Genomic DNA, 136,324 nt, shown 5'->3' with positions numbered 1-136,324 from the left:
TCTATGTGAACTGGCCTAACCAATCGTTCTCTGTAACTTTTACTCAGATACTAACTTTGTAACTGTAAGGATGACTCATTGGCTTAAAACATGTTCATTTCCTGTTAGAGGTATTTCCACTTAAATATCTTAAATCTTGGGGCATTTCCTGTGGATATGTGTTCATATGTTAATGTAGCTGTCCTGACTAACACTGCTAACCAATCTCAAGTATGACAGATCCGCAATGCAGAAATCTGATGATCTTAGTGGTGGAGAAACTTGCAGAAATTACAGTACTGGTACCTTTGACCTGGTAATTAAAGTGGAGCTGTGTTTGGCTAATCTTGTGGGGGTGGCATGTAAGTGAACAACACTTTCACAGTCATACTCTGGAGACATGTTTACCCCACTGTCAACGCTAATAAAGGCACTGATAATTTATTACATTTTGTGAAGAAATAGAAAATAAAATGTTGCTCACACAGGTCATTTCAAGATGTTTTATTCATAAAGTGGTTATTTAAACCTTGGCAGTCATGCAAGCACTGACATAACAACAAAATGACAGCTCGAACAGGTAAAAACAAGCAAGAAGGTTAGAGTATAAATCATTTTCTGGAATGGGCTACATCAGAACAGTTTCTTTAGCCCTCTCTCTGCATTGCAGATCCTCCAGTATGGTACCTCATCGTTGAATCCACACAGTATATAATCCTACTGGCCTTGAATATGGGCTACCTCCGTCTCCGAAGGAATCAGACCTTGTCTCAAAGATCAAATGCACAATGTTGGAATCACACGCTACTGACTTAAAATAAGCCTCTCCCCTCTCTCTTTCTCTCTCTGTCTATATCTCTCTCTCTCACTTGTTCTTTTCTTTCTATCTCAAACATTCCCTGAGGTTTGTGTATATGTGTAGGGCATTTAAAGGACTGCACAGTCCCTTGCCCACTGCACAGAGCTCTTGGTAAAATGTTTCAGATTAAATTATTATATGATACAATAATGCGGTTGTATCTGACAACTATTGACTGAACAACTTTAGAAATACCACACGCCCATGCCAATAAAGCTTTTAGCTTTAAAGGAAGGCATAAAAGGATACCCATGAAGGTAGCTGAAGAAATAATAAACACTGGCAGGGAAATACTACTGTACCTGATATCAATACACAGTAGGTGCACTGGTATTGTGACCTATATCATTTTCCACTCAGATCTACAAGATTAAAACAGGCTTTTTGGCACATAAATGAATTTCCCCTTCATCAAAAGATACAGGCAGCATGTACAGACAGTCCATGATAAGATTTCCCCATTTGTATTGTACCTATTATGTTCTACCTCCATGAGTGTCAACACAAATTACTCTGTGGTATTGTCCTGCATTGAATACACTGATCAGTGTCTCCTCAAGGAAATGAAAGTGATTTGTCTTGGCCCAGAGAGCTCCGAATGTTATAAATTCAGCCATTAATAACATGGCAAGTAGCCCATCTTTCATGTTCCTCATTATGGATTAGACTACCCAAAGCATATCATTTTTTGTATATTATACAGTATAGTTGGTCAAATAGAGTGTGTTTGACATTCAAACTGTTAATTCATGCCAAGGATCTTACGCCTAAATTATATTTGATACAATTGTGTAAGGCTTGGATCAAAATTACTGCAGAGGAAAACCCTTGGAAAACACAAGTATTTCAGGAATGGCTGTTGGGAATGTAACATTTTTACTGGTGTAAAAATGTACTAGTGTCAAGAGTAAAACTGCAGACCACAAAACAGCAATAACAAACTTTTACAATGTATTGAAGCTAACAATCTGCTTATTCATGTTGCTTGATTTCCATTGTTATTGTTCCTATTGTTATCACTGTGTTTCTTGTAAAAAATTACATCATTAAAGTTCTGATTCCACTCTGGGGTAATGGAGTAGAGTTCTGGGTTAAGCCTCTGGCTATTTTGTTTCCACAGCCATGCAGGCATGGGATCCCAAACAAGCACAAGGCCATCATAAGACAACACCAGTAACAAAGAGAGTGCTGTGTGAAAATTAAACAGAAAATACATCTCAGATTATTATTTAGGTTGCGTAATGAGTAGATAAATTATAAAACAATGCTGTGATGCATGTTACTTGTTTTTTTTTTATCAGCAAAAGTATAACAATGCCCTCTTCTGGCGCCTAAATAATCCATTAAGTCGAAGAAAAGCAAAGATTTGTCAAATACATCTCTTGCAATATATTGCAGCAAATGTGTGCTCTTCCACCACGTCAGTGTATGGTGTAACACTTCAACTCTGAAAGGCAAGCTCTTTTCAAGCTTCTGCTGTCTACTGGTGAGGCTGGGAAGCAAAATCATCTTGATGTTGTTCTGACAGGTTAATCACAGTAATTAAGGCTGCAGCTCTCAATGCAGTGTGTCATCAATAAAAATCTTTCCATTGTATTATATCCACAAAAATGGTGCCTTTCACTTGGGTTACTTTTTTGACGATTAAGCAAAAGGCAAAAGCTAAAGTTCATTACCTAAAGTAGATTTTATGTTGTGTCTGGTTTGCAATGGCTGAAACGGTAATTATGACAGCCGTCCCCAACCCTTGAGGCCCTAAAATCTACCTGTAATAAAAATGACCATCTTACAGCTACAAGTTACAAACCCCTTGTTACCCAGCTAGATGTCACCACCCTGCTTTCTACTGTGTGTTACTGTGGGTAAGGTAAGGTACAGTAGAAATGAGTTACACACTTTAGTGTCCGGTTCTTCCATTAAATATGTGTCTTATTTCACTTATTTTCCCTGTTGGAGACCCCTTCCAATGCAAACTCTATTTCTCTGAAACCCGTTTTAGAGATGGATCCACATGGAGCTGCATCAGCTTTCTGCTGTACATGTCGATCAGCCCATCTAGGAAGACATTAAGCCCACCCACTATTAACTCACTGTCCCAGATCTGCCTAGACTTGATTTGGTCTTACTACTCTTCCACTGCCATATCTCTCTGACCTTAACGTCTGAAAAAAAGGACATCTTGGGGAAATATTAACATATCCAACCCTTGTCGATTGTTCCACTGCACAAAATCTAAGTTTGGATAGAATTGAACACAATTCTGATTGGTTTCTCTTGTATCAAACCCCAAGAAATTTTGGGGCAGAGGATGTGTTGGCTCTAATCTGAGGTGAAGAATCACTTTGAACAGTAGTCAGCAACACGAGCTGAGGTGCCCAAAGGAGACCGCTATGATTGAATCTAAACATCATTAACAAAACAATGTTGCATGCATTTGTTTTCAAATAGGTTTACATAATTATTGAGCAAAATAAATAAATGAGGGTTGAGGTGAGATTAGATTAGATTTTTTGGGCATTTCCCCCAAATCTTGCCGAGATAAGTGTAGCACGGACCAACATGATGCACATACAGCTGAGGCAAATCTGAAGCCAGTTGGACAACTCATTATTACTGCCATATCCACATCAGCTTTTTTCACTGATGAAAGAAATACTTTGTCTCTGCAGTAACAATTTAAGGAAGGGGAGATTGGGGAGCAAAGTAGAATCCACATCAACAGACTACTAAATGTAAAATATAACATCACTATGACACTCCTCTCGATTCATGTGGGATGTCTTATTCAGATATTGAGGTTAGACATGTGAAGATGATTTCTACTTCAAATGCCATACCATTCACCTTGATGTCCCCACTACAATTATCTAAATACTACATGGGCATCCCTACTTTTTTCTATTTCTACTGAGCGTGATATACAGTAACCCAGGTGGGACATCTTTATTTTGACTCTCCTTTCTAGCAAGATAGTTTGCAATCTAAATAGTGTAGCTGCAGCTGCTCCCAAAGTTTTTCAGCAAATCTGAAAGTCAACGATTGAATTTTTACAAAAATTCCTTTTACAATATAATGTCGATATTTGCCTTCTACACCTTAGTCATAGCCTTGTTGTAGTGAGACTTACAATGTGAATGTGCATTGCAGGTCAACCAAATGGAACACATCAGTGCTTATCTCTCCATGGCTTCTGTCACTCAATTAAAGGGATAGCCCCACCATAAACCCAAAACAAATGCATGTAACAATACTTTTCATTGTTGAGCTACTTTCCATTCACATGGAGAAAACTGCAAACTCTCAAACAAATTAGGCAAATAATATTAAGAGGCCACATTTTTTTGTCAGTCTTCACCAGTTATGACCTAAATCTTTCCTATTTTTTCTGTTTTCTTCTTTCTGCTCTACTTTGTTCAGATACGGCAGGCAACTATTTGCAGTTACAGCACCAGGCCTCTATGTGAGAATGAGCATTAGTATGCACCTTCACTGTCAGCAGAGATGGTTTGATTCTATAGGAACTGGCAGGATTGATTTGCAGTGCTTACAGAGTGACAATGTGGATAGCAGGATGTTGCGATGCCATTGGGAGTCACAGTTCAGACCTGAGGAAGACCTTTATCAAAATGTCAATAGAAGTACAGTGCAATCCCAAGGTGAACAGCCACATGTTTATTGCGACACATTGTATTGCCGAAGATACCACAATTAGGGTCAATTTTTTACTGCTGTTTCACAACCTTGTTCAGAATTGTGCAACTAATGTTTGTTTCTGACAAACACAACACATTTAATTCCCTGCCAAACTGGGCTTACACACATATTTAGTGGCCTGTAGTGCATGTAACCCATGTCATTGTTCTACAGAGACACAACCCACCGTTGTGAGTCAGCATCCCAAAAGGGTTCTTGCCACCTGGGCAATCCAGGTGTGGATACGCATAAGAACCGAGGTTCACTGGTGTAAGTGGAGCATTGTGTCTCTCCCTGCCAGAGTTTTGGAACATCAGAATAAACTGAGGATTATTCATGGAGCCCCTCGTAGCACGCCTGAGTGGGAGAAGGTGACCCCTGAGACCAAAGCTGTGTTGGGAAGATATGGAGATCAGTGCATTCATCCATGACCAGCCACACCGCCACACCATACCACTGCTGACTGTTTCTTCCCACAGAAATGGCACTGTCCTCTTCAATGCCCCACATGGTGTATTAAACAGTTCTTTTTTTTTACTGAGTTTTTTCTCGTCTCTCGCTGTAAGTGCAGTGTTCATAAATTGATGCTAATCAAACCAATGGCCACTAAGAAACCTTGCTGAATATGATTGTGATTTAATCTTACAGCTGGTGAAGGAATTTTTATACTTGAATGTATGTAAGATTAAACATTGCATTTTGGATGCATAAAACAGTGGCGATCATGGTGGTCAATTGGCTTTAAAGTATAATTTGGACAACGGTCCTCTGTTAAAGTAATAGCCATACATGACAATGTAATTGTATCAGACAAAAAGGCATAGTGGGACTATGGTCTATGACTGCTGAGGAGCTTTTGTATGCATTTGAACAGCAATCCAAATGTTATATATTTAATGTCTCTCTATGACATACTGATGCCTTCATACAGTCTGATCTTGACAGAGATTTTTCTTCCTGGTTTGGTTTGGAGTATGCATACTGTATGTCCCAACATACTGTATGTCACCACAGACAAGGTATACCACTATGTTGACTAAAATACTCATGCTATAGCTTCACAGAGAAAAAAATAACTTCAACCAGACTTTTTTTGTCTTTGTTCAGACACCTTTGAGATGATCTCTTACATTCCCCCTCCCTTAAGACTCTTTGTGAAACCGTGTCAGTGTTCAAAGCAACTCAGGCTGATGCTGGCCTAGTTCAGTGACAAGACAGGCAGGGGAACACCGCTGCCTTCTCCTATGAAACAATGATGCACCACAGAGATGTTCAGATTGTTCTAACCAGGCAGATTCCATCCTCACAGCAGTCAAAAGCTGAGCTACTGAGAGACATTAGTCATCAAAGAACCAGCTCCAGCGAAGATCATGATATGTTTTCACCTCCATCTTTCCACACCATAGTGTCTTGATCAGCGGTTGAATTGATCAATCCGGCAAGCAGAAAAGCAACAACAAGTATCTGACTTCTTTTCACATTTGAATATTAAAATATGAAACAAACCTTTACACAGAATATTATTTTACTTGACAATGTCAGTCCATACAGAAGTCGAGCATCTGCTTTTCAGATTTTGAGTCATCTTTGGAGTCAGAGAGGAGCAGTGGTGAGATTCATAAACGTTTGTCTTTCTTTAGAAGATACCTCAGCTCATTAGGGCAAAGAGCCCCAGGCAAAGTCATTTCCTGGCTTCACCCAAAATGGTCCACACCCATCTGACTCACTACCTGTGGGACAATACGCTCAATTACCACAACCTCATTAGCTGGATCATTGCATGTTAGCAGTGTAATAAAATAATGTTAGCTCACACTGTATTATTTAAATTATCTATAGTTTATAATTAACTCTCTCCTATGTGGAGAAGGATGAGCGTTACAAAGCTTTTCTCCTGGGATCTTTTGTGAATGGTAACCAAGTGATCTCAGTAGAGTTCATTTAGTGTGTGTACAACAAATGGTAGCATCAAAGGTCATGCACTATGTATTTAAAAATAATTTCTCTTGAGGCTTGACATGTACAAAGAGGTTATGGCAATTGGTAAATTGAGCTCACAGCACATGTGGATACAAACGTGTTTGTTGACATTGTTTACACAACGCATAACTGACAATACCAGTAATGGTAATGATAACTCACATAAACATTTGTCTATGTAGTTTGTAGATGAACTGTAGATGTAGATGATAGTGATATACATGTTTCATTTGTTTTTACAAAAGAAGATTCAGACCATTGCTATCACAAAATTGGAAATATATGCTTTGTGTTTGTTATTTACTTATTTACTTAGGTATTTGCTTCATTGAACAGCTGTAGCCAAAGCTCAAAAGTTTAAGCAAAAAATTATAATATTAATAATTAAATAAACTAATGCAGGTCACTGCATATCACTGAGCAGCAACCTTGTGCTGGTTATTTATATATTTTGTACAATGATAGGCTCCAGAAATAGGTAGGGGGAAAGAAGGGGTGGGGGTGGGGGGACTCAGCCTATTTAAGTGTATTACTGTAACATACATTACTACTCACCCTAAAGGATAAACTCATTCTACCATGACAAAAGAGGGGTGAGTTGAATCATTAGATTGCCTTTCTATAGCATTAATATGTTTCTTTTGTACACAAAGTTGATACTATCCATTGGTACTGAGAACACAAATCGAAGCAAGGTAGTATCAGCATGACTGTTATGATTACACTAATGATTTGACGTATTACACAGTCTGAAAGTTATTTCATGTCAGCTTTTTATGCTATGTTATTACAGTTGTACTGAAGATTTTGCAATGTTTTGTCGAGCTTAAAGTTATTCATCTTGTTTATGTTAATTGTAATTGTATTTCCATGGTGTTGAAATCCCTCAACATATGCAAGTAATGTCTTGTTTCTCACAGGATTTCAAGAATACAGTGTAGACAATGCTTTGACAACAAATCAAATCAAGCTGCCAATTCTCAACCTCTGGTGAAGTATGTAGAAGAGCCATGTAAAATTATTGTTTGAATATTTGAAGACTTGATTTTCTTATTGAATTGTGGTATTGGTGTGACAACACTTTTTTTAAATCCTCCTACATCTTACCACAATTGCAGTGACATTACACTATTATTTCCTTGGTAAACAAAGTTAACAGTAAACAAGTTTCTTTGAAACACATTTTTGCCCCTATGTTTTTTTCCTGTCGGATTGCCCTGTTAGGGTTAGCCCTAGGTTTAGCACCATAGGGAAACCAATTTGTCGTTCTGAAAAATCGAAATGAGCATTCAAAAACTCTAAAACATTGTTTTGCAAACAGAACAAAATTAAAACTTTTCAAACTCAGGACAATAATTATTCAGCCAGGGGTTTGAGCTGGATGCCAGCATTGACCATAAGCAGCTTTCATGAAAGTCAATTCAACCAGCATGTCCAACTGAATCCGATATATTTGCATGAATGCAGGAGTGAAAGCTTATCGCAAGCAAGTGAATAGACTGCTTGAGTGGGGAAGCTGACGCCACAGTTACAGGAATCAATTTAAAAGCATTAAGAAGAAAACATGTTTAAATGAACAGCACAATGTCCCAAATTCCAACTTGATCACCTCAGCGGCCGTCTCTATGGTAACCAAGCCACTCTTCGGGTGAAATGTCACATTGTAATATTATTTTTTTATTTGTTATTGCCTGTTTTTACCTGTAATTGCAAAAAGTTATTTAAGTTAAGTTAACATTTGCTTGTTAAGTTTGGCACCTGTATTAGCACTACATAACAATAAAATATGTTTTCAGCCTCATGTCAGCCCAATGTGCCAGTAAGGTGTACACTTGGACATGTGACACATCTGAACAATTACAATAAAGGGCAGTGCATGGCTTCTGTCTTGTCATGTTATATTTCCCAGTCTTCAAGGCAGTGACAGCTTGATCTAGCCATACTTAGCTTGAGAGGAGCAAGTGGAGAGCTGTCCTTACTCTCACATCAAGAGCCACCTTTGTTTCGTGTCTAGTGATGTTTGCTTGTTCAGGAAGTCACATTTTCTTGTCACGTTTTGGATCACAACACATCATTCACACCTAGTCAGTCAGAGGCAACTGCAGGCCAAAGCCTACATTCGTGATCGACACAGGTGAATATGGACGGTGCTGTGACCGGATGCCATGACTTGCAGAAAAGTTGTTCATTAGAAGATTGGGTGTTACTATTAATAAGCAACTTGCAGGCTATTAAAGTTGTGTTGAAGTTGCTTTGTGTGGCAACAGCCTCAGTGCATTGGACTATTCACTGAAAGAAAGCTATCTATTTTGCCCCCTATATTGCATGGTGCTGTACACGTAACATGCAAACATCCTTTTATTTCTCTAATTTGCAAGCATTATGGAGAACCTGTAACAGCTGTGACTCCATCCCGGATCTAGGGCAGGAGAGGATGGGATAGGTAAGGTGTAATGACATTGGCCATTGCATCAAGCAAATAAAGAACACATCTCATGCAGACTCATTAAATATGAGGAGCACTGCATCTGACACACGTCACACCAACTTACTGAGCTAGACCCTGGAGAGGAAGTGTGTGTGACTCAGAGCAGGTTTGTCTTGATCCTGAATTCCCCCTGCTGTATTAGCTAGAGATGGAGCACGGGCGGGGTGTCATTTTCCCTCATTGTATTAGGAAAGCTCTAGCTTTAGATACACAAACACACGACAATGTAGATTTTCACACAATCTGTTAACAGTCAGAAAGCTTTGGGGGGGGGAACATGCATTTGTATTAGATATGTTACGCATGGTCTGAATAACTCAATATTCTCCTTGCTAATCAAGTGAAATCCATTAATTTGAATAGATTTTGATAAATACACCACATTTTACTGATGCACATTATACCATTACATTAAAATCTATAGGATGATGCAGTGATTTCTTAATTGATCTAAATATTGTGGTAGAAATGAAAATACATACCATCCACTGAAACTAAAGGGAATGTGTGTGAGTAAAGAGGTGGGTCTAAAGGGAGCCAAAAAGGCAGCAGCAGTAAAGTTTGAATGTACATTAGCATACTGGGCAGCTAGCCATTTGAAAAGCAAACAATATTGGTTTCTATGTCTCAAGTTGCAACAAACATCTTTATGCATGAACTGGCGAGAAGGGTACTTTGCACCCAGCTAATGAGGCCTCCATACAGTGTACTGAGGCATAGCATTAGCTGAGGCCTTTGTGCTCAGTGACAACTCTGTGCATACAATATGCAACAACATTACAGACACACACCCTAATATCTGTACATAAATAGCAAACATATACATACACGTGTGTATTCTGGTGATGATGCTGCTGAAAGACAAGGATGGGGTTGAGAAAAAACTGTTTTCTAACCGAATTCAATACATTTCTAATTACCAGCAGAGTGCAATCCTTTTGTTCTTACATTTACATTTAGTCATTTAGCAGACACTCTTATCCAGAGTGAATACAGGAAGTACAGGGACATTCCCCCCGAGGCAAGTAGGGTGAAGTGCCTTGCCCAAAGACACAACGTAATTTGCCACGGCCAGGAATCGATCTGGCAACCTTCAGATTACTAGTCCGATTCCCTAACCGCTTAGCCATCTGACTCCCACTTCTTACAGTGCTTTTGAACCCAAAAATTTCACACACAAGTAGAATGCCTGATAGTGATGTGTAAGTGCCCAAGATTGGGATATAAATCCACATGCACATGCTTTATATTCTTAATTACTGGACATATAGCAAATATTACGTGATAATAATGGTTATATAAGGAAGAAAATGAACAAATATGAAATATGTTTAGCCTGGAAATGGAGGATGTCTGTATTTGAAGATGGTAACCTCCTCAAGCAGAATGATCTCAATACAGAATCATTGTCTCAAACTAAGTTTATTGTTTTGCAAATTCACGCATTTCATAAAGAAATACAAAAACCCTTTTTTGAGCAAAAACAATGTTCTAAGCCAATAGAGACGTCAGTCCACCGGCTCATCAATTAGACTAAGTAATTCTTGATTTCAAAGGCCAAGCCCTTGAGAACTTTAATAATGAAGAGCTTCTCCCCTATTCAGAGCAAAACTTTCATTATCAATTTTCTTGAGATATGCCTGTCAGAGACTGCACTGTGTGAAAGAGTTACATTTTTCATGAACTTTCATTAACTTGATTGAATTATTCAGTAACTCTTTGAAGAACAGAGCATCGTATTCACACTCAGTCAGTAATCAGTTTTTCCAGTTTGTCTAAACAAACTCCCCCAAATGTATTACTTAAAAACCATACATGTAGTAGGTACTTGTCTACTTCTATGAACTGGCTTTATTACCTTGTAGACTGTTAAATGAAACACTGTTACAAGATGTTTTTCATTATAATGATGCGCCTTTTGCTCAGCCAAGGATACGTTACGAACTCATGGTTGCATGCCTAACCCTTATCTCACTATGTGTCAATTGCCTTTATCAATATTTGAATGCAGAAAATGTGGATGGTTTTATTTATAATTTAATTGTGTTAGCATTGGAGACTCTTCGAAAATACCAGATTGTGTAATTTTCAACTAATGAAAATGTAATCATGTTTCAGTGTAGTGAAAATAACCGGACACTGGATTCATTACATGATTTCTGATCTAACCACACAAAACAAAACCCCCTTTCTCAGAACCTGGTGGTAACGAAGACAAACTTTTAGGTTTTAACAGATCAACACAATTATTATATTACATTTTATGATGAGAGTATATGATTTTCTGAAAATATCAGGTATACAAAGGATCAATGTAATGAGAGAAATGTAAAGCATTTGCTACATTGTGTACAATGAGATGTATTGGTCCACCATGACAATGCTGACACGCTCTTAATTACACGATGAGAGCAGAGGCCTGTTGATTGCCTTAGAGCAATGGAGTTAAATGTCACATTGTAATTAGTTTGGCTCCTCAGATCCTCTGATCCTCATCTTTGCATAGTGATGAAAGACTATGCCTGTCGTACAGAAATAATGCTTCGCCCTCAAAAACAAGGCCTGATTAACCATGACCATGACTCAGAATAATCCTCCTCTCTTTCCTCACAGTGTCGAAAACTGAGAGACGGTCACACTTAATATGTTGAAACTATCACAAGCCCTTTGTGTCTAGAATGCCAATTCTCAAAGCCAAACATTTTCCACCTCAACTATGGATTGGATGTCATCAAGTACATTTTTTTTCAATACCTACATATTTATAAACACATATTGACTTGTTTCTGTATTCTATATATTTTTTCCCCAGTAATAGAAAATATGGCGGCTTGGCCAGATGTTGTATCACTTTCAATGGAAACATTTAGAAAAATATCCTATAAATAATATATATTAAAAAACACAATCACTGTAAATAAGCTGTACAGCTATGAGGTTAAGGTCAAGGTTGTGGTCAGACAGAATGGTAATTGTTAGTAATAAAAGGTCAGCTTGTGTCCACTCTAGGAAACACTCAATCAGTGCGTGTTCTCAAAATGCATGATTTGCTGCCCCAATTGATTTTGTATTTTGTTATACTTATTATTACTATTATCAATAATATTGTACTGATATTAATAAGTAATTGAAAAAACTGACGTGACACATGAAAACACATACTACGACTGAATAACATAATTCCTGTTTATACTAACCCTAACCCTATTACCACTCAATGTATTAAGTGTCAGATACTGATAAATATATAATGGGGGATTAAGAAAGGATATGCAATTTGAATCATTTAACAATCTGATAAAAGAGGATAAACCACTGCTCTCATCATCAAACATCTGTGCCTTAGCACATAGATCTCAGATCTACCACATTCAGTTATCAGCAGTCGTCTTGGTCTCCACTGTCTCCTAGCCTCACGGTCCCCCAGCTGTCTGCTTAATGAACTGCTTACACAGTAGTCCTGGGGAAGGCGCTGGGAAAATGATTCCTGTTTTAATAGATCCCTAACTCACAGCCTCAGTCCCTGACATCAGCAGTCCCCGGGCTGCTCTGAATCTGAAAGTGTCTGAACTTCACAACTTGGTTAGAGCTTCTGAACGTCTTTGAAATACATGCGGTGCCTTGTTAAGAACTCACCCATCATGACTGGTTTTTAGCAGGCTGATCTAAGACAGAGCCACAACATTCAGGTCAGATTCTAGTCATGTTCTTGGTGACTGAAGTCTGTCATATTTGGTGAATGAGTTAAGTTTGGTGTTACATGATTTATCATTATTATTATTATTTATATAATTTAGCTGTCAATATTCCAGTGCTATGATTCATAAATATAATTGGTGTTGGTCTCATGTTTGTCTTTATTTTTTTTATTGAAAATACAACATTTATAATTTTGCCAGATAACTACACTCATTGACATTCAAGCAGTATGCATGTATGAATATTTGGGTTCAAGTAATAAATTATAAATAAAAGCCAGAACAAAAAACTATTTTGCCAAGTGAATTCATCATGTTATTAAAGTTATCAGTCTTGCATCTTAATTAAAAGTGATAACTTTTGGAAAATATAAGATCTTAATTTAACCCTCCTGTTATCTTTGTGGTCAATTTGACCCCATTCAACGTTTGACACCACAGAATACATGTTTAACATAATTATTTTTGCTTCTTATTTAATGACTTTTCCTAATTTAAAGTGGACAACAAGGTAAACACAAACTTAACATGATTATATGTTTTCAAGTGTCCTCTACCCATTTTGTAACATCGATGTTCTTTGGGGTCATTTTGACCCCAGGCAGTTCTAGCTGTATGAAACATACAAGAAATATCTAAATGTACATACATTTGTTTTGAATGTTATAGGGGTCACAATAACAATACATTGTATAATGTTTACAAAGTGTCCCTCTGCTTTAGGGTCCTAAACTAACACTATAGTGCTCTATAGTATTGTGAGAACCACTGATTATTTCCATAACATCGGAGGGTGGGAAAACATAATTCACCCAACAAAGGGGAGGAACAAACAAATAAAAGCTTCCAGAGCAGCCTTATAAACTTTATCTTTATGCTGTTTCAGCCCATAAACAATGCCACAATGTACAGAATATACATACAGTACCAGTCAAAAGTTTGGACATATTTTCCCATTCAATTGAATGGGAAAATTGAATGGGAAAATGTGTCTTAACTTTTGACTGGTACTGTATACTACAACAAACAACCCAGATTTAACACCCCTTTCCCACACAAGGAAATACTTTATTTTATAGTGAGCTTGTTAGTGTAATTGCCAGTAGTACAATTAAATAGTGATTTCAAATAGCTTTTTTACTCACAGATGCCCCCTAGCAGTTGTAGCAATAACCAAGTTGTTGAGAAAAGGCAAAAGTTATTATTGAAATCACTAGTGTACCTTGCCGCAAATGCCCCCACAATTTAATGTGAAACATCTTCACTGCCATGCTTTGACAAGAAACCAGTATCATTTACCTTAGATACTTTGAGGCAAATTGTTACCCAGTGTTTTTGCTATTGTAGAATTAGCTTTCACACAAGTTAATTACAAACAAAAACACAAATCACATCAAATACGGATCACATTATGGCTGTGATTAGAAGAAGAAGATTAACACCAAACTAAAAGGTGATGGCTCCAGACAAATTGGCAGAAGAACCAGAAAAGGACAGATGCCTATGTCAGTGTAGTATAACAGTCTATTTTTCAGCAAATTAAGGGAATTTGACGTTATAAAAATTAGATAATCTCTTTTTTTCTCTCTCTCTCTTTAAACTTAGATTATGATGTCGCTGCCTTTGGCTACTCCATTCCACCTTTAGCGAGTTTGAATGATTCAGATCAGTAAGGTTACAGTATCTTTAGCCCCACAGCAAACTACATTGAGACTATATATTCAATGAAAATAATGAACATTGTTGAGTCGTTATGGAAGCGCAGTCATCGTTCATTAAAATTGCCTATATGATAAAGGCAAGAAGAGAATGAGTGGAGACTGTAGCCTTAGGCTGAACCTTTCCTGGGTGACATCATCTATATATTGTATGCCTTTTCAGAGAGCTTAAGCCACACACTGTACAAGAAGTAGACCTTTGAGCATGCATCACAATTATCATCTAAAGGTAGAATTGACTGTGAGGAACAAGTTGTCCGACTCCACGCTCCATAAAATGTTTCAGGCCTTCAAGGTACAGTTTGCAACCTCCTATGGTTATTTCAAAGCAGGTGCAATGAGCAACCTCACACGTGTAAAGGATTATAGAATGTTTCTTTTCATTCTTTAAACAATAAATTATTTAATGTCTCTCTCTATTTAATCCTGTAGACTAACCTAATGTGTTCTCATGAGTATTACTAAAGAAGTTAACAAGAGGCTTAAAAAAATATCTCAAGGAAGTTAATGAAATAAATCAAATAGAAAATTAACATACAGCCTACATTTCGCAATTGTAATATCACAATTCTTAGTGCCATTCTTTTTCATGAGTAAAATTCTAGCTACTGCATAAACGCTGAGCTATTCTTGCCTAAGAAGAGGTGGAGCTGTCATCTCCTGTTTAACGTTTCACCTTAGAATGTAACCAATCCCAGAGAGGACATGTGCAGCTGGCTCACTTGGGCTGACTGCTGAGTGCAGAGTTGTCCTTGAATGCTGAGACAAGAGAGCAGAGGTCATGTGCAACTCCCTGGAGAACCCCATTGGCGGCAGGGCAAATTGTGCAATAGAGTGATGAGGACAAAGGTACAGTGACGTTGGTAGGAACTGGAGAGAACCCTGAGTGAGGGAGACCTCTTCCAACCGTGAAAAAGGGGTGTTTTACTGTTATAATGCCCAGATGAACAGACAGGGTACAGGTCCAACACCCTCACATGAGAATACAGGTATATAGATACAAATGTGAAAAGATATGAAGGATGCCTGGTAGGTTAAATGCCTGATATCTGATAAATGCACTGTTGACGGAAATGCATGGTACTGAAGCTCAGGTAAGATGCAGCAAGGGTTCATTTTAGCAACGGAACATGAGCATCAAATGTATCTTTCTTCTACTTTATCCAGGGCTAATTTCTGTTCTACTTTACATTCCTTACAAGTATTGGAGTTACATGTTAATAAAATTACACAACAGACCATGAAGTGAAGGCAGCAAATAGGATGGTACAACATACTTGCTTTGCAATTATAACGAGGCCAACTTTGTAATTGTGTTTCGATCTTTTCAGTGTGTGTTTGTTATTATTCTTGTTTAGTAGCACCTCCATGCTAAAGCACCGTCTAATGAAAATCTCCTCAGGCTTGCTTGCAGCAAAAAAACCTCACGCCAAGTAAAACCACTCTAGAATACAAGTGTGCAGTGCAATAAACTCAGCATGAGTTTGCTTATGTGAATGTACTGTATGTGCCATATTATCTTGTCACCTTGTGCACTGATCATTTTGTAAAGTCAAGACTGTTTGACCAGACGGGCCTTAAACACAGTTTAGGTCATATTGGCATAGTTCAGTCCTCTTTGTTGAGGTGGGGGGGTTGTTGAAGTCAGCCTCATGCTACATCTAACCAAACATGAAGGATGCCTGACACACTCTAAACACACACTTGGGATTTCCTAACTTTACAGAGCAAGTGGAAGCTGAAGTCTATTTGGAAGTGTATATACTTGGTAATGCAATTAGGTCCTTTTTCACAGTTAGGTTTTGACAAAAACTGGGGACTGAAGGGTGAGATCCTTATTTCCAAACAGAGTGAATGGCTTTCAAAAGTGGTGAATAGTGCAGTTTGGGAATAATTCACTTGTAAAACCGATTATGGCTACCTATCCCAAGGAATGTCATCTATGTGTAATTTCTCTGAAGCTTGTAGGCAGTCATCAATTCAATGACCTGTTCCCGTTGACCCGCACAGGAGTGTGGTAAACACGTTTTCTCACAACTGCAGCGGAGTCAGTAGAGTTCAACCACAGTCAAGGTGCTGCAGAGAGATATCAGAATACTGTGCCTGCTGACATGCTCTAGTAGGATCCAATAAGAGAAATCTCACTGCTGTGATCTGATCTGACTCATGCAGCATAACCCCCAAAAATCAGCTTAAGAAAGACAGGATGTCAGAGCTGGCAACTTGACATCAAAGCAGATTCTCCCCTTCAGCTGTGATAGAACCTCTTGCTTCTCCTTTTGGCCTAAGGCAAAAAGTGTCTTACCTATGGAATGAAAAGGCTGCATCACAAAGAATACTTGGCATTGAAGAAAAAGAAAGAAAACACAATTTGTGAAATGAAGCTTGATAGCTCTCCAGATGATTAGTTATTGATTTTGTTAAAACTACTATAAGGAGATGTCCTAACAATTCATAATATGCAAACTCTTACAGTCTGTTATTTCCTTTTAGTTGTGGTCATCAAATTGATTTTTGAATTACAGATAATGCCTTCTTCAACTGCTACTGTTCATGTGGAGATTTGGACTGATTACAATCGAGTATGAACATGGAGTCTTCATCATGCTTAAAGACCTTCATTCACAACGTACACTGAGACAGAATTTCATTCAATACTCATCCAGGTACCCTGTCTTTCTTTTCTTCTTGGCTGCAGTGGTTATTACTTTTCATTTTGACAGAGCCTGATGGAGGGTTTTAGCACGACACTGTGACCCTGCAGCCCTCTGCTGTTTAAATCACATTTCTCCACCATGTTGGGGAAGGGCTTACTGTGGGGGAAACTAGTAATAACCAAGCGTGTGGTGAGTCATGCGGCGTGAGCCCCACTTTGACAGTCCCTCGTATGGAGACACAAGGGCACATGCGCACTGTCCCCAGGACCACACGCTCAAGACAGGATGACAAATGCCATCACCAGAGCATGATAATGAATCGCTCGCTAGAGACAATCAGCAATGTCCGTCAGGAGTGCATTATCATAGGCCGGTCCAAAAACTTGAGGAAGAAAAACATGTGTTTGTTTGATTTGATTTGTTCTTGCATGTAGGCATGCATGTTTCTGCATTTGCATTAATTAGATGTCCTTTATGCAAACAATGTTAACACTGAGAACATAAATGACTGTGGCATTATTCTGGGATGCAATCGCAGATCAGTCCAGTCCTGGGTCGCTGGCATATTACCAGCCATGAAACATTTTGGCAGGTAATTTGGAGAGACCTACAGTCCATACATTTTTCATATGATTCATGTTTCCCTCCAGCAGCACGGTGTCTAAACAAAACAAATTGCCCTCCATCAAAGTAACTTTTGTATGCCTCTGTTCCCAGAGTCATCAGGGCAAGCACTGCAGTTGGTTTCATCAACCCACATTGACCAAGTTCAATCTACACATAGAACTACATATGCAAACAGTGAACACATTGGAATCCCAATAATTGAACTTGGGGAAACACATACTAATGCACCCAAAAAAGGTGACCATGTTAACCACCTGCGTTTCAATAGATGGTTAAGACAATGGCAAGGAAGGTGACCATGAAGAAGATGATGGAGGTGGTAAAGTATTCTATAGTGTATTATCATTCAAAGACTTTATGTTCAGAAGCACCTAACCCCATGTCCCTCAGACATGGATTACATAAAGGTCCATATGGCACAGCGTGCTGCAAACAGGTGTCTTCTCCTGATCCTTGTGTTTTTGCCTCAGACTATTCACCCCGAGACCATAGACCTCTCATGACTTCTCACAACATACTGTTTCCAGAGCTGGGAATCCAGTCTACACTCATTAAGTAGTTTTCTGAGGGCCAAAGATCCCCCTTCGGGTGGTCTAAAGTAAATTGTTATCCCCTGTTCAAGCTACAGTCCATCTGTTGCCTTATCTCACAACACTGAGTTCTGATGGTACCGTAGAGAACACTGCTGACATGGTGTAATCATACAGTACCTATTGTTGATAATCACACCCACAGGGAAATGAACGAGATGTTAAGAGATGCATCTGTTTGCCATAAAGTCTAGTATCTTATTTTCCTTACAGTCCAGATGTTGATAAATCCTCTTTTATCAGCGTTTTTTTGTGTACTTCCCTACTTATTCTCTCCTTTCCCTAGCTACTGTATGAGAGGAAGGTTTGTGTGAAATCATTTTGGACAAAGCCTCCCTCAGAGATGAGGGTCCACTTGGAAAATATCTTGGTTTAGGTTCCATCAAGTCACTATTGCATCAAGTTGCTCCGGAGATTTGAAAATACTCAATAAGAAGTGACTGCTTACATGGCCTGTGTGCAATTAAAATAAACTATTAATGAAGAAAGCAAATGGCACTTCTTTCATTAGCTGCAGGTGGTTTAGGGGAGAAAGCAACAAATGCCAGTTGGCATCCTGGGGTGGGTGTCCTCCAACAGTTGGACAACATCATTTCCTCTACTTCGCAGTATCTGCCCACGCTGCACATGCCCACCTTGATTATATATCCTGGAGCTATATCCATAATTGTATTTAGTTATTTACTCCCAGGCAGATGTGCAGATACGTGGCCTTGAATGATAACAGAAAGAGAGAGAGAGAGAGAGAGAGAGAGACAGAGAGAGAGAGAGAGAGAGAGAGAGAGAGAGAGAGAGAGAGAGAGAGAGAGAGAGAGAGAGAGAGAGAGAGAGAGAGAGAGAGAGAGAGAGAGAGAGAGAGAGGACGGGGGGGATTTTTAAACAGAGTCTAAATAGTTACACACTACAGACAAAGTAGACTTTGTGGTGAACTAGAAAATGTGATGTCCAAATTTAGTGCAGTGTTGATTATCATCGGTGTTGGGTTTAAACATCTGGGATAATAAACTTCAAGTCAAATAAAACAAATTCAACCGCATGGACTAATCTATTATTTGTCATCCCCTGAAATACTTACATAACTGTGATTCTCTTTCTTTGAAACAACTCAAATTCACATCGCTCCAATGAGCCAGTTAAATTCCACATCAAAGAATAGTTCAAACTCAGCCATTACACAATGTCAAATTTTGAATCAGTTACCTTGCCTTTGATGTATACATGAACCATGAGACATTGAAAAACTAAAAAAAGCAAAAATCATTTTATTTTTATTTATCCACCACATTCTTAGCTGTATGGTGATGTCTATCAGAATTCTCTTTCAGTACCAAGCAGCTACAGTACTCAACAGCATTCTACGGCACAATAGTATACCAATAGGTTGACAAAATCTCTTTCATTAGCAACTATAAGTATTCTTCTTCAAAATCCTGTTTAGATTCCGGTGTTCCATGACAGTTTGACATCCATGATATGTGGGGTTGTCATGTGGGCGAACTTCAACATAACTCATGTCACGTCTATTAGTTGACATTATTTTCAGCAGGATGATACAATACACTCTGAATTCTCTTGGATCAGGTGTTAAACAAGAGGACAGTTAGTGCTCTACGCCAGTCATGACCTCTGAACTCAGCTGCCCTTGTTTCACTACTGACAGTGGATCTTTGACCTGCATGTAAGGTCATACTTTTTACCTTGATTAATGCAATTTGAAGGCTGTCAAAAAGCTTTTGATTTAATCAGCTGAAAGAGCAATGGACCACATTTCTTTTTTGCCAAAGCAAGCATACATTCCTCGGACTGCACAGTGGGTTCACTACCGTCCCTTAAGGAAGAACTGCCAGGGAACCTGGTTAAAGGGAAGCACAGATACACATGGGAGATGCAGTGGTGGGTTTCCAACCATGCCAGATGGTCCTGTTGAATATATATGACCTGACTGTAGGCATTTCATTGTATCACCAGAAGTTGTTGCACTGTGTACAGCGGACTGGCAGAGTTCAACCCAAGGCAATGGGAGGACAAAAACAGCAGGCTTATATCTAACGAGCTGGATTCTTAAACTGGATCCCAAACATAAACCTTTAATACCCCCACTCGTGTACAGTTATTTCTAGGGTGTAGCTAGGGATACCTGTTTGGGGATCCAGTAGTGGTGGGTAGCTGACTGTGACCTTTCTCTGTCTTTGATCTGACAGACAAGTGTCTTGCCAACTTCTCCTAGACATGCTGTCGCTAGAGGTTAGCGCAGGTGATTCATGGTGCATTATTGTGTTGCCATCTCCATGTGAAACCCCAGAATGGTTTGGTTCATCCAGTGCTCTTCTATATCACAATATTCACAGATAGAAAACAGTGAAGAATCAACCTGTAAAGCTAAATTGTGATGACAATTGGGCTCATAGTTTCCCCCACAGTAAGCCCTTCCCCAAAATGGTGGAGAAGTGTGATTTAATCATCAAACCTTCAACTAGACCCACAGAATACCCCCCTTTTTGTTGTTGTTGTTACTGAAAACCGAAAGGAAAAAAAAAACTTCCCGTTCCTTTCTTTTATACCCACACATAAAATGAATAGTGTAGGCAGCATAGCCCTTGGGCAGTTGAATAATGGGTTCACCTTAAACTCCCCTTCTAGAGGTGTTTGGGAATGCAAACATCATACTCACCTCAGGGTGCAGACTACCTTGGATTATGATTAGCTCGTTACTACAAGCCATAGACTAGAGAAGAGATTGTGTGTGTGTGTGTTTGTGTGTGTGGGAGGGGGGGCTCGTACATCTCTGCATCAACTGTCTACATGGTTTGCCATGTCCTTCACCAACAAGATAAGAACATACATATTTATAGTCTATCAATGTGTGTGTTTGTGCACAAACGTCACAAAATGTAACCACAAACATCAATGTATCTTTAAATGTTCTGATAATGTTTGCATATTGGAACAACTGGGTTGTGTAAAATTATCTGTGCCACACTTACGAAAATCTTTTTAATGAATGGTCATGCATAACCTCTATTTCAATCTCAGGCACTAGAATTCAGGAAGAGCCTGAAGTCTTCTTAAAAAGTTCCCTGGATAATATTGTCTGGTCTTCAGTCCTCTGTGTGAAGTAACCAAGAGTCTGACTCCTAAATAGGGCAGTGACCAATGAGGGTTGACAATAACCCAGTTTATTTAACGGTGCAATACATTTTATCTGTCCCACTATAAGTGAAAGGTGGTGTGTAATTACTCTGTGCGCTGGTTTCTTTAGTTACCACGTTCAAAAGGACAGCTTAATCATCTTTTGCATGCATGTCAAGGGGGCAAAATTAAGACAAATGGACATAGTTTTGTGAACAATCGAAATCTGAAAACAACTGTCAGGGAAAAGGCATGCAGGTATGAGAGAACTGAACAGTTGAAGCATGCGTTAAATTAGGAAAATGCTGCATAAATTAATCTTTGTCATTATTTGATATGACTTAATGCTAAGTAATTTTGTATTTAAGTAGCATGCTATATGCCACCGCATCCCTAAGAATAAATTACGTATTTCTCATGCCGTGATGAGAACCGTGTTTGGCTTTCTACAAAAGATTTGGACCCCTGCAACTACAAAAAACTATAATTAGTCGCATACTTTTAAACACCAGCACCGTTCCCCCTGCTGGGTGTGGGTCACTGCTGTTCTTTGCAGTCTGTTCTGGCACTTTCCCCCTTCAGTCTATCAACATGGTAGCAGTCCATGCCATTTATCTGTCACATGTGATGTTCCACAGCAACACAGGGACGTGGTGACAGATCTACCATCAAAAACTGGCATTAGAAACTCATTTTTGCTTGTGGCCTGCACTGTGAAGATAAAGGAGATGAAGATGTGGACGGGTTATAGACTGGGTCCTCTTACTGGCTTAGGCTACCAGATAATCATGCAACTATGCAATTTTTGTCAAATCCTGTCCCCCATTGATCTACTGTTGGGGTCACCTCCATTTTGTTGGGGGTAATGAGGATGGAATGTAATCATTCTTTCAGCCTTATGACTATGAGATTACCAATCAATCATTAGGAAGATTCAGTGGGATTAAAATGTAAATTAATTGTTGCTGTTGGTGATGTTGAAGCATTATTGTGAGCTTGAAATAAACCTATTTTGTGGTTTTGCTGTACCAGTTTCAATGTCTAACTAGTACTGTCATAGTTGTGTGTTGTAAAAAAAAAAATCAAAGTGAAGAAAACTCTGCATAAATGTCTTCCCTCTGTGAATGTCAGGGGACTTGTCTACATGTGAAGTATTCTCCATGAACTATTTTGTTGTTCTCTCTTTGAAAGCACTCAATGACATAAAAAGGTGTGAGGAGCTTTGAAAAGAGGCATTCTTCAAAGTTAGTCAGAGCAGCATTCTACCTTTCATTCTACCTGGAGAACCTTTTAGCTGGAGTTTTTTTATTTCTTTGCTTCTTCATTTAATCATCCACTCCAACACATGCTCTTAGTAAGATCTGCTTGAAAGTGACAGCAAGCACCATGAAATTCTAGTGTTTCTGAAATCAACAGGAAACATTCTCCCAAAATAAGACTTAGAGGATAAACCCTGAACATGTTTGTAACAAAAAATTCAAATTGCCTTGGGCCAAACACTAGTTTTTTAGGGACAGAAAAAACATAAAATGAAACATAAAATGTGTAGCCTGTGTTTTGGGACAACAAAAATGTCACATGCCAGATGATCACTGCTTTTGAAAAGCCTGGCCATCTCTGGCTGCAGCAGATTGTTTTTTAATCTGGTCCTTCAGTTAGGAAAACATGGCACTAAATTGCAGGCGACCTGCATTGACCTCCGTCACTCCCGCTTAGTCATTAGCAGATGCTGCGCTCGTTTATCATCATTTACACGTTTACAGAGCAGACCATCATCCCGTAATGAACCCTTGTTGGAGTCAATCCTTTGTCATTGTGACATCTACATTTTGCAGCCTCCATGGGCTGTTCAATAGTGATACTCATTCTTTGTGTTTCAACTACTGTTCGGCAAGTTTCAACATTAAAGTATTGTATGTGTATGGGTGGTACTCAGATAAAAAATGTACTTTGCTCAGGTCAGGAAATTAATGGCTATAGCCAAACTGTTGCATTGTACTGTATTCTGGTGTTAGGCATTTTGGAGAAGGAAGTGGTCAGGGCTTGCTTCTGTATTTCTCAACCATACCTGGTGAAAAGCATTGTGGGTAAAAGTAATGCAGTTCAGTATTCCAGCGCAGTTCTGAAAGTGTGGTAGGGTGGCTTCTTCCTCCAGACAGGAATGATTGATTTACATGACAAAAGCTGTATTCAGAGCGTGTCTCTTTCTGCAGCTATAGATTTATGGTCGCAAAAATATCTTCGGAGGTCAAAAAACACCAGCACAGAATTTAGAGAAGCTAGGATCCAACCACTTACTTAAACCAACCATAGTGTGTAAGGCCCTGACATGTTATTGATGAGAGTAGGGAAATGCATCATAAAATCTGTAATGTTACGGAATATGATTCATAAAAGCGTAAGAGCTAATTAAAATCGCACAACACAACCAGTCAACACAACCATTTTACAGTCAATGCGCTACTCATTGGACATCCCAATTTAAAATTTGAAACTAAATACATGTTTGCCTATTGGTCCCCAGTCACACTCTATTTGCTGTCATTGGAAATTGCATAGAAACTTGCTTTAGTCCCAGATTGCATTCTCTACAGTTTGATCGATACACAGAATTAAGTCACACATGAAGGGCATTTTTTTGTTACATGAAATTATATTGTGGATGTTCTATTGTACTAGTGGGAAATAAACTCTCAGATGATATAGGCAAGTGCAGCAGTATATGAACAGTGCAGCTTAGCCCAGAAAAGTGCTGATCCAAGAGATTGCAAATGAGGACAATATGATAAATCTGTTGCCAAAAACAACTCTAGATGATTTAACCTAATTATTGGCTGTATTGTAAACATTTGCATTGCAATGTGTTAGAGGATCACTGTTTCCCAGAAGCTCATCATCTCTGGCACATTTGTCATTTAAGTCACAATTTCATGGGATACAGATTGTGTACATTGTATCTGACTATAACTTTCTTTGATAGAATGGCTGTACTAACCTAAAGAATATCCATCTTTATCATAATGACAATACATTGTCAGGTTGTATTGTATCGAATAGTTAAGAAACCAGAAATTAAATACCACAAAAACCTATATAAGATATATATATATTTTTTTAAATCTTGACACCGGACCGAAAGTAGATGTTAGTGCCACATACATCTCGTAACATTAGCATGTAGATTGTCAGCAGTGCTTGCACACTCAGCAGTGCAACAGACACAGTCCTGAAATAAGGACTATTGTGATGCGTAATGTGATATTTTATCGTGCCATCCTCAATTGAATCAAAACTCAACATCAATTACTTTGTGTCCCAATTCTGCTCTGATTTATATTATGTCTGTTCAGTCAGTGTTGGTACATCACCAGCTCTCTAGATGTAAATGTATTATTCCCAACACTTCTGTGACCTAAATGCTTGCAATTCTCAAATAATATTATAATGTGATCCAAGGAATCTATATGCAAAAGGGCATCCCATGGCACATCCAATTTTGAGAGAGCCACAGAAATGAACTGGATTACCATTACAGAGCGAAACTTTGCACATTCGAGGGATTAATTTTTCTCTGCAGTTCACAACACAGCCAACCTCTCCCCTCCCTTCCTCCCTGCCCTGACTGACTTCAGCCATTGTGTTGCAAAAATTCAAATAAGTCTGTGAAGCCTTTCTTGTCACCAAAATGCCGTTTGTGCTGCTTCTGAGGCACTATCATTGCTGGGTGCTTAAGCCCAGGCAAGGATTGTCCTGATCAGTCCTTTTTTGAGGAACCAAAAGTATAAATATGATTTAATGCAGAACAATTACAACATAAAGTATTTTTACTTGATGTGTTTCAGAAAAATAATATCAAACCAATTACAAATAGAGCAAAACAGCAATTTATGTTGGGTATTAACAAAGAGTTTGAATGCACTTGCAATTTGTGCACAATTCCAGAAAGTTGAAACAGACAACTCTAAATTGATGTTTGTGCAGTTCACCATGGTTTGGTAGTAATCATATTTAAGAATCTCCTCTGACAGAAACCTCTTTAATCAAGTTATGTTCTAAAGAGGAATTCCCAAAATGAAATCAGAAGTGATTGGATCAGCCTCCAGTCAGTTAGAAAAATGAATTGCTTAAGCTATTGTATATTGCTGCTAGCGACAGTAGCTTCATCAACCCAACAGTACATATCAAACCCCCTGATTACACATGTCCAAAACCCAAACTAATTAATGGAGTGAAACAGGACTTGAACTCTGAAGATCAGGATAGTTGAACAGAATACTTTACCAAAACAGTTTTTTTTATGCCAGTAATTGTAACATAATCATAGCTGTTAGCTATTGAATGTATCTGAATGTGCTTGAAACAAAACAAGCTCACAATACTTAACAGAAAACTCCTATGAACCCCATTTTCAAACAAGGCTGTATTTTATAATACAAATGTGTGCAGGTTGTGGCGACCCAAACACATGGTGGTCCACAGTCATATTTCCCTCTGCATTTTCCCACACTGTTGTCAGGAAATGAATGGCTATACCCAAACTGTTTCATTTTTCTGTATTCTGGTTAGGCGTTTCGGAGAAGGAAGTGGACAGGGCTTGCTTCTGTATTTCTCAACCGTACCTGGTGAAAAGCATTGTGGGTAAAAGTATCACAGTGTCACTAAATTAAATACAGGCTTGGATTACAGCTTCAGTCACTCCTGTATGTTAAGTTAGTCTGTTTCTCTCTATACCGAAGCTTTTCTGCTTCCAGTGTGTCCCAGTGTAACAACAGGCTTACAGTACTGCTGTATTTTACCCTCATGTGTTTTAGTAGTTATAGTCCTCCTCGTAAATCTGGAGCACTGAAAATCTCACTAAGCAGGGTGCTGCCTGGAAGCGAGCTGGAAATACAACCCTGCTTAGATGTAGGAAGACTTTTGTTTCAAAGCTGTTTACTTCAGTCTTACTTAACCAGTGGGTTTGAAAATGTACTGTAAATATGTGAACGTGTTTGTGTGCAAATGTGTATGAGAGAAAGACAAACAGAGGAGAAAAGAAAGCTATAATAAACGGAAAGTGAATACCTGTTAAAAGACCAAATGTTTCATCTATTACTGCAGACCTTCTTCTGCTCAATCAACACCTGATCATGATAAACAAATGATCCTAACTACTTGAATTGTATTTTAATCATAATAGACAATTATCCGGTTAATACATCTAATTATCAGGATTTTGTATTATTGCATTTTGTTGAATTACATACTTTCCTACATACATACATACATTTGTAGTAGATTGGGCCGCTGCTCAAAGTCCCAATTTCTCCACTATCCCTCAACTCCAATTGAACTTCTTTGTATGACACTGATCTTTCATTTCCTTTAAACATTTGCTGTACAAAGCTCAATGTATTTTAGTTTAAATCTATACAGCACATTATTCCAACATGCATCTTGTACAATTCAGAATTGTTTTCAACTGACAATATTTCAGTTGAAACATAGTAAACATAGTTTCAGTAACATAATTTGTTACATAAATGTAACAAAACACTTCTAGGCCAGTCAGGGCATGGCTCTGCAAGCGGAGAGCATGTAGGGGGTACCTGCCATTATTTCACAGTGAAGAAGAAAGCACAAAGGGACTGCACAAGCACAAAGAGATTATATCAGTATACTCTGAAGCACAAAAGAACAGTAATACCCACCAAGAGGCGAAACACAATGGTGACAGTTTAAGAGGACAGCATGTTCCAAAAACACGGGCATATAATGACCACTGTAGACGCCGGGCCAGACCCTAATCTCCCGAGTTGAGAGTGGAAGTGCCTCTGCATATTCAGAGCCACGGGAAGCTGTTCTACTGTTCTAGAGATCTATTTTCCCTCCAGTGTTGTTGCACAATGTAGAGGAAAGCAATAGAGACCTGCCTACTTGAGTCAATGCCCACCTGTCTGCACACCAGGAAGCATCTCAAAGCTTTTTATACAACCTTATTCTAGTCTAGTCTCCTGCATTAAGCCTAGACCTGGACTAAAAATAACTTAGACTTGACTCAATCTCTGTCCAGGAAACCAGATGATCAACTCTATTAGTGAAACTTAGTGAGTGTGCATGTGCGAGGATCCAAAGACAACTCGCCAACACCAAGGTTGCAGGTGAGGTAGGAGACGTCTACACATTCACGCCTGGCTATCATTAGTGCCAGTTGTGTCCCAGCAGGCCGATAGGAGGCAGACAGCCATGACAGTCCTGGCTCCACCGCCTGACCCTGCAGTGTGTTGACTAATGGCCGCATCGTCGCTCACTAAATCTCCCAGGCAGAAATGTGTCGCCCAAACCAAAGGGCCCAGGGACGAGGGCAGCAGAAGCCAATGTCAGTCCCCACCCACGTGAATGCGTCCCTGATGTGTTCTTAGCATGGCTGCCTGAGACCCATTTACTTGTCACGGTGAAATACCCCAAACATGAATTCAGGGATTATCACCATCAACGGAACACACTAAATGCTAACAATTATGAATTTACTGAAATTACTGCTATTCACATTATTTTCTTCCAATAAAACAAGTTCACACAAATGAAAAAGCCAATAAATGGTATTCTAAGCGAGCACACACTCAAATTCAAACATACACACATTCACTACCATGTTTATGGATAATGCACTCTTACCATGATTGAGCCAGGGGGGATTTGGAGAACCTCAATTAGCTGCGGGTAAAGTAAAGTGCAGGGAGATTTTATTTTTTGTGCGTGGTGAGTAGCAGCTGGATAATACAGTGGGAATGGGTCACTGATGTGGGAGTAGGGAAGGCAGAGAGGTAGTTCCCGATGCTACTGATTGGCCTCAATCATAGAGGGTGATTGGAAGACAAGATGATGGAGGGGCTCATCGGAGAGAGTCTGCCTGTTCTCCGCTCTGCCTTTTTTCCGCTCTGCCTTTTTAGTACGCCTCACAGATTGATTTATTTTTGCTGGTGCCTTGGCTTGGTTGAGAGACAGGTTGAGAGAGAGTGTGTAAATAAAACTCGGACACATACACACAAAAAAACAACACAATTTAAACAGGAAACAAGCCCACATTTTCCCCTCACAAACTGACACATGTTAACAGTAAGGAAAGCAATTAGGAGCAAATAACAACACAATCAGAACATCCTGCAGGAAAGTATATAAAATAACCAGCTCTAAGTACACCACATTTTACACTTATTGGAATTCATTATCCAGATAATTAACATGTATTTCAAAGATTATGCTTTGAAAATAGCTTTGTATTTCAGACAGGACCTACACCGTACAGTACAAAGTTATCGATATCGCAACAGGTAAAAGCTAAGCTACATCTACAGTACATACAATATGACAATGACCTTCGGTTTTGTTAAGAGTACACAGAAGTGAAAACACAAAGTGCAAATCTTCTCATCACATCACCATACCCCTGCCAATGAACAGACACACTGGTCAGCATAATCATCCTAATTAATTAAAGACTTGTGAGTTGTCGGTTCTTTCAGGAGATATGCAAGTCAGCTCTGCAGGGAAACAAACATAAGGTGTTCAGGTGGAAATGTCGCACCATGATTACATTTTACTCCACAGAGGAAAACCATCTGCATTCCCTTTTGGCGACTAATTCCTGTGTCATTAGTAATGCATGAGGTCACTCTGTTGAAGGAAGACCTTGCTATTTAAATAACAGTTAAAAAAAAAGGCTGCAGCTGATTTCGAATAAGTTTTGTTATGAATGTATTCCATTAAATATCAGTGTCACTTGGATTGTACTGTACATACAGTTGCAATTACAGTTTTCTATCAATATCCATCTATTCAAGCAACCATAAGCAACAATCTGACAATCTGCAAATTGAAAATGGATATCTGCAAATGAAGGCCATTTCAATAAAAAGGCAGGAATACTTACAGTAATATCCCATGCTAAGAAGAGGTATTTACATTTCAAGTTCCAAATAGAAAATAAACATGTTTGCACAATGCAACCTCAAATGCAAATCTTGACAATTGAATTCTAAGGCCCTGTCAAGTCCACAGCACATCTCAAAAGGTATACATCATCATGTCAAAAGCATTGTTCCAATAGACTTATTCTACAATTTTTACAGACAACTGACATTTGTGATGAAAATATAAACAAAGATGTGATTATGGTTGATAGTCTAAATCGTTTGAGAATTAAAGATGATAGGAATGGATGCTCTATGAAGAAAGAACACAATGAAGAGGTGAAGGAGGGGGAGAATTGGAGCGAGCTACAGGGACAAGCAGAGACAGAGTGAGGCCTTTTGAGAGTTGTAAAAGCATTATGACAGCTTTCAACAGATAGTGTCCCTGCTGCCCTAACACAATGAGGCCAGACCATACTGAGTCCCTAGTTACCTGAATACAAAGCTATTGGTCCTCAATACGACTCCATACAGTTATACACAAACAACACAAGGGCCATGGTTTCAAACTGGAGACTTTATAGTAAAAGGGAAAGTGCTCTTTTTGGATATTCTTTAGCAATGGTTTAAAACATAGACATATACATTTAGATAGTATGTATTTTTAATGGTTAATACATTTTCTATTTTTCTTTTTTTTACTGTTTAGTGATGTTTATGCATTTACCTAAATATTGTCATACAGTGTTATTGCCCAATAGGTAGATAACACTATTTTGAAAAATGTATGAAAAATAACTCCAACTAGCTAAGATGCAAATGAGCACAAGCAGTGATACAAGCGGTGTGAAACAGGAGGAAAAAATCTGACATCCTGGTTGTTAAACAAGTGTCTTAAAGCGGCAACGAGTCGTTGCATGGAAGCAGACGTGCCCCCTCCAGAGTGTCTGTGTGTTACCCCTTCCACGGTTGGATTAATGGGCCAATTGATCAACAAGCCGACTGGCGTATCCCGGAGAGCGCCTGATCACTCACCTACAGCACGGCCCCCACACAGCAGCACCAATCAGCGCCTGGCTGGGGGGAATGATTACAGACGCTCGGCTGGGCCAGCAGAGAGGACCCACCGCCGCCTTTCCTTGCCTTCCTGCCTCCTCGTCTGTCCCTGACAGACTTGATGTGGGAGGTGGGGCAGGGGGTGGAGAGAAAAGCCTTCACAGCACGAGAGGTATAGATGGGTTCAACAAGGCAGAAACGTACCATAGGGGATGAGAACGCAGGTGTTAAGCTCAATCACAGAGCCAAGGGCATGCTTGGAGGGAGACAAACGCTTCTCAACTGCCGTCAATGTAATGATGCACACCTGAAGAGACGTGGCGGTAGATGGTATAGATTGAAACAAAGATTGGGAGGTCTGTGTGTGTGGGTCTGTGGACAGCTCGACAGGAATGGAGCATGAACACCAAAGGCTAGTATTACCAGTTATTGGATTTCAATATGGATGCGTTGAGCAGTCTCGTGTACGTGTGGCTCAACAACAAAGGCTCAATCATCAAACTGCTTATGGTAAACGACAATGAGGAACACACCCTCAGGAGTAAATTACCCTAAAGATTACACTCCAATCAAAAGCCAATTTCTACGATTGTAGACCTCAATCTTTTTGGGGGATACATATTCAGGATATTGAGGCTTGAAATAAACTACTCTTGTGAGTGACAGTGTAGACATGTCTGACACACTTTTCACCCCACATTTATGATGAGATTACCTTTTAAGGAGAAAATCCTTTTTTTCATGGTATGTAAAACCTTGCAGTGTAGTCAAACACCCAGCTTAAAGCTATTCCCAAACACAGAGAGCGCCATTAAATATGTTTGACCAAAACACATAGCATACCTTGTTTCTAGGTCTGCTAAAAGCCTACAGAGGGTAAAAACTGCTATCGTTTTCCTAAGTTGTGTCCACCCTGGGATACAGGCTGCAAGGAATACTTCATATTGATTCTCTGTTTAAATGGAAGACTGTTATAGCTTCCGTCAGGCTAGATTGATTATACAGTGGGGGAATGAGTGTGTGTGCAACGCACCAGGAGGGAGTGAGCGAGAGAGGTGGGAGGAGAGACACAGAAGGAGAAGGAGAGAGCATTAAGAGAGAGTGAGAGAGAGCCAGGCGAGGAGATGAGTGTTCAGCCGAGGAATGTGTTCACGTACTATCCACAGCTTCTCATCTTTCCTTTCCTTTGTGCTCTGCTTCTCCTATTCTACCCCCCCACCCCACACAGACACACACACACTTCCCATCCCACCCCTGGTTGAGCAGCCCGCCTGCGCTGCTTCGCTGCGACCCAGCCCTTCAGTGGACAGAGCCGCTTGATTCATGTGAGAGATGATTCACGCCCCGCAATCCAGGGAGTGAGGGCGGAACAGGAATCCCTCTCTTCACATCCATAATTCAGCGCTGCTGTCTTTTTTGTCCTCCTCTTTTTGCTTCTCCTTCCTTCTTCCTACTACAACTGCTGTCGTCGCTGTGGTTACAGCTGCCACTGCATACAGTAGCTACCTGAGGTATCTGTCAGCCAAACCTGGGGCTCAACTTTCAACAGTCAGGTAAGAAGGAAAAATAAGGTGTTCCAAGTCTCAGGGCAGCTTAGCCGAGGAGACTTTGACATGCCATGCTCATGGTTTCAGTCTTTTGAGTGTTGATTGATTGTTGTTGGTTGTCTTGCCAGTTTGGAGAAATTAGAGGTTTATCGTCATGAAACGTCCTGTGATTCTTCTGAGTGAGAGAAGAAAAAACATGGTCTTGTGTCGATTCGGTCTCCACCCTGACGCATTGAGTGAAATTAGATTGTGTGGGTGCCTTTGTCTGTTATAAAGTTATACCCCCTTCTTCCCCCCCTCCTTCCCTCCCTCTTTCCCTCCCTCCCTTCCGTAGGTATTGCAAGGCTATGTATACCCATACAGCACGGAGGGCAGCAGCTTCCTGTCTGTGTATTCACGCTCTTAACTCTTGGTGGAGCTCAAAGGAAACCGGACAGCGGCACCTCTGTATGATCAGAACTGTGGCAGGAGTTTATCGCCTCCTCTTCCTCCCTCTTAGTCTTCTTGTCTTTGGGACATGGTAGCTGAAGTCCCGATGCTTTACAGCATGTTTGCAGAGTGTTTTTCTAGGTTTAGGGTGAATGGGCATTGAGTAGGTCTTCGTCATGCATAGGAAAATGTGGCTGCCCACTGGGGGAAACACTTACATCACACCTTAGTGAAGATGGAGGGGTAGAGGAAAAAAACACCCGCTGGTCCTTTGGTGGTTTCAAACTGTGCTCCATGTCGATTGATAACTGCTTGCTACGGTCACGCATGCTCTTATTTTTGATGATGACACACGATATGCAGGCAGTGAGGAGACTGCTGAGGGTGGGCAGCGGGGTGGAGAAAGGGGCAAGTTGTGATATTTTTGTGAGACGGTTTTATGTAAGATACCCGGGAAGGTGTTGGGTGCACTAAAGCCAAAGTCTAAGGTAGAACTGCCAACACTGTGGGACTTGAAAGTGACTGTGATTGGTATACCGGCTGGATACAACAGTTCAGAAAAGCAGACGAAACTGACTGGAATAAGGTTGTTGACAGAGCAAAAAGAGTACATGGATATGTCTGACCAAATGTCAGTGCTCTCTTTACGTTCTCTGGACCTCAGCCAGATTTGCCTTTGATTAAGCAACTCCCACAGTGTCAAAATGCAATGTGAAGCATATACTAGCAGACGATATGAAATATTGACATCACTTCATTTGTGAGTGGGATGTCATGGCTAAGGCTTGCTATTATCAGATGCAGTGTTTCGCTGGTCCAGGGTTGTGAATCACATATAGTCGTTGATTAAAATGCCCTCAGCAGATGAGTACTATTACACAGCTGCTACTTGCCATCGGAAAGCAATAAACGAACACGAAGGCAAACACAATCCAGTTACTGACTGCATGCTTTTGTACTATCAGGTGTTTAAGCATGTGTTTTGACGTTATATTCTTTTTTGAACTGTACAGGGTCTGCGTATTGTAATATGCAGTTGAACGTAATTTATCTGCTCATTGGTTGCTTAATGACTCTTCTTATTGATCTTGGTGTGGTGAGAATAAGCTAAACAAGGCTTTTATACTAGGTGGTTCAGCCTTCATTAATCCTTGATGATCCATTCCAGTGGAGGTACATAGCTGGGGGGCGTGTGATCAATGAGTGCAAGTTGCAAATACGAATGCTGTGAATCAGACGACCTCACTTCCTCTAGCCAGACCCCATGCTCATGTCCAAATATGGCTTAATGGTAACGGAATATTACCAGACACTAATCACACTCATTTACAAAGTGATTTAGCCTCCACATGATAATGAGCAGTCTTTCTTTATCTTCTCTGTCTCTCTCTGTCTCTCTCTCTTCTCTCTCTGTCTCTCTCTCTCTTTCTCTCTCTCTTGCTTTGCTTTGTCTCTCTCTTTCTCTCTCTCTTGCTTTGCTTTGTCTCTCTCCCCAATCTCTGTCTCTCTCTCCCTTTCTTTCCTTCTCTCAATGCATTTTCTCTTCATCGAGACTGCAGACCATTAGGGAGATGAGTCTCCTACAGATTTCACAGCAAGGTACGACACTGAGACAGCAGCGCTCTGGCTCTGAGTGTTCCACATGAACAGTCTCTTTGGGTGGGAAAATCACATTTTACCACCAGCTGGCTGCAAGCCTTATGAGGTATTTTATGGAGGGGTGGGAGGGGGGGGGGGATATATGGGTGTAGTTTTGAAACTGTCCTAGGGTGGCACTGTTTTTTCAAGTAAAGTTCCTCCCACATTACACTAAAATTCCCATCCGTTTCCATTGGTGTCTATAGTGTCTGCTAAATGCATGAATGTAAATGTATAGATGAAAGAGAAGAATAGAACGTTCTGCCAGTGATTCAAAATGTAACAGTTTCCAGCTTTGCAGTTCTCTTATTTCATTAGCAATGCACTCAATGACTTTACTTAGTTGACAGATGCTCTATTGTATGCACATCATCAATGATTTGTGAGAGGGACAGCATCACTAGACATGCATGAAGAAGAGCTAATGCTGGTAGCATTGCATGACACCTTTTGCAATGATCCACCTCTAATTTGCCTCTAACTTGCAATGCCAACTTTGGATGGTGCTACTAGTTGTTAGACAACAAAGACCTGTTACGTAGTCAATCTATTTTAATCCTCAGGAGACACATATTTGCTGCTAATGGCACATGAGAAATAGGTTTTGCCTTTGTTTGCCAGTTCTTAATTCCCGTTAAATACGCTTCTACAACCTATTAGACAGTTTATAATCGGTCATTCTCAGTAAGATATTAACATGCCGGCTGCACCAAAAGCAGTGTCAGTACGATTTGTGTTCAGGGGTGGTTTTACAGTGTCTCAAACTGTTTGTCAGCTATCAGTCCATGACGATAAAGATCACAGGATCTGCAGGGAAATTCATCGCCATATTTTGATACCCAAAAGTATAGTGCAGCTCTGCAGGCAGCAGCAGTAGCTATCTGTGTGACCTCATTTTGTCATATTCAGCTCTGTATTGAGTCAGTCCCCAAAAGACGCCCTGGGATTAGAAACATTTGTGAACACAGAAATCCAGAGAGCACCAGAGGACCCAAGAGCCACTTTACGTGCTTTAGTTGGGATAAGAAGTGAGACAGGGTAATAGTGCATATCCATGGAAGTGTTATAACAAGTGCCCAATGGTTTGAGTGGCTTTTTAACTGAGACCAGACAACATTGAGGATGGCCTTCATCTTTGCCTGAATAATGATGCCTGAATGAGGATTCATCATTATCCTCCATTTGCAACAGCACACAACCTTAGGTAATTTCACACAGTGGTTCCTATAAATAAAACAAAATGGCCTTGAGTAGGGGGAGGGGACTCATATTCATGGACAATGTGGAGCTACAGTCTATAGCCATGACCTATTCTGTTTGGCCAATGGGAAAGAGAAGTATGCCTGTATGATTAATGGGGATGATTACCTACTCAGAAAATGTGGTTTTCTGGCCCAGCAGCTCCACTTTTTATGACTTAAACCTGGGGCAAGATGCTTCATCATGCCTCGTATTCTGCAGACAAACCTCAAAGACTCACTATGCTGGAATGACCAAATACGACCTGCGTTCTACAGCCAGGCCACTGGGAACCGCAAAGAAAAAGCTTGACGTGGGTTAATAGAGTTGGTTATTATCAGCAATGTCTATATGGGTACTGACACTAAGTCAGTTAAAAAACACACTTACTGTAAGATCAGTATGTTACATCAAACATCCATTTGAGAGTTGTATGGGGTGTACATATTCTGTCTGTGTGTTTCACCCAAGAAACTATTCAATATGAAGGAGCCGCTGACCAAATAACTCAGTATCCTTTTGTGTGTTTCCAGGTTGAAATCAACACATCTATTGCAGTGTTCAGTAGACAGCCCACTTGCTGTGTGTGTTTGTGTGTGTGTGTGTGTGTGTTTGTGTGTTTGTGTGTGTGTGTGACAGTGTCCATGTGTGTGAAAGAGAGAGTACTGTAGGCCAATCATCAACCCACAGTTAATTTCTGTCACACAGTGCAGCTCTCATTAGAACCCAGGAGTACTCCCCCCCTGCACTAAACAACTCCATCTTCCACTGTGCCTGAAAGGTTAGCCCCTTAAAAGGTTACGTCTCCCCCTGACATTTAGGTTGATGACTTATTTGGTCTTGTGTTTCGAAGACTTGCTTGTTGTTGCCACTTGGTATTAGTAATGCTTAACACGTTAACAGGATAGAGGCGCCATGTGAAGAGACCATTTGGGACAGTTTAATAATGGCTGCCTTGTAAGTGACCTGTCAACATTGTGGGTGGTGCTTCAGCTCACTGTGAAGATAATATACATGAATGTATTGCAATTGTTGCAGCTAGTAAAATGTTCAAACAATCTATACACAACTGCACAGTGATTCTTGTTTTTCACACCACAACGCATCAAGCTCAACAAAACGTTTCTTGTACTATTTATTCCACAGACGTTAAGCTAATAATGTTTTCAGAAATGTGTTCTTTCCAGGGTGTCATCTAGGAATCAGGCTTAGGAACAAAAATATCGGATGTGCTTGGCAGCTTGTTTTCCGTACCCTAAACAGCTCAACAAGCCTATTTTTGCTCGGCGAGTCACTCAAGCTTGTGGTGCATGACAGGAAGTCTTGTTGTGGGAAAGCGTGGACAACGAGGGTTTGTTAGTGTTTACCTACGGCAAAATGCCTTCCCTTAAGAAATGTGTGCTGTGATGAATGGTTCTGTGAAATGTTGAACTATTATGGAGAATTAACATGCAGCCTTTTAGCTTTCACAGCAGCCATTAGAGGAAGTTAGGTTTACGTATGGTGGGTAGATCTCTTGTTTGCCCTTAGAGGAGGTCTCTGAATCAAAGTTACTATATCCTTCATGGTTGCTGTAAGTCATTGTTTTGCCCTTTTGGGGGTATTGAATGACTCTTCAGTGTGTAGTATACATTGTTTCCATGTAAGCAAGGGCAGATTCAGTATCAGTGGAATTTTTGTAACTCAATATTTAGTTTCTTTATAGAAATAAAAGATGCAGACATATTTTATTATCTACTGGTAATATAGGATTAATTATAAGACATTATCTTTATTGTAGAAACTTGTATTAGCCTATTAATAAACAAAGCTAATAGAACCATTGATTCTACAAGTAAATCTTATTAAACCCTTTAAGAATGACTGTAGATGTTTCCAAAATGCTATCATTGTGGGGCTCTTTTGGACACTGTACTTTAATGTGAAAATGTTATATGCATAACTCAAAATCCTAAGAATATCAAAAAAGATAAGTACAATTAGCATTGAGTCCCATATAGAAAATTGAAAGCTCAGAGCCAGTTTTATGGCTCCTATTCATATAGAGTGATGCTAAAACATAAAAAAACGTAAGTTATTCTTAAAGTGCTTAAAATGTACTTTCCACTTTGAATTAAGTCTCTAGGCACTAGGACCTTAGCCTGGTCCTAACCAGACCCTCGTACATTTCATTTGTACAGAGGGTCTGGGATGTCTCGATTGACAAACGTTAACTTCCTTGAAGGCGGGTCCTCTGTTGAAGTTTAAAACTATTGGATCCGCCCAGAGCCACTCTGATTTGCCACAACCAATCGCAAGCGTTCGCCTTAGCCAACTCCTTCACCACTACTGTAACGGAGCTAGCTGCCGTAGCTGGAAAATCAAACTTTTCCCGAACCCCGTGGGGAGGAGGGCCACAACATCATGGCCACCAACAAAACTCAGCAAGGAATGTTCTTGCTCCGGCTTTGACCTATATTCGGCAGCGTTGCCACAACGGCAGAATAGTTTCGCTCGCATCTTTCTCCGCCGCCATTACTGAACTACTCAAACAAGTGCAGGACAATAACGTCATCGTTCTCAGCCACTCCCTCTGTTCGCTGATTGGACCTACAAAAAATGTGTTTCTAGAAACCGACTTCAGAACCGAAATCCCAGACATAGTACAGAAGCAAAATCCAAATTGAGCGGAAGTACGTAGGAGGGCAGAGCCAGGCTACTAGGACCTTGCTTGAAAAATGAAACTGGTAACTTACAATTGAACAATTCCGACAGAAAATCAACCCATTACAAAGTGATGTGTAGTAGATAAATGACTTAGCCACTAAGAGAAAAGTGAAAAAATAAAGTTCTGAATTTCATTGATTATCAGCCAGTCAAACAAATACAGATTAGGTCTCATATCGTTTAAACAAAGTCATTGTCAAGACCATATCAAAAGTCATTCTACTGTAGAAGTAAAGTGCGATGATGTTAGGAGATTGATGCACACAGTTAGTCCAGGAAATGAGGAAAAAGGCATTCTGACATTCTGCAAAAGGCCTGGAACTCCTGTAGGGATTTTATGTATGAAGATGCGTAAGCTATGCTGACTGACTAATGTTGTGTTTTGTGTATCATCATACAGAAACAAAATAGTACATAAAACATGGATATTTTACCTCTTAGGCCTCCATAAATGAGCATGGTGATACAGAGGCATAGCAGGGATGTCTTTTTTAATGTATTCCTCAGCCTAATGGTTGGACATCAAGTCTTGGAATGGCCAAAATATGTCCCTCTTTATTACTCATAAAGCAATACCAATTTCTCACCCTTGAGAAGATTGTATTAGGTTAAAACTCTTTGGACTACAGCACCACTGATTTCCCTGTAGGCACCAGTTGAACTTTAATGAATCTTTCATCTTTGCCCAAACCACTGCTTTGAGGTGCCTTAATGTGACACGCCATAGGATATTAAAGAGACAAGCATCTGAGTTGACTAAGGCAGTTGAACCTGGGTTAGTACATTTCTGATGAAGTTTCATTAGGACGAAAAATTGCGTTTGAAAAGTTAATATTTCCGGGGAGGTATTGATGTTCTCAAACTTGATCTCTGTGTCACATTATTGTGGTATGTAAATAATTAACAGTTGTAACATTGATGATGACACACAAAATACACATAATGCAGTTTTACAGTAAATTCAATGACATCTAAAAAAATTACATGTACTCTGTGTATGTAATGAATGCTCTTTTTGATAGAGTTGTAGATCTATGGTCACCAGTTTTCCAGAAACACCTGACCTTGATTTAGGCATTTAATTATGGTTAGCTCTTGTCAATAATAATAAAAAAACAAAACTGATAAAATGAACTCCAATTGCAATATTTCATTAGACACATTTCATTACCACTCATTTGTGTTGCACATTTCTCTCATTTACCTTAACCAGTAAACTGCCCATAGGAGGCAAACACGTGTATACTTCTGTTTTTGCAAGATCCATGAAACCATCGCTTAGTGCAGCTCAATGCATTTATATTTATTTATTGTGAGATCCATGGCTCCATCACTTGGTAAAGCTGAACATGAACCCATACATCTCAACATATGAACTTCACACAGACAATTAACTTTCAATGATCTGTAATACACTTTGTTAACACCATTACATTAGTGGCAATAATTCATTTCACTGATAGGAATAACATTTTGATTACTGTACCTGCAAACATGTGAGGTGCAACTCAGAAGGGTATGACATGTTTAAGCTCATTCTAGTGTGCCTGCCCACTGAACCTCCGAAGCTTGAACAGAAAGAGCAATGACAAAATGAACCATGTTTGGATAGTCACAGCTAAAAAGAGTCAAACGGACAGTTAGCAGTGGTGTGACACGTCTCACCATTATATTGCGGTCTGATGCAACTGCTCTGCAACTCAACTGAAAATGTGACTGATAACAGTGTGAGTGTAGCACTGGGGTGGACCATCATTGGCTTTATCCTGTGATCTCTGTAGCAATGTCTATAGTCATCTTAAGCTAATAAGCTAATAGGATTGGTTGTGTAAGCCTCAAACGTTGCTGCAGTAATACTTAGATGCAGACTACCCAGTTCAAACAACTTGATCTGTTTAACCCATGAATGGCCTTGTCTTCAGAATAATCACCTTTCAATCCCCTAACCTCACCAAAAATAAGCATGTTGCAAACTTTGAAGAGCGGGAATATGCTATGGATTTTTTTAAAGCACGCGTTTGTTTATCTCAATGGAGTAAAGGCCAGTCATGGTGACAGCATGTCAATTTTTAGATCAATTGTTGCCTTTCTGCCTCCAGTCATTGCATGGCATTAGCATAGTAATGACTTTAGGGTCCTCCTTAGAATGTGGAGGACTACCACTCTGACCAGTAAGTGTAAAAGCAATTTGAACTAAACAGAAAGATAAAATAGATTACATTCATGCTGAATTACAGTACATCATAGTATACATGATTCTATAGTTTAAGTTATTTAAGTGAGTTAATGATTACATACTTTTCACTGGAAATGTAGGCCCTGTATTTGGTAAAAATCTCAAACTGGTTGTGTTACTATTGCATACCCAAAATATACAAACACTATTACAATGGTATTCCTGTAAGACAAGAATAGGTTTAATAACATTAAAAGAGCAGTTGTTTCACCCAATGTTTATTATTATGACAGTCATTAACCTGGCACAGATACTATGTAGAAATCCTGAGGAACCAACATAAGGCTGTGTCAGTTCAGAGTACAGACAGTGTTGTGGGGAGGGAGGAGGGTGGGGAGAGATGGAAGGGGGCACTGATTGAAAAACAATTCATTAGAAAAGGAAATGCGTACGCCCATTCACAGATGGTGGTGAGTCTGCCATTCAAGATGGGAATTGAATCCAAGGAATGTCCCTCCGGATGGAAGCCTGTCTTTGCTGCCAGTCCGAAATCTGGCATTTTCACACTGTAAGCTAAGCTCATTGGCTCCATCTCCATCTTGTGCACATAGAGACTATCCACGGTCAAATAACTTCTAGGTAGCCATGGCATTGTTATATTTAGAGTTGAAAGTCCAGAGAAATTCACCGTGCAGCAGAAAGCTGCAACATTGTCCTGAACTCATCGTTTTAGTTGAATGAAGCTTTATCATCTTTTCAAAAGTGTGTATATGTGTGTTTGTTTATTTGGCGCAACAATTATTATTGATATGTCATACAGACAGGACATTTGCATTCCAATTATAATGATTTATTTTTTTGGCTCATGGACAGATGCAATCAGTAAGAGAAGAGACATGTAAATTATATCTTTTTTGTTTGCTTGTGTTATTGGGAAAGGTACAGTCTGTCATTTCATCCTTCCTTTCATTGTTCCAGGCTCTGTTTGACAGCTGTTGGACTATGTGAGATCCACAAGACATCACCTTGAGTCACCTTAAACCAGGATGACTAGCTGATTGATTTCTCTCTGTCTTATCAATATGTCCTTCTTCATTCCAGCCTGGCACCGCACTCTGAATAAGTATTGCCCTTTTTCCCTTTATTTGTTTTGTTAGTGCAAAAAAACAAAACAACGACAGTGGGAGACAATGACAGGACATTATCAAGTGTTCAAAGAATGCCAGGCCATCCAAAAGAAACCCTTAAACCTGATGAATAAGAACTATTTTGAAGTCTGACTTGCTATAACACTCAAGTTTCCCACATTACAATAAGTCCCTAGACTATACAAATCATGTCATGAAACAAGTCAGTTTGTGCCACTGCCAACCAACAGGCGGCAGTACAAACATACGATCATGTGTTGGAGCAAAGTTGTGAACTGTTTTCTTGGTGGAGGTAAAGGATATCGAAATCGAAAAATACACTGATATTTTTAATTATTTCTCAAAAAGCCTAATCAAGCCTAATCATTATCACCTGTTGGCTGCATTAGGGATCCTGTTTATTTAAACTCAAAATAGGCCTCTATGCCCCCTCTGGGGGCCTCTGGGAGCATCTGGGGGCGTGGTCATGTGTTGTTTTTTATGTGGATGGCAAATAGTTTTATGTGAGAATGAGAAGTTGAATGCAGAATAATGTGAGATGATGGAAGTAGCAAAGACAAATGTCCAACAACTTCCTTGTGGGAGGTGATTGCCTATCAACCCTTACACCAAACAATTCTATCTGGTCAGAGTTCCTTGTTCGTCATATTACATGCACCTCATGTAGGGTTTCTTGAACAGTTCCTTCATGATGATCATTGATCCCTTTAGTAAAGATTAGAGAAAAAGAAAATAGAAAAAGAGAAAAAGAAATAGAAAAAAGAGAGAGATAGACTCTCTCTAGACTAGAAGGTTCTATAAACTGCACATTGGAATCTCACACACCTTATTAACAGCAATTGCATAGCTGGATAGATTACACTGGAGCATATCAGCCTGAGATAAAGTGTGATTAAATCTTACCATATGTTTACATCAGTATGCATTATAGACTTTATGATCCCTCATGGAATTCCGTGATGACTGTTCAGCATTGCCATTGACACTACCTCCACAGCCTCAAGCACCCTTGCAATGTTGCAATGTCAGAGATCAGCCTGTGAGTCTTTCCTGTCATGAATTTTGTGGTTGTGGGTAGTTAATGTTTATTTATGTCCGTTGTTTCACTATCCATGTCTGTTTCACATTTGATCTTAGTAAACAATATGGTAAATAGGTTCCAGTGCATTGAAATGTCGACAGTGCAAAATGTTCACGTATCTATTGATGTGCATTACCATGTGGTCTCAGAGGAGTCCAGTGGTGGAAGCTGCAGGCACCGTCATAAAGCTGAAATGAAAAGTAATGAAAAGACATTATTCCTTTATGCTGATCCTTTCGGCTACGGCTCGGGGGCACATCTGAGGCAGCAGGTATTGTTTGAGCCACGGTGTGCACCACACACAGAACACCTGCATCTTCTCGCTGGTGTGCGCACCATGCATTTTTCATCAATGTGAATCATTTGTTATTTTTCCCCTCACTAAATTAATGTTAAAACCCCTAGTGCCTTGTGTACAACAAAACATGCATATCTTATGATGTTTAAAATAATTGACTGGAGCAATCGATGTCTGCTGAAATACTTTACAGCTAGATGCCTGTTCCCTTAGAGTACTTGCCATGGGCAGCATGCTTATGGCAAGGACACAACCATATAGTTCCCTTGTGTGGTATGTGAAGACGTCAAAAATGATAACATCTGTAGGTGCACACACTTTGAAATCAATCAAACTTATGAACCAGATATTGATGACAGTCATCCTATTGGTTTAGCTTCATAGAACAGATTTAGACAAGCAAACACTTTAATAGTTGTAAATTATAAAATTATCCCCAAAAAATTATAACATTGGATTTTTGGCCATATGAGACAGAATAAGCTATGTCAATAAGATTGAAGATGTGCAAAGCATTATTGAGACTGATGAAGAAAGTGTTTTGTCCTCCTCTTCATTAACAGAGTGACTGAGTTCAGTGGAGTTCTGAATATAAATAAGTTTGTGCAAAGCTTTATTGAGACCTAACCCTTTGTGTTTGAGGACTGTAAGGATGAGATCTCTAAGCAGGCAGGCCGGAAAGAGTCACACAAAAAAGGGTTGACTCGGTTTCATTAGCTCAACGTCGGATCATGCCACCAATCCACAGAGTGGCTAGCATGAGTGAGAAACATCTCTCTTCAGAGAGCTTTAATATAGTAGTGGACATGTTCAAACATAGAATGTACAGAATCGCTTCCTTAACGGGTCTTAAGTGGTCAGTACACTGATACACTAGAACGTTCAGCAGGTGAAGAGGTCGTTAATCACATAAGTCCCAGTTTGTACATGATTTGCCTAACTGTCTCCTGTCTGGGCTGTGTGCTATATTCTGCTCAGAGGGGGGCCTCGCTGCATGACCTCTTGACATCACAGAGACACAAGCTTCTATTTACACAGAAAATCTGCATATCAAGGACGTGGGATGAGCTTATCGCAATCGAAAAGGTTGTTTTAAATACAAACTTTCGCTGTAGTCATTTTCCTTGATGGTATATGCTGTGTTTTTTCAGACTCAAATGTGATCTCATGTGATCTATGATAGATTCATCTGTGCTGCATGTTGATAGGTTTTCCTTATTTCCTTCAGAGAAATATTGAATTCTATATTTCCTCACTTCATCAATGTGGAATGTGGGAAGGGAAATGTAAACATCTTGCAAATTCAACTCTATGAGCATCTTGTAAATAATTAACTGTTGCCATCTGCCGCTTATACCTGTTGTGATTGGTGAGTGGAGATTGTGGTTCTCTACATGCAGGCAGGGGCATCAGTGAACACCCACCGAGAGACACAATGACACACTTGTATAAAGCCATTCTCTGTAATAGCTAATCTCTATTGCCATGGGGAGAGAGAGGCTGCTGTGTGTAACCCTTTAGGGCTCAATCCAGAGGTCTGGAAGTTAGGAGGGGAAATGGGACCGATTCCATATTCCATATCCCCTTCCTGTAACAGACAGAAAGGCAATACAATTCAGAAATGCTGTGAATTATGTTGTCATTTAAATATATATATATATATATATATATTTATCATATATGTTTCACAGAAATTAGATTATTTAAATTTAGATATATTTTCTCATTTCGATGTGTTCAACATATGAAAATAATTACAATTTATCTTGAAATAAAAATCCTGAGGAAAAATATAATGTATGTCTCTGTTAAAGTAATTATATTGAACAGCAGATGTTGAATATGTCATAGAAATTATTAATAATGAATCTCACTAAACAAATACACACACAGTGTACCAGCACTGGGCCTCTACTGAGTCCTTATATGAATGAAGAATTGCACTGATGTTAATGCAACCATCTACAGTAATATAAACAGTAAAAAATAAATAATCTATAGCATGCCTTAAGCACATTTTGGATACCATAAAACCATATGGACTCAAAATAGAGATATCCATTATTGCCACACGAAAGGAAAGGAGAAGCATGCCAACTGTATCAAGCATGCCTGTGTTTGTTCACTTATCCCATGTGGGACTCTGGGAAGTAAAAGCTTAGCATACGATGCGTTGGAGTCAGTCTGTCAGGCTCTCTATCTCCCCGGGTAAGAAAAAAAGCAAACTTACTGTAGACACTGACCCTTGTGTTTATCTCTGATCTTGTCTCCTATCTCTCCAATCTCTGTGAGCGACAGACTCAGTGTTGTAGAGGATGGAGGACCTCAGGGAGGATGGTCCTAAACGCTCCATGTTTCTGTTGCTTGCTGTGTTTTCATATTCCATCTCTTCCCATCCCTCGGCAAGGAAATATACGTTGCTGTTCCATGTCTGACTTGTGATGGCAGGGACGTTTTCAGACAGCGTGGCAGTGCCACAAACAACTATAGAGAAAAGGGGGTGTCATGTTGTGTAAATAGTCCTACACATTCAAGGATGAGACGTTATGTATTGTTGCATATTCTTTTCTTCTTTTGTCCCAAAAATGTCCTACTGTATCGATGTAAAAGTGAATAGCAAAATTGTGCACAAAAACAGACAAACAGGTAATTGATGTGTCCTAGCAAGATAAAACTCAAGCTGGTCAGGTCTCGACAACCAAAATGCATGACCATTCCTGGAGATCCTTTTTTTCCTCTGCCACACCTTTTGAAGTCAGTGATGGATCACAACACATGACTTATGATTCTTCCAGCAGAAAAATTTTGACATTCCCTGTCCTGCTTCGAGCCATGCCCAAGAGTCAACATCCCCCTGAAATACTGGTACCGAGCCATTCCACAGCATCGCTGAGCAGGAGATGAGGACGGATGGGTGGGCTGAACAGGGAGACAACTAACGTAATTATTTTCTGTCCTCCTTCGTCTCCCTGCCTTAAACTGATTGCAGGAAAGTCACAGTACCAACAAACACACACGCACCCGCCCCTTTCCCTCATACACACATAAACGCAAACCCCTCACAGACACACTGCTGGAGGTCAAAACAAAGCAGGGAAGACGATATGAGAGATTCGGATGACAGAGGTGTACGGCACTGAGCTGAAAGAGCTATGAGGCGGAGAACAGGGGAGATGGATATAGTAAATAATAGCCCTCTCATTGATAAAAGATAGCAGCTGACAAATCAGAGACTTTCAGAGGAGGAAGCCATAAACTCCGAGAGGAGGCTAAGGACGAAGCACAGTGTTTCAGACTGGAAGGAAAACTGGAGTGAAACAGTTTACAAAGACAAATGGCACAATGGTTTCAAGAGGGACGTAATGGCTTAAAACATAACTAATGCACACACCAAAGAAAGACACATTGAATCAACATTTACTTAATAAACAATCCCACAACATGTCCCTTTGACATTTTCACCAGCAAAATAGCAAATGTTCTGCTTTGACTCTGTGACACTGAAGCAAATAATATTGAGTGCCGGCTTGCAAGAGAATGCAATCACACTACATTGTTACCATGCTGAGAAAAGCCCCATCTGTTTCTTTGTTTACTTCATATCCAGTTAACATGTTGAGTCACACAATAAGCAATCCTTAAGACTGGTTTCTGTTTGTATTTGCTCCCTGCTTTAAACATTTTATTAAGATATTTAAACATTATTTCCCACCAAATACATGTAGTTGTTTATGAATAACCAAATACTTCATAACATTTGCAATAAAGTATACTTAAGTGATGTTCAAAAGCATACATGCTATATAGTTGAGTAACAAAAAAAGGTCCCTCATTAATGTGCATGTAAAGCATGAGTAGAATGAATCCTATGTTACGATCCATCGACAATAATGAGAATGGCAATAATACCATGAAATCCCAAGTCATAGAATCATCTTTTCCTAGAAACAAACCATAATCTTAGGCAATTCTCTTTTTGCTGGTAAGACAATTCCTTGGAGAACTAATGTCTCTTTTAGCTCTGAGCAGATGATGATGATCTGCTACTCTGCGTTCTAGAACGGCCTATTGACACATGCTATTACGACGCGTTTAACGAATGACCTAGCACGTAACCCTGCTGTAATTGTCTGTATTAGCCTCACCAGAGCAGACCTCTTCCATCAGTATGTGGCTCTCATGGATGGCTCCCATCTAGCCCAGGGGACCAGAGACATCAACCCTCACAAAGGGGACAGAGGAGGAGTTAGCAGCATTGTATTTAAGCATCATACATTGTAGTTAGGCATGCAGAGCTGACAAGTATTTCCACTTCCCATGTCTTGGCCAACCAAGGGTGGTGGAGGTGAGGGGGGGGGGGGGGGGGGTGATTGCGGGGCAAAAGGGCGATGTCTGTTAGAATCAGCAACAAGGTCATCCGCCGTTTAACGCCAGTCCAGCTCCCTTGCCTCTAAAGTAGATCCCTCTCCCAGGCTCATGACCTTGTCTAGTTTCATGAAATGAAGTAGCCATGTGTAATTTCTCAGGCTGCCAGAGCCGTAACTTCCTTAGGTGTGAAGGATGCAGAGAGCCATTCACTGTTCAATGAAACTGAACTAAGTCTCTTCTTGAATTCTGTGCCTTGAAAATAAACCTTAATGAAGGGCAAATAGTCCACAAGGAGTCCACAACCGCAATTTCAGCATTGACGAGTATGAATAACACACCAACAATTTCAGACGTATATGATTGTATTATAGGGAATGCTGGAATGGTAGCACGTCGTGCACTACGGACGAAGGGGCTGCTAGCAAGCGTGGTAGCAAGGCCGAGCCTGTCGCAGGATACGGCGGTTAGCCAGCCGACCCTGGCATCCGATGAACACAAGCGAGCATCATTCTCTGGAGTAAGGTGAAGATTGACTGAATAGGATAGTGGCCAGTTGGAAACTCAGGGTGTGGCAGATGCCAACTGTTAGGGTTACGGCTGATAGGAAGCAGGAGCAGATCCCTCAGGGGTGCCTGAATAGAAGGGGAAAAGGTAAGAAGGGGAGGGCGGGAGGTTACATGAAAACCTTACAACAGGATGGGTATATATATACATAGGGAGATAATGGGAAAGGGGGGCGTAGAGGTGTGGTTTTCTCAAGAAACTTTAGTTATGTCTAACTACATTTTATGAAGAAATTACTTATTATTTATTTTTTTAATTAAAAATAGTCTAATTTAGTATGACCACTTTGTATTTGAATGCTGACCTCAATGTTACCAAAGATGGCAAAGTAAACTGCCCTCACACAGAACCATAGAAGTATCACCTCACAAGAGCACCAGCCTTGAAATGGAGAAAAACATAGTTTGAATATAATGTAATTTAGACCCGCACGTCAGTTGGCCTGACAGCTTCATCCATCATTGTCAACAAAGGGTACATCAATACAGGCCTCAAGGTTTTGCCAAATGATACTTGGAACGTGAATGTCTCACTCAAGTGTCTGAAAAGATTGTGCGAAGAAAAGAGACAACGCTAAGTTAGAGTGACAGAAAACACCATGCTCCCCTTATTTTGATTTTTATTTTAATCAAGGTGGCTGAGGACCATCTAAGAGACAAGCGACGAGGCTACCAAAAGGCCGGAGACAATGTACCTAAACAAAGTTACTTTGCTTGTCTGGTTTCTTACAGTTGCTTGGCTTGACTGAAAGAAACCAAACAGATGGCTGTAAGCCAAAGCTGGCTAACATTTGAATGTTGCAGTTGTCTTTGTTAGAACCGAAGTATAATTAGGTAATACAGCTGGTGCTGGGACTATTGGATTATCAAGACTGTATGCATGCTGACTGGAGGTGACAAGGCAGCCGGTTTGTTTTCTCCCAATCATCCAAAATGTTGAGACATCTAGAAGTTGCTCTATTCACATTTTCTTTTGAACAGGATGAAACCCCAAAAAGATATTCATGAGAATCCCTGATTAATACTTTTTTTCAGAGACTTTCCTTTGCTTTTAGCTAAACCAATCGGTTCATGGTAGCAACTTCAAAGGCCTCACCTGCCTTTCATCATTTAAAAGCTGATGATTACAGAAACCAGTCAATTAAAGGAAATTAAGACTCATTACAGGCTAAACACTTATGCCGATGTGTATCCGGACATATACTGAACAGTTAATTAATCAAGCTTGATCTTTATTTAGAGTGAAATGTAACCCAAGATTGTCTTCTTGGCATCTCAGTTTGCTCTGTTTGATGTTCGATTGAATCTTTAGCTATTCCAGCTTCTGTAGTTTACTAGTGTGCAGGTGAAATTATTAATGTGGTGTCCTCTCTCCCAACCTCTAAGCTTGTTAACAGTGTCCCTTTGAAAACACTTATCTGCCCCCTTGCCAGTCTGTCAGTCTCTGTGACTTTTGTCTTGTTTTTGTTCCACCTTGAACTTGTGCCTTGGCCCACAGAGAGACAGGAAGCAGATTAATGCCATTCCTTTGAAATCTCAGTCACATAGCAGCTCCACCTTAACCATGAAAACAAATCTCCAGTTTCCCATCTGTCAACACTGACTAATGTCCACTGCCGATACCCATCCAGATTTCTTTCCAAAATTGAAAAAAATTGAGAGAGCAATTCTATAAGAGCACAGTCCACTGATTTTACAACTAGTCTGGAAGTGAGTTTACAAAAGGTGATGTTTGGGAAGGTGTGAGATATGTTTGCATCGAGTAACAGATTTTTATCATAATTATTAGTAATGTATTTTTTGTGAATTATTTCGGTTGATTAAATCAACAATGCACGGTAGACTGGGTCCGTTCCATGGAAATTGTTGTTGAATAAAGAAGCCGTCTTTTTAGATTTTTCTCATTCCTACATTTAGTAAGTTGCAAAAGTATAGAGCCATTCATGTTTAGGAGTAATGCAGTATCATTGTCTGGTGGAAGACTGCCAAACTATAACTTATTTCAGAACATACAGTTTATTTATTTGCTATACTCACAGAATACTTACGGGGAATTAAGAAAAGAGGAACAGCTTCATGAAAAAAAGAAAGGTTTTCAGTTGAGTGACTTATAATTCAGCCAGATGTCTATTCCATAAACATAATGAGATGCAAATTGAAGTTGTCGCAAATAATCAACTATGGCAGTGTACTGCAAATTATTATTTGTGAGAAAAGGTGATTTTACCTCCATGTGTTTGGAAATCTTGGACTCATTTACCTGATTCAGTGTAGACCTTTGTAGTGTAGTTGCCTGGCATTATATTTTACTCTAGGGGGAATCAAGAGCTTTGGCTGGTCCCTTGGTAAACAACCATACTTGGGGAGAGACTTGAAATGACACAGCCACAAGCTTGTTTGGTTTCCTAATTCAAGCTTTCTTGTGTTGGATTTGACCCAAAATAGCAAGCTATGCTTAATACATCTTTACAGCATGAGACAGAGGATGAAACTGGAACAGTGACACATTGCAAAGAGTCTTTCTCTGCATTTTTAAGCAGCCTGTTACTTCAACATGTCATGAGGATTCAAGACAGAAATGCTGCATACTGTAGAGTGACAATACTCTTATGTTACATTTCAGAGGTAAGGGACACTTTACTGACCCCTGGGAGATCAACTGTCAACTGTAAGATTGATGTGTCAGTTTTTATATAGGTAGTAAATGGTTTTGATAATAAAGGCCAAGAAAGCTTGAGCCTACCTCTTGGATTTCACTCACCAGTAGCATTGAAAAGCTGCATGCCTTCATATGTTATGTTATCAACATAAAGGGTGACTGCTGTTTGTATGAGTCTGTGTGTGCGTGTGTGTGAGTATGCATGCATGTGTGTTTCTACAGTAGATGGTTGTGTCTCACAGTGTGAGCATTAACATGTCCTGACAACCTAAACTGAATAATGTCTTTTCATGCAAACAAACCCTTCCTTATAAAGCTTTGTGTTAGTCTTTGATCTGAATTATTGATACAAAAGCATTGATTCCATGAATTAACAAACATTTGGTTAGACTTTGGAAGTAGCAGTATTGGTCTGTTTGTTGGAGTGAAAAACAATTACATATTTCAAGACATAAAACCCAATTAATTCAGGTTCACTGTGTACAATGTGTCACAAATTCCATGAAAAATAACAACAAAAGTTATGTGACTTAAGAACACCCTTTTGTGTTCTAAATGTGCATTCATTAGACTGAGACTTGAACAGTAGAGCTGTGAAACCTTTGTGAAAGGTTTTACTCTGTGAAAGTAGATATGTTTAGTGAGAGGCACATTTACACGTAACCATAACCTACACCGCATGATATGGCTACACCCTCTGTAACCATAAGATATGTCATTTCTATGTATCATGGCAAAACTGCATATCATTGGAAGAACTTGTAAACTCTTGTGCTACATGCTTGTTTTGTATGCCTTGGAAATATGGCAGGTTGTTTTCTGTAGATGTTAAGGACATTGGCATCCATGCTGAAACTTGCCTTTGAAATGCAATGGGTGATTAAGAGGAGTTTACTAATCCAAATTACACACACAAGCTTTGCAGAAGTAATGCCTTAAAATCCACCTCGCCCCAGGCACCTGATGGTAAATACCATTTTTAATGTGGGTAAAAAAACATGTTCAGCAGGCCTAGTTTACCTAATTAAATTTAGCTTGTCACATATATCAATTTGCTTCAAATGTTATAGGGTATTACAAGGTTTTAGACTAACATTTCTACAGTGTGAGAAACTGAAGGCTATTTGGACGTGATTGATTACATGTAGTACATTAAAAATAATAATGGCTGGTTTTAAGACAGTACTATACATGCACATTATATTGGTGTAATGACACAAAGAAGACCCTGAATGAACCCACTTTTAATTGGGCTTCATTAGAGGCATACAGGAAAGTAAAAAGACAAAGGACACAACACTTAAACAGACAAGAACCCAAATGTGCATCACATGAAATATGGGGGCATTTAAAAAAAGCTATTATGTGGGAAGAATGTGTACATTCCAGTGTTTAACGCCTACATCAAACTATGAAACCAACTTTACGGTGGTTGATAGTGACGTTAACAGATGGTGGCATCACTTCTTTGCAATTTATTTAATTTATTACGTTTTTGGCAAAGTCAAAAGAAAGTCAGACTTGTTCTCAAATGCCTTTGATTATATGAATGTGTAGACAGCTTGCATTTTAAAGAGATGCAATGGACATAGAAATGTAGTGGATATAGATTTCCCACAGGATTGGCAAATCTTGTTGAACTAGGGTGGAAAAACGGTTTATTTATGTCAGAATGAAAAATGCCATATGGTGTAAAGTGAAAATGTGCTATTGTAATGATCCAAGCACGAAAAACTTGTTGGTTTTTATTTTTTCAGTGCACCTTCCCTCTGAGAAAGTTATGTTTGAATGTGTTTGCAGCATATCCTTAACAATGCTGACCCATCCACTTCTCCACAAGACAAAGTAACAAAATTAATCATCTGTTTGGTGGTTTGTGTTTGGGTTTCATCTCCCACCTGCTGCCGGTGACTTGCTGTGTCATAGCCTTTTCTTGCCAGCCCATTCATCTCCAAAGGGTTTGAAGGTTAAGCTCTACCCACAGAATCACCATGTATCATTGATTACAGAGTAACACTGCACAGCTATGAGAATGCAAGTCACGCTGTACTTGTTCTCCTCCACTGTTCTTTCTAGAGAACCCCGACACATAATGGAACATGCTGGAGCTATAGATCTGTGATCCACCATTGCTGTAATGTATGTTCATGTCTGTGTCAATTTAGACTTGCTTGACAGTATTTTTGTGTTGTGGGATTGTGTGTGTTTCAAAAGTGTATCCCATGCCAATACTTGCCTCAAGGACGGTCTGGTCTCTACCCTGAGGTTGGTTGCATATTGAATCAAATCAAATCAAATAGAAGTTGCAAGATGTAATGGGAAACGAAGTCCCTGACATACAGAGACGCAAGCTCATTATTTTCAGTCAAAGCCAATCCCAGACATCCCTACTTGATACTTCCCCAATTCACACCTAGCTTACCTTATAGGGATACCTGGTGTGCTGACTTCTAAAACCATACCAGTCAAAGTAATTTGCTAACCCCTCACCAATTTTATGAGAAATTATGGGACTGTGGGGTACAGGAAGCATGGTTGCTCACTTCCTGTGGAAGTCCAAGATGCTGCATACACCTCCCTTACCATCTCTCCTGTCTTCTCCAGACTCTCACTTTCTGAACATGCCTACTGTCTTTTTTTCCTTACCATCTCTCAAACTATCTCACAGCTGCCCACCCCCCCACACACACACATCCCCACCACCCCCATTCGCCCTGCTGCGTCTTTAAACGTTGTCATCTGTGTTGCGGCGGTGGTGGCAGTAGACCAGCAGGGCCACTGCGGCGGCACAGTGTGCTCCATGTCAATAAGCTCCCGGCTCAGTGGAAGTCTCCGGACTCCCAGCACGCCCTGCCTGATCACACTGTCCGAGAACCGAAGCTACGGATGTAAAAAGATCTGACCGTTGCTCGGCCACAATGTGTACTGAAGAAGCACACGCACCGATCCGTCTGAAGTTTAATGGAAAGCCTGGGCCCGCCAACTGAGCCACCGGCTTCTCTATAGAATTCAGTCATTAGGAGTTGACAAGGATAACGATAAGTGGGCCAGGTCATCATCTTCAGATCAAACGTACAAAATTGGATGTTTGTGATCGGTGGACGGAGGGGGCCTTTTGTCCATGCCGAACTGTGTACAGTGCAGGCACCACTGCAAGGGAGGGCAGCAGATCAATATGGACTAAAGGCTGGCTCCTATTACCCTAACAGGAGAATGATGAGTGGGATCATCCACTTTGTCACTCCACCCCAGTGCAGGTCATGACTGGCCACACCACACACTCTGTTGTCTATTTTTGTGTTTGGAGTGTTTCACACAGGCCTGGCATACAAAAAAAAAACCTACACAGAAATCCAGGCATCCCAGAGAGACATTGTCTGTGGTCAACGTTTATTTGTCATAAAACATCTTGCTTGCTTGTCTATTGTACTGTACTTGTGGTGCAACATTTGAATGTTGAGTGTCTGCCAGTTCAACTACCTTGATCATGTTGGAACAGCACACCATAATAGCAAATTCTGAAATTCATGTTGTTTTTCAGAAAAAAGCTTCAAGTTTCATTTGGTTTTCAATCAACATAGAAAACAAATGTAGTCGGTAGTTCAAGTAACCTCTTGTGCAGAGTGTTGCTGTGTTGAAAGAGCCTGTCTGCATTAGAGTTCAGATTTGGCTCAACCGTCTTTAAAGCAAATGTAATTGATAGAAGTGTTTAGACTAGCTGGGGACAGAATTAGCGACACCATTAGCAGGACTGGTTGAGTGGAAATCTGTTTAAAAACCAAAGGATGAGTGGAGACTTTTTTTTATTACAGTAAATCCACTGTAAACACTGTGACACTGGGGTTAGTCAGCTTTTGAAGCAAGACCATGAAATCCATCAGTGGGGTTCAAAATCCTATAACCAGTTAATCACGTGCAGTTTACTCACATACAGATAGTTCACAGTGGAAACATACAGCATACTGTTTTGAGCAGTGCATAAATCAGCATGTTTCATTCCTCTTGCTGTGAACACACAGAGGGAATTTCCAAGAACACAAACATATCTGTAGGTCCTGGGGCTAAGAGGCTTTCTGATTTACTCTGGTAATCCCAAGTGGTAAATCCACGCACTCTGTACAACGACTGAGCTATAACTGGAAGTGTACAGTGCAAACACTAAACAGTAGAAGTAGAGTGCAGTAAATTGTGTAATTATTGTGTATCTTAATTTCACTCTCTGGTAATTAGCCCTGTAACATCCTCATCTTGGCAAGAGATGTTGCTGTGCCACTAATGCAGAAGGTCTTATATAGCATGCAACGCTAACCTTTATCAGAAGTGACGTTGCTGAGCTCTTGGCTGAAAAAGGAATTTACAATGCCACCTTCCATACAAAAACAACTTGATTGCATTTTGTGCTGAAGCAGTGTAGGTAAAGAATCGACCTGCTGATGTTTTTCATGTTAGTTTTTTGTTTCTTTTTTTGTTTTAAGGAGATAATGTAACAGCATTTAACACTAACAATAAATACTTTCTATTGTGATAAATATGAAAGGTAAAAGTTAGTGACTGACTGTGGACAATAACTAGTGCATAAAAGCGTCTTAAAAAAATGTCTGTTTCTCTTGACAGACCCAATCATTGTGGTGCGTAGGAAATTGTGATTCCCTGAGATTGGGCTTCAACATCATACACCACAGTAAGAGGAAATGACTTTCATTAAATTACTCTCAAATGTGTTCATCGCGGTTCTATAGGCCAGACAAATCCCCAGAATCAAGATTGAAGTCTACCATATCCCACACTACGATACCAAGAAATGAAGTTTCTTTTCATTTTCTGCCCATGTACTGTATGTGTCAAGGTAAATGAGATCTGAAGATAAGAGGGTGACAATGTGGCAGTGAGAATATGGATATTTCCTATGTGTCTCTCGAAAGTATGTGATGGAATACAAATGTGAAGCAGGCAAGTGTGTGAACAGTAGGCCCATTGTTATGCTTAGCTTAGTGAGGAAAGTTATTACAACAAGCAGATGCTTTAATCTAACGCTCCTAATCCTTCATGTGATTTGATTAGCAAATTGTCAATATCGAGTGAGGTAGGCTTTTAAGCGAGTCTCTTTAGCTGGCTTGAACAAGCTTTACAAGAACCCTCGGTTGCACAATGTTTACATTTACCTTAAAGTGATTCAAAGGCTGGGTCAGCCAACTGCGTTAACCTTTTCAATGAAAATGTCTATGCTCTCATCTTCTAACCTCTGGACTGTTGGCAAGGGTAGCAGGTGTGTTGTGAAGCACATACGTGTTAAATTCGGTATCTGTGGATCTGAGCTTCAGATTCCACCACTGAGTAGCTGGACGGTGTCCCGGGGTTATCTTATGCAGGTGGTGGTGACTTTCCCAAGATCTATTAAAGAGCGAGGTGAAAAGTCAGGGAGTGAGAGTGAGAAGAGGAAGTGCCACAATTAAAGCAGCCAGCCATCGCACATCCACGGTTGATTTATTACCAATTAAAGCAAATTGACTTAGCCTGGTGAGATTGTCAGTAACACTGCCTCCATTGGATCTTCATCAGTGCTTGTGCTTTGAGGTGGGTTTGGAAGAGAAATGTCAGCCATTGTATATCAGGATGCCTGCAGATGTCGATCCAGAATTAATACAGAAAATATAGTATTGAGTATTAATTAGTTTTACTAGTTACCAATTACTGTGGCCAATGGTGTCTGAACACTGCTCAGTATATTGACACCTGGCGACTCCCTATTAATACCCATGGTTTTGAAATACATGGTTTTTGGAATAATATATTCTGAATGCCCATTAAGCTCATAAGTGTGATGGTCAGGTGTCTACACACTTTGACCTTACATTTTTTTGAGTACGAAAGTAACAATTTCTTAATTTATAGTGTCATGCTTACTTATGTACAGAGTGAGAAAAATACCCTGCAGCCATTTAGAAAGAGAGTGCATTTTATGACTATTAAAAAAAATTGAAAATGAAGATACAGTTAGCAACAAAGTTTAGTATCATTATGGAGACAAGAGATGGAGAGATGTGCCTAAATACTTAGTGATTCACTGCTGCTTTCCTCTTTGAAGCAAGTGATGAGGGGAATCTTCAGTTCTCCTTTTTGCCAGATTTTGTTGTTCCCATAGCAGACCCACATAAACCATGTGACTGGAGAAGGTTGAGGGAAATTGATGGAGGCAGAAAGTTTTTATAGGTCAAGATTCACAACCTGCCATCCCCACATCACTTTTCAGGGTGAAAGTGTTGTCATGTAGACTGGACTGGGGCCCTATTAATTTACACTGCTTCACAGCGATGTGTTGCAGAAGAGAAATGTTGCCAATAATCTAGATGTGTTGTAAATTCCAAGCATTCCATGCGCATATGTTTCTCTTCTCCTCTGATATGGATAAATTTAACATATCATGTAGATGCCTTGGTCATGTAAATGTTGTGTGGAAGCAGTAAATACAAATATTCATAGATTAAATGTCCAAAGTGACAAATTACTACATTACCTGAATAATAGGCAATCGCTCATTTGTGAATAATGTTGCAGAAGAACATTGAATGGGGAACAAGCCTAAATACGGAGCAACATTTTTCTGAATTTTACATAAAGACAGCACTACAAAGCAAATGTAAGCAAAGCTTGAAAACATAGTTACTTAAAAAAAAAACGAAAGAAGCTACAGTTATGCCAGAGAGCACAACCTTTATCTTTTCTTTGGAAAACCATTTCCAACCCTCTTATCAAAGTCCTTTTTATTCATTTATCATCCCTGGGTCTCCTTTGCCCACTGTCTGGAGGACCCACTATCACAGTGGATGTTTGCATTTGGCCAGTCTTTTCTCATGTTTGTTAATGGACAACAGTTCATCTGGAGGTGACTGATTTCACAGGATGAACTACAGTAAATGAACAATTCCAGATATCAGCCCTTTTCTTCAGCTGCTATGCATATAATTTACAAAAAATATATATATATTCACCAGCTTCCAACAGCCCCACCGGATGCGGTATCACATCTGAAAATGAGGCTTCTCTCACAGGAGAGAACTATACCAATCTGAAAGCAATCAAAACACAAGGTCTTGTCAGCTAAAGATTGGCCAATTGTTGTTGTTATTGGTCCTGTGTTTTAAGTTAGCAAGGACCTTCATCTGAGGAAGCAGCCGATCAAGTCTCCGTTTCAGAGTCAATGTGACATAATTTGTGTTGGCTGCGTGTCATTCTCCATGTGAGGATTAAGGCGTATGGTTGTCAGATCAAATTGCAACTGTGAACTGAAGCAGAGAACAAGGCAATACAGAGCCATGGGTGTGACATAACGTGAGAACACATGTGCATGCACTTATGTGGAGCTGCAAGGAACTGGTGACTAAGGACTTAACATTTGTGTGACAGTAGAAAGTATAAGATAGGACAAATAAACACATCACAGAAAGCTCATGAACTCTAACTTTCAAGAACAAACTAATAGTAAGATTGTCACAACATATTTAAAAAAGAACCTATAAAGATGTTCAACATAAAAGGGAATGCTATTCAATCAGTTAAGTGAAAGAAAGACACAATGAAGTGTGAAAACATCTACCAAGAGTGCATCAGGGTCCAGAAGGCTATTGTAGTCATGACTGTAGTGGTGGCCTCACTTAACCACATCTCTCCGCAGACTCTCCTCTGCTTAAAGGCTCTTGCCATTTACTTCCCTCTATCTAAGACTGATGGACAGCTGCAGTGAGTGAGTGAGTAGCAGTGTTTACCCGCTAACCCTGCAGGCTGGAAAGCTACCCTCTAGCAGTGAGAGCACTCAAGACTACAGGCCTCTCAATCACATCTGGTGATAAATGACAAAGGCTCCAGGAATTCTAGATTCTTCATTTACAAACTTTGTATTTCCAAAAAGAGGTAACTGGAAAGTAACTATAACATCTAGGATTGACATTGTCTGTGCCTTTTTTTTCCTCAAACAACCATCAAAAGTTTGATCAGAATTAACAATAGATATGAACAAAAATTGTTGTTTTGTCATAGGAAAGCCCTGGAACACGGGTAAACTCAGTGCAAAGTTCTTAATTTAGTTTTATACCTCCCATTGTCATGCCAACAGATGTTATTGGACCCAACATATGCGTAGAGTCAGAAATCCAGATTACCTACTTGTTGTGTCACTGCTCGGGCCATATGGTCAGATTTAGGATGGGTGCTTTACCCTTAATCTGAGGACCAAAACCCCCAGGACCGGACAATGAAAAGTCTGCTCAGTGTACTACCTGTGCACTCTACTTTGTCAATTATAAAGAGTACCGGTACCATCTTCGTGTTTTAATTCCTGCTAATACAAATGGCTTTTGTGGTATCCCTGCGTGCCCTGGCGTCTGTGTCTGCACATGTATTCCTTGTGTGAGTGTACGTGCTTCTTCTGTGTGTGCGTGTGCATGTGCATGCTTACAATATCCTGAAGAGCTCAAACATAAATCATGCTTGTGCCACCCTCTCTGAGAACATTCATACATAAGCATAGTCACACAAGTAATCTCACAGGTCTTCAATACCAAAAACCAAGGTCTCAAAGAATTCCAGCAATGATCTAGCATATTTTACTGTTTTGTATTCATCATCTTTGACTCAGAGGTGACATTTGATGTGTTTACAATGAGAAAGTCATCCTCTGAGCATGATAATGCAAAAGGCAGATAGCTTGACTTCCTTCAGGATTTCCTTCACAGAGGGAAAATGACCCAAGATGTGGTTAACATACTACATGCCCATCCAAAGATCTTTTCCGAAGGCTGAGACTGGAATTTTCTGGAATTTGATTATATCTGTATCCATCTGGGTAATTTTGTATATGTAGTTACAACACATTTTATATGAATGGAGCAATGGCTGTACATCAATCACCATTTGTTCTGCACTGTTCAATGGCACCGCACCAGTCCTGATATCTTCCATCAGTAAATCTGTAGCTACGTGACATGTTCCTATGACAGTTCTTAGATCATAACTTTTAATTTTCTGGGCAGTAGATTCCACCATCTGCCTTCAACGGCGGCAGAAGGGCCCAATAAGAAAGGTCTTATTTTGGATCTTAAGGGATATTGTTCAGAATTTAAATCACCCCTAAATCCCTCTCTGACGGAATGCGTAGAGATTCTCTCAGGTCTCAAATGGACGAAGCCCCAGGACAGGGCAGCGTTCCAGGCAATGCTACCCACCTGACAGGGACCCGTAGCCAGTCCAGCCAAGCTCTTGAGGTGCCAATGCTGCGACAGCTGCAGAAATCTCAGCCACCCGGGTCTCTGTGACGGAGGATCTCCCCCTGCCAGGAGGACAAGCTCATTGTCTGGCTGCCTTCCCTCCACAGGACCATGGAAGATCACTGAGACTGACAGAGCCCCGGCAGAGTTCTCAGGAACAGGGGGGTGCCTGGGGAGGCTTAAGGCAGTAGCAGAGCAGGGAGGATCTCTACAAGAGCAGTAGGTGAAAAGCCTTCTAGTGAGCCTCAGAGCAGTTGGCTGATTGTTATCGCTGGGATGTATTAATTAGGGAAGCGCTGTGGTCGAATCCACATCTGGTCATACAGTGTGTCACCAGTATGGATAGCCAAATTGGTATACCCACAGGGTTAACACTAAGTAGGCATCTCATTGTCCACAACAGTGCCCTGTGCTTGTCCAGTCAATTCCCTTATACAATGGTATGGTCAACAGAGGAGTAATTTGAAATTACATACAGCCATTCTGTATTGGAAATGATTGCACCAATAAAATGTGTATTATGTAAACGCTATGCGTTGTACTATGCATCGTGTGGCAGAGGTTAAGGATGCTGTATGATGGTAGAGAAGCTCTGCCTAGGGCTTGTGAACCAGAATGAGCTGCATGGATGTCTGCAATGGTCCTCTTGATAGCAGACGTGGACCCTGTAGGAGCTCTATGGCATCAACATATAGTTTGAATTCCACCTAGTACACCAAACCTAACATAGAACATGTTCAAGTCCATCTGGCATCCTGTACCCTAAGTATTATATGGCCAGATTGGAAGTATCATTGAAACATGGATTTGAAACATTTTATTCAATGTCCCTACTACTCGGCAATCTCTTGATTTGACCTTGATTTGATTGTTTACCTAAAATGATGATGTGGGATTAGCCACATAATTAACTGCCACTCTGTTTTGGAGCTACAGCTCTTTACTTTTGTTTCCATTGTGTCCAACACATTATTTGCCGGGGTCTCCAAATTCCAATACTGTCTGAGTTTGGGCTGGAAATGCAATTATTCAGCATTTTACAGTTTAATGAAGATATAAAAAACAACTGAGATTAAAATTGCCCTTAAATAGCAAAGGTTCTTCATTACCGAGGATTCTAAATGACTTCTCCAACCCTTCACCCTTCATTGTATTGGTTGGACGGGTAGAGTTTAATTGAGTGCCAGCTGATTATACCGAATAGCTCTGATTCAGACATTATTCAGACAAATGATCTGCTACAGAATGCTGGTGTGTAGTTACACCCACAACTTGTTAGTGTACAGAGGGGTTAACAAGTCAAATTGGTCTACTGTCTAATGATTAATCCATGTGCAAATAGTAATGCTGCTGGTAAACTGAATGTTAATACAAAGGCGCAGGTCCACCGTTTAAGAATTGTTTCGTATTGTAAGAAGTGGAGAATTGTGGAGAATTTAGGAGTACAGGCAAAATTACATGGGTGCTCAAGTAGCTGGCATGTTTTATGTTGGTTCTGGTGTGATCTCAGGGCAATTGAGAAGTTCTTTTTGACAATATTTGCAAAAAGGGCCAAATTAAATTGTATTTGATGATTTTATGTGGTTTTGGGATTGGATAACAGAGGATTGGATTGATGTTGGCTTCACTTTTAACCTGTGGAATTGAAGGTTCTCTTTTCTCAGTGTCATGGAGCAGCGTAATGTCTAACATGACATCACAACACTAAAGGATCCCGATGGATAGGATCAGTTACACAGAGTATAAAGGCCACTCCCAAAGGCCAATAGAGTACACGGCTAACATTTTTTCTTCCTTGAACCAACCAATCCGCATAGATCTGTGCTATGTAAAGCCTTGCTACTGGAATGTCGCATTTTGAAGGATTCAAATGCCCTTGAGGTAATACACCAGTCTAAGATTAAGGCAAGGCTCACTCTGACCCCATGTTGAGAAGTGTTAATCTTGGGGTGAAATGCGTCCCTTTCCAATCCCCCACCCTCCCATACCCGGTTGTCTGCAGAGCTGAATGCAACAGATGGCCTCCTGAAGTATACAATTGATTAGATATAATTGAGATGTCGAAATGAAGTTCTGATTTGTTTCAAGGAAAGGCATTAGAAAAACTAATGAGTATACAGAATGTTGATTCCGTGAACTAACGCCTACTGGTTGACCTTTGCTTAACTCAACCTACTAACTGAGCCCAGTAACAAAGTTAAGCTTATGTCCCAGTATTCCCTTAGTACTACAGCACCTTGTCGACTGTGGCTGTATTTAGCAACAGACACTGACATGCCTGACCTCTGTCAGTGAGACCCACAAGCAGGATTAGCTTGTGATATGCTCCTGATTCCTTAATCCCAGCTCTGTCTCGCAAAGATTACCACAGAAGAATCACTACAAGCAAGACTGAGGAAAAATGTTCAACCTGCCCCCAAAACATCTGCATCCTGTTATCATTCAGAAAACAGCATTACAAAGGTTATTCATTCTGATCAGCAACACCATTGTTACGATTCTTTAATAGCATTGCAAACACCATTTGTTTAAATAGCTGCTGGAGACAGTGGCTTTAAAATATTAATGGAGTTACTTCTATCTTTTGCAAGCATTTTTCTCATTAGGTATGGAAAACACCCAATGGTGTAGTGTAATGCAGGAAGTGTTTCCTAGTTAGTTTGTTCAGTAAAGAAAGTAAACACATCCAAGACGTGTCAATGTCACGCCTAAATTTGAGCTGCGGTACGACCCAAAGCCATTTTCTTTTACAAGCCTGGCTTTCGTGGGAGGGGAACATAATGAACACCACCTCCAGAGTAGGAACACATTGTGTGGGAGAGAGGAACTAAAGCCGAGCCCACATGCGGATTGAGAAGCTTGCAACATTGGAGATCGGTCTCGCATCCCAGTGGGAGGGTATTCATACTTGTCCAATATTTTGAGAAAACTTTCCAATCGAATAAATGCAAAGGGTGGTGGAAGATGATCAAGTTCTCACTCATGATGCTGAAGAGGTCAGTGCCACTGAATGACCTTCGCAGCATTGCCCACTTGTTGTTAGTTGATGAAATTTGGCTTTCACATGAAAGACCCAAGTAGGACAATGGTGGCATTCAGTTTAGCAGGGACAGACTATTAGGACGATTTCAAGGTGTTTTGTGTATTTGAGGCATCTTTCCCAAAGTTAACCATTTCCTTAGTCAAATACATTTAATATGTTGCACTTTTCCCTCAACATTCCCTTGTGTAGTAAACCAATGAACTAGCATAAGCGTTGATGTTTAAGTCACACAGAAATTAAACTTATTTTATATTATTTGTTCAGCCAACATCCTGAGAAATACAATTCCAATCTGGGTTAAAATACAGTTAGTTAGTGTAAACAACTTTCCCAAATATATTTCATCACATGCAGTAGACATGCATGCCAAGTTTACTGCCTTTAGTGAATTCATAATTATTCAGTAGCCCACTGTATTTTGTGTCCTTGTGGCATTGTCAACGATGTTAATGTCTATTATCAGATCCAACATGTTCCTGCCAACCCCAATGCCCCCATCTGACAGTTGAGGTGCGCAGGTGCTCCTTCAGGTGACCTTGTCTTCAGTTGAATGGAATCTGACAAAACAAACTCTTTGAATGCTCTTCAGGCCCCCGGCTCAGTCATAGGGGTTGATTGGCACAACAGCTTGAGAGAGAAAGTAGACTTAAGAGCGTTAAACGAATACTTCTTACTGTTTCAATTATGATGTATTTCAATTTCTCTTTAAGTGAATAGAGTCTGTATAATATGATAATAGAACACAAAGTTTTTTTTTTAACTACTTGTGACTAATATCTCTAAGAAGTCTAAACTTGTCACCAGGCCGTATTGTTGGATTTGATAGAAAGAACCAAAGACAAAGGCTGACTTCAGTCTTATGGCAGATTATTCTAATCGGTTTATGGCATTGTATTTAATTCATTCAATGTTTAAACATTTTCATTTTAAAATAAATTATGTGGATTTAACTTCAAAAATATGTTTTTGTCACTTTTAGTCAGACAGCTAAAAAGCTGAAATCATCATCTAAAAATGTTCCTTTGCAAAATTCAGAATATATGTTTTTTTTCTTTATACTTTACAAAGCCTAAAGAAACCTATAGTATTTCTGAGACTAAATCTAATGTGAAAGTCACATTGTGTCTTTTGAGATGATATTACAAGATGGATATGTGTAGTAGTTACTTGATATCTGGCGCCTTTTCCTAAGTAATCAATGTCCATCTATAGTGGATTTGTTTAGTGTCTAATCTTAGCACCAATGAAACTGTAGATATGCTATTTGGAGTAAAAGCAGCATTAGCGACACAAACATCATCTGAATCCCAAAAGTTCATTGAGACATGTTGCTGTGAACTACTTCAGCAAAGCCATTTACTCTGGGAATTTTGGACAAAAAGCTGACCAAAAACAGTTGTATCAAACATGAAGGATGTGAAACGTCATCAGACATGCAGTCTCATGTACAGCTTTTATTACTGGGAAGATTCAATGGCTTTGTGGTTACCTCGCCTGGCCTGATCCCTGAAGTCCTGACTTGGATTTCATCTGCAGGCGCACCACTCGGACTTGGTATTGATTGTCTCCTTGATACAAAAGGCATAGTGAATCACCAGACAGCCCTCAAAGATAACTGTACACAAGCCTAACTTTTGAGTTTAGCTCCAGTTTGATGGATTGTGAAAAAAAGAAAAGGATAGCGCTCCAATAAATTGTCCAGTATATATGTTAGGCAAGGCAAGTTTATTTGTATAGCACATTTCAACAACAAGGCAATTCAAAGTGCTTCACATAAAACCATTAAAAGCATCAAAACAATGCAAAAGAAAACAAGATTCATAATATTAGTCATATTAATCATAATAAGTATGAGTCAATAGTCATAATATTAGACTTTGATGATCTTACATTCAAATGATGTTTGATACCCTGAAACTTGACTGGGCAGCACATCACCAGTGGTTGGTGTATCGTGAAAGGTTACTGAACTCAGCTGCCCCTTCAGAATCTGTGATCCCATGACAACCTTCCCATTCAGAGAGTTACTGGTGTGTTATTTGTGAGTCACACACAGTATGCAGTGGGATCCACTTGGTAGCTTTCAAACAAGGACATGGTAATACTGTTACTTTCCAGTGTCTAGTCTGATGACTTTAGATTCTGAGTTCAGGATGGCAACGGTGAATACCAGGACTGTAGACCTTTCTGGTGGGCTCTGTGTGTGTTTTGCATGTTACTGTACCTGCTGATGAGAGAGAGACCTTTTGCAGAAAAGGCCAGGCAGTGCCTGAGGTAGTGCCAGGGGCAATGTATGACAATCCATTGTTAACTTTCCTTGTCTGCAGAGTTTGCTATAAGATCTTACTTCACCACCAGGCAATTGTGAAAACATCCCTAACAACCAGTGATACATTTCCTTTCCTATACAAATTATACAACACCATAACATAATTTTCATGACAGCCCCATGTCTCCCAGTTGCTTCAAGACTCTTCCTTTAATTCTCCGATGGCTGCCAATCATCAAGAGGCATCTCTAAGAGTGGCAATTACTGCCTGCACTTAAGATGTATAAGAACAACATGAATTCCAAAAGCATGTTTCCTGTTAAAGTAAGAGGGGGGGGGGGGGGGGGGGGGGGGGTCAGGGACAAAAAACATCCCAGTAGCAATAATTATTATTCCTCCACTGTCCACTGATCAAGGTTACTCGAACGTTTTGACAGGGGGAGTAACAGTGTCCTGCTGAGTGACCCTTGACCTGCAGTAAGGCCTTAAGGTAGTGGTGGTGAGAATGAATGCATCAGAGCACGACTCATTATTGCATATTACAGAAATATTCAAGGTCATCTCAGAGCATGAAGTGGTCTTTTTATGAAGACAGAAATGTCTTGTGTTGGGCATAATGACTGTGCCTTTGTGTGAGGCAAAGTCTGTGCAGAAGCGAGACTTCACCAATCACACAAGAGCTGCAGTAATACATTGGGGAGGCATTTTGTTCGATGGGCTACTGACGAGTATAGTCTTTGAGGGATACGGATTATGGTAATATCTCTGCATTCGATTGGAATAATCCTTCCAGAGTAATCAACAATATATCATAAATATTGTTTTTGTTTTTGTTCCCCCTTATTCCACTCAAAACACATTAATTTTGTTTTTACTGGGTAAATCAATCAGCGCTTGTTTGAAAGAGATTGGATTTGTCCATATACTTCAAGAAAGATTCATATTCTTTGACCCACTTCTGTAATTGTACTTCCTGTTTTCATTAGCCGTTGTTCCATCATTCATTGGATGTTCGGCAGGTCTATTAGCAGTTATCACTCTTCACTCGTCTGTCTCTGCACTCACAATTTCCTGTATTTACCAATTTCTCAGACCAGCACCAAAGGAACATTACATGATGCCAGTCCTGTAGCTGGTCTGTCGTTTTCTGAGAAAAAAGTGAAGGGGGTGCATTTTAACCTAAGTGAAGTGACACGCTGTTCACATGGTTTCACAGGGAAATTCCATACATACGACCCGGACGTACTTGGAAAAAGTTTTCATGACATAGGTCACAGACTGTGTGAATTGGTCATCTTTACTCTCAATGTTAAAGTGTCATCACATAATGTACTGTACATGCATGCATTGCATATTATTTTACCCTGAGAGTTAAATCTAGTCTATCTTCAAATTATTTTTGGTGTTGTTTCAAAACTGACTGAATACATGTAAATAATGTGAGCGTATTGTAAGCACTATCAGCCCACATCTCAAAATATAATCATGCATTCTTTCCTTTTATTTTTTCTACATCTATAAACAATCAGTTTTTGTGGAAAATGGCTGGTCTTTGAGCACAGACAATACAATTACTTAACATACAATGATCTCAGCTGGAACACAATATGTTTACAGACTGAAAAAAAACTACCTATTTGTTTGAAGTCAGCCTCCATTTGTTTATGCCTGGGGAGAGAACAAAGGCTTCTGAAATCACATTATGATGTGCATGTGATAAAATGGTGTTACAATGTATCAATGGTTGTTTATGGATGATTGTAGGTTAACCTTGATGGGCGGTCTGGCAGACATAAATTAGACAAGTTACAAGAGGCTAACATTATTTTACACTGGCCTGGTGATGTGTCTCTCCTGGCACCTCTGGAGCTCACTGGGTTAGCCATTTGTCTGTGTCCCACACACCCACTCACCCAAACCAGTAGCTTGAAATGAGATTCACTTGGCTGCATAATCTCTCAGTTCTGCTTAGCTGTGATTAATTGGCCAAATGTTTTTTTATGGAGAGGACCTACCATCTCACACATTCCTTCTGTACCTCACACAGCCTTCACACAAACACTGTTACTGTAAAACAGCGGCAACAAGGTCCAAACCGTGACAGCCATGTCTTGAGTCAAGCCTGTCTAACACGGCGTATCATTTAAGACTCTTTTGCAATTAGCTCCCTTGGTGAAATTATTTAGAGAGCTGTCATTAAATGGCTATCAAGGAAACGGACACCATGCAGAGAAATGGCCTTTAGATCAATACGCACAGAACCTTGAAAGACCCCGGGAGCAGGCTATTAGGGAGACGTGTTCTATGCAGAAGTCTTCCCTGTCAGAGGGGACTGAAGCCTTTCGACCCCCATCAATAAAACATCAATGAGCTCCATTCACTTTCCTCTGTGAAAGCACATGCATGAACTGTAATTATAATACATTAGTGAAAGTATAATTATATCCATAAACGTATGTCCATATATAGGCTATATATGAACTTTCACTATTTATATCTTTATTATAACCATCAACTAGTTAAGTGACAAAAAAGGTCATTTTTGTGGACTGTACAGTAAGTCCAAAGATTCCATGTAAAAAAAATGAAAGGGCACACAGAGAACATTTTCTTTTGTGAAAGCAAAATTATTCAGTTCATTGTTCATCTGACAGATCTGTTTTACAGTAAAAGGCGAGAAGAGATGTGTTTGAATTATTTAGCAGACAAATAAGCAATCTGTGTAGAGAGATGTGGTTCTAGATGGTAAATGGAACAGAGGCACTGCGTTGAGGAGCCTGTGACGTCTTTCATTCCCCTCTGTCTTTCAATGTCCGTTTTCCCTCTCATCTTAGTCCTGGCCTACTTGTCTCTCGAGCCTAATCTGTCTCTCTGCTGAGCGCCCTCTTTGCTTAATAGACCTCCAACACCCTCAACTTCCCCCACTTTGTACATCCTCCATTCTCTCCCTCTCTTCTTGTCTCCCTAATTGATGGGTGAACACTTTGGAGTAGCCCTCCTTCCATCTCTCCCGATGTTTCCATGATCCTGAAGGGGCTCTTTCTCTCAGCTGCCCATCTCCTCCACCTCCTCTTTCACTCCTCTGTTCATTATTCATTAAGTTTCCCTTTGGATCCAGAGAGAACGAGAGCAGCAGAAAACAAATTCAGAGGCGGACTCCACGGCTAGCCCTAGGGTACCTGTGTGTGCGCGTGCGTGTGGTGTGCGTGTTGGCACCGGCACTCATACGAGGGCTTGAAATTGTCCGTGCACGAGTGTTAAAGGATACAGACAGACGTTGAGAAACAGAAAGTGTGGCAGGAAGAATAAAGATGTGTGAAGTGATAGAGGAATAGAGAGCTAGAGAGAGAGAGAGAGAGAGCGAGAGCGAGAGAGAGACAGAAAGAGAGAGAGAGGCAGAGAGAGAAAGAGAGAGAGAGAGAGAGAGAGAGAGAGAGAGAGAGAGAGAGAGAGAGAGAGAGAGAGAGAGAGAGAGAGAGAGAGAGAGAGAGAGAGAGGCAGGGGAAGGTAGTGTGGAGACTAAGAGGCTGGTCGAAGCCTGATAGACATGAATTGAACACCAAACTGACCAATCACGGCTCAGCTTCTCCTTGAGCTGCTGCAGTCGGAGAGCCGTAGCCGGGCAGGATTGGAGGATGGCTCGTCAAGCGCTCACACTCACTTGTTCCACGGCGCACACACGCCAGAATGAGAGAGAGCGAGAGAGCGAGAGAGAGAGAGACAGAGAGAGAGTAGGCTCTCCTCCAGCTAAGCTCTAAGCCCTAGAGAGACTGAGGAGGTAGAAAGAGAGTGAAGAAATGAGGAATGCATTGAAGGTCCTACAGCCTCTTCATAGAGCAAGAGCTGTCATGAGCGGTAATGAAGAGATTCCCAGCAGGTATGGAAGACAAATTTAACTTTCACCAAGGCTGCCGGTTTTGTACTGTTCAAAGTGTGTGAGTGAGAGCTTGTAGGTGTGCGTGTGCACTGTGTAAATCCTGGTGAGCGTTTGTGAGCGCGTCGTTAGGGAGTCTTGTCAATGCGAGGCTGCGAGCACGTGAGTTTTTCAATCTCGCTAGTGCAAATGTGTATATTAAGTGACGATAAAGGAGAGTGAGAGACGGAAGCACGGGAGAGGTGTGAAGAAGGGTGGGGGTAAAGGTTTGGCGGGGGGAGCTTCATCTCCGGAGTCCTTTTTGGTGATAACGAGTTCTCCTGCAGCTTTTCCTGGCTTCTTCTGTCTCTCTGATGGCGAGCGGTCCATAAGCCTGGCTAGAGTTATGGATCGCTGGCGAAAAGGGGGGGTTATCTGATCTGCTCTGATGCATGAGCTCCGCTCCTATGAGCCTACACAGAGATATACATGTGCTGCAAGGAAACTGGAGTCCACTCATTGATTTCAGCCTTTTATTAGCAGAGGTCTTTCTCCATGTCCGATTCCATAACTTAACTGAGGTACGAAGGGTCAGATCAGAAAGACGTGACCCTGGAGACATTTGCCATTGAAGATAAATGTTTTCAGCCTGCTTAGCAATATTAGAACCATAGAATGTTTGGCATGCTGCTCTGAAAATACATCTGAGGCCACTCTGACACCATTTTGATTTCAAAGCATGTAGCATAGCAATATGTTTGAGTTAATATTAACAAATGTTTTATTGCTGTAAGGGTTACAATTGACTGTTCCCTTAAGCTGCTTTATTTTATGGGTATGGTGAAGTTTGTCATTTTTGACCCTTTGGACAAGGGGAGTATACAGATGGGTTAAAGAGCTTATTTCTCAACATCGTGCCAAACTGGGGCTGAAGTTTCAATATCAGCTGTTGGGATTTTTGTAAAAAAAAAATCTATAAAGGTTTTTTTCACTTACTGAAAAAAGAGCAACTGTCTGCCAGAATTGAGGCACTCTATTTATCACAACTCATGAACGACAATCTTTCAATTCTAGACAGTTTTTTTTAAGCATTTCTTTGGGAATATAATGTCCCAATTGTCTCAACAGGCAAAGTCAATTCCTTCTCACTGCAACCACGGACATTCAAGGAACAATAGTATGTGACCTATCATGTCCCCACTTTAGTTTAGAAGATTTGAGACCTTTTTTTTTACAGAAAATAAAACCATGGGAAATGGAGGAGGCTCTTGCAGGGGGATAAAATTGCTTTTATTTCTTCTGCTGGCTCTGCCAAGACTGTGTGTTGCTTGTGTGTGTGTGTTCATACTATGTGTGTGCGTGTGTGTGTGTGTGTGTGTGTGTGTGTGTGTGTGTGTGTGTGTGTGTGTGTGTGTGTGTGTGTGTGTGTGTGTGTGTAACTAATGAGGAACTAGGCTTCCTATTAGTTGTGCTGGATATGCAGAGGTGTTTGTTCTCACCAAAGGATGTACTGTAAATATATAAATCCACAGAACATAATATGTATTACAGAATCAGATGGTCATGCAGTTGATCTGTCACCAAGCAGTAGTCTGTGAGCGAGGATATTGACCATACTGACTGATGTCCAGACTCATAACAGCCACATAAAATCTCACTAAGTTGACATGTCAGGATTTATATCTACTGTGAAAGTACCATTTAACAATGTCATTAGGACACTGTGGGCGTAGCCAGCTGTCTCTCATTCCCTACCCTAGAACATAACTCACAGAGCACACAAGTATGTGCTAGGATCCACTAAATTCTATAATATGGACCCTGGAGAAATGGTTCATGCCTAATAGGATACAGCGGTGACATATATTGAAGGCTGGAACACCTATGGGACTGTTAATTGCCATCGCCTCTGAGTGGAGTGGGTGGATGATCAGTGGTTGACTATTCAAAACAAAACAATATTACAACTGAACAATGTTGTCTGGATGTTGTGTTAGAGTTGGTGTGAAGCTCTGGTTTGTATTGTATGTGGCTAAATGCACTGCAACGTCCGACAGGGATTAAGTTCACCTACAGTACTTGGAGAGCCAGCTTTGAGTAGGTAAACAGCAGGACTGCACAGTGGTAGCAACTTCTCCATCTCCTTTCTTTTTTTTACTTGAATTGATCAAATTCTAAAAGTTGTGGAAGTTCTGAGCGAGAAGGGCAGAAAAATACTTAGAACTGCAACCAGCAATGATAAAGCTGTACATAGCATTCATCCATTTCCATTGAGACTGGGAATGAACTCTTCAGATGAGTTTACACAAGCCTGTCAAGTCAGGAAGCAGGAGGGCACCAGCCTTCCTGTTTTTACACTAAACTGTCTTTTTCAACCTAAATGTTTTCAGAATTGGATGTGTTTGAAGTCAAATCCAGATATGAGTTGATTCTAAAATTGAAAAGAAACGGTAAAAAATGATTTAAAGAAGATTTCTATAACTTGCCATCTTTGAACATTGAGATTTTTCTCGTTGTTCTTTAGTAGTAGTAATTTACAAAATGCCCACGTTTGGCGGACCTTTTTAAATATCTGTATTGATATATTACAGGCATAATGGGGTCAGATTGCTGAGTGGTTTGGGAATCGGGCTACCAATCAAAAGGTTGCCGGTTCGATTCCAGGCAGTGAAAATGACGTTGTGTCCTTGGGCAAGGCACTTCTCCCTACTTGCCTCGGGGGAAAGTCCCTGCACTGACTGTGTCGCTCTGGATAAGAGTGTCTATTAATTGTAAATGTAAATCAACCTTGTAAAACATAATTTTAAAAATAAGAATTATTAAAAGCCATAAATATTGAGAGACCACCTCCCTCTTTTGTCTCTATATTTCTTTTGCTCTCTCTTTCTCACCCATTCACACACAGAAGATGAAGTCTTGGCAGACACGTTTCTGCCAATCAGAACTCGGTACAACACATGTTTAAACTGTGGCAGTTGACATGAATAGATTTAATCAACCACCTTCCTACCACATCCCCAGTAAATGTGTCATTAGAAACATTTGAATACCTTTTTGTGGACATATCTAGACTTTGTATGCATCTCCTGAGACACACAACCTATGATGGATCCTCTGAAGTTTCAGTATGGTCGTGTCTGTTGGTTCTGCACACCCTAACCCTATACCATGAGCAGTCGCTTAATTAACCACACAGTAACACATAGCTTTCTGTGAATTGCATGCAAAACAAAGTGGGCTAGAATAGTGTGGAGACTGAGATAACAGTACATGTGATTGTTTTGGATTGGGACGCCACAGGATATGAGCATAACTTTTTGGTAGTATATTTATGGCTGTTTCCCCCATTTCAATACAAACACGTTAGAGCAAAGAGTGAGACATTGTGCTCTACACCCTCCTGTATGGCATACATGCTAAATGATGTGATTCCTGGGAAAGCAAAACTTACAGTCCTTATTTCTAGTTTGCCTTATGTTTAGACACAAGGCACGACACTAAGGCATCCACTGGGGTATTATTTCAGGTCCTTGCCTCAGACAACCGTGAGCCCAATATGAAATGGCAGACTAATTCTCCCAATTAGCCAGCTAAAGGTCACTGAAGGCGCTGTGTAATCATGGCGGTTGCTGTCTAAGATGCAGAAGTACAGAACAGTGGAAGGAAAATGGCAGCATAGTTATATTATAGAACAAACCTTAGTCTCCAACACGCATCATAGTTGTGCATGTCAAATAACCTGCAGATATTTATAAAAACATTTGAAGAAGAAGAAACTTGTATTGGTTATGCAGTGGGATATGCACACATGCAGGGTGCAGCGAGACACACACACTCGGGTTTGTTTTACTATCCTAGTGAGGAACACCCATTCACTCCCATTCAGAATTATGTCATCCCTAACCCCTAACCTTAAACCGTAATGCAATCAGCCTAGTCTGACCCTAAACCCCCTAGAAACAGAAATTTAGTTGCAGGGCCCAGGGAAATGTCCAAAACAAGATATTCTTTTTCTTAGTTTACTATCCTTGTGGGGCCTTCTGGTCTACGATTAAAAATGTTCCTCTGCATTTTCCCATTCTGTAGTCCTTCCTCAAAGGGCAGCCAGGAGCAGTGAACAGCCACATCAAGGCAACCAGGAAACCAGTCCAAGTGCTCATCTCATGCCTGGCTGGGGGGTTGGGGGAGAGCAATCTGTTCTGCTCCCTTTTCAAGGGGTTATTTTTGTGGTGGAAACCCTTTTGAGGACAGGTTTAACATGGAAATTCCTTATAGGAAGGCCCAGGAAATAGCCTGAGCACCAAAGAGTGCTCCAGAAGGAATCGAACCCAGGACTTTCTTCCTCTGAGGCAACAGCCTCAGTGCCCTGTGCTACCGTGCAACCTAAGGAAGTCAGTGGAGTTACTCTGGTACTCTGGTAAAATAAATGTGATGTCTACTTTGCGTTTCAAGCAATATTAGAAGACGGAACAAATATCAGTTGTTGTTTTGATGTGATTTAAATGTGTGTACTTTATGTAAAAAAAACGAATGCGTTGGCAGACAAAAGTACAAAATAAAGAAATAGGGGGAATTATTGGCAATATGCCGCATGAATATTTCATGAGGCATTAGGGGAATGGATTTCCCTCTCTTCTTCATCTCTGGTTTGAGAGTGTTTGCTCAGACCTCTTTTCCTTTTTAAAGAGCTGTTAAGAGGCACCGATCATTATGTAATCTTTGTGTGTTTCTGCTGGGCACCCGCGGGCTGCCTGCCAGTATTTTCTTTTCTTTCATTTCTTATTTCTGATGATAAACAGTATGTCTCATGGATACATTCAGAAGGAGACACCTGTGTTGAGTTCACCCAATGTAGGTTCCTCCTTACCCCACCTTCCCTTCAGCTCTCCTCTATGTGAGGGTGAAGGAGAAACAGTCAACAGCTGTCTTTACCCAGGAAGATGTCTGCTGCTTTTGCAGACACTATGTTTTTCAAGCAGATAGCTGAGTAGAATGAGTAGTCTGCTCAGCTATGATGCAAAGATGCATCATGTGGCATGAGTCATGAATTCAACTACCAGGCTAGCCAGTCACTCAATCAATCACTCAATCACTCTCATTCACTCACTCACTCACTCACTCACTCACTCACTCAATGACTCACTCTGTCACTCACTGACTCACTTTTGGAGTGCAGCAGAGGAACCTTGATGTGTTCCACCAATAAAACATCAGTGTGCCGAGTGCCTAGCTGTCAGCCCGTCCGCGCCCCTTCACGTGCAATGCAGAGGCGAGGGAATGTGAGACAGATGCTAATGAGGCAGTGCCAACGCCCGTCAGAGATGGGCAGGGGGGGATCGAGGGGGGGGGGGCGGTGTGTGTTGAAATCGTAGACAATTTGCAGATCTAAACTGAATATGGGAGCCACCACACATACACACACACGCACAGTCTTGCTTACCTCACCCGCTTTCCTCCACACAACAAATGTATCTCTACTGACCACTCAATGCTGGTACTGCTTTTGTCGGGCAGCCAATGAGTGGAGGCAAACTTGTCTGTGGAGAGCCCCCCACCCCCACCCCATGCACACATATATCTTTTCTGGACACTTCAAAAGAGGAGCAGGGGTTGGGGGGGGTGGAGGGACTGTGAAACCTTACACCTCTTGTACTCTTGCCTCCGCACTCATTCTCTCTCACTAGGGAATCCACCTGGCGGCGGGCAGACTTATCAGTGTATGAAATGCTAATGTAGATGGCCCTGGCACAGCTTTGAGGATGGGGAGTGCAAGGGCCTTTTCTCCTCAGTAAAAGCAAGCTGCTCTGTGTATTTAGCATGTGTAAAATGGTGGAGGATGCCAAACTCCAGTAGCCTCACCCTCTCTGTAAGCTTCCCAGACGTGAAAGGAATTCAACGCTGCAGGTGATCTGAATATATTTACCACCCTGTCTTTTCTTCTTCTTTTCTCTTTCTCTGTCTCTCTCTGTCTCTCTCTGTCTCTCTCTGTCTCTCTCTGTCTCTCTCTGTCTCTCTCGCTCTCTTTCTGTATTATCAAAGGGATAATCAAGGCATGAAAACAATGCATTGTGTGGTGCAGTATCTCTAAGGACATTGTTTCCTTTTTTCTGTTGACTTCATGTTGTTTTTCCCCCTTTCCTGACATGCAGTGCACCTGCATAATCATGATGGACTCTTGTCTACATTCTGCAGCAGTACTGCAGTAGGAGTGAAGAGGAAGAGAGGGAAAGGGAGAGACAGAGAGAGAGAGAGAGGGGGGGGGAAGAAAAAGAGAGATGATGATGAGAGTTGAAAGTAAATAGTGTATTTTTCCCTGCAGTGGCCAGCAGATGGGTGCTGTCTGCATCATCCTGACTATCCTACTCTGTATGATGTGAAACCAAGAATACAGCCATTATTCTGTATGGTGGTGTGAGGGTAAGTGACGCATGCAGTTCTGCCCGCTTCAGTCAGGGAAAGTAAATTCAGCGACGGGTCTAATTACATCATGGGCCAGTCTGTGTTGAATTAATTACCCACAAGTGTAGGAAGATATTCAGACACCATATTGCGTCCCTGACTGCATAGGCCTCTGTATATTTAGATGTGTTTACACTTTGACTGGTTTGATTTACCTTGTTAGAGCAGTTTGCCTTCATTTCTAAAGCTCACACCTCAGTTTCAAACCCTCATGGAAAATGCTTCAGTTGTTATTCCTGTAGGACAGGAAATTGGAAGATTTCAAGTTTTATTAGATTTCTGTTTCACTCACAACATCCATAGAGAACAGGTTATCCTTTTTTTGGATGACGTGAAAGCATTTTCATGGAAACTATGCACCTTGTAAGGAATCAAAACCCTCATTAACAGCAGGTGCTAGGCTGTCAGCTTCCATTAGACTTTAGAGAGATTCAGAAAATATCATTCATGCTGTTGCCAGACACATTCTTGCTGTTATGAGAATGTATTTATGAATATTCATAATGCGTTTAGATTTTTTTTCTTCAGAATACCATTTCTATGAATCTGGAAGACTTCCAAATCCAATATTTGGAGTTGTATCTGAATACAAGTGACACATACATAAGATCAGGAAGGGCCCTGTGATTTTCTTACCTCACACAGACATACGACTTTAATTATAAGAAAAGAATGTATGAAAAAACATTTACAACATAATTGGTGGAATTAAATATAATTTGGCTTTAGATCAAGTCAATTATGTTTTTTTTTCATCCTAACTGCTGTACTTTGAGGTGTGTATCTAGACTTCACCATAGCTCTAAGCCTGACAATTTCTGATCTAATACAGTTTATTAAGCCAATTCTAATTTTATGTCAACATTCTGCAGTGACACGTGGAATCTGCCGTAGCTCTAGAATTGTATTCTATTATCTGATTAGCAAAAGGCTTTAACTTTTTCTCTCTCTCCAATAATCCATCTCTCTCATTCTACCCTTTGCTTTCCATACACTCCCAGCTCAAGGGGGCTTGAGATAAACCTTAAAACTGAGCATATAAATGGTTAAAGAAATGTTTGTGTCATTCCATTTGGGGGTGAAGGGGTGAACAGTTAAGATCGTCTTTGGTGTGGCTCTCTTTCCCCATTTGGCTCTGAAAAGAGAGCAGCCGCACAGTGATGTGTGTTTGAGCCAGAGCCACTCACACCTGACTGCTGTTTGACATGGCAGAAGGTTGACACTTTGAAATCAAATTCAAGTGTGCTCTTGGTGGGAGGTGAAACTACGAGGCATAAATGGCAGTTAGTAGGGTTCTCTCTCTTCCTCTTTCCTCATCCAGTTGCCTTTTCCTTCCTTTCTCTTCACCTCTGATTTCCCTGCCGTTAGCCGTCTGCATCGTACATTTGCATCATTAAACTCAAAACCGCCAGTCACGTGTCTATCTTTTCCAAGAATACTGAGCATAAACACACTACATACAGGCTTCTGAAGCCTACCATCCTAATGACAAAGCCAGCTGCTGCAGATTTCATGGTTCTCTGAGACTGGTTTTTACTTACAATCAGCATGATAATCAGACAATTAGAGCACTGATTGAAGAGTAACTCAGGAGGTACAAAGAGCTAGCGGGGGAAATTACGTTCTCACACTAAATCTAATGTAGGCTACATGCAGGTGGATGAACCAACCTACAAGCATACCATTTTATGAAGGTATTTGATGAGGTCTTGGGACCAATATGTGAGGAGGCTGCTAGGGGAATCCCTCGAACATGCTCTAAAACAATAAATAGATCCAGATAAAACTTGGAATCTAGTTTCTGAGGATGGAGGAAATACATTGCAAACTTTCACTATGACAGTGCATTTTGCAAGATTTGTTTATAGTTTATATGCATCCGTGATGATGTGAAATCATGTCAGAGATTTGCAATGTGGGATATTTGGTTCACATTAATAGCCCTGCCCTGATCCCCATTGCTACTGAGTAGGTTTGCCTCTGAGTGACGAGAATGGCGCCAGGAAGTACTCCCAATAACCCATCCCAGTTGCAGCACATTCTCCTAAACTACAGCTGAGCTGCATCATTTGCATTTGGAGATTTCGGAAACATGGGGATTAGTCAAGGACTCCGAGCATTATTTTAATCCATATATTTTTAAAGGGATTCTGAGATTATCCTCCACAGAGTGTGTGACGGTTGCGACTGCATTAAAACTTAATTCCAGCATTTTCACAAGTTGTCAGATTACATTGTAGGTGATAGAACGCTAAGCAGTTGCCTTTGATGTCTGTCAGTCTCCATATCGCATGTACACTTCAAACATGTGTTTTTCATTATTCTTACAATAATCTCAGTAAAAGCCATAGTTGTACAGAAATACTTAGTGAATGATAGATGTATGCTTCTGTCAAATGGAACAGTGGTAAGGTTGCTGTCTATATTTACTTATTTTGTAGAGGATGAACACAGAGATGCATATTTGTGAAAGTGCAATGGCTTCAATTCAGTTAATATTCAGCAACAGCAGCAGTTACAGATTTTGACCTGCACAAAGGACATTCCTGTAAAAAGAAATTGTCTGTGCAAGGGCGCAAAGCATTTATTCAACAAATGCAACTGTGGGCGTTCTGTAATGTAAAGCTTCTGTGTAGTACTTAGTATAGTCTACTACACTGGATGTATTATCATCAGGAATTAGATGTAGGCCTTAACAAGAGGAAATGTACTCGTACAGATCAATATAATAGAAATATATTTTGAGTAGAAGTTTATTTATAGACAAGCGACAAGTGTATACAAATCCACATTGTACAGCAGCCTAATTGGCCATTTAGTAAAAGTATATTTTATATATCGGGGGATGTTGTTTACCTTATTTGCTGCCTCACCACCTAGCCACAGACAAGCTTTGAATAACTAAACTACTTGTTACATTCAAAGTTGTTTTATCTCACCTGTGCTATGGGTGAGGAGAGGAATGCTAAGCAGTGACTTTATTAATTAAAAGTATTTGTGTTATACTTTTACTTTGGCCTCTTTGTGTTATGATTTTTTATGGGTTTCAATTTATTTGGGAAGACTTTTGGGTATGTGAAACTGAAACCTGCATAATATTAATGTTGAGTTTCTCTCTCTCTCTCTCTCTCTCTCTCTCTCTCTCTCTCTCTCTCTCTCTCTCTCTCTCTCTCTCTCTCTCTCTCTCTGTCTCTCTCTCTCTGTCTCTCTCTCTCTGTCTCTCTCTCTTTCTCTCTCTCTCTCTCTCTCTCTCTCTCTCTCTCTCTCTCTCTCTCTCTCTCTCTTTTCCTATTTGCTCTTTTTTAGGACATACATAATGGTGTACGAAGTCTTCTACCGTCTCTGCTAAAACTGTCTCCAAGTCTTCATTCACCTTCTGTTTCATCAAAGGCCTTGGATGTTCCACCACAATGTAAATAGATACGGCCAGTTTCCCTGCATCAACACTTGTTGGCCATGAGCCCTAGAAGATCAATCAGGACCACGTCTTTTTCAGTTGGGATTTAGCAGCGCCGCCACCCCAGACCGCTCTTCGACGCCGCAGCGGTGGCCAGTGGTGGTGGTGGAGGCGGTGGAGGAAGGACCTTCATGCACCCAGACGAAGGGATTTACTTACAAACACGCACTCCGCCATGAGGCTATCCACCACCGCCTGTCTCTGTCCCTTTCTCGTGTGCCTCTGCTTCATCCAGAGGTTCTCCGGGGCCAACCACCTCTCTAGCTCTGCCAAGGTACCGGCCAGGAACCACACCAAACTAGCCAATGGAGAGACAGAGGTGCACCACAGGCCTAAACGGGGCTGGATCTGGAACCAATTCTTTGTTTTAGAAGAACACATAGGACCGGATGCTCAATATGTGGGAAAGGTATGTATTATCTCTTGACTTTGTGTCTCCCTCTTAGTTCAGTTGGTAAGCTTTTGATGCCAGAAACCATCTCTAGCTGTTACTGTTTTTCCCCTCCTCTTCCCCCATGTTGGGCGGAAATGTGTTATTATGGCAGGGACAGGTTTGTTTGTGTAGAGGATTGCATGTTTGTTGTCCAGATGTTTCATTCTGTCTACCGATGTGGAAATCAAAATCTCGCTCTTGTTTGTTATTTCACAAAGAAGATGGTTGGACAGATTACTTCTCATGACAACTTGCAATGTTTTATTCAGGTTAATGAAGGACTTACATCCAACACTTAGCCTTTTGAGCAGCAAGAGTGCACAGGAGAATTGCATTATTTTCTGAATAGCTTTCCACATCAAAGTCTTGAAACCTAAAACAAGACTCCCAGCTCTCGGTAGGGGATAAGGCTTTGTTGCAAATTGAACAATAGTCTACGTGGGTCCTAGGATGTTGGGTTGGATTACTGATAAAATATGTCATGAATCTATTACCTTTGAGCTCTGAGCTGTCAGAGTGATTGATGTCATATAGAACAAGTGAGGCTGGAGATAGCCGGGGTCTCTCTGTCGTTCTCAGAGGGTGAGCGCATGTCCCAGCAGGTTGAGTCTGTGATGGCAGTGACTTGAGTTTGTCGTTTGGTCCCACAATAAGCCACAGGAAACTGGTTAAATCCGCTGCTTGCAGATTGCCGTGCTGTCCCGTTATCTCCTGCAACGTGGAAATGTGTTTCTCCGCTGCAGTGATCATTATTCTAGGCACTTAGGCACAGGATAATCCCCTGCAACTGCACTCAGAGAGAAAGAGAACGAGGAAGGCGAATCACTTCTTTGACTGCACACGTGTCTGTATTTTAACAAGCACATGATGAGAAATTAGAAAGAAAAGAAAACTGATAGGGAGGTGGAAAGAGAGTGTGAAAGCCACCCACTAGAAATCGGATACCCCAAAAAAGATATGACCAGAAACATATAGGTTACTGTACCATGACAGCTGAGCAAGGTATTGGGTATTTGCACGTCAGACTTGCCTTGTTGCCAGTGCAGAGAAAAACATATTGTTAAAGGTGTTAATCATCGATGAAAACATTGCGTCGGTTACGTTAGATGCATGAGCAAATGTAAAAAATCCCAAGGTGCCACCAGAAACAGTCTTTGAGCATTAACATTGCATTGTAGCTGAAGTGGTACAAGGGTATTAGTGAAGGGATTCAGAGCTAGAGAGCATTCTTCTATAATGGCAGTTTATCAGACCCTTAATTGCATGAAAGACTAATTACTTTCACGGATTATATCAACATTAAATTCAGCTGCAGTGCTGCTTTGAAGTCAGTGATTGGCTGGCTGGCTGGTTGATTCTGGCACATTAAAATAGTCCTGGCTAGCTCCTTGACTGCATTCTCTTCTCCGTCTGTCCTTTCAGGGTAGATGTGGGAAGGGCTGGTTGTGGCAGGGGGCATAAAAGTGGCAGCAAAGTAAATACAAACAGCTAATCCGCAGGGCGATAATGATGCAGCACTAAGAAGCAACGTACACATTATTAAGGAATCAATTTGACACACATGTTTGGAAGAAGATGAAGTCTCCAGATGTTTCGCTTTAAACATTTAATTACGTGGGCTGGGATTGCTGTGCCACGTCCTATTGTGGCCAGGAGATGGAATGACCCTTAATTAAGCTCAGACAGAGGAGGATTAATTCTTTCACACATTGTTTCCATCATGTTGCTTGATTAAAAACTGTAGACCCAAGCAAGCGGCAAAATACTATTCCCCTTCAGGGATTGGCAAACCCTTTCATATGTTGATTCTTAAAGAATTTTCACTGAACCAGAAACACATCTCCACTTACAACATGAAGGTGTAAAAGTGCATCATAGTTTCCTTAAGGTCAAGCCTCGTGTAAACTACAGTAACCACATGGGATGCATGACGGCTATTGTCCCACATGATTTTGCCCCCCATCCACAAAAATGCTCTGTTCAAACAAGGAAGTGGACGCGGGCAGGACCAAAAAACTCACCGGAGGAGGGCCAGTTTGTCAAACGTGTTTTTAATCCCCCAGAGGTGTCCCACATAATCCCCAGTGACAACCCTCTGGGAGCCCATGCATTTGGGAAATGGCAGGTTTGTGTGTGAGTGAGAGGCAAATTCTGAGCCAGTGACAGGCCTTGTGGAGATAGGCTCACTTCCAGACAGGAGACGACACACTGGGCTTGATGGGCGGTCATGACAAAGACATTGCCTTTGCAGTGGAGCTAGCCTGCTGGTCTGGATGGTCAACTTCATGAAGTGTTGACAACATTCTGGTTAGTTTGAGATTGATACTGGGGAAATTATCATGATTATAGGCATGTTCTGTGAAGGATCTATTCAGATGCTCTAAATCTGGCTTTTTTTTTGCAATTAACTTTATCCTCCAGAGACCCGTGTCCAGGTTTTCTACCTAATTTGGAAAATGGCACCAAGTTTGTACAACAAAAATGTGTCCAAGCATGTAACAATAATTCAGACCATGACAATTGCCTTTAATTAACCTGGGAAAGTGTTGTGGATGATGTCTGACAGATCGGGTGCTTTGAAATAAGAGGAATCGCCCCCATGCATGTCTTACTTTATGTTCATTTGCAGAGCAAAATGCCAAGCTCTAGAAAGGTGCCCAAATGTTTTATTCATACAGCTATAAATGGATTGTGCTGTGACAGAATCAGGAAACTGTCTTGTACCTAATGGTTCAATGGTAGAAAAAGTGAAGTAAGGGATTTACTTAAATTGCTTTTCTACCACATTTTGCAAAATAGGAGCATAGCGCTGAGAGTTCTGAATGCTCATTACACATTGAGTGGTAATTTAGAATGAAATAAAATACACTGTCACAGCTCATGTGGGTGTGCATTTGTAATAGTGATAGGAGAAAGAGCTCTTAGCGTTCTCATTTTTTATAATAAACAGACAGTTACTGTTTAGTACAGTTAGGCAGCAATCAATATGATAGACACAAGCAAGGCATATATATTATTTTGCTATGCCGCAATACCTTTTTGTACCTGGATTGTACCTGTGTGTGTGCAGCATGTGTCTGTGTTGAATGCATCTTTGTATGTGTGTTTGCTTGTGTGTGGGCGTGCATCTCTGGTGTGGAAGCCTGAGTGTATCTGAGGGAGCAAGAAAGAAAGAAGGATTGATTTTTCTCACCCTTCTCTGAGGCCATTTGGATTAGTGCACACCCTTAGTCTGTCTAGGGCCCATGTCCTGTCAGTGATCCGGTCAGCTTACCAACTTTCCAGAAGGCTCGTCCTTGATGGCCCAGACTGTGAAAGCCCAAACATCATTACAGTAAACAAGTATATCGGCCAAGGCCAAGTAAATCACTATAGATTACATAAAGAGGGAGATCGTTCAGCTATTGTGATGGGCCCCAATTTAAGACTCTAAACATTATCATAATTAATAGTCTGGTCTGTTTCTCCATCCTCCCATATCCAAAGCCAAGCCCGTACTGTCACTTAGCATATTATTGCTACATAGATCCCAGTTGGACTTGTTAGATTGCAAGTTGTAGAACATGGCTGCCGAATCTTGAGGTTTTCCAAATTTGATTTGCTGGAGTTTTCATTTATGTGTCATTAAACCGCAACTTTGAAATGTAGGAAATCGTCCAGAGTAGAGCGACGCTATTAAATGAGTGTCAAGACTGATTCCCAGACTCTGATAATTTCATTACTGTACATCAGGAAGTCAACCATCCCCACAGGAAAGAAGTTTCATTTTACTTCCTCCTCCCCCCTCCTTCTGTCTCTCGTTTGCCGGTTGCTGCAGAAGTCAAAATAGAGGACAACCATTAGGGCGGATCACGGAGATGTGCATCAACGGCACGTCTTTATCACGCCCTTGCCATCGCCCAATCTCCAAACGGCGCGGTCATTAGCCTTGTGCTCCATCATCAAGGTGCCGCTGACTGTGACTGTTGCGAATCAATTGCGTAGAGAGCGCTCGGGAGGATTTGATTGGGGGTGGGGGTTGGAGGGGGAGACTGGCCAAAGCGCAACGATAATCAGACAATCAAGCACACCCACATAAAAAGTGATTAAGTCCTCTTGAGCGAAGAATAGGAGCTGAGATTTAATCAAAAATGAGCCCCCCTCACTAATTGCAAGTATGAGGCCTTAACACTGAGGCTCAGCCCCCCCCCCCCCACACACACACACACACCTTCTCCTTACCCTTTCCTTCTTTCCCTCCCCTAGGTTCTCCACCTCTCTCCCTTTCTTTTTTCTTCCATTCACCTTCCCTCATATCACCCCGCCCTGGTTTAATCCCTTCTGTTGGTTAAATAAGTTGACCCGACATTTCAGGACACACACACTTGTAACCTTATCGCTGGTAGGTTGAATTTTAAACTTTCATCCTTAAAAGTTCGGTAAAAGGTTTTTTCCCCACCAAAATGATATTGTCCATTTCTGACAGGATATATATTACCCAAGTGACAGGTACAGTGTATTGACACACATATTAAGAAAAACTGATAAGTCCAGGTCATCACAACCCAATGAGAGGAGCTCCTAGCGATATAGAGGTTTGACAGACAGGCAGGCTGCACTCTGTGTTCTCTTATTAAATCTGTCTGGAGCTTGTCTGGGGATCGGGCTGTTCACACCACTGACTTCAGAGATCCAGGTTCTTTAAACTTCGAAGTAATGCACTGGCTGCAAACTGCCAACAGCCAAATGCCAGTCATCCATTTGTTTCATACTAAATCAACTCATTGTGGAGAGAGAAAAAGGGGGAGGACTAAAGAGGGAATGAGAGATAAACAAAAAACCCTTCTCAGTGCCATACAAAGGCAAAGAGGCTCTTCTGTGCTTTATGGGTTGCAGAAGAAAAAAACAAGGTCACATAGGCCACCCACAGTCCTTCAGCAGCCAATCATGACATGCTTCATCTGATGATTTTATTCTGGCCTTCAAGAAGCGCATTGAATTTAAGGGGATTTTTCTTGTTTCCTTTTGGTTTGTGTGAGAGCTGGACCACACAGGCCTCCTGTTGGGGTGGTGCAGTGGTTTTACTCTTTGGCCTCTGTGTTTCCCACACACTGTGGTGTGTTGAGCTCTTATCATCCCCGTTCCGTGGATTAACAAAATTGACGTTAATTACATTCAAAAGGCGGGGAGTCATGAAATTTTCTGTGTGATCATCATTAATGAACAATAAATAAAGGATCCCTGAGCTGAAGTCAAATGCGTTCGCATTTCACTGCATTCAGAAGTGAAGGCCTGACTGAAGCATTCTGTGACAGCGCACTTACAGATTTCACAAAAGGTAATATAAACCCTTAGAGACTGATCTGAGTTCAGTTAAACACTTTAAACCTTTTACACTGATCTAACTACTTCCTTTTAGTCATATCTCTTTATAGTTTTCATGCAGCGTCACAATGCTGTTTTGATGTTTGGATTATCTGACCTGTTTGCCCAAATTCTTTTTTGAAGCATCGGTAAAAAAACAATAGTTGTGATTCTTAAAGTAATGCAAGAATCTGTATGAATGAATGAATCTTTATTTATCTATGAACTTTTAAAAGATTATGTCCGCAAAAGGAAAAACGCACAATTAAAAGGGTCACTTTCCAAAAAACTTCTGCAGCGACATTTCAAAGTCAAAATTAGGCTAAATAAAAGTGAATTTTACGCGAAATAGCAATGTAGCAGGGGTTGGGGGGGGGGGGGGGGGGTGTAGCAGGGGTGAAATCTTGCCAAGCCTTACCTCTGTGTTTCCTGTCTGTGTAATGACCCGCAACCTGTTGACACTTTTATCTCCTCTAGCTTTGGGAAAGCAAGCCATAGCCACCATGTGCATCAGTGGTTCACCACCAAGCGTGATGTATTAGCTCCTGCCAAAGAAGTCAATGGCTAAATTAGCACTCTGACTGCAGGCTAAATGAAATTTATGTGCTTGTGTCGAGGGGTGTTCCTTTGGACACGACTGTACTGTAAGTGGTAGTTCGTGGTGGTGTACTACCTCCAAATTAAAAACAGATTTCTTATCTTACAAAGATACAGTTTGTATGCTTATTTTCAGATTTTTTTTTTGAATAATTTGTTCAAAATTGAAAGCTCCTATGATATAACATATTTCCTGATGTTGCCAATGTCAGGTACTGAATACAGTAATTCTGAGGTAATACTGATTGTCAGTGTATTGTCCCTTTAAAAAAAAATCACAGTTTTGTGATAGGAGGAGGATCAGCCCTTTCCACCATGTTTTCCTGTCCTATGAAGCCGGTGGAGCTCAATCTCATTATTGATCCAGGTCTAGACGCACCACCATTGGATAAGTAAACAGAGTTGATTGTGCTTTTTCCTCATGGTGGTGGTTCATAACGCTTTAATCCTGCCACTGATTAAAAGCTCAATTCAATGGGAACTTTGACTCCCCATCTAATTACAGGCTTGATGTTTACTATAGAAAACACAATTGAGAAGTAAGTTCGTAATCAGTGAACAGGTTATAAATTAGTGATTCATTTCCTAGTCACATGTTTGATTAGATCTGGCCACAGAACCTTCCCTTGTTCAACTTAACGCTGGGCGATAAAGAGGTAGGTAGGGGCTGTGGTTCTAGAAATGCACAACTGCAATTAAGACCAGTTGTGACCCATAAGCTGCTTTTATTTTGCTCATTTGGGACCATCCATTATACAGGGATCTGCTATTGGCATTGCAAATAAGTTGACATATTTAATGTGATTTAAAACATTTCCTAGGGGAAGGCTGTCAGGGATGTGTGTGCTCAAAAGCTGGATACTGACAAAGTTATTTTAGTTGAGAAATTGTGGACGTGAAAATACAGCATTTAATGTTCAACACAAAGGAACAATGTAGAATTAGTATAAAATAATTTTGTTGGAAGTGGTCTTTGCTTTGTTCCTACTGTTCATACTGTACTTCTATTGAACTTGAGGAGCCTATTATGTTTCATTCATTGGAAATAATGTACATTTATACAATTAGTTGTAGCAAATTCATCTTTAGGAGTTTTATAGATTTTACGAAACATTAAACCTTTGTCTCAAAATATTCTATGCTTGTTTTGAGATTCTAAAGAACAGATGCATTTAAAAATGAAATGATATTATATTATTACCTCAATCAATCTGAAGCGAATTGTCTCTTATTGTCATAACTCTGCTAAGGTGGTCAGATGACTGTTGGACGTGAAGGCTGTATAAAGTCTGAGGTCATCCCTATGATCAGCCTTACACACAACTTTGTTTGTGTGTGTAAATGAGGATTGAAGTAGATTATCTTCTGAGATTGTCTTCTGAGAACTCATGTTCTATATCTGGTTTTTCTTCCAGCTTCACTCAAACTCGGATAAAGGGGATGGATTAGTCAGGTACATTTTGAGCGGAGAAGGCGCTGGAACTATATTCATCATCGATGAAGTGACAGGAGACATTCACGCCACCAAAAGTCTGGATCGAGAAAGGAAGTCACACTATGTCCTGCACGCACAAGCTCTCGATCGCAACACCGAAGAGGCTCTGGAGCCAAAGTCAGAATTCATCATCAAAGTCCAAGATATCAATGACAACGCCCCCAAATTTCCAGATGGACCCTTTGCAGCTACAGTGCCTGAGATGTCTGCCCTGGGTGAGGACAGACAAGTGACTTAAAAATGTCACTTCTAACTCTTGTACTGTTCACAGTTTTGACAGAATGAAAGACTCAACATTTTAGTTCGGCATGAAAGATTTTGTGTATTGTGTAAAGGGCTTCCCATCCCTGTTTCTGGAGGGCTATCATCATGTAGGTTGTTATTTCAACACCAGTTTCAACACACATGATTCAGCTGTTCAATCAGCAAATGATCAGAATCAGGTGTGCTGATTAGGGTTGAAATGAAAACCTACAGGATGGTTGACCTCCAGGAAGAGGGTTAGTCAGCCCATTATGCACATCACTTATGTCGGACATATGGATAATACACGATAATTGTAGACATTAAAAATAAGCTTTTCTATGTATCCAGGAACCACCTGTCAATCATTTGAAAGAAAAAATAAGAAAATATGTCACAAAATGGTTCTACTGAGTGTTAAACCACCCAATATTCCTTTGACCTCTATTTGATTTTTGATCCATTGAACATGTCTAGCCCGAGCAGACTGTTTCTGGTCTTTTTTTTCTTTCAGAAATATCTAAAATAATTTGTAGTGTCATCAGTAGTGTTGAGATGGGGGTTGTGCTGACTGCATTAACCTATGTAACCCCCCAGAGGGCCTGTGTGGCTTCTTCTGTAAACAGTCAATAAATGCCATGACATCCAAATGCATAATTGTATACAAAGATGCTTGCCTTACCTTGAGCCTGGTCCATAAACATGTACAGGCCACACCCAGCAAGTGTAAACGTGCATGTATTAATCTCCTCTTAGTCAGTGTGATACAAAACACATGATCAGCAAGATCAATGGAAATTCAGTTGACACTGGGATTCGAATAGTGCTGTGCATGAAGAAAGGAGTTCTGACTCTCCAGGAGATCTTAAAGTTTCCTTGTTTGGCCGCAAACTTCCTCGCCAGTTGTACAGGGAGAATCAATCAACATTGATGACCCGGGGGAAGGAATCAGGGACCGCGAAGGGGAAAATAATTAGCCCTTTTCCCGCCCCCTCCCTTTGCTCATGTCCATTAAAGCCATTCTTCTTCGGCAATGGCGTCTGGGGCGTCAAATCGGCTGTAACAATCAACTGTCCTCACACTCCAGAGCACTAATCCCCCTGCGTTTGTCAATACCAGCGCTCTCCAGCGCAGGAAGGGGCTGTCTGGGAGTATGGCGGCTAATTGGCCGTGATGTTCTTTTTTTTGCCCTGTCTAAATTGATTCGCTGGGCATGTGCCAGGTGCTTTGGCATTGGGGTTTTTTAACTCTCCCGTTCATCTGCAGAATACAATTTTGTAGTCCAGCATAAAAGGGATATACATTTTTTCCCCCTTCTGCCACAACTTTACCAAAACAATGAAGATCCAAATGGTGTACATGCTATTCATCCCACCATTGCATTTTGTTTATGGTTTCTGAGGATAGCCTAAGCCAATTTTTTTTTATCAGACATGGTAATCAGTGGGCTTGAGCCAATATTGTGACAGTTTGCAAATCTTGATCTAAGAGTTGAGTTTAAAGGCATTTATTGCAAATATAACGCTCATCAATTCCCCTCCTGTCTTCAGGCTACACCTCTCAAAAGTGACAAACAGGATTTCCAGTCGGCATCGTCACCAGTCTGAAAATACAGATCAATGTGTCCCCAGACTACATTGGCATAGAAAAAGTGCATTTTTCAATCCATATTACATGAAAACTCATGTATGTGACTTTTATAGAAGTATTCAAATTCCTCCTCCCTGTTCTGTTTGGATTAGAAACTTTGTTCAGACACTCTGGCACATTTTGAATTTCCAAGAGCCTATCCTAAGCTCTCCCTACTACAATTACGATAGTACTTGGTTTGCATCACTGTAATGCATTATTTTTTTTAAGTGTGTGGTAGTCAATGAATGCTTACTCAAACCTGTCCTAACCAATCATTGTAGGAATGCTGATTTAGAACTTCAAGTACCTCTAATATTTATATTCTGAACATGCGTTATGCACTTGTGCAAGGTTTAAGAAAACTTAGTGGAAGCAAAAACAATGAGCAAATGTGGCCTGGAGCAACAGAAACACATATGCTCCAGTGTCCACCATTTAAATTTTTCCTCCGCCTTTTCCCGTCCTCTTGTCTTTCCTCCGAGGGCAACCAGGAGCAGGGATCAGCCAAATCGACCTGGGGCCAAGACAACCGGGGGCCAAGTCCGAGTCTGATATGTTTTACATGTTTTTATTGAAATTCTTGAGGTGGAAACCCTGTTGAGCATAGGGAGGACTTGCAAACTCTGCACAGTAAGGCCCACGAGACAATGTTCAGTGCCCCACCTAAGCATAACACAGAAATTTCTCGCTGTGAGGCAACAATGCAAGGTGCAATACAGGGTCAAATTTGCTGTGTTTAAGTTGCATCTCACTCACAGAAGAACGAAAGAAGCATATTGCTTTGGCTCTTTACAAATGCATTTTCCAATTTACATTTATCAAAAAAAATTGCATATTTCTTATTACAGGTCACTATTACGTGTTGTTGTAAATATCCATGTTGTTAATTTCAGTGTTATGAGTAATGTCATCTCTTAATGTTCTATATGCTGTAAAGTACTTACATATGCCTGCAAAATACACTTCGGTCTAGTTTTGACCTAAATGTGTTTCTTTCAGGTACTTCTGTGATCCAGGTTACTGCAACCGACGCTGATGATCCCACCTATGGAAATAGTGCAAGGGTTGTCTACAGTATTCTTCAGGGACAGCCATATTTCTCTGTTGATCCCAAAACCGGTAAGAAATACCATACATCTTCCCATTACTGGAACTTGTACACAAACAACGCGGATGTCCTTGCAATGAAAATAATAAGAGCCATGAAGCATGACTTGTTATGATGGCCGTGGGTATTCTAAAGTTCTGCTTTTCATTGTTTATACTTGTTTACGGTCATGTTATACACCAAAGCTTATTCTGACAAAGCACTTTTGGACTTTATGGTTATGGTCTCTCTGTGATAATATAAAATAGCTGTAACCAACAGAATAACGATGGGGAGCAGTGCTGCAGTGGTTCTGTTTACCATCACAAGTATGTCCGTCCTGGCTAGAATCTCCCTGTGGGTTTGCAGAAAGCCAAAGCATACAGTAGATGCTCTTACAGAACCATTGTCTTTCTGCTTTGAAAAGAGGAAGTGCTTAAAAATAGTCTTTGTTCAAAAAATCCTCTTTTGTTTGAGAGTCTTACAAGAATCTATAAAATCTTAATGAACAAACCGAAGTGCACACTTTTGTGGCACTCTGTGCATGCATGCAAGCACATTTTATACCTGTGTGCATGCAGTGGTATACTAGCCAATGTTTTGTTTTTCTGGTGGAGCAAAAGACCAACTAATAAAAGTCTAATTATTAACCAACTAATAAACTAATAAACTGGAGAGAAAGTGAGGGACGTTGAACTGAAAAGCATTGCAGCTTCACCTCAATAGAAAAATAATTCCACTGTTTTGCAACAGTTTCCTCTGTGTTATGCTTTGTTGGTATGAACTCTAGTCTGGAATACAGAACATGGTAATGACTTAAAACATTCCTATCACCCAGGTTGTTGAGATCTCATCAAAAAATTGTTGTTTAGTGTAAACATTTCATTCTTATTCTGTCCCAAGTGCAATGGCCATGCACCTCTCCGTGTGCAGCTGTGTACATGTGGTCATGTGGTCATGTCACATGGGTTGTTTTCCTTGTGCTGACGCTGCATCTTGTCTGCATTGCAATTCAGCGTGGGGTAGCATGGGAAGAGAAGGAACAGGGATGCGATGGAAGGGTTGGCCATTTCCCTCTTTTGTTATCTCCCTATCTCTCCCTATCTCTCTCTCTATCTCTCTCTCTTTGTCTCTCTCATTCTCATTCTCACTTTCACTCTGTCTCTCACTGTTTTGTATCTTACTCTCTTTATATCTTACTTCTTTCACTCTTACTCTGTATCTCCATCTCTCCTCTCTTTCTCTCTCTCAATTTCTCTATCTCTACCAGTCTGCTGTAGTTTCAGCCACAATCCACTGCTGTCCACCACACACTCCCACACGCAGATACACCACAACTTCAAACTCTAGGGTCATAGGGCACAGTATGAACACAATATGTACCACACAGAATCTGTAATATTCAAACAGAGGCCCTAAAGTCTGTTGGCCCAGAGCCACGTGCGAGAAACGCACAAGGTTACAGAAAGATCTTTGGATCCATTCTGGAGCATGCTATCTTGCCAAGATAGCTTCCTTGCCAATGTGGATCTGGTTACAAAGACACAACTCCAGCACCTCTGTGGTCGTCTTTGGCTTTCATGTAATGCCTACCAGATCAAAAGGTGTATTTCTTTATGTTTATGCTTTGTGATAGCCACTGTTGGCCTTCTGAATCAGAGAAGACCTAATGTAAGGTGAAAGATGAGGTCGGATGGGGACAATTTTCATTTTGACTGAATGGTGCCCCCTGAGTTTGTCATATCATATCTCACTGGAGTGTCTTTAAGGCTGTTTGAAAGTTGACCCAAATCCCCAGAGAAGATCAAAATAAGCTGATAAGCGTTTACAAGTTCGTCTTTTTCTTTTTACTCTTTACAAGAGTTGTCTTATTTAGATCTTTCCCCTGGATATTGAATCACAGTTTAGAACATGTCACCTGTCCCAAAGTCCCTTCATTGGTTGTCTGTCAGTTTTAGAATACATTACAATAACCTTTTTATCAGTGTTCAAATCACTCAACGAAGTCATGCCTGAATACTTACTGAAGACATGCTTTTAATGTGTGCTCCCTCAAGATCACTCAGGTCGTCTGGTGATGGCCTTTTGCTGTAGTTGTTCCCTGGTTGAGGACAAAGAACTACAGGGAGGCGACCTTTAGTGTTTGTAATGGTCCCTGCCTCTGGAACAGCCTGCCAGAAGAGCAGCGGGCATCGCAATCAGTACACCTTTAAAAGAAATATGAAGTCATACTTTTTTTTTTATGCTTAGCATTCTTTTAATGTATTTAAATGCCCTACCTTCTACTGTACAACAGTGGTCTCTTTGTTCCACCTTTTTTCTCATTTAGTATATTATCATTTCCCAATATTAGAATTTGTATTCATTGTATTGTTGTATTTACATTGAATTATCAAGCAGCTTATATTGGAATTTTGCACAAAGATGCAATCAAATGTCTGATTTGGAAAATAAGTCGGGAGAGTTGAACTGCAGGTAGACACAGAACAAGCGTTAGTACACAGTTAGCAGGAATACTTGAAATAAACCAAATTGCCAAGATCACAAAATTCAACAAACTGCTGATGAGTAGATGACAGAAAACCGGGGCCTGGAATAAACTCCAAACACGTACAAACAGAACAAAGATCCGGCCCAGCCTAGGCCGGGGAATCAACACTTTAGCTGTTAGAGCATTGCAAGCCAAATTATTATCTGAATTGACTGAAGGATAATTATGTCACATTATAGAGGTTAGTTCCAACCAAGTAATTTGAAGAAGCATTCCATGGTATTGATAATTTGAAAAACAATCAGACTTTGAGACAGGTGTGGTCGAGTAGCAACTGTAGATAATGTGTTCCATTAGCAATAAGATGGGTTTTAAAATGGGAGGTTGTAAATAGTAGAATCATTGAGTACACCAAAGTTGGGCAGGCGGGAGGGATTCAAATCAGAGACTCCTTCATTGCTCTGGGGAAATTGAGTAAGAGATACACAAATCAATTCACTGGAGAGCAGAGAAATGGAAGAACTACTTACCCGCCTGTTTCTTCCTTGCCAATTCTTTTCTTAATTACACAGTAGGACAATTGACATGTTGTCTGTGGGTACAAGATGATTGCTATCATTAGGCTAATAGATCAATTCCAAAGGCAAATATATTTGCATTATCATTCAGAATCTGATCAGAATGCCAGCAAACCCCGATGGAATTTTGTTACACAGACAAGGAGGATGTTGAAAGCACCCAAGAAAACATCCACAAGCAGTCAATCCAGTCACCTTTCAATCAATATCTATTCAGGCAACAAACAGGCTGTCATGTTCGGTCTCTCTCGGTCTCTCTCTCGGTCTCTCTCTCGGTCTCTCTCTCGGTCTCTCTCTCGGTCTCCCTCTCTCTCTCTCTCTCTCTCCCTCTCTCTCTCTCTGTCTCTCTCTTTTTTTATTGCTTTGTCTCTTTTTCTGTCTTTGGCTCTTCTCTTTTCTCCATGCATCCACCCATGCCATTAAGAATAATGTTGCACAATAGCTGTAACATAGCCATTAGACAAGAAGAGGTTGAAGGAATGAATCCAACAACTAAAGATGTGTCTGAATCGTATTTCTGATACAATAAGTGAACATTGCATCCCATTTTACTTTTAATGAGCAAGTGAAATAAACATGATAATGCTTTGAAAATCTCAAAACTGCAAGCTGGCTCTTTTTTCATTTTTTTCTGACACTGAAAAAGAGACGATGATTACATCCTTTCTTTCATAACCAGGTCATTACTCTCCTATCTCACCCATCACTTGCAGGAATCTGTAACTCTCCCACAGAGATAGCAGAGGAAATACCTCTGAGTCTTGAATGCTGATGACCCGACCCCAACCCCTCCCCATTCACCCCTCTTCACCCGGATCCCTTAGCCTTTTAAGTAGGTTAATTTCACTGCTGATCTGGGATTTGGAAATGTTGGACTCCCAATAAAAGAGCTGACACAGATCGAGACGTTTTCTCAGAGCCTGGATTAAGTCCTTCCCCCAATTGGATCCACTTAAATGCTATCACTTTGTTAGTCTGACTCTGAATCCCTCCTTACTCTACAATGCATGCAAGGACAGCTTGTTAGCATGCAGCACACCGTTGGTGGCTTAAACTGCTTAATGATTGGGGGACTGAAAAATACAAACTCCAAATAGATTTAATTGACAGTATATTTGTCCAGACTAGTGCAAGTTCACGCAGTAAAAACGCCTCTGTTGTGTTTCTCTTTTATAACTTCAAAGCAAACAAACTGAAACTCTGAAGTACATGACACACACATATCATACAGAGGAAACAAACCTGTCCAAGTGTCTACAAGTGCATTAGTCCCTCACTTTCACAGGCCTTGTAGTTTAAGAGAAACATACTATATTAGAGAACTGTGTGGACTCTGGACCCTAGCTCCCAGCACCTGAAAGCAGGCGCTGGAAGAGAGCCTTAGTAATCTTCCATAATCCTTTTTGTTCACCCAGGAGATTGTCCTTCTTTAGAAGTTTCCAGCCAGACAAAGAGGTGGATAGGGTGATGGTATCAACTCTAATAGACTGGGGAGGTTGAGGAAGAGGCTAACCACCTCACTCTGTCAAATGGACCCAAGTTCAAGGAAGTCAGTTCTTTCTCAATTATTTTCTAAATTAACAGCCTTGCTTCACGGAAACCTAAAGCTTGAGATTGTGAGGGCATTTCGCTGCTGGTGGAAGTCAGAGAGGGAGACTCCAGGAGATGGTATTTCTGTTCAAGTGTCAAGATCCTTTCCCCAATCATAAATTCACCACACAAAGATACTCGTAGGGACAGGTTAGAGAGCAGACACATGGTCTGTTTGGATGTGCTCCTTAAAACATTGTGTCGGACCCCAATGCTTATGTCTTAAAAGGGATTTGTAAAGGGATACACAGCCTACTGAGAAAAGGCATTTGATGTCTACTGTGCAAGGTATTGGAACATTATGCCTTTTGTTATGCAGTTTGGAATGTTGTGTTGGATGCAGCTCTTTATGGGCATCTTGAGCTGCATTGAGATTCATGTTTGTTGTATTATGGTCACGTTTTCAACAATTCAGTATTTTTACATTTTCGGTTTTGCAAGTCGCGCCACAAAAGTTGTTAGTGAATTTACTGGACGGAAATTTGCTCAGAGCAAAGAATACTGCTAAACTCTGAAGAGAGTAAAAGGATTAACAGAGTAAAAGAAACAAAAGAGACATGAGAGAATATCAACCTAGCAGGTTGACAATTCAGATGCCACATACAAAAAGATAAGACAAAGTGTAAAATACACCTCCCTTTTCAGTTTGAGTGGTGTGCACTCTGTTTTTACTGTAAACAATATCCAATGAGTGATTGCTCGGGGGCAATATGCCTTTGTGAGTAAAGCGGAGAAAAGGGACTAGAAAGGTCATATCATTTGTCTCTCTGTATTGTTTTAATGGAAAGTGTGGCTGTCTGCCAAGGTCTCAGTTTCTTTCTAGAAGATACTTACAGCTTGAGTAAGGCTAAGACTCCTGTTGATAACTTGAAACTTCCAAGAGCTTTTTGCATATACTCTCACATGCATCGGGAAATATTACATATCTTAAGATGGTGAACATGAGATGCTTCAAAAGAATGAACAGAAAAGGTTGCAGCATACATGTGTGCCAACTAGTGGTCGACAGTGAAAGGAAATACATGTTTTACCCTGTTCTCAGTTTTGCCTTTTGAAACGTTACATATGTACATTCTGTACTTCAACATCCTGCAAGACAGTGTGCCATGTACCAGACAGTGTACCATGGATTAAACACGTCGAGCAAAGCAGGTCTGAGGTGTTTTTAGAAGGCCGGTACTATAGGTGAACATGTCTCTCTTTTATACTGAATATTTCACATGACCTCTTTCTCTGATGCGAAATTCTCTGTGGGCTTCAACCCTCATATTCACAGACATTGGCAAGGAGGTTTGAAAAATCATTTTGTGTTTGTCGTTTCTTTCTCTGATTGGAGCCGTTATTTTGTTGATCAGCTGGCAAAGTACAGAGACAGAGGAATCGCCTAAACTACTTTATCCCCCTCCTGTCCCTGTATGGCAGATGATTTGTAACCTTGCTTCTCCAGGATGTTAATACTGTTGGCTGTCTTGTTCCTTGACCCACTTCTAAAGATTATTCTACCCAAGGCGGGTGGATTTGTTTCAGCCTACAATGTCCTGAAGAGATCTGAGAAAACTGGGATGAAAACGATTATTAAAGCCTCTATTGTCACAACAGGAAATTACAGAGCTTGATATAATCAACTTTGAGCCTTGTTTGTTGACTATATTTGAAACGACAATGCCATGCAACAGGATGGTGTTCATATTAAATGAACTGTGAACAGCAAAACCTGTGAGAAATACAGGCTGTAATATGGATATGGTTTGTCGTTATTTCTCTTTATTGATTAACCTAACCCTATTGAACATGTAAAAGAAAATAACATAGAACAGTATTATTATGCATACAATTTGTGATGTACATTGCATTTTTTTAAATCATTTTTGGGGGCCACATCCCTTTCTCAGGGCTATTATAAGAACCACTTGTAAACATTCAACTACCCTGCTCTTATTTTCATTTGATAAAATGTGTACTCAGAGACCAGTAGTCAACACACGCTTATTTTCAAATACTGTGTTCTGGCTTTCCCTCAAGCATGAGACGTTGATAAATAAAATTAATAAAAACATATTGCACTTTCAGTCAAAAATGAACAACTCCAGTCCACATATTCAAACTGAAAATGACACATAAATAGTCCCTTTCGCTGCCCTATTCCAGATGAAATCCTGGGCTGCCACCCATGATCTATTCTATGACCTTATCATTGGCAGGTGTGGTGTCGAACAAAGCACAGACAGATGAGCAAAGGCCATTTTTGTCATGTGATAATGTTTTCCCATCACTGTAGTGATCCTGAGGTTCTTGGTATTGTTGTCATAGTAGAAGGTTCACAAGTTCACCAGAATACAAGATTACCAGTGGCATGATGTTTTGCCTCAGGGGGGGAAAGAGGTATTTTGAGAAAGAACTGAGTAAACCAACAGCAGATTCAATCACTCTTCTGTATGTTGTTTAAAGAGATTAAAGAGATGGTGGGAGGACCCACACAGTGCAACAAACACACACCACTTGGCACACACACACTCACGCACAAACAGTATGTAGTATTGACATGGAGTATTTAGATGATTTGAACATTCCTACCTAGTAATTGCTAGTGAATGAGTGGCCTCTCTTCTTGTTTTGATAGCTTCTTCATTACCATGGTCTTAGTGTATAATGGCCACCGTGTAGCCATTTGTGCTTTCCCCCAGTGAAAGTTCATGACAATGTTTTCTGTGTTATTGTAGTGATAAACATGATTGAATGGGTGCCTTGGAAAGCAGCATGCTCCTTCCCACCAAGGTTGTATTGCTATTTGAAATATAATAAAAAGTGGCAAAAGGCTAACCTTGGCAATGAAAAACTGAGAGAATTAAGAATGAAAGAATACTGGAGCAGCCTATTTTTATGTTATTATTCTTTTATATGAACTGTCAAACTCTATGATTATTTTCCACAAAGCCCTTGATAAAAAAAGAGGATTTTGTGGGAGACCATAATGGTATATCAGTTTAACTTCTAAAACATTATCCCGTCATGAAGCATTTTCTCTTGTACTGGTGAATAACAGACATAGATGTCCTCGTCCTTTGTTTCGTCCTCTGTTGTTTTCTACGCCTTCTTAAGATGTAATACTCCTGAATGTCGACCAAAGCTTATCCTTTGATGTATTGAAGTGCTTATTTGTGACTTGACCATTAAGTGGCATTCTTACAGATTAAGTAACAAAACATTTTAGGGCAACAAATGTTCATATTGACTTGCAGGGTTACATTTGATATTACACTATGATACAGTCTTTTAAAGGATATCCTGTGTAGGGCATCATTGGTGAAGAAGTTATCTGACCTTGTTCATGTTCATCGTGCTGTAAAGAAAAGGTGTTGAAATGTGTGATATTAAAAGGTTTTTAATGAACATGGCCAAAAGCATTCACTTCTACCCATATCAAAAGTGCAATGCAAAAGAGACTGCATCAGATGCCTCACAGTATCTACAAATGTAGATACTATTAGGTGATATCAGATATTAGGTGAAATATCAATATGATTCTTATGGTATTATTACGCCTATCAAAACCAATTCAAAATCTCCTCACATATTTTCCCACTCTGCATCTGTAGGAGTCATCAGGACTGCCTTAGCCGAAATGGACCGGGAAGCAAAAGAACACTATGCTGTAGTCATTCAAGCCAAAGACATGGCAGGGCAGGTGGGAGGATTGTCCGGTTCCACCACCATCAACATCACGCTGACAGATGTCAATGACAACCCACCCAACTTTCCCCAAAGTGAGTCTACACCAGCCTCTCTCATGTTTCTACTACTTTCCTTCAATTATGTTTTACATTCATTTCTGAATGTTCAGTCTAATAAATGGTTGACATCTTGCACGTTATTGGTGAAATCTTTATGTTCTGTAAACAAAACCCCTCTGTCGAGATGATACTAATCATTATAGCAACATGGGTGGTATCATGAAATAATTTCATGTTTTTTCAAATGGCATTTTCTCAATTAATTGACATGTCATGTAAATGTAAAATGTAGACACTGTCCATATAGTGTGCATGGATTTTGCTTCATTCTAACATGATTTATCAGCCTAATAGCATTGCAAGGCTACATTTTGGATAATTAACTCCGTTTTAGATAATTAGCAGAGGAGTTAGAGAAGCATTCATCAAAACAATTATGTAAATCAAACCAATGTATTTATATTTTTCTCAATGTTGTCATTTTTTTATAATACATGATACCAATTTAATTGTAGATTTGAAGGGTTTTGTGTCCAAAGAACCACATTATTTGCAAGACTGTTTACCCAATATTGTTCACCTCATGCTGCACTCAATAAACTATTAGTACATGACAGACACATTGTTCTATGACAATTTTACTGATGTTAGATATAGATTTCTACACTTTAAAGTGCCATCACACACATACTGTAGAGCAATACATTTCCATTTTCTCTAATAACACCTTAAGCCATGAGTGTCAAGAGCGTTAAGATGCTCTGCTCTTTCTTAATTGTTGTCTTATTCTTTCTTTTCACAGAAAACTACCAGCTCTATGTGCCAGAGTCGGCACAAGTCGGTAAACCTGTGGGCAAAATCAAAGCCAATGACGCGGACGTTGGCGTTAATGCAGAGATTAAGTACAGCATCATCAACCCTGAGGGAGCAGCCATGTTTTCCATCTCGACCGACAAAGACACCAGAGAGGGGGTTGTAAGCCTCAAAAAGGTATAAACTACTACATAGAAAAGCCATACATTTCGACAAGGTCTTATGGCTGTATAGTCAGAGCACTATCTCTATGTGAATAAGCACGAATGTCTCACATTAGGGTTTGATCTTTTGAGATAGATGATGAAATACAATATTGGCCAAGGGCTTAGTTTGTTTGTTGGGGGGGTATTATTAATGTTGTGTTATGTTACGTCAACCCCCCTTATGTCCACACCAAGTCTAAGCCCTTGATATTGGCAGACCTTATATAGTATACTATATTGTGATATGTCCTATGGTTAACCTTTGCTGGCACCTTTTCCCATGTACAGCCACTGAACTACGAGAGGAAGAAGACTTACACTCTTCACATTGAGGCGTCGAATACAAAACTGGACTCCCGTTTTTCCTACTCTGGCCCTTTCAAAGACACCGCCACCCTTAAAATCACTGTAGGGGATGTGGATGAGCCCCCAGTTTTCTCTATGGACTATTACATTATGGATGTGTACGAGAACGCTGCGATTGGCACCGAAGTGGGGGCTGTAACAGCCAGGGACCCCGACGGCAGGAACAGTCCAGTCAGGTAAGAGTCCCTCTCCCAAACGCCTTTTTGTGAAAAACATTATCCAGTTATTGTCAACACCAGTGGTCGATTGGGAAAGGGGGAGGGGGCGATGTGGTCGATTTAAAGTGGCTCTACACACTAGAATTATCTCACTGTTCAATCTGAATGTTCTTATTTGCCTGCCATGCATCATCGGTCTCGTTGTGTACTTTCTGGTGTTTCCGTCACATCCTCTGTTCTTTTTTATATATTTATTTTTTCTCTCCATTTCAACGCATACTGTATGGAAGGAGCTACCGCCTAATGTCTTTTGGAGATATACTGCCCTTAGTGCACATCAATAATTTGCAATCTTAAGGTCTTATTACATGATATAAGATCTTGGTTTGGTTGAATGCCTGCCATGCCTGGAGCCCAGGGATTTCCTCAACAGAGCCTCAGTCTCCCTCCTTGTTATTGTAGCCGTATATCTTTCAGTCATATTTTGTTTTGGTTTTAGAACATCTCTTTCAGCACCATGTCAGTCCAAATTATTTTTTTATACATTGGCAGAGGGGCTGGGGGGGGGGGGGGGGATAAAACGAATGCATGATTCACGTAAGAATCTTAAGATATCTGAAAGGATTTGCTGTAAACAAAAAGGAAATCTACATATGAAAGAGTCCTGGAGTCTTCCTGGTGGGATACCTCCCCCTCGTCCATTTCTGCAATGTTCACCACAGACAGGAAGACTATAGGAAGGGCTTGGATGACATCCATTTGAACTAAGAAAAAAAAAGAAACAATTCATACTCGAGACTCTTCCTTGTGTTGGCGTTGAAATGCAGTAGGGACAGATATCTTCCTCTCTTTGATCAATGATGTTTCTGTTATCTTTTGTTCATGCATGGAGAGAGAGAGTTCAATGGATGCAGGCCAGTTTGAACTGACGTTTAGACAGATATTACTGTGTGAGTGACTCACTCTGAAAAGCCAAACTAAGTGAGAAGTCTTCCCAACCCACAGAGAAGCCAAAATGCTGTCAGGCATATCACATCCATAAGACAACTCTATTGACAACTTCACAATTGTGTGTAATAGAGTACTACAATTGCGTTGCATTATAATTGATATTATTTTGCCACATACTCTACACCAAGCATACAGATGTGTTTATTTTCTACAAAGCGGTCACCAACCACTTGCTCTACATTAGCTTTTTTAGTTGAGATTTGAAAAGTCATATGCTCCTGTGAGTTTGAGTTTTTCATGAATCATAACAGCATTCTTTTGTATCCCAGCTAGACTTGTAAGTAAGCCATGCTGACTGAGATTGATGCAATCCTTTTGCTTCAATAATTCCCTTTTCATCTTGCAATTACACATTTTCACCATGTCAATTGAAAATTGTCATAATACCACATTGAACATGACTGCTGGATGAGAGGTATAAACATGTCATTAAAATACCTATTAACAGGTACACAGCCAACTTTTATCCATTCAGTCATAACAAATGTACCAAGACCCAATTCACTTTCAAAGTTTTCCACTGTCACAAGTGAATTTGCTTGACTACAAAATAAGCCATTGGAACAATCTTCACACAGAATCACACATAACCGAGTAAGCAATTTCCCTTTGAAAAGGCCCTGGACAATATATTTAATTTTTGAGCAGTATTTATATTTTTGTAGCTCACCCAATGTTCACAAGTCTTATAGACACACAGCATAAATTAGGTTTTATAACGATACAGCAAAAGCTATTTCTGTAAACTTCCCCCCAAGTTGGTACCTGGAGAAATGGCAACTCAATGCAATACCCTTCCTGGAAGTGATTTGAACATGTTTTTATTAGACCCCTAAAAGGCGAACGTGTGTGTAACTCAAAATCTAAAAACAGGTACTCCATAGACAACAGTGTGGAAGGAGTGAGGTACTTCAGCATAGATGAACAGAGAGGAGTCATAAGGACGACCCAGACCCTGGACAGAGAGGACATGCCCTGGCACAACATCACTGTGATGGCCTCGGAGGTTGGTAGGTACCCAGCTTACCATACCTACATGTGTGGGTGTGGGTGGGGGAGGGAGGAATTGGTCCTGTAAGTCTATAGTAATTTCTAAATGTTGTTGAATTGTGAAACAAAATATGTATGTACTGTATATAAGGTGGGCACTGCTGGTTTGCAAAACCAGGAAATGCCTAAAATGAGTAGTTGGAGGGAACATATTTAATAATTAGCTCTGCTTTGAGTAGATCTTTTTTGAAGCTGTTGCCCTTTTCTTTACCCAATTTACAAAATCCTGATCTACTCATTGTTGTAACTTTCAGATTAATAACAATAATGCACTGACTTATGAGGGTACTGCAGGTACTTTTTGATCAACTATATGTCTTGGTGTGGTAAAATAAGATAAACCTACAGTTTACATGGACAGTGTTCAGCAAATTTATTTTTAGAATAGTGATATATTGCTGGGAAGGATATTACCACGGTAACTAGTAAGATTCAAAATGCAAACCTATAGAAACCAAAACATGTAGACCAAAGATGAATTCCCTACAGTATGGCAGGGAGAAAAAGGTGTTCAACATTGATGCCAAAGTGACTCTACTACATATAGTAACGTTGACGTGAAGATGTTTACAAACAGCTGCTGATGAGGAGTTGGATTGCCCAGAATTGCAATGGCAGTAATACTGTCACATGACTCTTCCACTAAAGCTTAGACTATTCTACAACATTAAACAAGTAATGAAACAGCACAAAGAAAGAGGGTTTTGTCTGATTGGTGCCAACATCACATATTTGTATTTGAGATAACAAAAATAACAATCAAATAAGTTTTCATTTTTGCCAGTTGATCCAGGATGCCAAAAGTTTGTGTAACCAAGTTTGTGTAGTAAAAATGAACAAGCACTGCTTATGCCTACTTTGAATCTTTGGATGCATAGATTACAAGACAAGAACCACTGCTGACATACACAAATACATATAATTCATATACTTTCAGACAGTAGATATGTGAGTCAACTGGGCAAACAATATCATTAGAAATGCTAACACAATGTGACATGATTAATGGTGAACAAGAGTAATTAAATGAGGTTATTTGTTTATTTTATATTTTTATAAAAGCTGGTGAGGTACAATTTTGGGAATGTATATCAATTATAATTTGGAATGATAAACTAACAAATGAAATTGATCTCAATGTTTCATTTCCCTGTATTCTTAATACTGTGCTGGAAATTAATTATATTATTCTGGCCCAAATGACTTTCAGAATTCCTATCAGGTAATTTGGCTAATTTGTAATCACAATTAGACAAGTCCCTCAGCAGTTGATGGAAGGTATTGCATACTAATGTGTCTATATCTCATTGCCCTTCGTTACTACTCAGAGATATAATAGCATGTTTTAATATTGATTATTCTGTTTAATGAATTATGAGTTAGATGTGGCAATCATGTGTCTATCATGTAAATAGACATTTTTGCCTTAAACTGGACCACTGTAGACACTAGAATACAGTCAATGCTCCCATGATCCATTAGGTGAGTGCAGGAGAGTGAGTGTCAAGCTGGTTATTTTCAGGCAGATCGTGGCACTTTTACCCATAATAAGCAGGCACACATGGCCTGGTGCTGTGTGTGTTTCTCTGTGCAATGCCTAAAATAATTGCTCAAGTGAGTATTCAACCTGAATGATCCATCACAACAAATGAACAACCACCACAAAAGTGTCATGAAATATGCTATCTGGGATTCTGCGTTCTCGGCACACTGTGTTCTGCTACACCCTGCCCAATAAACCACGTTAACCCTTTGATACACAAGCTATGCTTACCCCCTCTAATGCACAACATGGGTCTAAAATGACCCGCATGCATTTCCTATGACATTTCATGTATGGGTGAGTGTTTCTTTGCTATATATTTTTTAATCAATTAATTTCATTATTTAATATTCGAATTATTCATTAAGTACCTTGTTTTTGAGTACCACAAATCATTATTTAAATGTCTGTATTTCTTACTTTCAGAGCAAAAAACTTGTTGTGGTTTTCCATCAAATTTACAGACATGGATCTAAAGTGACCCATATGGATTAATTATGGAATTTGATAGAAACTTTGGATATTTGCAATTTGGAACATATTTACTGTGGATAGCTGTTCACCTGCCACACATTTTACAGCTCAACATGGCTGCTTTTAGGTTGGTAGATGTTCATCAGTGGAGAAGCATTGACAAACAGGAATTCATGGGCTCTATCAGATTGACCCTCCTTGCATGGGAGGACACAAGCCTAAATGTGGCCTTGTGGGAGAGTTTTTGGATCCAATTGCAAAATCCAATGTTTAAAGCCACCATGGGGCTAAAGAGATTTGAGGATATCCTTAGCTTCATAAAGTTTGATGATAAGAGCTCTTCTTGTGGCTGTGTGGTAGTTGCATTTTGTTTTTAGCCCACATCTTTCCATCTTCTCTTTAATATACTTTTGGAGCTGTGACTTGGCCTTCATGCGCCTTTTATGTGGCAGGACAAGGTCATTGCCCAGCTCCTTGATGAACTGCCACTTGGTCACACCACCCATGTAATGAGGGTGTTGGTGTAGAAGTTAGTGTAGGCATTGAGGGTGGCAACATCCAGCACACTGTGCCAGACACCTCCGTGTTTTTCACTTACATGAGTAGTAGTAGTTCAAACTATCTGGTCCATTGTGTCCACTCCTGCTTTTCTTTTATTACAGTACTGGATCACAACATTGTTGTCAGCCACTGCTTTGCCATCATGCATGGTGCTCAGAAGTACAACAGTCTTTCCCTTCTTCAGCACATAGCTCAGCATAGTCATGTTGCCATTGAATCCAAATTGAATGGCAACATGACCATGAACACATTTGGAACTTGGCATGTCCCATTATTTGGATGTCTTGGTGACTCGTATGTTCGGCTTGTTCCCCGCAATGTTCAGGTTTTTTTCAATAAGCTTTTCAGTCAGAGGGAGACTGGAAGGGTAGAACACTCAGTCTACTATATATGGGACCATCACATCGCACATCCAGAATAATTCCACATTTTGCAGGCTTGCTGGGCATGTATTGCGAACACTGCTTATCTCTGGTGACAAAGTTATTGGGAATGAACCATCTTCTGCAATTAGCCAGGAAACAGTCACACACATACCTGAATGCTGCTATGTGATGTGTTTCTTGTTACAAAGCCCTGTTTCTCTTGTCATCAAATTTCAAGCTGGTGATATCATCATATCTGAGCGGTGAGGGAGTCAGGCTAGTAATCAGAAAGTTGCCGGATCGATTCCCCGCCGTGCCAAATTACGTTGTGTCCTTGGGCAAGGCACTTTCACCCTACTTGCCTCGGCGGGTATGTCCCTGTACTTACTGTAAGTCGCTCTGGATAAGAGCGTTTGCTAAATGACTAAATGTAAATATCTCTTTAGCCCCATGGTGGCTTTATACATTGGATTTTGCAATTGGATACAAAAACGCTCCAAAATGGCCACATCTAGGCTCTTGTCCTCCCCTGCAAGAACGGTCAAACTGATAGAGGCCATGAATTTCAGTTTGATGCTTCTCCACTCTTTCCCTTTTGCTGCTGCAGCTCTTTGTCTTTACGTTGTTGCATTTCAGGTCCTCATCAATGATGTCACATGTGAACATCTCCCAGCCTAAAAGCAGTTGTGTTGAGTTGTGAAATGTGTGACAGGTGATTAGTTATCCACAGTAAATATGTTCCATGTTTCAAAAATTAACTAATATCAAAAATTCCTATAAAACTCCATAGGAATACATATGGGTAATTTTTGACCCATGATTTTCCATAAACTGAAGGTACTAACACAAAAACAATGGTTGTTTATAAAGTAAGAAAATAAAAAGGAAAAAAAAGTATTTGTGGCAATCAAAAACAAGATGTTTATGAATACTTGGAATATTCAATTAAGAAATTAGTTGATTTCAAAAGATATGGCAAAGAAACACTCAGCCACATGAAATATCATAGGGCTACCCATCAACGCCCGTATCAGATTCAAGACCCTGGTACTGACCTTCAGAGCAGTGAACGGGACTGCACCCGACTACATCAAGTCTCTCTTGCAACCTTACACCCCCACCAGTCACCCACGGTCTTCCTCAGACAACCGCCTGGTGGTCCCACCGCTCAAGACTACCAGGTCCCAACACAAGCTCTTCTCCTGCCTGGCCCCCCAATGGTGGAACCAGCTCCCCACCTCCATCAGGGACACTGACTGTCTCCCCACCTTCAAGAAAAGGCTCAAGACGCACTTGTTCCGGGAGTACAACGGCACTTAGAAATGCTTGGCTAGACCTGTTGTTAGTTTCCTCCAGGATCACAATGACTCTTATTGAGTGACTTGTTGCTCTTGTAGGTTAGTTATAACAAAGTTAAGTCTTGTACTCGCTGTGAAATATTTTTACTATTGATTGTTCTTCTACAGGTACAGTCCTGCACTTTTTTGTGGTTCATGTTGTTTTAATTTGTAACTTGTATAACTGCATGCTCTTATGGGTCTTCCCTTTTGCACTTGTTTAGTTTTTTCACAATGTATGCTTCATGTTTTGGCTGCTTGCAATGTTTGGGACTACCTCGTTGTTATGATCAGTGACCTATGCTCTTTTGTAAAGCTCTCTCTTGGAAGTCGCTTTGGATAAAAGTGTCTGCTAAATGCTTAAATGTCAATGTAAATGTAAAATGTAAATGAATGCGGGTCATTTTAGACCCATGATTAGAGGGGTTGTGATGACCAAAAACAAGTTCATTGAGGAATACCTGGAATACTGAACGATTAAATAATTGTTTTGCGAAGACATAGAAAATCTAAACTATGCCGGGCCACTGTAGATGTTGTGTATCAAAGGGTTAAAAATAATAATGCCTAAATGTGCTCTACACAATGAGGTTTTCTTGAATGAATTTAATGAGGAACAAGGAACGTTTGTAAGTGCATGCTCCTATCATAGGTGTGATGTGGTTCAAGTTTCAAAAAAGTAAAGTCACTAAATGCAGTAATTCTGTTTCTTATGTCATCCCCTCTATTTTTGTTTATCTATATTTGTCTGATAATCCTGCTGCTCTTTCAGCATACAGTAATTACTTTTCTTCTGTGTGACTGTTTGTGTGTGGATATGTTTTCCTCCAGATAACCCAAGCCTCCTTAGTCATGTTACCGTTACAGTTCAGGTCCTGGACGTCAATGATAATCCACCTGAAATAGCCACTGATGAAGAGGTTATTGTTTGTGAAAGCTCCAGGCCAGGACAGGTGAGCATCTAGTGTGATTCTTGACACGCACATACACGCCAACTGTACTCACAAACACATTAGTACCAACTTGTGCACAAACCTTAACAGGCACATGCACATACCTTCACGTACACACATTGAATATATCCACACACATATACCTCAAACAGAAGTGCTGAGAGCCACGGATTATCTACCGTCGCATCTGCCCAGCTGTTTGGACGACATGCATTATGCAGAAGACTTGCTGTTGTTTCCCTCAGCCTAGTTTGTCCGCTCTTGTGTAGACCCACTCAGCGAGGGGTGGAAGGAGATGGAGAGGGAGGAAACGAGAGAGAGAGAGAGAGAGAGAGAGAGAGAGAGAGAGAGAGAGAGAGAGAAAGAGAGAGAGACCGAGAGAGAGAGAGAGAGAGAGAGAGAGAGAGTTTGTCATCACTCCTTCTTAATACAAATCCAAGCAGCGAAGCATTACCGCTCTGACTCACAGTTTCTCTCAATTTGCTTTGGGTACTTTCAGATTTATTTGACTGAAGGCAGCCGAGACGTAGGGCAATCAGGGAGAGAGGGGCGGGGAAGGGTTCAGGAGGGGAGAGAGGGTTAACGGGAGGTTGTGGATCGGGCAAGTCACTGTCCAATTAAGCTTAGGGATGCTTTTGATGGCACAATCAGGGCCAAGTTAGAATGTGGTAAGATCAGAAAGTCTGCTTCTTATTTAAGATAACTATTTGTCAAGGTCATATGAAAAGATCCATGTGTCCAGGCTGTCAGTACATACACATCAATGCACACTTTTGTTGGACTGTAAAACCCACTGGACGATCAATTATCACAGATGCCAAATGTCACAAGTGCAGTTGACCACCAGGTTGAACTATGAGGGTCTCTATGCAGCTTTCCTCTCGTATATAATGGGGGTGGCACACAGCTCCCGACCCCCCCATTCCACCCCCACCTGTGGTGCAAGGTCTGGCAGGTCGCTTCTCTCCAAGGGTGACTCTCCCTGTACTGGATCTCAGCCTCTTACCAATTAAAGGGAACAAGATGACACAACTGGCAAAAGGGTCAATGTGAGAGGCTCTTTGATGCTAGCTCCCTCTGGCTACATAGCATTCCCAAGACCTGTAGTCTTTTACTATTATTCGTCCCCCCCTATCATGTGAGAAATAGGAGGCTGGTCCACAATAAAAAAAAAAAAGAAAAAGCTTATTTTCTCCAATAAATTGATGCCAATATTCATGTTCAAACCATACCCACATATTATTGTTTTGACAGTCTTGAATTTTCGCTATTGTGTTTCTCTGTAGTTTTCTTTTTAGTGAAGTGTTGAGGTGTGGTTATACCTTCGATGGCAATGTTCTGTATGATGGTAATGATTAGTATGGCAATCATGTAATTGTATTGTATTGCTGTATGTAGGTGTAAGAGGTTTTAATGTATCTTTTCACGTCTCAATTTGAACAACAGATAATCCAAACTATCACTGCATTGGATAAGGACGATTTTGCAAACGGAAAGCGATTCTCCTTCGCTTTGCCTGGCGAAATACCAGTTAATCCCAACTTCACCCTGAAGGACAATGAAGGTAATTACCGAATTCAATGTTTCCGGCATTTCTTATGAGTTTCCTTCTGTCTTTTCCTTTTTTTCTGCCCCGTCATTGGGGCATAAATCCCCACCAAAGCATTCCAACATTCAACACCACACAATATTTTCCAAACACCCCCAATCTATAATTACTAATATGGACTATCAATTCCTCTATCCCTTGTTGACGATCCACAGGATCTTCTTCTGGGGGGGAGTGTTTCATAAAACACTGGCGCCTCGGTAGGGTTGTCATGTTGGGCCGTTGTGTTGTCAAAAGGATTACCTGCTCAGTTCCTCTTCTTCCTCCCCTCCTCCCTCACCTTATTGTGTGGCGGCAAAGGCCAGTGATGAGGGTTACCATAGCAACTGGCCAGGTCTCAGGTGGATACCTAGCCCCCAGGTTGGTCTCAGTCTGCAATCACAGGGCTTTTAAAGCTCTCAGCCAGTCGGAGCCGGGGTAGCCCAGGGAGACGAATCTCACCAAAGCTCCTCCTTGGATGAATCGCCAGAGAGAGAGCAAGAGAGGAGAATGAGAGAGATAGAGAGCAAAGAAAGAGAGGAGAAAACAAGAAAATCCGTGTGATAAAAGGAGATAAGTTGAACCCTAAGTCCAGCAGCTTCCCACCACCAACCTCTGCTAGACTGCTATGCCCTTTGTGCTGGTGCACAGCTTGGTTTGACTGTATTTTTATTTTTATTTAAGTGGCACTCACTGGGCTGCATCACCTTCTCTCCACCCTGCGTCTCAAGATGTGACTGGTTCAACAGCGATTGCCAACTGAATGTTGATTGCTTAACCACCCAGGTTTAGTGGCGAAAGCCAAAAGCAAGTAAATTGGAAACACACTGGACAAAAGTTAAAAGAAAAAAAGATGGCATTGCATCAAACTGTTTTTGCCCATGCTCCCAAGATTGCTTAAAGTATGTCTAGTGTGAGGAATATATCTGATCATCAACGGTTACGCCCAGTCACCTGCTACTTTGATTATCAGCATGCAGTACATCATCATTTTCTTAATACTCTTTTGCATCTTAAAGAGCTGTTATTTCAAACTTAAAAATCATGTTGTTCTGAGCCATACAAAATAGAGGCTTTGAAGGTGTAAATCAAACACTACATTACCTGAGAAAGTGGTGGCATTTTAAGAAAATGTCACGGTGGAAAGTTGTAGAGTGTGGGTGAATGTGTGACAGAAAAAGAGACAGTCAAATGGTGTGATTCTACCTCAAATAAGTTAACTCTAACACACACACAGTGGAACCCATGCTGATTTTTCACATCCGGCAGCTCAATTTGCAGATTCACTTACACCATCATTGAAAGTTGCATCACCACAGTTGCAAGCTCTGGCAGTGCTTTTGTTCTTGAAACCGTCTTCTCTTGCAGGGTGTCATATTTAGCTTTCATATTTAGCTCTGTGAGGTAGGCAGTGGGAAGATACTATGCTGTTGGCACCGTTGTTTGTTAGGGTTAAAAATTATGCTGACGAGGTACTGTGTGTGTCCCTTTCATCCCTGATACACTGCTCCACAGTCGGACAGTCTTTGGAGAATTCATCCCAGTCCTCTAATATCATTATCTGTGTTGTGGAGATGTTGATGAAAAGACCATCAAACTACTGCTCCCTATTCCCACCCCCTTCCTGGCAGACCCCAGACTAATGTTGTGTGAATTTAAACTGTGAATTGATTGTGATTGGCCTGAAGGTTTCACACTCTTTGTGTCTGTCTCCCGCTCTGAGAGACACACGTATGCTATGTATCTCTGGCAGCCTTGGTTTGGCTGACTTAACATTTGAAAGTTTTATAACAGCCATTAACTAAACCATTACAGCTACTTCAGGAGCCAATTTTGCCGTCTGCTCATAACTGCATCTGAATCCCTAAAAGCTATTACCTGCATTTTAATCCCATTGCCAGCCATTCCATGGGAGTCTGGTGAAGAGTAGTTGCAGCTCCCTTTCAAACGATTAAATCAAAAAGCAATTTTTTCAGGCGTTTATTATAGCAACAACTTGTGTGTTGCTTTTAACAACAGGACATGAGCTACTTAACTTGAGTCTCTCTCACTTTGTCTCCTCGTTTGGTGTGGAGGAATCATAATAATCTGCCTTCATTTCAAGTCAATGTCCACACATTAAGTCATCATTGTGGAAGGATAATCACTCAAAGGAAAAGGCCAAATTGGAGAATTGAACATTGTTAAATAGTCATGTTTCCTGTTAATATACAGAAAGCTAGAGACAAGACTGTTTGAGAAATCTACCAGCATTCTTTGTCCATAAAGCTCTTTAAAAAAAATACAATGCAAAAATACCCCCTCTGTGTTTGTTGTACTGTTGTTATTCTATGCTAACGTTGACTTTGATTTCCATTTTCTGTTGATTGTCATCTTGTCGTTGGTGGCATTTGTTTTTTATTATGTAGATAATTGGGGTGTGTGATCTCTAAACAGCTCAAATTCTTAAACAGATCAGCTGATTTTTATGGCATATTTCTTGTGTTTGCATATAGAGAACATTTTAAGATCTACACTAATCCACTCAGTCGAAGGCAGATCTGTCAAGGTTGTTGATATTTTTTAATGAGCTTAATGAGTCATTCAGACACCTCTTTTTCTATAATTTCAGACCTTATTTTCTAAGGTCAGTGCACTCCAGAACACACTGTATCTAGAATCTAGAATCTGTCTTCATTTCCCTATGCTACTTTAACATGTTACTGATAAGCAGGCACTGTTTCAACATCTAATTAATCTGAATCTGACAAATCACAATTACCAAAAATGTGCTAATGTATTCGAGATTTTCTAAATGATGAGTATTCTATAATCAAAGCATTGGCAATCTTAGAAACTGTTTATTCTTACTGGTATCAGTTTACTTTGTGTGACAGTATTGGATACGACTGATTTTCCTAGACTTTATTCCTACATCTAATTAAAATAAGGGTAACTATTGTTAATCCGGACAGAAAACCAACCTCATAGTCCTACTAAATGTATGCTACGAGTAAAATGTCATGTAGATTTCCTTCTGACATGCTTTCTTATGCTGACATCAAACTAATTACATACTTACAGAACTGCATGAGCCATAAAAAAAAAACAATCCATGACATTTGAACGTTACTCTCATGCATATGTTGGCATTCATTAAACATTCATTATTGGTTTGTCAACCAAGTAAAATGTCATTAGAGATGTTTTGCACTTGTTATCTTTGTTCACACATGACATTATCTTGGCTGTTTGATAGATAGGACCTTAGCCGGTTCTTCAGAAGAATTTGAAAATATGCTGAACCTGAACCATTGATAATGATACTGCTGTATCATTATCAAATTACAAACAGGAACAAATGAAAAATCCAATGAACAAGCTGTAAACTGCCAATGGCTCATTTGTAAGTGATGACTGTGAAGCTATGAAGAACATGTTTCATAAGATTCACGGCAGAATAGATTAAAGGCAAACTCTGTGCTTTTCGTACCACTGACACTACATTTGGTCCTGCCAAAACTTTATCCGTTCTTCCTTTCTCCTCTCACACATCAATTTCGTAGACGGATGCATACGCGTTGAGTAAAAAATGTCTCACTCAGCGCCAGGGGCGTGTCCAGACATTTTTGATAGGGGTGGCACCAGGGGTGGCCCGCCTCTGACTGGGCATATAGCCAATCATATATTGGGGTGGCCAATCAGATTTCAGGGGTGGCCCGTGCCACCCTAGGCCACTCCCTGAACACGCCCCTGCTCAGCACAGGAATGCACCAGCAAATGGATATGGCAATGGAGAAATTAAGCCACTTGCCGTTGAGTGGCTCATACTTCTGCTTAACGAACCCGATGCTGAGGGAATACCCATTGGTTCTTCATACTGCTACCATTGCACACAGCAGGGGCTCAGTTGCACAACCAAACTTGGCACATGGAAAATGAAGCCGTGGACAATGCATGAACCTAGGCATACATCCAGGTTGAAATGAGCTACATTATGGGAAGGAAGCCTTTTTTAGGAAACAGTTAGACGACTTTTTTTTAACTATTTAAGAAGTCATGGGTCTTTGGGCCACTTGGCATAACGAAACCTAGGAAATAACACAGGCAAAGAGATTCTCTCACGCACTTTCTTCCTGCTCCCATCTGTTTGCATATGTGGTAATGCTGTGAGTCAAAGTTAATAAAGCTGGAAGAACATGTTGTCATTCCAGCTGTCTATCATCATTCGGAGATGGAATAAAGTTTAGAGTGGGAGGTGAGGTCTCAGTGCAGCTTGACACTTTACTAAAATCAAAAGACTGTTTACAGTTTAAATGCATTTTCAGAATAAATAATTAGCACCCTACACTGCACAATATTTGAGGTAACTAAATGGTGAAAGAAAGAAAAAAAGCCCAAGGCTGAAGTAACCTATCTATCATATCAACAACATTATTAATTCACAGGCTCTGTCTTCAAATCTGTCCGTTTTCAAACAGTTTGTTTTTTTTATTTGAATCTTTAAGCCTTAATATTGAATGATATGTGGCTTTACCCTAATAGCCGAATACAGGTCTATGTCCTTCATTCATGGGTATGTTTATTTCTCGGGGTGGTTCAGTTTTGCTCCATGATGCGTGAGGTGGTTGGCAATGTATTTGTACTGGAAAATTAAATGAATAGTCTACCTGGGTGAGAGCACCAACGAAAAATACACTAATAATAAACAAACCAGATTTAGCTGTAGGTCTTTATTTCTTCCATCTCCTGTGTGCAATTTTCTCTCAACCTACATTTTCTCTCATTCTCGATTTTACAAAATCTCATCTTGAACCTTCTTGCTATGGATAGAATGACACTGGCTGTTCAAGGTGGTCTCCTATATTGGCAGACATGTTATACATAACATCAAGGGGAAGGCAAACAAGACAGTAAAAATGCCTCGAAAAGGACTGAAAAGAAAGAAAGACCGGATATTTTTTTCATTCTCGTCAAAGTATATAATTTCCTTTATCCTTTCAGTAATGGTCCATCTGTTAAAGCATGGTCCTCCAATGTGGACAGAATGCAGGCAGAGGAGACACAGCCACTCCAGAATGTCATGGCTCATATTCAGTCGTTTCCCATCAAAACATCTAATTTACCGTTCTGTCATTTTGCAGACAGCACGGCCAGCATCATAGCCAGACGGCGGCGCTTCAACCGCTTGTCCCAGGAGCTGTATGAGCTACCCATCGTGGTGTGGGATGGTGGCGAACCCTCACTGAGTGGAACCAGCACGCTCACCCTGCGCGTGTGCCCGTGCCAACGGAGCGGGAGGCTGCGTACCTGCCAGGGCGAGGCCTTCCTGTCCTCGGCAGGTCTCAGCACCGGGGCTCTCATCGCCATCCTGCTGTGCATTGTCATCCTGCTGGGTAGGTTTGTCAGGCGGGGTTGGGTTAGGGTGAGGCAGGAGGAATGGAGGAAATGAGACAACCAGAGGAAAGATGCCTGTGGGGAGGTTTGGGGGGGGGGGGGTCTGTGGGGGTAGAAGGATTGGTTAGGGGATAGTGTAAGAGAGGAGGAGAGGAAAAGAGTGGAGAGGAACAGAGAGATGACAGGACAAGGGCAGTATAGAAGAGGAGAGGGATGAATGGAGGGGTGAGGACACAACTGGAATTCAGAATGAGAATGGGGGAGGGGATGTGAATGAAGGATGAGGTTATGGGTGTAAAGAAGAAAAAAGAGAGGGAGAAAGGGGGATGGAAAGTGAAAGTGAGAACAATGTATATTTTCGAAGTGCAGAGTAGATGTCAGGGTGTTGATAAAGCATGAGAATTACAGGGTTAGAGAGAGAGAGCGAAAGAGAGGGAGGGAGATGAAGAAGACTTGGATATCATATGAAAATCTACTGACATCTCTTCTATTCTGTGTTTTTTGAGTTGTTAGTACTGGGTTAGTACTGAGTTGTTAGTTGGGAGAGCAGGGGGGGGGGGGGGGGGGGGGGGTACGCCTGACCCACAACAGAGTATTGTATTTATTGTTTACTAATAAATGTGAATCTATTGCTACCTACTAATGGACAGGCCCCTTCATATATTTCGGACCTCTTAAAATTGCACGCACCCATTAGGTCAGTGGTTCCCAACCCTGGTCCCCAGGGCACACCTATCCTGCATGTTTTAGATGTTTCCCTGCTTGATTCAAATGAAAGGTTATAAGCAGGCTTCTGCAGAGGTGGATAACGACCCATTCATTTGAATCAGGTGTGTTGGAGCAGGGAAATATCTAAACATCTAACCACATCTATCCATTACTAATGGATAATCAAAAAAAACTGTAGTTTGGTTAGATAATGTTCGTATCAGGTATATTAGGTTTAAGAAACAAGCCAGCTTTGACACTGCAAATGTGCAGTAGTTAAATATGCACAGCGTCATAATAGTCTACCATCAGGACGTGTGGCCCGTCATCACCTTTACCTGCTCAGCTGATATAAACAGTTCATCGTCTGAGATCAAAGAGTATTCATCAAACCTGGCGGACACAACAGCAATATCAGCTACGGTGTCGATGGTAGGAGGGTCGGGAGGGGGGGTGCACCAGCCAAACGCAAGCAAAAAGTCCTCCAGTGTGCAAACAGAACAACGGTAGGACACCGGGTCGGAGCAAGAGTGTGGATAATTAACACCGGCGCACACACACACACTTAAGCACACACACATGTACGTCCTCAGCGATTATCCGCGGACACCGGTGCGTGAAGGTGATGCATATTCATATCGGCAGCAGCCCCATTCCACGCAAGGGTTGTGCCGGCTGACCATGGAGGCGAACAAAAGGCCATCATCAATGTTTGGAAGCCAACGCATGAGTGAGAGACAGCCCCTGCATGACTAATCGCCTTCGACATGAGACCGACAGAGCAGGAGAGGTCGAGAGAACTGGTAGGGAGGGGGGAGAGATAGAAAGAGAGAACTGGTGGGGAGAGGGGAGAGATAGAAAGAGAGAACTGGTAGAGAGAGGGGGGAGAGATAGAAAGAGAGAAGCATCTGGACCTTATTACAGGGTGTGGTGAGCTATTGAGGCTGGTGAGAAAGATGGAGATAAGGTGATGAATGGAGTGTGAAAGAAAGCAAAGCCTTTCCGGCCGAGAGAGAGAGAGAGAGAGAGAGAGAGAGAGAGAGAGAGAGAGAGAGAGAGAGAGAGAGAGAGAGAGAGGGAGGGTGGGAGGGAGAGCTTCAGACTGCTGTGGTGTTGCATAGAACTACAACATAAGGGGGTATTACATAATAGCATTCAGGAAAATACATTCTGAACCTTTATTTTCAAACACAAAGGATTTGATACCCCCCAACTGTCACAAATCGATTCTTCTTCTTAAATACATTCAACATCTTAATTTTGTCAATATGTTCATGATTTTGCTCTTTTGCAATGTCCTGACATTTCTCTATAATGTGTAAAAGTAATAATATTACTTGCTGCTGAAAAAGAGCTGAAAAAGACAGCTGGAAAATGACCTTGTAAAAAGTTACTGTGCTGCCTTGTGGCCTGCATTTCCTCTCCTTCCTCTCACTCTTTCTCTCTCTCTCTTAAGTGAGTCAGATGCTAAAGGTGCGGCCACTCCAGAGATGAGACAGCTCTCACCTTGCGTTTATTAAAACGTGTTTCATTGTTTGGCGGCTTGGCTCCTGCACAGATGTTTATTTCTCCTCTAAATATAGTTTGGTGTTGCTGTAAATGACATGCAGAGGTTATACAGAGCAGGATGTCTACCACCTGCACTATGTCTTTCTCAAAACTGTGTGATTTCCAAGGCACCAGCCATCCCTACAGTAGACTGTAAAGAAAATACGATTTTGCCTTTTATTTAATTTGATTGAATGTTGACGGTGCTGCTATTGATGGTACATATCAATATTGTATATTACAGAAGAAAATAACTCAAGGTTCTTTCTAATTTTCTCAATTTAAATTCCTGACCCAAATGTCATTCATCTGTGAGAAACAGTACAGTACACATCCAAAACGATACCCTTTCTGTTGTGTCACAGACACAAAATGTTTGGCCCGATCAATGTTGTATCTGCTCTAGAGATGATAATGGGGAGACTCTCATCATCCTACCAGCTTGCGTTCAGAGAATCATCATCTCAGCCGATGCTAATGATGGCTAATGTGTATTATTGATTTACAGCTCTTCAACGGCTGAATAGCTTTGTTGCCCTAATGTAAAAACGGATAAATATGCACATAAAAGAGACCGTTTTATTTTTTACTTTCATTTTGTTGGTTGTTGACAAACTACAATGTGTTAATCCATTTTGAGGGACAAATTTGCTACCAATACAGCAGCACATGAGAACTGCATCAGCATGCAATCAGGGTATGGCACGTGTTAACCATGTTGAAGTCCTCTCTAATGAAGGAATGTTGTCTAACTAAGCGTTTCGTTGATGTCACTCTCATTAATGTTTGTTGTTTGTTTACCAATCGTTGTGTCCCAGCCCCACACAGACACACACTTCCCTCGTTAACTGATTTCCCCCCATCACGACTCCTTTCTTTCTCTTCCAGCCATCGTGGTCCTTTTCATCACGCTAAGGCGCAGCAAGAAAGAGCCTCTCATCATCTCGGAGGAGGACGTGCGCGAGAATGTGGTCACGTACGACGACGAGGGCGGCGGTGAGGAGGACACGGAGGCCTTTGACATCATCGCCCTGCGCAACCCCGCCGCCGCGGAGGAGCTCAAGTTCCGACGGGACGTGCGTCCGGACGCCAGGCAGCGCGGTGGCAGAGGAGGGCCGTCGCGTGAACGTCCCAGCCCCTCGTCCTCCCTGGAACTGAACCAGGTGGACGTGCAGGAGTTCATCAAACAGAGACTGGTGGAAGCCGACGTGGACAGCAGCGTGCCGCCGTATGACTCCCTCCAGACGTACGCGTATGAGGGCCAGGGCTCACCCACTGGCTCCATCAGCTCACTGGACTCCCCCGGAGCACACTCAGAACAGGACTACACTTACCTGGACGATTGGGGGCCGCAGTTCCAGAAACTAGCAGAACTCTATGGAGAGGAAGAGTCAGAGGTGGCGACCTAGCCTAAGCTCACATGTTATTTTGCTGTCTGGGTTAGGGGGGGGGGACACACACACCAGAATGGCTCTCTTCTCTATCTCTTTTCCTGGTTTCATGAACGATATAAACAGAACCGAGATGCTTTCAAACTGTTCCAGTTGCTCCAAACTTCTACTGTTTCCATTTGACTGCCCTGTTTTTTTTCTGTCCTTTTGGATCATGGGTCGTCCACACCGAGGACTTGAATTATCAGATTTTGTGTGGGGAACATACAAGAATAACGGATAAAGGAAAATAATATTTTCCCTGGTGTATATTTTTTATTGCTCAATAAAGTCCTGAATTCCACATGAGTGGAATATATGTGATGCGAAGTCTACTTCAGTTTCTTGAAGAGGATACACACATTACATTTTATTTCAGGGGAGAACATAAGATGAATTTCCTGATAATTTGAAGCACATAGTGGGTTCCAGGGCATGGAACAACTCAAGTACTTGAAGGATGTCAGGTGAAATGTAAAAAATAGCACATCATTATTTTGTTCCTGGTATATCATTGTAACAAATGAGAAAGGGGCCATTTCACCCTGTACAACCTGAGGTAACTTTACATAACAAAACTGCAGTAACAAAAAACTGTACTTATAAGCAAACATCAGATTGAGGTGGAATTGCATCAGTTTTGGGTGGTATGTTTTTAGCTATGCAGTGCAGGCCTGATGCCCGGCCTGGCTCCCCTTCCTCTCCTATGGCCTGTCATGCTCCCCTGGGCCCCTGGGTCTTGCGCTGGTGGGGGCCTGGATAAAGGGATGAGAGGTTGATGAATATTTCAAAGACCCTATGCTAGCTGCTCTCTATCTCTGTCCCTCTACCACACTCTCTCTTGCACTTTTATCCTCGCTCTCTCTCTTTCTCTGTCTCTTACTCTCTGTCTCATTGTCTTTCTTTCTCTCTCCCTCTTACCCTTAGGATGAAAGACTGGGGGGAGGTAAGGCCCCCATGACTTTTCACATTTGTGTCAAGACATTGAAACAGGGGTACAGTCCTAAGTTATGGGTGATGGGAGAAGAATTTGGAAAGAATCAAGTGAAGCAGCCATTGATATAATAGGGAGTAGCTTTCCTGCAGACTTTTTTCTATGAGCAAATGTAAGTGGTGTGTGTGCACATGCATAACTGTGTAATGTGTGTGTGTGTGTGTCCAAATCTACCTGAAATACAAAATCCTTTGCCAGCTCTCATTGATATAGCTACAATTAACACATTTCATCATGTACAATTAAGAATCTCATTTAAATGGGAGGTAATCATTTTGACCTCCAAGTTTGTGTTGGTCAGGCATTGAGCTCCACAGCCTCCAGTGCCTGTTCTAAAATATCGTCAACCAACAATCTTTTTCTCATTCCACAGCACTGTACACATTACAGCATATGGCCTTCATAATGACGTCTCACTCATTCTTTTGAAAAAAATATTTGAAGGAAGGTTAACAAATATTTCATACATGACCTGCCAAATTAATCTACGAGCAATTAGTTACTTGTTCGTTAATTGAGCGTACACAAACAACCTCCTAAAATATGAGTTCCATGTCATTAATTAATACAGTGTGTTGTGGGTTGGGAAAGGGGGTTGAGCTAGCAGAAATAACCATGGTAAAGGAAACCAGAGTGAAGAGGTCTACATCTGAATTGATATGTTGCTCACTGAATAAAGAAGTATTGAAGCCTAATCTGTCAGAACAGATTCCATATGTTGTTGAGGTAAGGCGGCACAATATTTTACAAGCAATGCAAGGATGCCTGCTTGAAGAAATATGTGGTAAGGTTTCCTGAGGAGATCAGTGCTGCTTGCAAGGCAAGGCCCTATATGCCACAGCACTGGATACAACTATCATTTTGATTTTGTCGTCGTACAATTGGTTGTACATTTTCTAAATCCTATATGTTAGAACAACCTTATCTAAAGATAACATATGCAGCTAACACTAAATTCCTATGGACCTTGTTGTTACCATTGGTATATTGCGATGTAGTTGCATGGCAGTTAATGTAACCCTAATGTTCATCACCCTTATGTTATCTTCAGGTCATTTTGATCCTTCAGTCATTGTGAGCCCCCCCCCCCCCCCCCCCCCCCACGTGTTGCGACAACTTTACCCCATACAAAACTAAAGTGTAGCATTTTAACTCTCACAACCCCAACAGAGCGAAGGTTAAAATAAAATGTTTTTATTTGTTTTTGTATTGGGTAAAGTTGTCGCAGCACAACGATGGGTCGTTGGGAACCTTCGGGTCATTGTGACCCGAAGGCAGCACAAGGGTTAATGCAAAGTGTTGCCAGGTCTCTCTCTTTCTTTTATGGTAAAAACAACGTTATTCTAGGATTTGCAAGGGATATTTGATAAATAAAGAGATGTGGGGATGTTATTCATTTCTGCCCCTGAAAAGGTTTCAGAAGTGATATTGTGCCATTGTTGTTGCTGTTCAGCTGTGTTTGAAACAACGGATGTGTGTGTTGCCGTATAGTTTGGGTTTCCTAATGAATAATGAAGGCATTAACTTAAACCGCAGGTGGTTGATATAATCTTTCAAGCAGCTAAAGCAGTTAAGATTGAGTTGTAGTGTACAAATTGAGCCAAAATTGTAAAATAGTGCTTTCAAAAGAAAGAGTGGAGGTTGGTTAAAATCGATGGGTTACACAGTAAATCCCTAAACTAAACAAGAAAAGAGTTATACTTTTTTTTTTTGCCAAGTTACCATAGAAACTATAACGTTAACTCTGACCTTCTACTTCATGAAGGGTAGTGGTTGTGTTTTCTTAAACCACTGCATTACATGTAGCAAAGCATTCTGACCATCTAGCACAAAGTCAGTAACATATCACGTGGTACCATTTAGAAAATGCTCTCCTAATACTACACTGACAACAATCGCCCACAAAATGGAGGAAAATGATAATATACAACTGGGAAAATTTCAAATTAAGGTTCAGAATGCATGTGTCAGAAAGATTGATGACCTGAAAGAGCCCAGTAAACTTGCTCTCATCGGTTGTACACTTCAGCAACGGGTGACTGATTTCAGCCACCGCACCATTTTTTGGAAAACGGCCATCAATATGAGATCCACAGTCTAGAAATTCACTTATTCATGCTAGACATCATGAGGTTCAAAATGAAAAAGCCAATGAGGGAGTGTTAATATAATGTTCCAGTGAATACACCCTTGATCAAGTGAGTTACATAAATAACAAGAATATTCATTTCTTGCCAGAATGCTGTAGAAAATCCCCTTCTCTCATCATCACAAGGGATGAATATTACAGGAGAGATGATAGTAAAAATGATATTATGTTGTCATAACATATTGAGTCACTCCAATTTGTGAGTAATAGTACAAGTATGCCTGCTTTAATTTGAAACAGGCATTCTGAATTTCATGAATATACAGTATGTTGTTCTCGTAACCAAGTGAAAATAAATAACCAAATAAGATGGACATGAGGAAAATGTATAATTTATATGAGCCTATTGGTAATCCCAACTGCATATTTGTTTTCATGCCCAAATTATGAATGTTTAAATAATTCAGTGTAAAATGAACTACAAAGGTTATTTAATTTTCAAGACAATAACTCAATAATATGGAATGATTGTAATCTTGAAAATAAAATAAACGTTGTTTATTTCATATTGAATCAAAACATATCACCACAAGAAGGGAAGTACTGTATTTCCGATGTCCCTTTGGTTGTGTTCACTTTCTGCTGGGTTTACAGCCCAAGGACAAGTCCAAGTGACATGATTCACTGATGTTGCATGACTCCATTTAGTAACAAATCTTATCTTCCCTGTTTCTCATATCTCCTCTTTGTATTGGTTTTTTAATTGTCATTCCTTATTGTGCACTTTCTTTCCTATGGCTAAACCCTTAACTGTAAATGCACCTCTAGCAAAAAAAACAGCACAAGTTAGCTACTGCCATACTGAAGAGACCACAGAAACATCCAAACACATTCCCTCGTCTCCTTTTTGAAATGCATCATCAACCCTTCAACGTTTCTAGGTTTTTAGAACATGTCCATCCCGTTTGGTATTTGAGAGAAAACATTTGATCACCTGTCCGTTTCTACCCGTTGAGAGAGAGATGATGCATTCTCTCCTCTGTTTCTTACTGACAACCCTGTTGGCCATGACAGGTGCACTCATTTGTCTTCGAAATAATTGGAAGTTAAGAAGATAATGAGCTCTTTAGGGAGACACTGGTGAGACACTGGGAACTGTTTATTTTTTTACTGAAATATTATCAAACAGGGGGACAGAATATAAAACACTTTTGATTGATTTGCCTCCATGACACGGATGAGCCTGTGATAGAATCCGAATGTTGTTAAGTATATGGGCTATCATTACAGTTACTCAGCTAGGCAACACAAAAGACCCAGAACAAGGCTTCTGACCTAGAGACACGAAAGCTGGCTATTAGATATCATGTTTCCAACATTCCCCATAGCATGCATTAGTATTTATTTGTAGGTCAATGTGGTGCTAAGTGGTAGGTTATGGTTCCATTTAGTGCTCTGATCATTTTAGGTCTGTAGTGTGGTGTAGTGCATGTCCTAATTGTTGAATAGGATTAATTTAAAAAACATCTTTCTTCTCTGTTGACCAGCAGAGGACACAGAAAATCCCTGCTAAGAGAAACAAACAAATGCTAAAGGCAAATGCAAAGAGTGATCACCAATGTTTGCTGTTTTGCTCTTATGTAGATTTGTGTGGCACTCTGGGATTGATTACATCTCTCCGAAAGGGAGATGAAAAGACAGTAGGGGCCTTGAGGGATGTTCCCTGCCAGTGCTGTCCACAGTTCCTGTGGCGTCTATGTGGTTAGGAGAGAAGTGTGGTTATCTCTACCCTGAGCCCCACCACTCTGCATTCCTTATCTGCATGTCAAAGTCCTATAACATCAAAGTCTCACATACAGAGCTTCAGAGGCCAATTGTCTGAAATAGAGCAGCGATATGAAGGTGACTGCTTTTGCAGCCAATCAGAATGTGCTATCAGTAGTTACTGCGCTTGAGCACAGCAAGGTAAAAATGTGGGTCAGCCCCACATATTCATACTAGGATAGTAAAACCTGATAAGCAAACCTGTAGCAAATAATTTGTATTTTCCAACATACAGTCATGACTCCCATAGTTGTATACATGAGTGTTTTGGTTTAAATATAGAATACATGTTATGGTACAGCATGATTATATCCAAACATATTGAAAAGCCTTCTTCACCAGTGTTTACACATGGTTATCTATTTGATCATTGATGGAATGTGTTTTTATGAAACCCTCAGTAAACAGAAATGTTGCACATACGCAAATTGAGATGGATGAAAACTCTTAAGCCGCAAAATATTTCTCCAAGGAGGGAAGGCAATTTAACTGACATGTTTTACTAACACTATGCTTCTGCAGGGTTCTCAAACCGACTTCTCATTCAATACACGTTCTCAGGGGAATGGTTAACTCTACTTTGTTTATGTGTGCAACATATTAAAACTACACTGCGCTGGAAAATCTTGCCCCACTTCCCCACAGAAGCACATTTCTTACTCTATCGCCTGGTAGTATGATCTAGTCCCAGCTGGGTATTTGAATCTCAGAGGATGATTTATTTAATATACTAGAAAAATCTCTTAATAAGATGATATTATATATATATATATATATATATATATATATATATATATATCCTATTTATAATAAACATGGAATTGGAGATCACTTTAACTTTCCCCCTCTTTTACCTTTGAGACAGTATTTTTCTGACAAATGCTACAGTTGTAAATTCTGTTAAGAAGGCTTTGAACACTTCTATGTCAACCCAAACTTGTCTCCATTTGAGATCAAAACCCAGAACCAAGTCTAAACACAGTTAAGATGATGGTTGTGTAAAAATGTCCATTTGAAACTGTGAATGGAGGGATGACTACATTGCAGCGCATCCAACAGAAGCAAAAACATATTTTAATATCTCAAGATAAATGATCAGCAGAGACATATATAAGGAAACAAATGATTAATTATCACGATTAATGGAAAATGAATCTTAAATTTTCAAGACAAACACATCCTCAAGATCTTTCAGTCAACATCTTTGAAATGAATATGCTAATATTGATATGTTCCTGCACTGGTGACGCAAAAAATCTTTATTTTAAAAGTACAGCTGGACATGTCTAGATGTTGTTATTGTTCTCTTTTCAAATATATTTTCCTGAATTTCAACGTTTTGCCGATTGCCTCGTTGATAATGATCTTCCCCATGTTGATTACCTCATTAAAAAACCTGTGGTTCCACACGTGGCAGAAGAATGGAGTTCTTTCAATCAGAGCAACAGTAACTCTGTAGCTAGCTGTGGAATACATGAAAAAAATAAAATAGATAAAGTTTTAAATACAAAAATAATCTGGAACCAAGCTCTATAAAAGATGCAGCTCGACTGACAGTAAAATGTATATGTTGCTTACAGATAAAACAAGAGTCTCTTTTGGGTCTAAGATTAAACTGTATATACATAATCTATTCACACAGGGAGTATGACCATACATCAATCGTAATTTCTGCTCCTTTTTGTACTTTGGACTGTACAGTACTTTTGTAAAACATTGTACTCTGAGAGGTTCCACTAAATTACACAGAGCCACAACATGCAAAGAATGGTCTAAAATTGGCTTTACTTTTTATGACTGCTGACTCAGATGCAGAGAGGACTTATATTTATGTGTGTTATTAACGAAAACCATCGGCACCACTGTGGGATGTCAGCTTCCATTTGCTCATCTCGTCCCCTTCTCGGCTTGAGTGAGTATGAGGCTAACTCTTTTCCTTTTCTGCTGACTAGAGCTCCTTTACCAAAGTGAGGCATATTAAAGACAACCTCATCTCAATTTGGTCTCGATCCGTTATCGGATGTTCAAGGGGAAATTAAAACGTGTTTTAGGAATTATTTAAAATCAAGCTTTACTTTCAAAAACTTTCACTGGAATATCATTTTTTATAGTAGATGTGAAAAGCTACTCTTGCAGATCTTGATAGATTGAGATGGGCTCCATTACATAAAAATATATAAATATAAAAGGTTTGTGCCCTGTAAAATGAATCTGCAAGAACTAACTGTAGGCTCATGGCTTTGGTGTGGATTGAGCTTGTGAATGCAAGAGAAACTGATATAAAGTACCACAGCACTTTGAAGACATTAGTAAAATGGCTGAAGGGGGCATTTATAAGTCTTTAAGTCCAAGACTTATTGCTGCCACATTAACCCTATACCCTATCATATTCAATTCAAACTGCTCTTCCCCCCTCCCCCCACTACAGTCATCCCATTACAATGTTCACCAAATTATTACCATGGGAGGAAATTGATTGGATGACAACTTAAGAGACAAATATGACTTGAGCCAAATTTCCACACAAGGGGTGATTTACTCAAAAACACAGAGGGCCCTTGTCAGCAGAATATTCAAAACTAGGGACTCATTGGTGCTTTAATAGCAAAAGCCCTGCAGTCACACTTTGAGAGATGCAGTATCTAAATGCAACTGCAGGGATGAAATGTACGGAATAGGAGAGCCATCTTTTTACAGCCCTGTTTCCACCAACCAGCCTTATATGAATGAACACAATATTTTATTCTTGTATAGTTCATGAGGCAAACTGAGTAGCTACGGTATGATGCCTGACAATCCAACTACAGAATGTCTGCTTAGTATAATAGCATGGATTTAGGGGAGCAATTCAATCCTTTTACTCTTGAAATCCCTTAGTCTGGTGCCAAGAGTACTGCTTGTTTGGACATAAAGCAAGCTTGTTGAAGCCACAGACCACTGCTGAAGTTTCTAGTCAGGACAGTCTGGATACCTTGCTGCTGTCTTTACTACTGTTACAGTATCAGGAGATTCAGACAAGGAGACAAGATACAGTACCAAAATATTGACACACACATTTGTAGAGGTTTAGAAAGGATCCATGTCCAGAAAACATGATTGTCACAGAGACAGTGTATTCAAAGCTTATGTTATACATTTTGTTCCTGGTAACTGATCAATCTACACTCTACAATCTACACTAAATCTGTACCTTCATTTTCCATTTATTGTTTATACTGCAATCACCACTGAGTGGCTTCACAAGCTAGGAAAGGCAGTACTCCAATCCTCAGTACTCTCCAATCATCAGGGCACCGACTGCATTTTAAATTAGATAGTGTTTGTTCGGACACTGACGTGAAAATGCCGCCTGTTAGGTGACAACAACATGCTCAGAAATCCACATTGTTCATTGTTGTTGAAAATAAATACTTACGTTCATCTGTCTACACGAAAACAATTACATAACAACAAGTAAAATATTTCAAATGTTTTAATTATAAAATTGAGTATTTTATAAATAAATAAAATATTACATGTTTTCACCCTGCATGTATTATACTTGTATGTATGATACAATAACTATTATATGGATGTATATATATATATATATATAGTGTACATATACACAGTACCAGTCAAAGGTTTTGACACATTTTACCATTCATATATACATAAAATCATACACTTATACCTCATAGTGAGGTCATAAGTGAGGAGGTCCTGAGCATTTTACCTACCCTACATGTTATATCCAATTTCACATACTTTAGACTTGCACAGAGTGTGCAGGAAAGTGGTCACTTTCATGAAGAACTTGAGGGAAGTAGAGTACATACAAAACAGCACATGCTATACGCACACATCATTCAAGGTTCTGGTAGAGCTTTTTTCACATGGGCTGAATGCAAATAGAAAACCAACAATTCTCTTTGCTGTTGGCACTTCATTTTGTTTTATTCATGAGATTGGAGAAAGAGATTGGGAACAGTAGATTATTATGTGGAGAGCGAGAGAAGAGAACTTCTCCCCTGAGCAGGCATCAGTTTATAGACCTGTGGGTGTCTACTGAACTTACCTGATGATGTACGATGCAACACATAGTGCCAAAGTGTAAAGAGGCATATGCAATTTCATGTAAACTTAGTCTGTTTTCTATAGGACAACAATGCAACACAATGTTAGTGGAACCCAACACAAAACAGTATATATACAGGACTGCATATTAAATGAGACCCTTGTAATCCATAGTATCACCTTTCAAGTGTATACATACTGTAAATATGCATATATTAAAGAAAGGTTTGCAAAAACACACAAACAGCCATAAATTTGTCCTGTCATACATCGGTGTTGACTTTCATTAGCATTATTTATATCATAAGGGCAAAGGTCACCTACACTCCATTATCTCCGGTGGCTATTCAATTTCTGTGGGGCGGCCATGCGGCTGGCCTGTATTTATGTGTGATTGTGTGAACAGGGTGCTTCATTAGACCTCTTGTGCCCTGGTTCCCAATAGTCCCCCTCCAAACACAATAGTCTGGCTTATTATATCAGTGGTGGGCCCCCCTGACCAATCCACAGAGGGGCTTGACAGCTATACTCAAGCTGTTTGTGATCATGGCCATCTGGGACCTTTGTACATGGCAACTCCCGCACAATGGCTCTCAGTGATAAGGTCTTTCCCTCTCTCTACACTTCCTGCTGCCCTCTTCCCCCTCCTCTACCCTCCCACTTGTCTTTATTTCCTCTTTTCTATCTCTCTTTTGCTCCAATTTGTTCACGGTTCCTCTCCATCGTTCGTTCTCGTTCACCCCTGTTTTTGTTGTGTGTGTTATAATGTTAGACAGGGCTCAGCTCTGTTTTGTCTTGCTCACACCTATCTGTGTCTCTCTGCCCACCCACCCACCCACGCTCCTATTTTCCTGGTTCTCATCCTGTACACTATATTAGTCTTCCTCTTAGCCTCTTTTTGATTGTGTCTTTCCTCCTCGCTTAAGCACCTTCTGACTCTTTCTAACGCACAATTTCTCACTCACGTATCAAACACACAGCCATGCTGACACTCTCACACACGGTATCTCTCTCGCACCCCCCTCCCCTCCCCATTCTGTCGAGTTGCCTCCCTTGCCCTTTTCCTCTCTCTTTCTCTCTTTACCCACATCTCTGTCTCCTTTGCTCTCCCCCCACCTCCACTCACTCTATGTTGCTCTCCTGTTCTCTCACTCTCTTTCTCCCTCCCTCCCTCCCTCCTGCAGTGCTGGAGCTGTCTGGTCCAACACCTGCACGGTCCTTGGAGAATGCCGTCTTACTTTCTGGCTCTGCCTCCAGCAGGGAGGAGCATAGAAGGGCAGTAACAACATCAGACATATGCTGCTTGTCAGCAACAGTACTGATGCAACATCACTTGAAACGCCAGATCAGAATGTATTATCATTTTGCTTGCTTTGACTACCCCACCCCAACCCTGTCATGTGAAGCACTGCTTCAAATGCAGGGCTGTAGTCAGGACAAAGCCAACTCACTTTTAAAAAGGGACCCTAAACAAAGCTAACTATGACCACTCCCTCATTAACATCTGACCTTTAACTGTTAGATATTTAAGATATTGGATGTGCATTTACTGCACATCCAATGTGCAGTAAATGCTTACTGTACTTACTGTAACAACTCTGAGTGACTGTTTTGCAGAGATCTATGCTATGGAAAATGACATTTAATGTCATAACATTCTGAATAGAAATTCTATATTTAACAGAAAACATATGTGCTATCAAGAAACGTTTTATGGATTACAATAATAACAAATGATTGCAATCAGTCCTTGAATTGTGTGTCGTTATTTTCAGACAGTTGTTCTGGTGCAACACAAACAATCAGAATTCAAAGACAGTCTCTGGACAAATTGGTTATCCTGTTGTTTAGTGCATTTCTAAGATGCCTAAACATCACATCTGAATCTACTGAATGACAATATGTTGCACAGTTCCTGACCTTGCTTTTGAGAAAGTTGCACACTCACACCCAAACAAGGAGATGCACACAGAACTCTAGCCTCCCAGTCCGTGACACAGCATGTCACAACATCATCATTGATTTTCAGGTTAAATAAATTAATTGAATATTGTTTAACCTCTGAGTTCATTGTTCACCAGTTCGCAGTGCCACCTGGCTAAATAAAGGTGTCAGAATGGGGTTAATTCTGTGTGTACCATATTCTCAGACTGATCAGCCATCCTTCTTGTCTATACCCTAATGAATAATGAGTCACTGAGACCAGAAACTTCTTTGCTAATGTCACTTTCACTGTGTGTGACCGTTTGTGCAGTGCAATGTGTATTGTCGTTCAGTACACACTGGAACACCCTCTTCTGTGTGTATATACACATTCCTTACACAACGTGATCGCAACAGATAATCACACCTTGTAATATCTGGCCATCGAAACACCACAGACCTAAAACAAATGTCAATTACGAACTAGGTGGAATTTGAAAGCTAACAAGTACCATTCTCACAATGGAGGATTGGAATGATTAAACCCAACTGTGTGTAGTATAGAGAGAGAGAGGTTCGCTCCATCTCCTTTTCAGTGTGTCGTAAAGGCAGCCAGACTCTGGCGGTAATAGCCTCTCTCTGCCACGGAGAGAGAGCAGTCACATATTAATGAATGCTGTTATTTGCATGCACAACCGGTTTCTGAGGGTCTATCAAAGCAAATTACCTTATCTGGAGTGAACGTGACCTCACCAACGACTGGGTTTTGTAAATAAGCCATTATCCATCTAAAACATAATTACATTGTTAATGTCGGCGCATGGAAGGCCCCAAGCCGCCCCTGACTAGATACCTACCTGAGCTTTAATTGATAAACTTAGCATACTTTAGCGTTTTTACAACACCGGGGTGGAAGTGCAGCTTGATCAATGAGGTCGAAGAGAGCATGTGCACAGTGAGCAGGAGAGAGAAAAACAGAGAAGAGGGAGAAAACAAAGGTTAGACTTAACGTCTCGGTTTTTAAACAGAGATGGTCACCAAAATGGCGACCACAGTGATCTGAAGTGCCATGCATTAACCTCTGGTATACGCCTAGTTGATCAGGTGGTCAAACCGCACAAATGAATCCTTAAGATAGAAAGAAAAATGTAAGTGTTAAATGTCAAATGTTTGACTGGTATTGATGCTTACACCTTAGCCCTAGCCTTTGATTCCTGACAGGTGTAGTGTAGGCTGTACATATGACCTGAAGATTATAGGTGCATATGAGAAGCACATGATGACACAGATCACCAATACTAAGGTACTGACCCCCCCCCCCCCCGCCTCGCCCCCCCTCCCTGAGACCTGAGAGATGGAATCAAAGAAAAGTAATCCCCAAAGAACTCAAATGAACAGGAGGCAAAGAGAATTTTGCTTCGCTGTCACTGTTATCATCAGCGAGCGATCTGGCTGCTTGTGTATTTAGACATGTCACCGCTAACTAGCTGTTACTGTCTCCAGTAGTTGGGGGATAATCTGAGTGTGACTGTTGCACATTGTAAATAGCCTCATCACTGCCTATGTACACTGGGATTTGTAGACAAAGTCTTAGTAAGTGGTTTTCTGTTTCAGGAGTTGTTTGGTTTGGATTTCAATATGTGTTTGGAGAGGGTGCCATAGTACAAGAAGATTGAGAACATATTCTTTAAAACAGTCTAAATGGCTGAACTTTGCCAGACTGAAGTAACCGGTTGTCTTAGAAGAGAAGTATAATTTTGTCTCAATTGAATCCCCTGCCAAGGCTTCTTTGTTGTGAATGAAGGTGATTTCCCACCCTTATGTTAATATTTAAATTGAGCTTTCTTTCCTAGGCGGAAGGTGGGGGATGGTACCTAAGATGTAAACACAGAGAGAGGAAGGTGAGGTATTACAGCAGCCTACATATGCTATGTTCTGTCACACAATAAGACTCATTCAAAGTGCTCACCCACGGGCCTTCTCAACTGCCTTCCAATGTCAATCACTGTTGTGCTTTTGTTTAAATCCACTCCTTTAAACACACTCGTTCCATTGTTCTCATGTGACTATATGACTGTAGTCTACAGTGATTGTCGACAACATGGTGGTTCCACTAACCTGTGAACCTACATGAGACATAGAAATTGCTTGAATAGGACAGTTCACATGAGCCACACCATAATCCACCAGTCAAACCATTTTACTGAAATGTACCAACATGAAGACTTTAACCTAACCACTGCTCATTGCAGAAATAATGAACAAAAGAACTCATATAACACAGCTAAATAAAGGAGGCAAGACAAAGACTCAGCTAACAAGCTGTCGTCGCAAACATAAATTATGGTTTGGAATCCATCAGCGAATGCAATTAAAGCAGGAGGAAACACAAGGCATGTGGCCTGCTGTTTTTGTGTCTGTGTGTCGAGCTGAGTGGAGAGCATGCCTGCTTCCCTTTGTGTGATGAACAAAACGTGATAAACCCTCAGTGTGTTTCACCTGCGCTCACTGTCTCCACAGTCAGCCAGATATGCTATTGCTGTGTGTGTACTGTATGTGTCTGTGCATGTAAAGAGTATGAGCAATAATCCTGTCTATTCCTTCCCTCTAAAGAAGAATACATAAAGCTGAGGTATTTTAGGTCCAGATTCCTCCAAACATTCCACCATTTGTGAGTCAAGTGCCAGTCTTCTGAAGTGCTGTGTAATTAATAGTAAAATTAGATTAAGCTGTATGCTTCACTTGGTTGTTTCCGTATTGGGCTAACAATGTAATGTGTCCAATATAGCCAGGTAATGTAGTGAACATTACTGTCCAGAAGATTAAGTCTTACATTTTTTCATTATGGTTAAAAGTTAGCTTTTAATACAGTAGCAGCCTCACATTACAACAACCAAGCCATTGTAGTTAATTAATTCCCCAATTTTATGGGGTTCAGTTGTCTGATAATCACGGCATGCTTTGCACCTGTGAACAATTAGGCAACCCTTGTGTCAAATGACAGGGTTTGTTTAAAATACATTATAATAAGGACATATCTTCAATCATGCAGCGGGGAAAACTGAATATGGGAAACGTTTAAAGGCTCTAAAGCAACAGATACTGCAGAGAGAGCTAGAGGTAGCTAATCTGACAGAACAATTTGGAGAGTCAAAAGCTTCCCGGTATTCTGTCAGTTTTTTAGGTTGGTCAAAAACATAAAAGTGTATATTTTCACAAATACCTCATAAACCTGGTCCCCAGAATGGAATATCAAACAAAATCCAAACTATTGATGTTGAATATAGATGGAAGTTATGATAATGGCCAAGGATGTTGTCGTAGATTAATGGGATTTTGACATTTTTTTGGTTCCTTGAGGAAGGTTATCCCATTTGAACAAATTCCTGGATAAGAGCTTCCATGCTGCTAAATGACTAAATGTAAATTCCCCTTCTCTTTCATTCTGGGATCAAATAAGATGGATTGAGACTGACACAGTTGGGAATTAAGGAATCTATATTTCTAATCTTTTAAGGTGCAATAATACACTGCACGCTGGAATCATCCAATTACAATCCAATTAGAAGGGAAAATATTTTGCTCAATTATAAGGGACTCAGAATGGCAGGGTGTCTGGCATTGAGAAACTATTTAAAGGTTGTGATTATAGCGCAGCAACTGGAATATTTGTTCTGACGGACCATGGTCTGTCACCAGCGGTGGACAAAGTGAGGAGCACCTCAGTGTATTCCGTGTCGCAACCATTGGTTTTTCTATTTCACAGTCAGGTGGTCATGCTCACAGATATGTGGCATTCACACCCAGGATAACCTGTATCCTGCAGGGTCGTAACCCCCAGTGCACAGACAGGATATCTGTCTGTTATAGACACTCTCTGGGATGTATTAACGGAGCGCATCATTCAGTCTCCTTTCGCTTGCCAGTCCCAAAACCACAGCTGGGAAAACCTCTGTGGACTTCTGCAAGTCTCATATGTCTAGTAGAATAAACAGAGCAGGGAAATTCAATCCATTTTTTCAGCAAAAAGCATATTTGCCTTTAAACGCACTTGGCCAATTTAGTAGTTAAGTAGACTAGGCACATTAGGTATTGCCTCAAGCTAATTTCGAATGTTGAACAACAGGAGCAAGAAGCTTCAAGCCTTTAAAGCTATTTGTAATTAGTTGCCACGCTAGTTTTAATAGCTATCACTTTTTAAGACGATTAAAATAAAATGTACAGCATTGATGGTACAATGAGTGTCTTAGTTTAACTCAGTAGTGATAAATGCTCTTTGTGCATGACACACTTCAGAAATACATTTTGACTCATCTATTTATATTATAGCAAATCTAGTCCAATGCATGATGAAAAAATAAAATGTCTGTATTCCCTTAATAACATTCCAATTCAGCCATTGTAATATTAAAGAAGTTGCAATTTTCCACTTACATGTCTGGAAAAGACTGACAACTGGATGAAACAATCTAAGTAGGCTTATGTGGCAGTACACCTATTTGCCATTTCAAAGTATCTTACAAGTGCAATGCCCATGGTGTAAATTTCAGGCTGTGAGTGGTTTCTAGTTCTTGAAGTTAGACAGTAAATAACAAGTGAATAACCGTTAGCTGCTAAAATCTTATAAATCCCTAGGTAGATTATACTGTGGTTATGATGGATATAAAATTGACCCACACTTTTCCCTCTCTACGACCTCCGACAGGAAACCTATCCTTAACTCTTTGCCCCCCCCCCCCCCCCCCCACGTTGCCCTCTTTTCATTCCGATTTGAAAAATAAAATGTTCAGACAGAGATTCCTGGAATTATAGTTATATACCTATTGCTGTGGGTGTGTGACCTGCAGGCCAAAAAGACTTTGGAGGAAAAAACACTGCCTGAGTGCCCCAAGCCCACCCTGATTTTACTCCGAAGCGATAGCTGACAAAGCTAGTAGCAGAGGAAGGAATATAAATATGGGAACAAGGGAAAATGTTGGGAGTGCAAGCAAGCAGCAGGGATTAACATGATGCAGACAGTTGAAAATTAGTGACCACAGCACCTTTTTCTTTCCTTTCCAAAAACTTTGAGTGAAGAACAGAAGGGTTCAATCTGAAAGGCCACTGCAAGTGGAACCCTTCTTTTACTCATAACTTTCCTTATCTAATTATTTGGAAAGGGAAGAAAAAGGTGGACAGTGTTCTCTTTATTCTTTCCAGAGAAATTATGTAAAATGAAATAGATAACTGTGCTGCTGTAGAACTGCTTACGCTCAAACAGAGCTGTCAAACAACAATGGTGGAGTTAAAACAGTAGTAGTAAATAGAAATGGAAATCACTGTCCAAAGTGGATGTTAAAATAATAACATCCATAAGCATTTATAAAACAGACAGTAAGGATGATGGTTAAAGGTTGTGTATGTAATTGGCTTATTAAGTGTTTTTTGTTTCCTTCTCCTGCGTCAGTGTATTGTATAAATACTGTGTTATCAGGTTGTTGTTAAACGTTAATGCATTAATTCAATTGTTTTATTAGAGCATATAGATGGCATTGTGAGCCATACACTATAGCCAAACATGCTACAAAAAACATATGATGTAGTACAGACACACACAAGAGGTAAGAGACCTATTGATGTGATGTCAAAACAGCAACCTCGACCTCTAAGATTCATCTGGATTGTCTATCTTCACAATCCAATCTGCCAGAGGCCACAGTTATTGCTCTCCAGCTAAATAAATAAATACAATACTTTGAATTAAAAAAAAAACGATTCAGCCAGCTACAACCACATTCTGCCATGTTATCTCGGGCGTCTCAAGTGACACACGACCCTGTGGTAGTCACCCCAGCTTTGGAGTTCATCGATCGGGACTTGTCATTCTACTGTAGAGAGGGATGGTGGGCGGGAGGCATTATCCCTGCTTATGTGCGGTTATTGCCAGCACATCGCTGGGGAATCCTTTTAATGAGGGAGGGAGACAATAAAGTTATGCCACACACAGGCACACAGACACACACACATTGATTACTGGCTCTAGTGATCACATGTTGATCCCTTGAGGAGAAACATCCTGTGACTAAATAAGGGCTTCAGAAACATGTGACTACATGAGCAATCTTGAAACCAGTCTACAGAACGTGGGAATGCTGATCGTTCTACTTTGACAGGAGTACAGCATCTCCCACTAACACAAATGGAGGGTGTTTGACTTAAGGCAAAGCTGGGTAGGCGCTTGTGTAGCTGAAATCCGAATGAATGTAACTATTTTACAAACCACGAGACGTTACACAGTTACAGAGCAAAACCCCACCAAAGTTGTTCGAATAGTAACTGGCTGAAAAAGATTATTACCATATACATCGCTGATTTTAGTGTCTGCATTTAACAATAATTGTTGGATCCATTAGGGCTGTTTTCTTACCTTTGGTTAAATGGTTTGTGTGCATGTTCGTGAGGCTTTGATCAGAATGACATTGACTTTAAGTGAGCTGAATTTCCTTTTGGGACATAATGGGCTTGACTGACTGGGAGAAGGTGATGTAGATGCTGTCAAGATTAATTTATCCGTCACTGTGAATCAGTCAGGCCACAGTAACTTTGACAAGCTGAAAGAGGGGGATAAAAAGATACAATGAACTGAAGCAAACAGGGTCAAGCCAGTGCAACAAAACATTAGATTTGATGGAATTTTACCGTTGAGGGAGGCTTTCTTCACTCCGATGTTGTGATGGACACGCTAAACATTCTCTCACTCACAGACACGCACAAACACACGCATGCACCTACAGATGCACACACAAACACACACACAAACACACATACTCTCACACACAAAAATGCTGTTTTATGTGCAATAAGAAGTTTGATGTGTGAAGTATAGCCAATTGAGACCATACAAGAAATAGTTCTAGCTAGACATGATGTGTGTATGTATTCTGTCTGAAGGGCTCTACTGCTCTGGGGCATACCACCTCCACAAGTCAAACACTACCATAAATATCACATTCATTCCTCGATTGACACAACAACAACACAACAGATCTTGCAATGTGGCCGGATAATAGGTTTTCTATTGCATATATAGATTTTCTCTGTTGCTGTTTATTTCAATGCCTGTCTGTAAATGTAAATGCATTTGCAACTGAACTGTGTGTCTTAAGTATAGTTGTTAGTTCAAATTTCAGGTTTATTGCTTTTTACAATATAAGTGTAGGTACATTCAAATGATTTTCGCCTAATCCTTTGATAGTGTCTTTGCAGCCTATCTACAACTATAATAAAAAAAATCTAAACCTTTGACAAAAACCTATAAATAACATTTAGTAAAGAAATAATAGACCTATAATAAATAAGCTAGACCTACAATAAAAATGTCCCAAAAAGTTCTTCTGTTCATTAAAAATCCATCTGTTTGCAGTATGATGTAAACACATTTCAAATTAGTAACAAATAGACAAAAAGGAACAAGTTAACCATTACTTTTAATTGTCATGATCTATTAATTATCAGAGTGACAACCAAACAATTTACAGTGAATCTACAATCTGATCGGATCAAAGCAAAATATATCAAGATGGATTTTGACCTACTTTACTCACTCACTCTCTCTCACAGACGCACACACATACACACACCTACCTCCTGGATTCTCACGAGTTACTTTAAATTGAGTGGACCACTCTATCACCTTTTACTTCGACCTACCAGAGCAGTAATGAGGTATTTTCTGTTGAACACACCATATGTAAAAGACACCAATGGCTGTTCAGAAAGAGGGAGTACTAAAGTCATAAAAAGGAGGTGGTGGGGCTCCCTGCTAACGCATTGGGTAGAAACAGGCTGAGACCCACAGACAGTGGCCCGGGTTCCATTCTGGCACGGGTCATTTCTGCATGTATTGCCCTCTCTCTCTACCATTCATTTCCTATTTGTCCCTGTCACCGTCAAAAAACTAGAAATGCGTAAATGAAAAAGAAGGTGGTGAGATTAATCACCAAATCAGCCACAGTCAGGGACATTGATGCCGGTTACAGTGAAGCCTGCTGCTTTAAGAAGTTTTTTTTTACAATATGTTTCAATTGTTTGGCTGCAGTCTATTTGGAATGGTACAAGATGTAAAACTACAATTTTAAAGGTATAACATGAAAAAGGATCAATAGAAGACAAGCCTCCACAATCGATGTGGAA

At 40.5% G+C, this 136,324-nt stretch overlaps 1 protein-coding gene across 1 annotated transcript; it reads left to right on the top strand.

Moving 5' to 3' along the window:
* Nucleotides 1-31,638: 31,638 nt before the first annotated feature.
* Nucleotides 31,639-117,540, top strand: LOC124470087 (cadherin-18). The gene is made up of 12 exons (XM_047023810.1): nt 31,639-31,919; nt 78,409-78,968; nt 86,348-86,642; nt 89,302-89,421; nt 97,645-97,812; nt 98,582-98,769; nt 99,087-99,340; nt 101,207-101,343; nt 106,495-106,616; nt 108,063-108,180; nt 113,328-113,579; nt 116,725-117,540. Exons 2-12 carry the CDS (start codon nt 78,735-78,737, stop codon nt 117,243-117,245), a joined length of 2,409 nt encoding a protein of 802 aa, XP_046879766.1. The 5' UTR covers nt 31,639-31,919; nt 78,409-78,734; the 3' UTR covers nt 117,246-117,540.
* The last annotated feature ends 18,784 nt before the right edge of the window (nt 117,541-136,324 follow it).

Source organism: Hypomesus transpacificus, chromosome 8 (genome assembly GCF_021917145.1).
Source record: "Hypomesus transpacificus isolate Combined female chromosome 8, fHypTra1, whole genome shotgun sequence".
Classification (NCBI taxonomy): Eukaryota; Metazoa; Chordata; class Actinopteri; order Osmeriformes; family Osmeridae; genus Hypomesus; species Hypomesus transpacificus.
This window is presented reverse-complemented; position numbering and strand designations above follow the sequence as displayed.

Coding starts and splice junctions, on each gene's coding strand:
- LOC124470087 (XM_047023810.1), top strand. CDS start 78,735: ATGAGGCTATCCACCACCGCCTGTCTCTGTCCCTTTCTCGTGTGCCTC. Junction 98,770..99,086: donor GGGTTGTAAGCCTCAAAAAG/GTATAAACTACT, acceptor TCCCATGTACAG/CCACTGAACTACGAGAGGAA. Junction 99,341..101,206: donor GGCAGGAACAGTCCAGTCAG/GTAAGAGTCCCT, acceptor ATCTAAAAACAG/GTACTCCATAGACAACAGTG.